Source organism: Cryptomeria japonica, chromosome 4 (assembly GCF_030272615.1).
Source record: "Cryptomeria japonica chromosome 4, Sugi_1.0, whole genome shotgun sequence".
Lineage (NCBI taxonomy): Eukaryota > Viridiplantae > Streptophyta > Pinopsida > Cupressales > Cupressaceae > Cryptomeria > Cryptomeria japonica.
The window spans coordinates 516316152-516460330 of NC_081408.1; the positions used below are offsets into that span (position 1 = coordinate 516316152).

Genomic DNA, 144179 nt, shown 5'->3' on the forward strand with positions numbered 1-144179 from the left:
ATACAATCCAAGAGCTATCAAATTATCCTTTTGTTAACTCTTTGTTAAACAGAGCTCTACAAGATAGTTGCAATTGAAAACGCTCAGAAATTGTTAAAACTTGTCCAAAGAGGCCCAAGGAAAAATAAAGGTGATTGCCTTCAAACTCTACTCCATCTCTTAAATGTAGTCTCGATCCTTCTAGTAGATGGAAGAGGCTCAAAAATAGCTCTAGTAGTGTTTCTAAACATGTTGCAACCATCTTTAAAAAATAGGATTTCCAAGAGAGACTATTGATTGTATGCTCTACCTACATCAAGTTATGTCCCCTAATATCTTCTTTGAACTAATATGCCTATTTGAAACATTTGCATCTTGCCAAGAGCAATATGTAGAACATAATCTCATTAGAAATATACATGGCATGAAGAAAAGATGCAAGGGCTACCAAAATTTATTTTACTAATATATTTATCATTTAAGTATAGATTTATACATTAATATTAAGGCACTTTACACGTGGGTAATGTTGGTGAGATCTCATATACTGATTTTAGCTTCTATGCAATTTATATGTAGAGGGCTTTAGCTTTAGGTTTTAATGAGAAAAATATTTTTACTATACTTTGTTTTATTTTAAATAATAATAAACAAAATAATACTAATAAAATTATTTTTTAATTATGGAGAGGTGCTCTTGGTTGGAAGCAAACTATACGTGAATCTGATTCACAAGTGGTGGTGCATATGTTGAATGAGCAACACTTGCATGGTGCTAATTGGCATTTAGCCGTGGTTATTCAACAAATTCTGCGGTTGAGCAAGTCTTTAGAATCTATTATCTTTTGTCATATTCCTAGAGAATGGAATAGGGTAGCAAATTGCCTAGCGAAATGGACACCTGATGATATGCAAGGTTGGAATATTGTAGAAATGGGACATTTGCAAGCGGATTTATCTCATTTGTTAGAGCAATTAGTTGGGGAGGATTGGAATGGTTAATCATTTGTTCTTTGTTGGACTATAGGCCTTTCTCGCTTTGTATTCTACATTTGTGCTTATTAAACTTTTACCCCTTTTGAGAATATTTTTTTATAGAATTATGTATCATATGAATTGTGAAAATTAGATTTTTAAGTAAATATAATAAGATAAACTAAATAATGTAATGGTTTTATTCAAGATTAATGAAGGTTTATCCTATATGAAGTAGAGGAATCAAGAGACCAAAGGATGCCAACATATTTGACCAACATCATGCATTTTAGCAAGCGTACAAATGAACTTTCCAAATTTTATTCATGTTTGAGACCAACCACTTGAACAAATTCTCTGCTCTAAATATCACCTAAGAAATGGCTCCTAGTACTTCCATTTGATTTCCTCATATCTCTATCTTAACTATATAAGCTTTACTTAGTTATGAAGTGTGGGAGAGAGAGGGAGAGAGAGTTAATGTAAATGGATGAACTCATAATCTAAAGCTGCCACTTGCTCATCAAGTCTTTGATCACACATACAACTTCATTTTCTTAACAACTTACCAACTGACTTCATGTATTGCATGGATATATATAAAAAAAAACAAGAAAACAAAATGCTAATTCTCCTTCCCCAACTCTTCTGCATACCCATTGCACACCTAGTTGAAAACCAAATTCACTGCATCTTTGGCTTCCATAAAGCTGATCAACATGACAAATTATACCTTGGAGGAAGGGTTGCATCTCACTTTGGTGGTTTTCCTTTGCTGAAAAGCTCAAACTATATTTTTTCTGTTTTGTTTAGTCCCTTTCTAATTTGTTAACTCCATGGAGTCTATCTCAAGTCTTCTCATGTGACAAGGCCCATAAGCCCAAAAGAGCCCCTTCATTGACACAAACCTAAATCTTGGTGTGTAGTGATCATTAATTAGTGCAAACTGCTCAATTTAAGGCTTTGTGTTTCAAGCTCATTAGGTATATATTTAAAGCTAAAATTAGTCCCTGGAGTAGAGATTTGAGGCCCAACATATGACACCGATAACTCTGGCCATACATTTCCATATGATATCTTTTCCATGGGTTGGTAGTCCGGAATTTTCCAGAACCTGCAGAGACCTTATCCTAAGATTTTGATCTTTAGAAATCAAGGTAAATCAATATTATAAAATTCCAAAGATTCATAGGCTTATTACAAACCATTTTATTACGAAAACAGAAACCTAGTTTTCATTGTTTCAATATAGCCCAAATAGGTGAGACTATCTCTGGAATACAACTGAAGCAATAATTTTGGGAAAGTTGTCATACTATAAACTATAAACATTCTTTACCTTGATGAAATTAATAATTACGACTACAGAATATGTTCTAAGATCTTATCCCAGAATATGAAACGACAAGGGTAGAAGAAGAGCAGAGAAGATGAACAAAATAGTCTCACCACATTGGTTAAAAAGGCAAGCAGGCTGAAATTCAAAAGAAAGGGATAACCTAAGACGTGCCACTGTAATTGATCAAAAGACATGAGGATCAAAATTCATAAGAATTACCTGTTTAAAAAACCAAATTCAGATTCCAATTAGTTGGGATATTTGAGCCATATTCTATAAAGAACTCTTCCAGTGAGTATTCCTTACACATTAATGTTTATGGGCTTTTCTCTTCTTGGATAAATTAGACCAATTTTGATTGCCAACCCAAGAAAATGCTTCTTTGCACTGCATACATACACAAATATGCAAAAAATGAATCAACTGAGTTGAACTAAAGTTTTACCAATCTTTAAATGGTGAGCCATTTCAAGGAAATGTCTGCAACAACTTCAACATTATGATATATAAAGTACATAATCTATCTTTTTCAAATAGATAGTTTATCTCAAAGTGGTCCAATAAAACAAGAAATGTCATTAGCCTGCTACTTTTTTAATTTTTGTGATCTTTGTCACTGAAATCAGTGATGAATGAACTTGGACTGAGGAGATAGCGTTGATTACCAACGAAAATATAGATGAGTAAAGTGGGACAATTCTAGAAATTTTGTCATTGCAGCATTATGTACTCATGCCAAGCAGAAAGAAAATTTGTCCGAAAACATGTATTAAATTGATTTTCTCCTCCAGAAGTATCTCAAAAAGAAGCAAAAGAATTTTAAATATTCAAATATAGGTGTCGTGTTTTCATGATTTGACTAATAAATGAACTGATGTTCACAGAATTTCAATGTAGGAAGTGGTCTGGCCATTAAATCCTGTTGAGGGTATCTCAGTTATATACATGGTTTAGAATATTACGCATGAATATATAATACTGGTTAGGCTAAAAATCACCAAATATTTGCAGATTACAAAAATATAGAATTCACCAGAATCATTTCCTTTTAGATACTTTGAGAAAGTTTACTGTCTATAACATTATACAGGTGGACTGGGCATGTCCAGTATAAGCCAGAATCCAGTACAAGAATCTGAATCTAGAGAGTCTTGGATAGCTAAGAAGTGCAGACCACCACATGCTTTTTTGGCTGCTTCCCAAGCTTCTGCTTCCTGATCTGTTTGTTTGTTTTTTTTATAATAAGCATACAGCCACCTTTTGGAAACCCCAGCTGACAAAACCAGACAGGCACGCTGTCGATCCACATCAATGGAGGCTATTTCCAACGAATTGGTAAAAGCTGTTTTCATCAAGAAAAAATTAGATGCTAGAAAATAATATCATTTAGACCATATATGTAGCTGCAATAATCTAACTGTTATATGATGGATGGATTTGCAACATTACAACTGTGAATAAAACTTTATCAAACAAATATTTAAAAAGATTAAAAGCTCAAACATAGTCCCACTTATTGCATGCATATGGTTTACATTCGATCAACTATAAGCACTAAACTAAAAGAAGTCTTGAAATTTCTAAGGAAAAATGATTACAATAAGGAGCCCAAACTCTTCCCAAGCAAGAAATTAATCAATATAGGATTAGGCTGCAGTCCATATGCATGTTTCCTTGAATTACATGAAAGGACATCAATATTATGAAAATAATACAAAACAGTTGTACCAATAATTAAAACATGGAAAAATGACAACACATGGATCCTAAAAAATGATTCATATTTAGCCTAAACACTTACATGGTTAACTTGCACATAGGCTTAGTCGTGAAATAAGTCTAAAAACTTTTCTACACCAAGTTTAAAGATGGATTATTACAAATTAAAACTGTTGTCACAATTTATTAAAATAACCTATAAATGCCAGAAAAACATTTATACATCCATCTTTCAGAGTCACATTATTGTGGTCATTAGAAAGTGCATAGAAATGAGTACTAAAATACCTAATGAGTTATGGAAGTAGCAAAAGAGTACAAGAATCATTTAACCTAACAAATGAGTATTAATATATCTAATGAGGTGCAGATGTTGCCAAAGAAAATTGGAATCGTTTAACCTCAGAAGTATGTCAGTTTCCTTAAAGCAAAAACAAGGGTAAAACAAAGATGATGCTATAACTCAAGTCCATAGATCCATAAACTGTTTCCTAATTTCCATTAATCAGTTGCAAGGAAAAATAAGGCTAGTTAGAGATCATATCTGATGATTATAGTTCTATCAATGAATGCTTTATCTTTCGATACAGGAATTCAAACATGCTCATCAAATGAAGCCACTTTGACTAGTAAGTTTTGTAATGGGCTTCATTTGGCGAACATGTTTAAATTCTCTGTATTGAAAGATAAAGGGTTCATTGATGGAGCTTCTTTGAAATTTTTTGGCAATATAATTATGTTACATTTACACTCCAAAGTACATGGATGCTGATATTTTGTTAGCTCTGGTCTGATCTCTTTCATGCTCTCCTTACTCAAACCCATTCTCAACTATTTTAACACCATAGCCACAATGGGTTATCTTTTCCTTCTAAACTAGGCTCTCTTATAGCTTAAACCCTCCTAGTGAAGGTATCAGCCTCCTCTCACTTGTCACCTAGTTCCTTCTTGACAAGTATAGCACCTTGTTGAAGTTGTAAATTCCTTTAACTGGTCCCTATGTAATCCTTAATTAATGGAAAGCATTGAGATGCATGTTGACCCTCGGGGTTTTAATTTTGGATTAAGACCGTAACCACCTATTTGGTGATAGTAGTTGTAATTCCATTTTATATTGAGTATATTGCTATTCTCCCTGGGGATGTGTCCCCTAGCTTAAATGACACCATTCCCCATAGGGAATGTTTTGGGGATGTAGGGTTGGGTAGGAAATGTCTCCATTGTGCTTTGTTTTTAAAGGGGACACCTAGGTACGCCATCCCCTACAACCCAAGCACTTTTGCTACCAATTTTTTTTTAAAAACACACAATTTTGGGAAAAAAAAAAGGATGGGTGGGTCCACAAGGACCCCCACACCCCTTTAAACTAAACCTAAACCTAAAACAGCTCCAAAAGCAACTAAAAGCAAAAAAGAAAACTCATTATGAAATTTTGCAATTCATGGAGGAGAGAAACAGAAAGAGCAGCTATGAGAAGAAGAGAACAGCAATGGAAGGAAGGCAATAGAGAATCAAACCCATGTCATTTGAGGTACGTTTTCCATTCATTATTCATTTTTTTCAAATTTCTTTGCATTTATTTTGGTTTTTTTGAAAGTTCAACACTTAGGAAGGGTTTTTTGTTTATTTTTTGTTCTATGTTTGCACTTGCAGCTGTGTTTTTAATTTTCAACAAAAAGAAACAATGAGCAATAGTGAGGGTAGTGAGAATGAAGAGATTGAACTTGAATTTCAATAAAGAACTAGAGGTCATAGAAAATATGGCCACCATTGGGGGTTCTTTTGAGAGTGGGAAAGTTGTAGTGATTGTGAACTCAAGTAACCCATTTGAAAGCCCTTCTCAACTCCTCAAACAATATGCAAAAGGTCCACTTTATCCCAAAAAACCTCTCTATAGCTATATAATTTTGTGCAAGAAATACTATATGCAAGAAATACTATAGGGTACCTATAAAAAAGTTAATTTTCTTGTCTAAGAAGATCAAGGTAACTAGGTTGCACATGGAGGGGAAGGCAAGAAAGAAGGGAATTCCAATGGAGACTATGCAGCCTAGGATGTCAAAGTCTACTAAAACCATAGATATTGGAATTCAAACAGGAGAGGCTTCTACAAATGGGAAGAAAAGAACTACTGTTGTTGTAGAGTTGTCTAATGCACAATCACAAGAGGTGGCCAAGTCTTCCATTGCTAAATATTTTTATGTCCATACCATACCATTTCATATGGCATGTTCTCCCTATTTCAAATGAATGTTCAAGGATGTAATAGTTATTGATCCGTCATTTGCCCCACTTGGAGAACATAAGCTATGCACCACCCTCCTTGATAGAGAATATTGTAAGGTGAGCATGTTGATGGAAGAAATGAGAAAAATTTAGATAAGGATGGCTGTTTCATCATCATGGATGGGTGGATTGATATCAAACATCAACCACTCATCAATATCATTGTCAAAAGCTAACTCTAATTTTCTTAAAGCTATTGACTGTTTAAAAAAGAGGAAGGATGCAAACTTTCAATTTCAGATTTTGAAGGATGCCATAGAAGAGGTTGGATCCTCTAATGTTGTACAAATGGTGTCTATTTTAGCTCATGCATATAAGTTGGTTGGCTTGATGGTGAAAGGTGCTGACAAGCACATTTTCTAGACCCCATATGTGTTTGTGCATTGAAGGACATCAAGAAGATAGATTGAATGAAGATAGTGGTAGCAGAAGCTAGAGATGTACAAGTGTTAATTTGTAACCATCACACTTCACTTATTTCATTTAAGAGTTTTTTAAGGAAGAAATTCCTCAAGCCCATGGGTACTAGATATGTCAGCTACTTTGATTTGTTAGAGAGGATGATTGAGGTGTAGGAGTTTCTACAATTCATGGTGGTTGTTTGCTGCTATATTTGATAAATCAAATACATGAAGTAATAATAAAGATGACAATGCATGCTGGATATAGGAATAAAATATATCTTTATTTCCACATGAAATTATTATAGAGAAGAAGACAAGAGATGGTCAGCCAAGGATTACAGTCGGTCCAACTACATCATGCTCCCTTCCATGATGACACAATATATTTAAAGGACTCAATAGTTGCCAAGAGAAACACAACTGTCAACCAACCGACGCTTATAACTACCCAAGAATGACAAACAAACAATTAATACATTGTCGGATAACCAATATTATCGAACGTAACAAGACATTGTATGCTGATTACAATGGTTAATTTAAAGTGAGGTAGATGGCCATAAGCAAGCATAACTAAAGGGAGAAATGTGAAATAAAATATCCTTAACAATGATTGGTAGTCCATAATGAAGTTTGCTGGTTTTAGTTTTAAATTTTTAAAAAATTAATTTATTAATGTTTCTAACTAAAAATCTCTTCCTTCTTTGTAACAGCAATCACTCTATCATTTGAGGCTAAAATTCTTTATCTTTTTTGAAATTATATTTTTTGTAACTTGTTTGCACTAGCAGATATGTTTTCTCCTTCATCACACCTATTGCGAAAGTCATAAGATATGCTAATATAGACTCTCGTAGCCTTGAAGATATTTATGAGACATTTTAAATTATGCTTGGGAAGATGAAGCAAGCCATTCATAGAAAGGATCCTATTTTGAGATTTTATAAAAAGCATATTAATCCCATTGTGATGTGACAGTGAAACACTATGAACACCATGCTTCATATGGCAACCTATGCTTTAAATCCCAAATGGTATGTAGCTAGGATGAGAGGAGAGTCTCCATCTCATAATGATAAGGTGAAAGAAGGGCTCATGAAGGCATTTTGAAAAATATATATTTGATGTGTATGGAAATGAGATCCTAGGCCTATGGATGCAAACTAAAATCTCAAATGTCCATAGCATAACATTGGAATGTGAATAGCCTCAACTACAGTCCTGATAGGAGAGCTAAACACTTAGATTTTGTTCTTTTGTTGCAACAAAAATGAGATTGTGAGTGTGTGTGAGATCTAAGGTTAATAATAGATTTCAGCAATAACAATAAATTATATAAAGGAAAATAGACACAGTGATCCAGATTTGGAAAAGAGATACAAAAGGGAATATGTCTCTGTAATCTAGAGTAGAAAGTGTCGGACACAAGTGCTGGTCGCCCTAGTTTGAAGGTGTTCAAAACTATGGCAAGTGACAAAGAATGTAGTCAAGAGGTCCTATAGATCTATCTCCCAAAAGATCAGCTCAGAACAATAGGACAGGGGTGCCCTTTGTCATAGTCCAAGCTTTTTCACCTATTCAAAGTTTGTCGCAACCGGTAACAGTTTTCTCTATGCTCCTATAACACTTTCATTGTCGGATCTGAACCTACACCCAAAAATTGAGGAAGAAGGGTTGTGTTGCATAGGAGATTTCTTAAGTCAAACCCAATGTTGGTGTTGTCACCTCCACAACAACTATGATGATGAAAAAGAGTGCATGTCCGAAGGAGGACAGAGGTAAAACAGTAATGGAAATGCTGGAATGAAATGATTACAGGAATGAAACCCTCTCATAGAGTTTTACATAGAGGTGGTGATGCAATTGGCTGCCATTGGGAATTCATGGAAACAAGAACTGGTATCCATTGTTTTCAATGGATAGAAAGATACGAGAAATTGATTGTTAATCAATGTGATTGTAGTGTCCCCTAAAGGAGCAATGGTTTTAAAACTTGAAGATTGTTAGGGGTAGGTGAAGGATGCAAAATTTATTGTTGAAATCATTATACAATACATTCAAGAAGTGAGTCATGTGTCCAAGTAATAATGGACAATGCAAGCAATCATATGTAAAATACAGCATTGTTTGCCTTTTTTTTTTTCGCTATTTGTTTTGAGTGTGTTTGCAATGGTTTTGAGATGCCAAATAAAGTGCAGATAATAAAGTACTTCGCTGCAAATAAATTACTCAGAAAACTAATAAAACTCAGAAATATAAGAGTTTGAAAATTCCAGAATTTATTTCTGATCTGTTTTTACAAATTTTCTCAAATGTAAGAGCAACCTAGATCATAAAAAGACATTACATATCTAAATCCAACATACCCACAAGATGTAGCCATGAAATAACTGGAGTTGCTCACAAAATATGCATTCTAAAGATACCAAAATGCTCCCAAAATGGACGGCTAGGTGCAATAAGCCCAAATAGAAATCAAAGACTCCAAAATATGCAGAAATAATTCTACAAAACCTTGAGTTGGATGCACTATCTTCCTTACGCCCAACCCAAGAAGAGTATGGCTTGCATCGAATGGTACGGCCAACCTAGAAGAGAGTACAGGCAGCAAAGACAAGCAAATGCGCAATCAAAGCTCTCCTCAAGTTGGTCTCTGTCAATCAGATTTACAATGAGCTCTGCCAAAACAGAAATACGAACTCCACAATATTCCTGTTGTCCTCAATTTTTGATTTCAAAAATTGGACTATCATATAGAAATTTTTGTTAAAAAATGAAAATTTTTACTCTATGGCACGCTTCCTGAGGCATAAATTCACCCCATCCTTGGACTGGATCAATCGTTGATCCATCCCCAAGCTACGTTTTGAATTTCGTCGCATTTTGAGTCCGTTTGCTATGTTTTTGTTTCAATGTAGGGGAATTTTTCGATAATTACCAGTAACTGGTAATTTGTTTTTCAAAACCCCCTTGAAGCTTTTTGGCTTGTAGGGGAATTTTTCTCCAACCGCAAGTTTTTATAAAACTTGTAATGAGGGTTTTAAAACCCCCATTACCAGTAGTTTGACTTTAAGTTAAAATAAAACTTGTAAATGGGATTTTAAAACCCCTTTACATGTCTTTATAACTTAAAGTTATTTTTATAAAGTTAAAATAAAACTTGTAAATGGGATTTTAAAACCCCTTTACATGTTTTAAGTGAAATCACTTGTAAAGGGAATTCTATTTCCCTATTACAAGTAATTTAACTTGTAATTTCTTTTCTAAAACCTGAAATTGGCCTTAGAGGCAAAAATATGAACATTTTGAAAAACTTGTTGTTTTGTTTCCAAAACCCGAAATTCTTCCATGCCATTGCAAGCTGATTTTGGTTCGAATTTTTTGGAGGAAATGTAGGGATTCCTTCCAAGTGTGGATTTGCTGCAACTTTGAAGGATTCAAACCCATTTTCCACACATTCATTAAACCTTTTTTTTTCGCCATTTGTCTTCTTCAAAGCGTTTTTTCTGAATCATGCATTCATGCGATTTGCCATGGTTTGGGGGTTCGAATCTATCTATTCCTAAGGCGTTTTTGGCTCAACCATAAATGCGTTGGATTCTAAGCATTTATCAAACCATTTTATGCGCATTTTTGGTTTCGGATTTGCAAAAAAGGCCCTAAAAACCAGTCACGTGTTTTGCTGTTTTGCACATTCTTCGCCTAAGAGGTATGCTTTCAATCCTAAATTGTTTTTGCTTAGTATTGTATTTAATGATGAAAGAAATCAGTTTTGAACCATCTCCTTGGCATTTTTACGTGGCATTTTTATAGCAAATCGGTTTTGCTTTTGTCACAATGCGTGGCTAAGTTTTTCCCTTTGTGTAAATTCTATTTAAAGGGCATCATCTTCCATGTTGGGTTGATTCTCCAAGTTTGGATTTCTTCTCAACCTTGCAAGGTAATTTTTATTTTTGTATTTCTTTCTTATTTCTTTCCTTGCATTTTCTTGTTTAGTTTTAGTTTTGTTCATGTTCATAACGGGTTTATGAGAGGAAATTCCCCATTTTACAAAGAAATTTGTAAAGTAAAGTTGTTCTTCCCCTTTGTAATTCTCCTTCTTTACTTGCATTCGGGTTTTAGAAACCCGATTGCAAGTAAGAGGAAAATTTGTGTTCTTCCCCTTTTTGAACAAAGACTTAACCTTCTTTGGTCCAAAAAATCAAGTTTCAAGATAAGAAAGATGTACTCTTCCCAATTTGCAATCTTCCCAATTTGCAAAGAAATTTGCAAGTGTGAAAAGTTCTACCTCAAGATGTGTTCTTCCCTTTTTGGACAAAGACTTAACCTTCTTTAGTCCAAAAATCAAGTTTTAATGACGGAAAAATCAAGTTCTTCCCAATTTCGGGTTTTGAAATCTGGATTGCAAGTTGAAAGTTCTTCCCATTTTGGCATGACAAAGTTCCAAGTGATCTTCCCGAAATTCATTTTTACCTATCCGCTTCCAATTCCCTCATCTGTACTTATCATCTTCATCATTTCCCGCATGCCTAAATACCTTTTTTTCGTCCATTCCTTCGATTTTCAGTTTGTAAATAAGTTTGCATTTGGATTTAGAAAACCAATTGCAAATGTGTTCTTCCCAACTTCCAAACTGAAAATTCATTCTCCTTTCATTTGCTCATGCTTCGTGTCCTGCGAGTATAGTTGCATTCGGAATTTGGAAACCCGATTGCACGTTTGTACTTCCCTCTTGTGTACTTGCAAAACATGTTTCAAAACCCGAAATAAGTCAAAAGCTTATTTTTCCACCTCTTATATTTCCTCTCACAAAGCCAAAGTACAAAAGTTGAACTTTCCCATTTGGAGGAGTGAAAATGTCTAAAGATGTTGACTTTGATGTTGCCTTGATACTCTTGGATTTACATTGCAGCATTCCCAGTTGTTTCCAGATGATAGATGTATCATCATCTCCCACTCCAAAAAAGATGAAATATAGGTATGATAAATACCAAAATGAAGTTCCGCAGTCACAGGTTTCCTCCTCCCTTGATCATATCAAGGATACTGAGATAGGGCATGTTGACATGTCCGAATTCATACAAAGGATTGAAGATCCGAAGGAGGGGGATATGCAACGGTTGCTGGACAGCCATATCCATCATGCCGCATCCTTTCCAGTTGCTGCCCTAGAACCGGAATTTATTCTAGCATGTGCCCATCATTTTGATAAAGAGACACTAGTTATTAAAAATGATGATGGAGAAGTGATCATTCACCTGGATGCAGAAGCTATAGAGAGGGTTTTCAAAATACCTTCTGAAACCATTTATATAGGGATCTCCAAGCAAAGTGCAGCTGAATACTTTGCCAAAAGGGAGAAAGACTGTAAGCATCATATCAACAAATGGATTCATGAACCTCGCACTACGCTTACCAGATGGGCAAAGTTATATGATCTGATTTCAAGAATGAGATCGGTGATACTATTACTCTTCTGAGCCGTATGATGGGATTGGAGCATTCCAATGTTTTTGAACCTTGGATGTACCAATTTATTATGTTAATAAGGCAGTCTTAGCACATCCGTTGGGGTGAGATCATCAGTGATGCTTTGTGTGAACAACTTGCAGTCGTCTCTACTACCTTCACCTTCTACATGAATTCATATCTCGTGTATATTGCTACGTCACTTAGACATTTCCCAGGTCTTTCCACCAAGGGTGACCGCATGCTTGTACCGGTTTGGGAATACTATGTGTAATGTCCCTCTTTGAGATTTTCCCTAATTCAGTCCTGAGACAACAATTTCAACTTACAGTGAGAATTATAATATATTTATAAATTAAATATTATCAAACATGAGGACATTTCACTATAATATTTAACTTAATTTCTATAAGTAATTCAGAAGGTAAAACTTAAAAGAGGGTAGAACTTATTACTTAATCTTGATTTCTTATTTATATATATACCTTTCCTTACCTTTACGTAGAAACGATATGTCCATTGATAGTGCTTGTTCATAACCATTAGTTATGATTTTATTTGATTTACCGTTTCATGTCTTATTATAACTATTGATTTGCTGTTTGTATTAATTACGATATAAAATATAGTTTCATTAATTTATGTTGGGCATAACTAATGCCGATAACATACGTATATTTTACACAAACCTATTCGATGCTCCTTCATTTAATTATAATGGTTGATTCTTGTAATACCAACATAAACACTGCCTTCAAGTTACTACGTAGGATGATAGGTGGGCCCCATAACTTTTGTCTTTTAGAAGGGGGCTTTAGCATAAGGAGGTGAATTGGATTGTGTACGTAATGTTGCACGGGGTGAGATGTTAATTAATACAGAGGTAATATGGCAGGGCTCCCTGAGGAAGCATATGCTTTAGAAATAATATGTAATTTATAATTGTTCAACCTATGCGGGGAGAAGATAAAAATAATGCTATAGATCAACCGATGACTATTTACATTGAGATGATACGGTATAGCGGTGCTTGCCTTGAATGACAAAATTGCATATAAAAGAATGATATTAATGTTTTGGTCCCTCTTTGAAGCCAATCACCATGAGAATGTATAAAGAGAATATCTTTGTGTGCAACAAGAGATTGGAAGCTATAGTCTATCTTAACCTTGGAAAGCAAAACGAAGTTAGTCGGAAAATGATTAAATGTAAATTTGCCCACCTTCAAGCTATTCTCTTATTGTTTGAAGGAATATCATTGACTTGTTTTCTTAGATTGGTGAAATGCCTTTTTACTACTGCCGGGGGCATACATTTAGTTTAGATCTCATGATCAAGTGCTGTCTATTCCGTTAATTTTGCCACGAATTTGCACTTGGCCTCATCGATTAATACATAATAACACCGTGCATAGATGTTAGTTCGCATATGTTAACCAATTTTACACATTAACTTATCTTTACTCGTATGCAGTCACCCGGTATTTATTTTATTATTATTATTTATTTATATTACTTATATTATTATTATTATTTAATATTAAGCAATATAAATTTTATATTAATTTTTATTTGTTATTAATAAATAATGATCATATATAACATAAATAATAATCATAACAAATAATAAACATTAATAATTATATATTAGAGGAAAATCGTGAAGTCTCATAAATGAGACGATTTTCCAATATTATTAAATGTTAATTAATAAATGTTTTAATTATCGTATTTATTTAATCACAATAATCCAATGTCCAAAAGGGGTTGAGACAGTCTGCCCTTCCCGAATTTGCTTGCCCTCAAGCAAATGTTTATTTTAATTTCCTCAACTAAGTCATCTACCAACATGAGTTAAATAACACGGAGCATATACATGGAAAACACGAAGCATACATGAGGAAGGCATACAGCATACACATGGAAAACACGAAGCATACATATATGCAAACACGGAGTATACATGTGAATACACACATTGTGAAATTTCTTTCTTGTTATGAGTGGAAACACCAATCAATGCCAGCTTGATGAAAAAAACATAAACACTCAATTTAGTTTGTGATCTCAAGTAGAGTATTTAAGAATTTCAAGTGGAGTAAATATAATGAGTCTGACTAGCCATATTGACAAAGAGGATAGATAGCACAATGTTTGGATACTTTCCTCAAGTGTTAACTAAATGGACATGGCTTAACTCCCTATTCACCATTATGAAAGAGAAAAAATTTAGACACAACGAGACGCCCGTAGCACTTATCAGGCCCAAGAGCGGTACACTCCCCCTTGGCCCAACTGATGGCAGACTTTCAGTCATCCACAGCGGGTTGCCTACCTGACAGAGGCCTAGTTTCTGCTGACCTCATTGCTCTATCTCTCTCCCACACTAGTGGTGAATGTGAAGTATACATCTATTATTAGTCAATTTCCTTTAAGATTATACTATTATCAATGAGATAATTCCATACTCATTCCCTAGTGAGAACAAGGAGAAGTAGGTGCAATAGGATGCCCGTAGCACTTATCAGGCCCAAGAGCGGTACACTCCCCCTTGGCCCAACTTGTGGCAGATCTTCAATCATCCACAGTGGGTTGCCTACCTGACAGAGGCCTAGTTCCTGCTATCCCATGGCCCTATTCCCTTGTATCTTACTGGGTTTGGGTATGCAATTTATCCATTCATCATTACTTACTAATTAATCCATGGTTTCTTTATGGGACTAATCCTTGTGATCTTAAAATCACATTAATAATGCAATTCAATACTGACTTGTAATTTCTATAAATGTTTGTGTATGCATTAGCCTTCTCCGTATTCACTTCCTCAGTGAGATCAAAAGGATTTAGATGCAATGAGACACTCGTAGCACTTATCAGGCCCAAGATTGGTTTACTCCCCCTTAGCCTCACTAATGGCAGACCTACAGTTGCCATAGCGGGTGATGTACCTGACAGAGGCCTAACATCTGCTGACCTCATTGCTCTACCCCATTTCACTAATGGTTCATATCAAATTTATGATTAATTTATTCTCAATTTAAATGCTAGCTTATTTGTTATATATATATATATTTTTTTTATTATCATTATATATATATATATATATAAAGTATTTTAAATGCCACATGGATATGCCTAGTTATCCACAATTCTAATTTGAATTATTCTGAAGTCGTACCCATTCAATAACTATTTGGCTGATAATAATATATTTTAAATTCATCTTACGAGATGGCACCCTCGTTGCTTATCGGTCATGGTATTTGCCTCTGTTTCTTGACTAGAATAAATCGTTGATTCAATCTTACCCTACAGGATGGCAAGATCATTGCTTTGATACCATTTGTAATGTCCCTCTTTGAGATTTTCCCTAATTCAGTCGAGACAACAATTTCAACTTATAGTGAGAATTATAATATATTTATAAATTAAATATTATCAAATTTGAGGACATTTCACTATAATATTTAACTTAATTTCTATAAGTAATTCAGAAGGTATAACTTAAAAGAGGGTAGAACTTATTACTTAATCTTGATTTCTTATTTCAATATATACCTTTCCTTACCTTTACGTAGAAAGGATATGTCCATTGATAGTGCTTGTTCATAACCATTAGTTATGATTTTATTTGATTTACCGATTCATGTCTTATTATAACTATTGATTTGCTGTTTGTATTAATTACGATATAAAATATAGTTTCATTAATTTATGTTGGGCATAACTAATGCCGATAACATGCGTATATTTTACACAAACCTATTCGATGCTCCTTCATTTAATTATAATGGTCGATTCTTGTAATACCAACATAAACACTGCCTTCAAGTTACTACGTAGGATGATAGGTGGGCCCCATAACTTTTGTATTTTAGAAGGGGGCTTTAGCATAAGGAGGTGAATTGGATTGTGTACATAATGTTGCACGGGGTGAGATGTTAATTAATACAGAGGTAATATGGCAGGGCTCCCTGAGGAAGCATATGCTTTAGAAATAATATGTAATTTATAATTGTTCAACCTATGCGGGGAGAAGATAAAAATAATGCTATAGATCAACCGATGACTATTTACATTGAGATGATACGGTATAGCGGTGCTTGCCTTGAATGACAAAATTGCATATAAAAGAATGATATTAATGTTTTGGTCCCTCTTTGAAGCCAATCACCATGAGAATGTATAAAGAGAATATCTTTGTGTGCAACAAGAGATTGGAAGCTATAGTCTATCTTAACCTTGGAAAGCAAAACGAAGTTAGTCGGAAAATGATTAAATGTAAATTTGCCCACCTTCAAGCTATTCTCTTATTGTTTGAAGGAATATCATTGACTTGTTTTCTTAGATTGGTGAAATGCCTTTTTACTACTGCCGGGGGCATACATTTAGTTTAGATCTCATGATCAAGTGCTGTCTAATCCGTTAATTTTGCCACGAATATGCACTTGGCCTCATCGATTAATACATAATAACACCGTGCACAGATGTTAGTTCGCATATGTTAACCAATTTTACACATTAACTTATCTTTACTCGTATGCACTCACCCGGTATTTATTTTATTATTATTATTTATTTATATTACTTATATTATTATTATTTAATATTAAGCAATATAAATTTTATATTAAATTTTATTTGTTATTAATAAATAATGATCATATATAACATAAATAATAATCATAAGAAATAATAAACATTAATAATTATATATTAGAGGAAAATAGTGAAGTCTCATAAATGAGACGATTTTCCAATATTATTAAATGTTAATTAATAAATGTTTTAATTATCGTATTTATTTAATCACAATAATCCAATGTCCAAAAGAGGTTATGACACTATAATCACTTGCCTCTAAGATCAAGTAGGTCTCATTTCAGAAGGGTTCAGGATGCTTTCTTTGGTCATTATTTGTGTCAATTTGACAAGAACCTGAAGAACAAAAGAGTCTCAGATGAAGCATGGGAAAAGGTGAAAGAATATGGTTGTTTGTTTCTCCAATTTCCAACTTTTACCTACATGAGAGTTGGATGCTATGGCGGGCAGCCTTACATGCTCCCACGATACCCAACAGATAAGATTATTCTCATGGAATTGGGGAGGCAGATCATGGTTGTGCATACACATCAGTCAGTTAAGCACAAGGTTGGCATGGGTATTTCTTCCAACAACCCATTGAAGATTGGTCAATATTCTCTAATGACTTCAATCAAGGCCAGGGCTATGGAGACTGAGTTGCAGGAAATTAGACTCAAAAGATTCAAACCTAGAGCTGATTTCGATTATCGAGGCATGAAGGAGAAGATCAAGAAGACCTTCATCCATGTACATCGAATAGAAGATATCTGGGTTGATCTCCGTACCGAAAAGGAGATTCACAAGATGGATTACTGCCGACTCACTGTAGAACAGATTGTGGATCTAAACCTCGTGAACGTGCCACAAGGGATGATTGATGATGGCAACATTCTTAATCCTAAGTTTGTCAATCAGAATGTTGATGAGGCTCCACTTCCTTCTATCCACTGGTCCCATAAGGAAGGCACTTCTATCTTGGATAGATTTCAGTTAGTTCTTGCCAATACCAATAGCTGGCTTAAGAATAATGGTGTCAAGCTCATTAAGATTAAGGTTGGGAAAGAAGATGATTCTACAGGTCCTCTTGGGCGGAAGTCTGAAATTCAACTAGACAATAAAGAAGGTGCATCCTCTTCTAGTACAAGGATTAAATTGCGAGTCAGCTGTGCAATGGTGCTTCCTCCTCAGGAAATAACAGTTCAAGGCAAGGAGAAGCCTGTTGTGACGTTTTCACACATCACCCCATTGCAAATGGGGACCCTTGCTTTTTTTTTGCTGTTTAGGGTTTGTTTTTTGGTCTTTTAGGGTTTTGTTAGCTGGCCTTTGCATTTTGAGTGCTGTCGGGGATATCAATAGGATAACAAGTCCGGCTTGAGTGATGTCCTGATCCTGAAATTTGGCTAAGTCTGGAATGTCCTGATCCTGAAATTTGACTAAGTCTGGAAACTGAAAAACCTCAAAAAACTAGATTTTGCAATATAACTCCTGGAGGTTTGAAACCACTCTCAAACATCCTGAAAGTATATATGGAATATAACTTAAAGTATAAGTCTCTTATACTTAAATGTTATATTCCATAAAAATTATCCTGATAGAGAGTTCAAAAAGTCAAATTTCGCTCCTGTCCTTCATTGAGGATCCAGAGCGAATTTCGCTCCTGTCCCTCTCCCAGGGACCAAGGCGAAGTGCTCCTGTCCCTCACCAAGGGTCCAAGGCGAAAAGGCTTATTTGAGTCATTCCTGACCTTGTTTGGTCAGATTGAAACATCAAAGACACAATGAAGGACGAAATGAGCATGATAGAGCATCCAGACTTGACAATGAAATGATGAAGTTTTTTGCCTAGAAGGTCAAATTCGCTCCTGTCCCTCACTGAAGGACCAGAGCGCTTTTCTTTATATGCACAATTTTAGACCTTTTTTGGACATTAACTTTTATTCATAGCATGAAGCAAGATGATATCTTCCTTAGCCAAGACATTTCATGTGAAAAGTGAGGCATTTTGGCCTAGAAGACAAAATTCGCTCCTGTCCCTCACTGAAGGACCGGAGCTTGAACTCCAAATTTGCATTATCCTCACAAGATTTAAGTGATTTCGCGATTTGAGGAGGACAAGGGTAGTATGTTTTGCCCGTTGAATATAACTTGAATGAGTCACAATGGAGAAAATCAACTCGAATTGCAGTAGGCGCTCCTGTCCCTCACCCAGGGACCAGAGCTATTTTCAAAGGAAGCTCCTGTCCCTCTCCAAGGGACCAGAGCGATTTTCCCTCAAGACAAGTTTTTGGCAAAAGGAAAGCAAGTTTCGCATTTGAGGTGGGTGAAGGAAGACGCAATCGATCCGTTGAAGATAATTTTCGAAGATAGCAAAACACAATTGAGCTTATAAATGCAAAATCGCTCCTGTCCCTCTCCCAGGGACCAGGGCGAAAAACACATTAGCTAACCTTCCTCTCCAAATTTGGACGAATCCAAGTCAAGACGCAAGGTCAAAATGATGTTTAAAAGGTTTCACGGAGGAATGAAGTAACAAAGGCCATCAAGTTGATGAAAAACGGCTAGGGCGCTCCTGTCCCTCTCCAAGGGACCAGAGCGAAATGTTCAACATGCCTAATAGCCTAACGATTGAAATACCATTTCTCATTTTCACGACTTAAGATAAAATGGAGAAAGCATGTTTTGTGCCTTAAAGGTAATTCAAGGACGATGAGATCAAGAATTTGCACAAACAACTATGGCGCTCCTGTCCTTCACTCAAGGACCAGGGTGAAAATCTTGGGAAAGCACGTTTTTGCCTTGAAGAAGCGGGTTGAACATGCATAGAAGAGATGAACGAAGGTCATTGCTTACCTCCAAACTTGATTTGGCGATCTAAAGGACAAAGACCAAGGACAAAAGATGAAATCGCTCCTGTCCCTCACCAAGGGACCAGGGCGAAAATGCTTTAGAGTGCACTCATTTCAAAGATCGAATAAATTGAACTCGAAATTCTAAGTAAAAATGCCATCTTGGACGTCAAAAATGAGGTCTTGGACGTAAAAAACAAGAAGTGTGAGGTCCAAAAGGTATAGGCGCTCCTGTCCCTCTCCAAGGGACCAAAGCGATCTTGTTGATATCTATTATTTTCCCATGCTTGGGCGCCAATATCCTTCAAATTGCATTAAATGCCAAATTCAATAAAACCTTGAAATATTTTGAAATTAAATTGACATTTAATAATGGCGCATGGCATTTAATAATTAATTTTGAGCCTTAAAATCGAAAATTTTAATTATAAAGGCATTTTGAAATTAATTATTATTAATTTAAAATAAAAAAAGAGGGCGCTTGGGGTATTATCTATTATTTTTTTGCAAAGTTGGCCTCTTTCTTTTTAATAATTTTGAGGCCTATTTCACCAAGTCGGCCCATGGAAAATGAAATGGTGAGCGCCTATATAGTGGGGGTATCTTGAGCGATGTTAATCCATCATTCACTCATTCACTCAAGTGCGATTTGGAGAAGAGCAACAAGGTGCGAAATTTGGTCTAGGAAGGAGCGATTTTTGTTGAAGGCCAGAGGTGGAGCGAATTTTCCTCAAGGCGTTGAAGGCTAGAGGTGGTGAAGTTGATAGAAGAAGCACATTTTGAAGACTTCGATCCACATTTTGCCTAGCAAACTTGCTTAATTTTGCATCTTTTCTTAGATTTAGTTCTCAAGTGGAGGTATGGCGAGATTCTCCTAGTCTCAATTTTGAATTTTCAATTTTCAATTTCAAGTGGCTTAGTTAAATTTAGGAAATGATAATTCAAAGATTTATCATGAGGTTTCCTAATTTAAAACTTAAATCCTCTTTCTAGTCTATATTTCCACGTTGCAAAACATGTTACTAATTTTGAAATGTTGTGTAGGTATCAAGATGGCGACTCCCAAACTCGAAGGATCTACAAGTCGGAAGGCTCTCATCAAGGAAAATCAAGCAAGGACAAGGGCGACCTCCTCCAGTCTAGCATCGACAAGGACGGCCTTCTTTGGACTAATGTCATCAAGGGCGACTTCTCCAATCCAGTATTCCAAGGCAAGGTACATCAATCGTCCTGCACATCAAGGACACAAGAAGTCAAAGCAAAGGGTTCGTTGAAGAAGTAGATAGTTCTAGATGAATTAATTAAAGCTAGCTTCTCAACAACATTAAGTTGAATATCTACCAAGTTACAAGTGTTAGACAAGGTGGCATCCCAGTCATCGCTCATCCAGTCGGATTGTTCCACCTCAGCATGTCCAGATTCAATGTACCTAACTCATGGAAGGTGGCACCAACTTCTATGTACCTACCCCGGTTATTCATTGGTGGAATTTTCCAGAGAGGACATGTGTCCAAGCAATACAATTTTATCATTGGTCAAGCATTAAATGTTATGTAATGGTTGTAACAAACCCTAATTAGGGTTTTCATTGTTGAATCTTGGCCATTGATCTCAAATCGATCTAAGCCATCGAATTGTATTGTGGGCACTATATAAGCCCTGGCATTTCATTTTGTAAAGGAGGGAGAATAGTTAGAAATAGTCAGGAATAGTTGGAAGCAATTAGAGTAGAGTAGAGAGAGAAGGCAAAGATTGTTGCCAAGATGTTGTTGTAAAAGACTTGTAACTTCATTGAAGAAATGGTGAAATTTATGGGTCGATTCGACAATTTGCATGGTCTTTATACTTCTCATGTTTGATTTCATGTTATTAGATGAGTGGAAGAAATGTGCTTGATTGATGGTGGAATTCGTATATCCATACTACTAGCAGTTTGTTGATTACAGACTTGCCTTGTGTAGTCAACTGGAATCATTCAGCTTAAGCTTAACTTCAATTGTCGCTTCTTCATCGATATGCATCAACCTGATGGTGTCTATGCCTACAGTGATGATTTGAACATCATAAAGCTTTCCTTCGAAGATCGCACTAGCCTTGTGGAGATGGTCCTGCGATGTCAAAACAAGACCTAGTTAGAATTTCATCAAAGATCAATCATTGCTCCTACATTCCTTAGTATTAGGATTAGATTCTTTCCTCACCCTCCTCTTTTTTTCCTTTTTTTCAAGTCAAAGTTAGTAAGAGCCTATGTTCTAGCAATATTCAAAGCAGATCAGACGTTCAATCATCGAATGTAAGTCCCCTTGTGATTCCAGCAAATCACATCATACCACAGAGAGCTTATCCACACGTAGAGACCCTACATCGAAGAATCTTGAAGTCATCCTGATTGATCCTTTTTTGCGACATCTTCAGCAATCAGAGACTTTATTCAAGAGAGGATAAGGTACCCTTGGGTATTTTATTCTGTGTTTGATAGTGTACAAAATACACGTCAACAAAGCCACAGTTGGAAATTCATGTGATTGATCCTGAAGCTTCAAAGGAAGAAACTCAATCTGATAATGCTCCTCAGTTGCTTTCTACAGAGTCCCCACATAATTCTCTTTCTTCACTTCCTATTGAGGTACCCATGTTTCCTCCTGTGATAGATATGAGCTCTCAATCTGCCCCTTCAGTTTCAGAATCTCCGCAGAACGTCCTTCAACTTTCAGCAGCAGAACCATCTCAAGGTCATTCTCAAGAAAATTTGTTGAATATCTTTTCAGATGATCCTTCATATGTACCTGTGTCTGATATTGATACTTCTATGACCTGTTTTGATGAGTTCATGACATCTTCATCACATCCTGTCGTCACTTAGCAGACTATGGTGGCTATTTAGACGGACACTTCTCCCAAGGTCACCACAGTTATTCAAACAGAAATTGCTTCTCCCTCTATCCCAGAATCAGAGTTAATGGCTTTACCTCCATGGCTCAGTTCCTTCATTGCAAAGAGGAAGAAGCAGGTGATCTCACCTGATGCCTTTGACTACCAACAGTTGAAACAATCAAAACCTAAAGCTGTTAAGAGGGCAAAGACAGTTTCGAGGGTGATTGTTGATGAAAATCGGAAGAGAGTGGCAGAAATTGCTGAACCAATATCAAATAAACCAGTTGAAGAAATGCAAGCAGCTGATTATCGGATCACCAAAGTGCAACTGGGTAAGCAGACTCATGAGGTTGTCAAGCATGATGCTCAACAAACAGTGGCTACATTGGTACAACGGTATGATGAGGTGTTGACCAAGAAAGATCAATTGGAAGTAGAGAATCAAAGATTCATGGCAGCCATCCAAAGTATTACTCAACCTTCAAGTGGAGAAGGCCAAGTACCTATTTCTTCCAGGGTCAGCGAACCAATCCAAGGTATCGAGAGAGCCGCCCAAAAGGTTCAATCCTTAGACACCTGGGTTGATCAACTGCATGACTTATGTTCACAAGTCATAAGACAGGTATTTGAAACAATGGTTAAATTGGAAATCATTGAAGATAAGTTGAATCAAATCTTGTGTGCTTTCAAACTAAATTTGGAGAAGGTTGAGGGAAATTTAGTTTCTTGGCGAAAGATGCCTAAACATCAGTTGGGCGTTCTTCAAGTGCATGACATAATTAATTCCTTCCAGAGTCATGTACATTGAATATGAGGAACTTCTAGAGAACAAATCTCTTGTTCTCAAATCACTCATTGAAGAAATTAATGAGACCTTAAAGTTGCGTGAAGCAGTCTTTCAAGATATTACCTCCCGTTGTAAAAAGGCATCCTGCGACATTTTAAATCAGAATGATGAGCTGTTGCCCGAGGAAGAAGTTCTTGCAGATCTGCAACTCAAGATTCATGATGAATGGAGAAGTGAGCAATTCTCAGTCGCTTCCATTCAAATATTGATTAAGTATCAAACTGAGTTGCAAGAAATCCGGTCAGCATTGGAAAAGGGCAATTCCACGCTATGCCAATGCCATGATGTCATTGTAAAAACTAGGGTGGTGGCTATGAACACTCATGAACCAGATCCTGATGAATTGCAGAAGTTATTCAGAAGTTCGAATTGTTCATATCTTCAAGAGGTGCAACTTAAGTGCTTTTAACACTTGTTGTAAAATTTTAAAATTGTAATTTCAGAATTGTAGTTTCCCTTTCGGCAAGTTTACTAGTAAAAGCATTTTTGTAATTGCAAGTTGTCATCACTTGCATTTTTGTAATTGCAAGTTGTCATCACTTGCATTTTTGTAATTACTTGTAAGGCAACTACAAGTTGTGTCCGATTAGGACTATAGTTGGAATAAGTCTTAGTTAGTTAATGAAGTCATAATTAGTTGTTGAATGGGTCTTGGTGGTTGAGGGAATTTCTCAAGTTAGTTAGGATCCTCCCACCTTTTTCTCAAGGCTCCTCTCCTATAAATAGAAGAGAGGGTCCTTTGTAATCTTTATCTTTTGGGAAAGCAAGCAAAAACTCTGCCAAATTTACAACAAGAAGTCTTTGAGCTTATGTATGTGAATTGAAGGTTTTGAAGAATAATAAAGAAGGATTACTCAAGTTTTGAGTCTTTGAGCTACAAGTTTGAGTTAGATTCTTTTTATTTATCCTATGCAAAGTGTTTCTAAAGGAGCTTAGTCCAATCTGATTTGAAGTCTTTGAGCTGCAAGTAGAGAAGATTAATTAAAATAGGAAATCTCTAGAAGGAGCAGCAAGTCTTTGAGCTTGCGTCTATTTTTGAGGAAAAATTATTGTTTGATAAGAAATAGCAGCAAGTCTTTGAGCTTGCATTATTTCTTGTCTTTGTGTTAAAAGAATAAATTATTCCAATCTTTGAGCTGTTGTCTTTTATTCATTGTAAAATTTAGTATAGCAAAGGGTAGATAGGACTTCCAATAGTCAAGTCTTTGAGCTTGATATTGTTGTCTCGTCCCGAAGGAAGTGACAGAAGTCTTTGCGCTTTCAGGAAACTTCATTTCCTTTCTCTCATTTTACTTAAAAGTGGTTACTACTGTTCATATTCAATCGCTATCCTTTTCTGTGAAGAGAAAAGGATATTGTCTTTCTTGAAGAAAGAAGGAAGACTGCTGTACCATCCTGTTTTTATTTCAGTTTTAGTTAGATAGGGGGAGCCTTCCCTTAATTAGGAGAGTTTTTACTCGTGTGTTGTGGTTGAAACCACAATTTTGTATATTTCCCCAAGTGTACAAAATTTTCAACCAACAATTCCCAACTATGATCTCCGAAGTGAAATCACCAAAAAATTCTCCAAATTATATGTCTCAATAATGTGGAGAACGTTGCCTGCAACAGTTTTCGTCCTCACAAAGCAAAGAAGAGCAATCCTCCCCCAAAATAAATAACAATAGCAAATATCAAACTCAGCATGAATGAAATAAACTCCCAAAGATGTCTTTATAGCCTCCCCCGAAAGGCTTGATCCCTTTCTCCTTGCACACTTTATTTAATAGAAATCACCCTTTTCAATTCTACAATGTAGCATTAAATAAAGGATCCCGTATATTTAAAATAAATTACTTTTTTATAATTAGCCCTTTATGGTCAAGTTAAAACTTTAGTTTAACATTTTATCAATTAATAACTTATCGTTATTTTATTTAAAACCACCAAACTATATAAAATGTTGAGATAGTCATCAAAAATAAACCCACCAACAATACTAAATATAGTAACCCTACCAACTGGCCCAATTAGTGCTTAAAATTGACTTACTAAAAATAGTAAAGTATTAATAGATCACTCCCAAAAAGGGCATTATGCTCATAATAATGGTGGGAGTTCAAGTAACCATCAAATACTATCAAACTGCTGGAGAAACTGCCTCCAAGGTTCCCTAACCTTAACTCATTAGCCTATGGGAACCAACTAGATAAGCTAAAGGTCCACCAACTCAAATGGTTAGGAATGGGACATTACGTCGTAGAACGGTGGGTATGTTGATTGAGACATGGTTTTCATATATACAGACACCTTTTGATGTCCACTCACTCAACCTCATGCTACAAAAGTTGGGTAAGAAAATAACTTGGAGCAAACAAATCTATGTTGAGGCTAAAGAGATCCAAATGTAAATCACAAACCACCACATGTTGCTAACCATTTTTAAATCATTCTCACTTGGAGTTGTTGAAAATAATTGAAACACTTCAATTTTTTAATTTTACATTTCACTTTAGTAATTACTAAATTACTAATTTATATTTTTAATTAAGTATGCTTTCTTCTTTGTTTTTTTAATTTTTGAACAAGTTGCTAAGACCCAATTTGCATCCAACAAAATCATCTTGCAACAACATGTGAAGGTGTGAGAGACACTTTTTGTAATGTCCACATTTTTTATCACATCAACATTGTAGTTAGCTCTAGCTTTCTTGGTGTGCGCCAGCCTTGTTTGAGGGGATGTTTGATGTTAGCAATTAACTTAGTTGGTCTAGAGGACTCCTATGACACTTTTCCAAGTGAATTCTAACTTCTTGTGTGTTCTCCAAGATTCTTCAAGAAAGCATCTAATTATAGTAAGTCACCCTATCAGCCTCAATTTTCATTATTCATCATTGGACGTAGCAAATGTGCCGAAAGTGCCCTATCAAAGGCCCGAAGAGGAGGAAGCAAACTAGGTCGAATTATATCACCGATTATTTTTTGGTAGATATATTATCCTAGCTAGACCACTTGAAAAACAACCGGCCGATCAAATCATGAAAAGTATGATTTATTTAAATCAAGAAGATCAAACAAAGGATTCCAGTATGGTCACTTTTCGATTTCGATGCTTTCTAGGATTCGGATGTGTTATTGCCTTTGATTTAATTATTTTACAAGGTTGCTTAATTTTGTTAAAATAATTTATAAGACACCTTAGTGTTATAGCTCGTTGGAAAGGGGATAAAAAGTTTTAAATCATGGATGCATAAAAAAGGGACCTTGCATATCAAATATTATTATTTCATAAACAAGGTCTTTTGGAGCAAAAAAGAGCATTTTATTAAAAGCAAATTTTAAATCTCTTCTAGAAAGTTTGGCAGAAAAAAGTACAAAAGGAGATTCAAGAGCTCATTTGCATTATGCAAATTATTCTATTCTCCTCTAGTGAAACCCTTGTGGTTTTGTGAGATTGAACTTGGTTCGTCTCAACCTTCGTGAGACCAAAATCCCTTTTGGAGAAGATTAGATAGGGTGGTGAAAGATCCCCCGTAGTTAATATAATGTGGCTCATTTAGAATTACAAGTTGTGCGGAAAGGAGATTTTGCAGGCATGATTGAAGTTTGATTTGCGAGTTTGCAGGTGCGTTGAAAGACCAATTTGAGACTTCTTGTCAAGCAAGACAAATTGATAGAGATTTCAGAGGATTTATGGATAGGCAAAGTTTGGGGGGTTGATCAAAGAGAATAGGCGTTTTTAGGTTATTGGAGTTTTAGTATTCCCTCATTTATATTGCATTTCATGATAGAGTGAATTTCAGATTTGAAGGGCGATTTTGAGCACCTATGTTGTGCAAATTCATTACATTTTAAGGCATGGGTTTTGGTGAATGTGTTGGCATTGGTTCATTTCTCCTTGAATAGTGTTAATGGCCTGGTTGTTGGTACAATTTAGAGGGCAAGGCATCGAAATTTAGCTGTCTGATTTTGGTTGTTTGAGAAGAGGTTGACTGCCCCCTTGTTTTGAAAGAAGTTGTTGATATTGTTTGATTTTCCTTGAAACCTTGCTGGGTTTTCTCTTTCTTGCCAAGGTGACCACTGCTCTTTTTTGTCAGGGTGACCACTTTGGAAGTGGTTTGAAGTTGTTTTCTGCAGGGATTAATTTATTCTTGGTTGAGACGTACCATTGGCTGGCTGAACTTTCTCTTGAATTATGTTGTGACACCTTGCGGGCGAGCAATTGGGCTTTTGAAATTCGGTTTTGTGCTTGGCATCTAGCTTCTTTACAAAGACTGCAGGTATTTAGGATTGTGATTTCAAGGTAGATATGCTACTGTTGTACTTTGATGAATCGCCCTTGCTCAAGCACTAAGGGGTAGCTGATTGTCCAGTGCATTTACTGAGTTGAATCAGACTTTAAGATTGCTCATATTTGGCATTTTATGATGAGTTTATGAGTGTGGAAACTAGCTCTTGCCTTCTGTTATAGCTGGGAGGTGCCTGAATGAGCTTGGAGGAGGGAATGAAGGCATGTGAAGGCTGACCAATTTCTGCTGTCACAGTACAGTAGCTCACTGTCATTTTATCTCTGTTGCCATCAGTTTAGTATGCCTCTAGATAGTTGTATATCAAGGTTTATGTTATATGAATAATTGTATTGTGATAACTTAAAAGGTGAAGCTTTAAATGTCCTTGTTATTTGACAATCTATGGAAATAAATGATTCATGGAAAAGATAATATAGCATGCAACTCCTTTATGGCCCAATCTCCTACAGCAGTGGTATAGCAGCAATACACTTATTGCATGTTTACATGGTGAAAAGACACTTCAAATGCAATAATGCTAACAGTCCTTATGATAGCAAATTAAGTATTTGTGCAAATGCATGTAGTGTATTAATAAACAATTGTTTTTTAAAATCAGGGGGTATTGTTACACTTTTTAGCATGTTTTGTTGGTGTAACTTATGTCTCATGTAATTACACTTCACTTAAGTTGACTTAGGATAATGCATTTCATAGTAGTTTGCATATGAAACACTTAGGGAATTGCATATCTAGATAATATGGTTGTAGGAGAAAATTTATTAAAACCCATAATGGAAAAAAACTTTATTAAAATCATAATAAAGAAATAGACGAATTTTTTTATTTTTGAAAAAAACTTTATTTAAAAATAAAGGAAAAAATACACACATTTTTTATTAAAAATTAATAATTTATTTTTTAATTTAGAAACTTTATTAAAAAATTTAATAAAGAAAAACTTAAATTAAATTTTTTTATTAAAAAAAACATTATTAAAATTAAATTTAAAAATTTTAAAAATAAACTTTTTTTAAAATATGGGCCTGTAGACTTGCGTTGGCAGGTCTGCAACTTGTCACCGCAAGCCTGCGGTCCTGCGAGCCGCAGAGCTTGACAAGGCCTGCATATCTACAGGTACACAGGTAGCCTGTCAGGTATTTTGCAATACCCGCAAGGTATCACCCCTTTAAAAAATACAATTTTGTTTTTAATCAAAACAAAAAATTAAAAAACGCAGATTTTAGAAAAAAATGTTACAAATGACATTTTTAATAATTTAATATTTTTCGAAAATATTAAAAAATTGTACCAACTTGTGCATGGCTCCAATTGAGACTTAGATTGTACCAATTTTCCATTGACGAGCATCCAATTAATGCTCAAGCAGTTGTCTCCATGCCTGATCTTCATTTTGTCGCAGTGAGTGATTCATCGGTCATTCTTCATCGACATTGGTACCTGGTTTTGTCTCACTTTGACAATCTTGGTGCAACATTGGCTCTATTTCTTCTTAATGGGGAGGAATTTTGGTCAACATCATTGGACCATCCTTGCAGGAGATTCTACATTGAGGGGGGGCTCCATGGTCTCTCCTCTTCTCTCTTATGGGGGGACTTTTTCCTCACATGAGGTTTGTTCTTCTCATTCTTCATCGAGAGCATTGTTAGCTTAAGTCTGCATTTCCCTAAGTTGCACTTAAGGGGGGGGGTGGTGTGGTGTTGGTGTAATTTATGTCTCATGTAATTGCACTTCACTTAAGTTGATTTAGGATAATGCATTTCATAGTAGTTTGCATATGAGACACTTAGAGAATTGCATATCTAGGGAATATGGTTGTAGGAGAAATTCCACCTTTGGTGGGTAATACACCTTTAGTGGAATTATCTATTATTTTCTCCTACCTACCCTTGCATCTCATTGAGCCATATGTCATGATTGTGTGCTCTTTTTTCCCTATGGCATTGCCTTTATAAGTAGGCTCATGTACATTGTATGATTGGTAAATATAGTTGGGCATTTTGCATCTTGATGAGAATACAGTTTGTTCTTGTCACATATTATTTCTCTCTTATTCTTGTTTTCCATCGCCTCTAGATCTTGGGTTGCTATAGGCAAATTCTCACATGTTCATTAGCCAAAGTTAGTCCCTATGGAGACAATCCAATAGTGAGAGGGCAACAAACATAAAGATAATTATCTTAGATGACACTTGGTGGGACTAGGTGGAATATCTTCTTAGTCTCACCAAGTCTATCATGAGTATGATCTGTTTTACTAACATGGATAAGCCATGTTTGGGAGAGTTATACATTGTCATTGACTCAATAATTAAAAACATTAAATCCATTGTCAATGACAAAGAGAAAGATCCTTAGGGAACTTTCTTCAAAGAGATGTAGACAAATTTTGTTGAGAAATAAAACAAATTGACCACCCCACAACATCTTGTTGCCTTTGCATTGAGTCCCAAATTTTACAATAATGAGATTCTCGTTATGCCATTAAGGGTGCCAGCATATGGAGATGCAAAAGATAGTGAAGGGTATAGGAAAGCACTTACTAAACTCTTCCCCAATCCTAAAATGAAGGATTTAGTTACAAATGAGTTTGCTAAATTTGTAGCCTCCAATGGTCAAAGTGTTTTTGCTCTTCGTCACAGATGTAGAAAGGATGTTCATACTCATTGGTACCTCAATGGCCATTCATCACCACATCTCTAAACTCTTGCAATAAAAAAAGAATCACATGTTTCTTAATTTTTGTTGCACTCTGTAAATTTGAATTGCTTATCATTTTTAAAATAATTAATTATTACTTTCAAATTTAAAGTTTGATTTGCAATTATATAACTATAACTCTCACTTTGCTTCAATATGTTGCTAATTCCTCTTCACTTACATAGAATTGGAGTATATACTCCATCCACTCAATGAAACACAACCAATTTGCAGCAAGGAGAAAGAGCTAGTTTATGTGCATTCCAACTTGCGCCTCAAATAGAATGAATACAAAAAAGGTGGCATGAAGTTGTGGGATATCAGTCCAAAATAAACGGATTTAGATTTTTCAGCTGCCACACAATATTCACCTTTTGTGGAGTCGAATGTGCAGCATACTTTTATTGCAAGTGGTAGTGGGGTTGCATGTGGTTCATCTAAGCTACCTACATCATCTAATGTTGATGAGGATGTTGATATTTTTCTTCATGATGGCCCATATGACATTGACTACTAATTGTATTATTTTAATATTGAACCAATGAACAATGGATTCAAAATATCTATCATGACATTCATGTTTTGAAAAACTGACGTTGAATTAGTATATTGTATTTCAAATTTGTAATATTTATGGTAGTTTTTTTTAGCATATGCACGACATGTGGTATTCTAAAATTATTTTTTTATCTTTAGGCTGCAAATACGTATATATTTATGATTTTTATATGGTTTTTGTACAAGATTACCCAAATGTATGCAATCCACTTAAAAAAAAATTATGACATACTAGCATATGGTATCCATGTATTGTAATGTCCCTTTCTAGCACATGTTGTATGAGGTTCTCCTTAGCCTATTTCTCCATGGTCCTGCAAGCTAACCTGGACATTTAAGGGATCTTGAGGATATTTGGCCTAGGCAATTTCAGCTGCAAGTGATTTTGATGTGTTTTGATATGTTTTTGAGATACTATTTATAGTAAGTCAGCTGGGCCAGGTCTGGATTGATAGTGAACTCATAAATTATATCCCAATGACGATAGTTGTTTTTTACTGGAGTTTTAATAATCGTTTGTGATTTTTAATTTATTTATCAATAAAGTTAAATTAAATATTTAACTTTATTAAAGTGGGACTTAAGCAAAGGGAAAAAGCTATTTAAAAATTAAAAGTTCCCTTTCACTTAAAGTACTTGGAGACTTGAATATTAAAAAGGGAAGTGTTTTATTTATCCCACATTGGCTGGAGATGTGTGTGGGCTCTCTTGGAAAAGTTATAAAAGACCCTTGAAGAGTTCTTTTTGGATATGTTTGGTTTATTATTTCTCTCTTGGACAATTTGAGAGCTTTGGTTTCTAGCAAGTTTGAGGATGAAAACTCTCAAGCTTGGAGGTAGCGGACAGAAACCCATTGTCAGTTGGAGATATCATTTAGGTATCTCACTTGTGTTTCACATTTCTAGAAATGAAGGTGCCACTGTTGTAAGGTACCTTTTTCTGTTTCTACTATTTGTTTTGCTAGGCTAGGGTTTGAAAATTGTGAAGGAGTTTGGATGCCAGACTTGTTGAGCTGCATGTTGGACATTGTTGGGTGCTACAGTGACGTGAAAAGTGAATGAACAGTGACGCTACAGTGACAAGGAAAGCTACTGCTCAGAAGATTCTCAATCATTTGAGGTAGGGTTTTGAAGGTTTTCAAGAAGAGAGAGGGCAGATATGAAAAGAGAAATCGTAGCTTTATGTTTCCAGCTGTGGCACTTAAGGGAATTGAAGGTTTTTCTGAGTGTTTGGAAAGGAAAGTCTAATATTGTAATTTTGTTGTTGCTGGAACTGTTCAAGAAGGAAACACAATTTCAAAACTTTTGCATGACTGAAAACAATTTACCTCGACTATCAATTAAAGGTTAGACTTTGGTATATTTCCATCATTATACTTGTTGTTATATCATAAGCTTATTGCATGAATATTTCACCGATTTCAGTGATTATATGTTTGGCTCAAGTATTATTAATGTGTGTCAAGATTGGTTATATTGATATTTGTTCTTCATATGTTTAGAGATTTTTATGCAAAGAACTATTCGATTCAAACCTTTCAAACAAATATCAATGTCTACAAATAAAAAACTAAGCAATCTGTTACAAGTTTGGAGGGAGAGTAAGATTAGGGCAGATTTGAGTGTGGGTTCTATTCACACAGGATTTTTTGAGACAACATATTCAGAAATTTACACTTAAGGAATTCCTTGACAAGTGTTTGACAAATTTCCCAAAATAGAGAAGTCTAGAAAAAACAAGGTAATTAGATCGGAGATCTTTAAAAATTGGTTTCAACAGAGAATTCCTTACATTGCTCATGTATGCAAACTGTATGACAAATTGTTTGAGGTAGAAGAGGTGCATAAATTAGTACCAAAATAGGGCTAGTTAATATAGTGGTATCAGAGCTAAAGTTCCTACCAGGCTTTGGGTGATTTAGGAAGTTGGATTTCAATCCGAAGCATGGCAACAAAAGATAGGAAACAATTGGCAAGATCACTCTATGAAGTAGGTAGCAAGCTCAATAATCAATTCCAATCAAAGGATAATGTCTTGAACATACTTAAAAAGATAGAAGAATGTTTGATCCTTGTTGAGCAGTCACCTTGTGAAGTGATACAGATAGCTCTAACTCCTATAGTTACCTCCCTAAATCAGCATAAGTGGTTGAGACATTGTAATATTCCTCTTAATTTTTTTAATTTTTTTTAGCAATAAGAGTTACAAGCAAACACCATAACCCGTTAAGGTTAGAGAAATAATTCAAACTACTGAAAGGGAACCCTTCCACCTTTTGTTCACCGAGAGCCCAATTTGGGAAGGTGAGAGCATACGGTGTTCCGAGGATCGTTGGCACCATAAATCAAACTAAAATTACAATGCACGGGCGGCAAGCCAACCCCTTCCGCTTATCCAACAGGCTAGAAACTGAACTCTTGGCGATAAACCAGCCAATGGAAATAACAAGAAACTGAAACTCAATCACTCTACCGCGTATTTCAACGAGAGGACATTACATTAAGCTATCACTCTACCGCATATTTCAGTGGAAAGACAATTGCATAAAACTTATCGCTCGACCACTTATTCAGTGGGAGGACTGAGTACATAAACTGAATTACAAAGCAAGAAGGTGGCTAAGCCAGCCTCTTCCACTTATGCAATGGGCAAGCAACACAACAGAAATGGTTAGTAATACTACTACTTAACCTTACAATATAGGAATTAGAGAGATTGAATAGAGAAGTAATGCTTTCCAAGCTGATAAATATTCCCAAGCAAGTGTTAACTCCCCAAAAGCCCTTCAACATGAAATTATGAAATTCTAAGGGCAATAACAAGCAGTCCAGCAACTTCGAGAAGCTATTACACACTCAAATCTCTCCCAAAACTCACCCAAATCTCTCCAAATCACTCCCCAATCAACTGATTTGCTCACACTCCTAAATGCACACCCAAACACTAAATTCTGGAAATCTGTAATTTTTGACAACAAGCTGGAAATGCATAACCAGCAACACCAAGACACACTAAATTGCATAAAACACTCTCACAACTCACCCAAATCACTCCAAACCAAACCCAAACTGCAAATAATCAATACTAACCAAGAACAACCAATAAATGACCACCAAACAACCCACTTAACTTACTCCCAAATGCCCACATAAAGAAAAATGCCATAGCTGGGAATTTCGATTTGCATTATTAAATTGAATACTCAGAGATTAGTGCTGGAAACTTACAAATTCCTTCGCCTGGGACATAGAAAATCAAAGAGCCAATACCTAGAAGCAGCAGGCGATCAATCAGAGACTTATGAATGAAAGTATGCTTCAGCCATGACTTTCCCAATAGCCTGGAAACACACTGAAATTCGAACCACAACGAATCCAACAATCCCACACTTCAACAAACTCACCAAGAACACTGAGAGAACACGGAAAATAGCTAGGTACTGCCTTGCAAGTACGAAACTCCACTTAGCTAGGAAGGCTCACTTCGAAGCTCAGATTTCTATTGCCAAACCGGCAGCATAACAATGCAATTTTCAAGATACCCCAAAATGAGAGCCCAAGGCTCTTATTTATAACTTCATGCTCCACCAAATTCAAATGCAAATGGCGGCCAAACTCAACTCAAACTCTTTTCATTTCATTTCATGTCTTCACTTAGACATGGCACCCACTTCCCTTCTTCCTAGGCAATGTTCAAACTTTACCTCAGGTGACAATTTTTCAACATAAAAATAATATAACATGAGATGTTTTATCATCCCCAATCGCCACCAAATTAATGCCACTGACTTAGGAAAATAACAATATTGGTATCAGATAATTATTTTTCCTTAAGTCGTCCTCAATACACTTAATTAGTAAATACAAATATTTAAATATTAAACCTTAGGACAAGGAAATAATATTTAATTAATTCACTTATGACTCCAATACTAATTATCAACAAAAACCAAGATGAAGCTGAGCAATGAGACCACTGAATTGTTGTAGGATCAAGACCCTATCCAAACTGCCAAAAATAGAAATGCTCCATACTGCCACTTACTAAAAATAGTAAGTCATGAAATACTCCTCCGGAAAGCATGATATTCGCACCCAGAGAAAGAGCTTGGAAAGCTCAGTAAGACAACATCATCCAATCAGCCAAACTCTAACTTACTAAAAATAGTAAGTTCTCACTTCACCAAAGAATCCAATGCATGTTATGCCACCCAGGAGTTCATAAAAACCCCAGAAGGAAACCATAGATAGAACGGAAGAATTCCCTCCTGATAAACCCTAAAAAGCTCGTGCAGAACTCCCCCAGAGTTGGAAACCCTAATTCTCCTTTCCACATAGCCTACAGGTCTTCGGAATAGGCCAATGGACCACTGAAAGCACATCATTGAGAAGGGGACATTACAGACATCAAGATGATGAGATTAAGTTGGTGGTTACTTCTTTCTTATTTGAGATCATGAGGATTGTAACTCCTCTAGTACCTTATGATGATGATACAATGAAAGAGGTAATGCAGTTGGTTGTGGATAGCTTCCAAGATCTTGGCAATATTAAAAAACCTCATTTTCCTAAAAGAGTCACCATACTAAAAACATTTGCAGGAATCAGATTGAGTAATCTCATGATAGATTTGGAGTTGCATGATTTAAAGTACAAAATGTTTCACCATTTTCTTGCTTCAATCACGGAAGATCATGCGAATGATATTATTGCAGCAATACAAACCATTCTGGTTTTGTCCATTAATGAGAGCTACGATGTACCTCAGCCTTTGTTCTCTATCCTATCAGCTAACTAGAAGAAGGGAATTCTTGGACTCCTATCAGTAAAAGGGAGATTGGTTAGAAGGGTGATATTTTGTTGTGAAGAGAAATTGAAACCTTTCTTGGATAAAGGGAAAGCAAAAGTTGATGCAAAGGACTTCTTAAGAGACAAAATCCCGAAAGTGAGCAAGAATGAATTGAGGCAGAATCTATGCTTCTCATGTAACAAGGATTGGAAGCCTAATCACCAATGTGTACGTGGAAAGGTGGAAATGTGTAAGGAAGATTGTCCAAGTGTTACCAGTATTTCTATGCCATCCTTCCACATCCTTCCAGAAGATTCGACAAGAGGAAATCATGGTTGAAGTTAATTCTCCTTGTGTTTCTACTAGCACAGAAGAAGTTCAGGTGAATGAGGAGTCCAACACAAATTTGCTTCAGAATGATCAGTTGAATAGGGAAGCTGATTTTAAGGGTGAAGTTGACTCTCCATCTACTAGTGAAGAAAAGAACATTCAATATAAAGACTTTGCAGTTAAGGAAGTAATGTCCAGCGATGAAGAGGATTGGTTCCAACCTAATGAAACAGTTGTTGCTTCAGGCAATAGTTGCATGAGCCTCTTTGTGGATAATTTGGAGATTATGCTTGACAATCCCGGGAAGGTAATGGCTTCTTTTGATGATTCCATGAATCATGTTATTACTGCCCCACTTTCTCCACATGAAAAGATTGGTGCAAATGATGATGAAGACGATTCTATGATTCATTCTAATACTGTATTAGTTCTTAATCAGCAAGAATACAAAGAAGATATCATGGAAAATGACTTTGGTGATAGTCAAGTTCTTCAAAGTCCATCAACTACTTCACATGAAGAAGCTCATAAGCCGATCAAGTCACATAATTTGGAAAACCAACTGAAAGTTACTGAAGAAAAAATTATTGGAGCATTAACTCATTTTGACAACACTCACAAGTTGATTGAAAATCACCTTTGGAAGGTTCAACTTGAGAGAAGTGGTAGGGTAAGGAAGAAGAATCTTCCCATACTGATTTACAAGTGATCAAAGCAGCTAAGGAGACTATGAAATCAAACTATTTGCACCTACTTTCAGATCAAGATCATCTCTTTGGTCTTGCTGAAATTTATTCTGATGCTTTGAGAAGGAAAGAAGAAGTAGAACAACTTCCTTGTGAGCTTATGGATGCTAAGGATACCTTGGAGACTACTCAAATCTCCCTACAGGAAGCAGAAAATCAGATTGATGAACTTTGTTTGGAGCTGAATTCAGCACATTCTTCATCATCCAAATCAGGAAATCAGTTTTCTATGGCAGCCTCCTCCAAAGAACAACTTCCTACTAGGACTATGAAGATCATACAAATTGTTGAAGGGATCAATGCACCTGATGAGGATGAAGTGATGCACAATGATTCCAATCTTTTTCATTCAAAGGAGATACAATGTGTTGATGAAGAACAACAAGAAATCAAACCCATGAATTTTGATAATAATACAGTTTGCAGCCATTAGGTAGTTGCTTTAACAAATTTTGCAAGTAGCTTTCAGAATGATATTATTGTTGGATCAGCAGCTGATAAGGAACATCCAAATTTGGAAGAAAGTGTGCATGGAGACACCATCGAAGAGGATGAAGAAAATGAAGACTCCACGAGTGGGAATAATATATTGTCTTTGTATAATCATAAGCAGATTTGGAATGAGTTTTCAGACTTGTTTCCATGGTCTCCATCCTACACCTTAATGTTCAAAGGCTGTCCTATGATGCTAATCATACAATTTCCAGGTTTTGCCATGAAGATAGTAGCTGGTTGCATATCAGACTTGAAGGAGGGAAGTTCATTTCTCGTTAGCAATAATGATTCATGTGTTGAGATAAGGAAAAATGCAGGTTGTGAAGATAACAAAATGAGGTATGAATCATTTCAATTTTCAGACTTCAATTCGGCATCACGAAAGGGATTTTGGTTGCATATTTACATCAGCATTAGAGGCTTCTATGTGTTTGGGTTTGGTGGTGCTAGCTTTGCATTGGGAATTAAGTTGATCCGGCCACATAATCAACACAATCTTCTGTTGTTGGAAGCTTCGGTGGACGATACATCTGAGATGGCAATGGTTGTAGGTGGACATAATGAGGTTGCATGGGCAGCCCATCTTCATGAGTTTCTTCAATTTCCTTCCTTAGAGGTTATGTTAACTCAAGGAATTGATGTTGGTAAGTTTCTCTCAACAAGTATGTCCTTGGGTAATGAAGTGGCTATTCTTGGTTCCATGAGGGCATATCTTTGTGACAACTTGGATTTGGTAAGATGTCTGGATTGGCAAAGGTGTATGAATGGATTACTTCATGAGGGTCAATTTTCAGTTTAGGGATATCAGTTTCCAGCATTTGCATTGTTAAATACAGCTGAATATGTGGTTAGGTGTCAAGAGGATTATACTTTCAATTTTGACCGTTGGAGTATTGATGAGACAACAACATTTTGGGTTTAAAAGAGAGATACTCATTTCATCCTACATGTGTATAACAGCCTTATGGTTTGGATTCCATGGAGAAATCGGTTGCTTCATAGGATGTTGCAGTATTTTGGTTGTATCAGAGTGGCTCAGCGTTAGCATGGTGGTTCCCTCTTGAGAAGATTGATTTGAAACCCTGGGATCACTTGGGTGTGCAGTTCAATAGTTAAGGATGAGGAAGCCAATGTTGGCTTACTAGTGTTTACTCCCATGGTGTTCCAGTTTAGTTTTTTCGGAGAGCAGTTTCTTGAGGAATTGACAGAGATGATGCAGTATTTGATTGCTCTACTTACTAGTTGTTATCGAGAGGTCTCTTGTGTTGGCATCCAACAGGGCAGTGCTTTCAACGCTTGGTGCTATAGATCTCCTAGGTTGACTAGGGACCATGGGATCATACTCAGATTTAGTTTGGTTCAACATAGTGATCTTGGGGCTTCATTGAAATTGCTTGAGGACAAGCAATTTTGGGAAGGGCGGACTGTAATGACCGCTTTCTAGCACATGTTGTATGAGGTTGTCGTTAGCCTATTTCTCCATGGCCCCGCAGGCTAACCAGGACATTTCAGGGATCTTGAGGATATTTGGCTTAGGCAATTTCAGCTGCAAGCGATTCTAATGTGTTTTGATATGTTTTTGATATACTATTTATAGTAAGTCAACTAGGCTAGGTATGGATTGATCGTGAACTCATAAATAATATCCTGATGATGATAGTTGTTGTTTTTGACTGGAGTTTTAATAATCGTTTGAGATTATTAATTTATTTATCAATAAAGTTAAATTAAATATTTAACTTTATTAAAGTGGGACTTAAGTAAAGGAAAAAAGTTATTTAAAAATTAAAAGTTCCCTTTCACTTAAAGTAGTTGGAGACTTGACTATTAAAAAGGGAAGTGTTTTAGTTATCCCACATTGGCTGGAGATGTGTGTGGGCTCTCTTGGAAAAGTTATAAAAGACTCTTTAAGAGTTCTTTTTTGGATATGTTTGGTTTATTATTTCTCTCTTGCATAATTTGGGAGCTTTGGTTTCCAACTAGTTTGAGGATGAAAACCCTTGAGCTCGGAGGCAATGGATGGTTTCCCATTGTTAGTTGAAGATATCATTTAGGTATCTCACTTGTGTTTCACATTTCTAGAAATGAAGGTGTCATTGTTGTAAGGTACCTTTTTTGTTTCTACTATTCATTTTGCTAGGGTTTGAATATTGTGAAGGAGTCTAGATGCCAGACACGTTGAGCTGCATGTTAGACATTGTTGGGTGTTATAGTGACGCGAACATTGCATGAACAATGACGTGAACAGTGACGCTGTAATATCCCCACATTTTTTTTTCAATTAATTTCCAGTTACAACACAACAAGAACCCGTTAAGGTTAGGAAATGAAAATACAATAATGCTGGAATTGTGGCCCTTCCACTTTCTGATCACCAAGAGCCCAATATGGGAAGGTGAGAGCATACGGTGTTGAAGGGATCGTTAGCTTCAACAACTGGAAATATTACAATGCTTGGGTGGCAAGCCAGTGCCTTTTGCTTATCCAGCGGGTGATAGAAGTGCTGATAACACTTGGCGATAAACCAGCCAAGGACAAAAACCAAGAAAATGAAGCAAACAATCACTCAACGGCTTATTCAGCGGGAGGACTAGAAATTACAATCATGGAATAGATCGCTCAACCACTTATGTAGTGGGAGTAATACATTATTAACTGAAGATTGAAGCTGGAAAGATAAATAACAATGCAAGGTAGTAAACCAACCTCTTCCCCTTATTCAATGGGAAATGAAGAGCAATTCCAAATACAACTTGCTGATAGTACTACTATTCAACATTATAATAATTATCATGTCTGCAACAAGGGTAAATCACTGAACACAGCTGCACATATTGCTCAATCTGCTCCACAAGGTACAAGGACTCTCCACACAAGAAAATAACTCCAAACTCAGAAAACTCTAAATCTAATAAACTTCCAGCATGCTGAAAACACACAGACCAGCAACACCAAATCCCACTAAAACACTCACAACTCCCTCAAATCTTAATAGAATGACATGAGACTGAAAGCATATGACTCCTAGGCGGCAGGCAATCAAGCCTAGAACAACAAACCACTGCAAACTGACCCAAATAAATAACGCACGCATCCCAAAGCACTCAGCCACATGGTAAGGCTAGCTAAGGGGGGCGATTTTCAAAATAAAATCCAAGACACCAATTAAGCTCTATAAACTCACAAAATGCATCGTCTAAGCCAAAAAGAGAGATGGATGAAATACCCAGAACGAGAAGAAGAACACAATGAGACTTAAGAACAAAAACCTTCTTCAACACACCACATGAATAGCAACCTGGACACTCTAAAGCACTTCCAAAGATCAAAAAACAATACATAAATCTGCAACATTATCTTCAATCCACTCCTCTGAATGAAGAGAAGGCTCTGGCTCGACTAATTGCTATATTGCAAACAAGAAATCAAGCAATGGCTAGGAGGTAAGCGTTCCCTGAAGCTTCCACTGCATTTTGACAGCAGTTAGTTATAAATTTGCTCAAAGATAGTCTCAAATGAAGGCCAAGGCACTTATTTATAACCTTCTCCCAAATCGAACCTCCTTTTCCCTCCAGTGTGGGACTAAACAATGACATTCAAATTCACTTTGAATTGCATTTCATTTCATCCCTTCACCAAGTCGTCCCATTTTGCCTAGACAAGACACTTTATTAAAATGCAAATAACACATAATGTGAGCGGCCAACATATAATTGAGAAAATGATTTTAATATAACTTAAGCAATCCCTTTAATAAATCATCCATATTGCCTTAAGTTATAATTAATAATCCAACTTCAAAGAACATTTTCCAACAAATTGACCCCCTCAAGGTAGCAAATATACTTCATAAAAATATCAATAAAGTGTGTTATGGCGTCCAAGGTAATAAAGTGAATTATTTCATTAAATTTACTTATTTCTTTCTAAGGTGTCCATCATGCCTTATAAATAATTCACCTATAAAATATTTTTCCTCAACCATAAAGTTGCACAACATAAGCTCAAACTTGCCAAAATAGGTCCAAAAATACTAGACGACCAACTGCTCAAACTGACCTACTACTAAAAATAACACTTACTAAAAATAACATACTGCTAAAAATAGTAAGTGTGTCCAAATGCATTTTAACCACATTCTGAGCAACCATCACAGCTTACTAAAAATAGTAAGCCTAGAAAAGTCTTCGGATTCGTTTGCATGTCACACCATTGCGAGGCTCTATGAAAACCGAGAAAAATAAGTTGTCCTCGCCCCCACTTACTAAAAATAGTAAGTTTAGAAAAGTCCTCAAATTCTGTTGCATGTCACATCACCGTGAAGCTCTCTAAAAACCCAGAAGGAATCCAAAATCAGAACTGTAAAATTCAAACATGCAAGTCACCAAAGCTGCCAAAGCATCCTCCTAGAAAATAGGAAACCCTAATTTCTCCCTCTGATTGACCAACGGGTCTCGGAATTGGCCAACAGCCGCCAAAACCAACTAGAGCAGAAAAGGGGACATTACAGACGTGATAACCCCTACGGTATCACGAGATGTAAAATCTCTTGCGTGGATAAGGATATTGTAAAGGAATAAATTAAAATAATAATCTAAGTAATCTATGAAAAATAAAAGAAATATATTTAATTTGTTTTAATAAAAGAAATGTTATTTAAATAATTAATATATATTTAAATGAAAGGATATTTATGTTGGTTGAAAATTTTGTACACTTGGGGGAAATATACAAAATTGTGGTTTCAACCACAGCACACGAGTAAAAACTCTCCTAATTAAGGGAAGGCTCCCCCTACCTAACTAAAACTGAAATAAAAACAGGATGGGACAGCAGTCTTCCTTCTTTCTTCAAGAAAGACAATATCCTTTTCTCTTCACAGAAAAGGATAGCGATTGAAAATGAACAGCAGTAACTACTTTCAAGTGAAATGAGAGAAAGGAAATGAAGTTTCCTGAAAGCGCAAAGACTTCCGTCACTTCTTTCGGGACGGGACAGCAATATCAAGCTCAAAGACTTGACTATTGGAAATCCTATCTACCCTTTTCTATACTAAATTTTTACAATGAATAAAAGATAACAGCTCAAAGACTGGAATAATTTATTCTTTTAACACAAAGACAAGAACTAATGCAAGCTCAAAGACTTGCTGCTATTTCTTGTCAAACAGTAATTTTCCTCAAGAATAGACGCAAGCTCAAAGACTTGCTGCTCCTTATAGAGATTTTCCTATTTTAATTAATCTTCTCTACTTGCAGCTCAAAGACTTCAAATCAGATTGGACTAAGCTCCTTTAGAAACACTTTGCATAGAAGATATAAAAAGATTCAAACTCAAACATGTAGCTCAAAGACTCAAAACTTGAGTAATCCTTCTTTATTATTCTTCAAAAACTTTCAATCCACATACATAAGCTCAAAGACTTCTTGCTGTAAATTTGGCAGAGTTTTTGCTTGCCTTCCAAAAGATAAAAATTACAATAGACTCCTCCAGTATTTATAGAAGAGGAGCCTTGAGAAAAAGGTGGGAGGATCCTAACTAACTTGAGAGATTCTCTCAACCACCAAGACTCATTCAATAAATAACTGAGACTTCATTAATTAACTAAGAGTTACTCAAACTAACTAAGACTTATTCCAACTACAGTCCTAATTGGACACAACTTGTAGTTGCCTTACATGTAATTTCGAAAGTACAAGTAACGTGTAACTTGTATTTTACAAAAATTACTTTTACATGTAACTTGTCAAAACAAAATTACAACTAAAGATTACAAAAGAGGGAAAATTCAACTAAGTGTTGAAAAACACTTAAGTTGCCTTTTGTGAAGACACGAATCCTTGAAATTTCCTGATGCTTGCTTGTAGTTCCTTGGGATTCGGTTCATGGGTGTTCTTAGCAACAACCATAGTCTTCACAATAGTGTCATGACAACGGAGGAGCACGGAATTGTCTTTATCTAGGATAGACTGGATCTCACGCAAAAAGGCTTGGTGTTTCATCAATGCTTGAATTGAAGCTACCGAGAATTGTTCGCTCCTCCATTCATTATGAATCCTCAACTGTAAATCAGCAAGAACCTCTTCTTCTGGAATCAGCTCTCCATCCTAACTTACTATATTACAAGAGGCCCTTTCACAATGTGAGACAATACCTCGATAGACTTCATCCCGGAATCTCCTTGCATCATTGATCTCCTCAATGAGGGATTTAAGAACAAGGGTATTGTTTTCCATGAGTTCCTCAAATTCCAAGTACATGACCCTGGAAGAGATGATGGTGTGCTCCTGCAAAATACTCAGCTGTTGTTGGGGCATGGTACGCCAGATTGTCAGACTTTTCTCAACACTTTCCAGATTCTTTTTGAAAGTGTTGAAAGTCTGATCCAGTTTCTCCTCAATGGTTTCCAACTTAGACATTATTTGAAAAATGTCTTTTACCACTTGTACACATTGATCATGAAGCTAATCAACCAAGGAATCCAGTGCCTGTACTTTCTGAGCAGCCCTTTCCACTCCACGAATCGATTCTTGGGAACCAGAAGAACCTATGGAGTTACTCCCTTCAGCAGCAGGTTTTGTGATTTTATGAATGGCTGCCATGAGCTGTTGGTTTTCTTCTTCTAGCTTGTCTTTCTTTGCAAGAAGATCGTCACACCTTTGCACTAGTGAAGCAACAGAAAACTGAGCATCATGTTTAATGACCTCATGTGTTTGCTTGCCCAATTCTACCCTTGTAACCTTATAATCAGCAACTGACATTTCATCAAGTGGTTTATCTGCAATAGGTTCCACAATTTCAGCTACTTTCATCTTGTTGCTATCAACAGTTACCCTAGAGATAGTCTTCGCCTTCTTAGCAACTTTGGATCTGGACTGTTTGAGTTGCTGGTAGTCAAAGGCATCAGGTGAGATCTCTTGCTTCTTTTTTTTCAGGGTGAAAGAACTAAGCCATGGAGGCAAAGTCATCAACTCACTTCCAGTAGCAACCGTAGGCAAAGGAGAAGCAGTTTCTGTTTGAATTACCGTGGTCACCCTGGGAGGAATATCTGTTTGAATAGTGACCACGGTTTGCTCAGTTACCAATGGGCATGAAGATTGCCTCATGAATTCTTCAAAACCAGAAGTGGAAGTATCAATTTCTGATAACTGAAAGCAAGTGGGATTATCTTCAGGAATTTCCAACACACTTTCTCGTTGTTGATCAAGAGAAGGCTCATATGCTGAAATGGGAACTGCATTCTGAGGAGACTCATCTATGAGCAAATCAGGAGGAGAAAGAGGCATCTCAATGGAAACTGGAGGAATGACCTCGTGAGGTGAGTCTGAAACTGGAGACCTAGGCGCATCGTCAGATTGTTGATCAACCCAGGAATCCAGTGCTTTCTCCTTCCCACGAGTAGTCGTCTCGTCAGGAGGAAGCACTACTGCACGACTGACTCGTAACTTGATCCTTGTGCCTAAAGATGAAGCACCCTCCTTGTTATCAATCTGAATCTCAGACTTCCATCCAAGAGGCCCTATAGAATCATCTTCTTTACCAACCTTGATTTTGATAAGTCTAACAGCATTACTTTTCAGCCATGCATTAGTATTGGCCAAGATAGGCTAAAATCTGTCACGGATGGAGACGCACTCCTTGTGTGACCATTGGATCAAAGGAAGTGGAGCTTCCTCAACCCTTCGTGAAATGTATTCAGGATCAAGTATATGCCCGTCATCGATCATCCCTTGTGGGATATCCGCCAAGTTCAAGTCAACAATTTGCTCAACAGTGAGCCTGCAGTAATCCATCTTCAGAACTTCGGTTTCCGTGCGGAGATCTACCCAGATGTCTTCAATGCGATGAACATGCACAAAGGATTTCTTGATCTTCTCCTTCATACCTCTATAATCGAAATCAGCTCTAGGTTTGAACCTCTTAAGCTTGATTTCCTGTAATTCAGCCTCCATGGCCTTAGCCTTCACAGATGTGACAAGGGAGTATCGACCAATTTTCAATGGGTTTGTGCTAGAGATCCCCATTCCAACCTTGTGTCTAGCAGACTGAAAAGTATGAACAGCCATGATCTGTCTTCCCAACTCCATAAGAATTATCTTATCAGTTGGGTATCTTGGAAGCATGTATGGCTGTCCATCATAGCATCCAATCCTCATATAGGTGAAGGTGGGAAATTGCAGGAATAAACACCCATACTCAGACACCTTGACCCATGCCTCATCTGATACCCTTTTGTTTTTGAGATCCACGTCAAACTGACACATGAAATATCCAAAGAATGCATCTTGGACTCTTCTGAAATGCAGTCTGCTAGGTTTCAATGGTAACTGGTCATAATATTCCCAAACTGGTATAAGCGAGCGATCACCCTTGGTAGAAAGACCTGGAAAGTGTCTAAGTGATGCTGCTAAATATACCAAATAAGAATTCATGAAGAGGGTCATAGTGGTAGGAACTGCTGCAAGTTGTTCGCACAAAGCATCGCTGATGATTTCACCCCATGAAATATGATGCGATTGCCGTATGAACATAATGAATTGATACATCCATGGCTCAAAGACATTAGAGTGCTCAAGGCCCATCATCCTGCTGAGAAGAGTGATGGTGTCTCCTATCTCCCACTTGAAATCACAACGGTACAACTTTGCCCATCTTGAGAAGGAAGGACGAGGCTCTTGGATCCATCTATTGATGTGTCGCTTGCAATCTTTTTCCCTTTTCACATAATACTCTGCTGCACTTTCTTTGGTGATTTCCATATGAACAGGTGCAGGAGGTATCTTGAAGACCTTCTCAATTGTATCCGCATCAAGACGAATTATAGCTTCACCATCATCATTTTTGATGACTCTTGACTCTTTGTCAAAATGATGGGCGCATGCAAGAACAAACTCAGGTTCTAGGGCAGCCACTGGGAAAGAAGATGCATGATGGATATGGCTGTCCAACAACCGCTGCAAGTTGTTATCCTATGGATCTTCTACCCTGTGAATGAATTCTGCCATATCAACGTGCCCTATTTCCGTGTCCCTGATGCGATCCAATGGAGAAGAAACCTGGGAAGGTGCAACCTCATTCTGGTATTTGTCATATTTGTATTTCATTTTCTTTGGAGTTGGCGATGCCGGCAAATCTGACATTGATTGTGAACCTGGAATGCTGTGATGAAGACTTAAAAGAGTTAAGGCAACATCATAATCAGCTGCAAATATCATTCTTTCTTCTTCAAATGGGTAAAACTTTGATTTCTGAATTTCACGATTTTGTGAGAGGAATAGGGGAGATATGTAGAAATGGGAAAATCTTGACTTTGACCAATTTCGGATCTTGGGAAAAATTTTCGCAAGTATACAAGTTGGAAAGGACATACACGCAATCGGGGTTTTAAAACCCGAATACAAGTACACTTGTAAATTCGAAAATGGAGAAACGGACGAAAAATGGGATTTTGACTTGCGGGAAATGATGGAAATGGAAAGTACGGATATGGGGAACGTGAATGAGTAGAAATGGGAATATCTGGGAAAGTCATTTTCATGAAAATGGGAAGAACTTTTCAACATGTAATCCGGTTTTTAAAACCCGAATTTGCAAGGGAGGGGTATTTCACACTTTTCAAGCTTGGAATTTTAACCAAAAATGGTTAAATTCCTTAACCGTAGGGGAAGAACAAGAATTTCCAGTGAACTTGTAATCGAGATTAAAAATCCCGAATACAAGTTAAGAAGGAATTTTGAGAAGAACAATGCAATTTAACAATTGCATTTCAAAGGGGAAGATTTCTTTCACGAAAACCAATTTTTAGGGGAAGAACATCTCATGCCAAAAATGTAACTAATAACGAAAAATAAAGAAAACAAGAAAATAATAAAATGAAAAGAAAGGAGGAACATACCTTTCTTAAAAATGCAAAATGCTTCTCCAACAATGCAACAATTCTTGAGATGAAGAAGCAAAACCGGAATATCAAACCCTTATCACGTTTTTTGTAAAAATGCCCCAAATATGGCAGCAATCTTAAACTTGAAGGAGCAAAATGCCAATGAGAGTGTGCATTGCAAGTTTATTGGAGCAAAACGCCTAAGGTATTTGTTGGAGCAATGACGCCAAAGGTATTTGAAGAAGCAATGACGCCAAAGGTTAAAAACGCTGCCAAAAGTTAAAAACGCGGCCAAAGGAATCACGTGGCCTCCATCATAAACTCTAACGGCATCATTGAATGGTGCGAAAACCCTCTCACCCTTCACGCCTAGGTAGAAGAAGACAAAACGCTTAAGGAGTTTGCAATTTGTTAAAGATTTAACCCCTCAAAATGTGGCATTAAAGAAAAACGTGGTTGCTGATTTAGGGCAAAAAAACCAGCAAATGTATCCTCCAAATGGCGTGAAAGATGTCCAACAATGCAAGAAGATAGGATGCAAACCAAAACGCCTCCTTCCTCCAACAATTTCTCCACAAAATTCGCCTTGAAATGGTCAAAAATCGTTTTTCCCTTGCATTTCGGGTTTTTTGGAGCAAAAGACAAGTTCGATTTGTCCAAAATGAAGCAAATCGGGTTTTAGATAGAAAACAACAAGTTCGATTTTCACTTTTCCCACTTTCATGTCAAAATCGGGTTTTTTAAGACAAATAGCAAGTTTAATTTTTCACTTTTTCACTCATCAAGCCAAAATCGGGTTTTTTAGGACAAATGACAAGTTTAAAATTGTCAAAAATGCACTTTTATGTCGAAATCAGGTTTTTTACGACAAATGACAAGTTTAAAAATACTTGTAAAAGGGAAATAAAATCCCTACAACAAGTTAAAAACACTTGCACATATGTAATGGGGATTTAAAATCCCTATTACATGTGAAAACCATTAAAGTAGGGGTTTTTTGAACAAACTGCAAGTTTACTTGCAGTTGAGCCAAAAAATCCCTATTTTAACTAAAAATGACCAAAAAACAATAAAAAGATAAAAACATTAAAGGGGAAGCTTAAAATAAATTACAAGTGACATATTTAAAACAAAAGTGCACATGTAATTGATCAAAAATTCCCCTACAAAGACCATAACAATGAATATCATTAAAACTTGCAGTTTGAAGAAAATTCTCCACCTGCAGTCTGGGTTTTAAAACCCGAAAATGAAGGAAAGGCATAGCAAACGAACCCAGAATTGGACGAAATTCGAAACATAGTTCGAGAATGGACTGAGGATCAAGCCAGTCCAAGGATTAGTCGAAAGTATGCCTCGGGAAGCGTGCCATAGAGTAAATTTTTTGATTTTTTCATAAAATTTTACCGTAGTGGTCCTTCATTTTTTGAAAACAAAAAATGAGGACAACAATTTAAATATATTTTGATATGTAATATTGAATATATTTAATGAAATGTTATATAATATTTAAAAGGAAATAATATATAGTATTTTATATATTTAAAATGAAATGTAATTAATATATTAAAAAGAAATAATATATAGTATTTGATATATTTAAAATGAAATGTAATTAATATATTAGGAAGGAAAATATTTAACATATTTAATATATAAAACATAGTAAAGGTAATCCCAAAAGGGGATGGGTTACCTCCGCATGAAGTGGTGCATGGGTAACCGCAGTCTAGGTTGCGATTACCCCCGCACTCCTTCATGCGGAAGGGGCCCGTGGAGGGGCACAGCCCCTCACGGGTTATAAAGGAGGCAGCGGGAAGGACTTAAGGACATGGAAAGGGAGAAGGGGAGTGGACTGCGAAGAAAAGGTAAGGGAGAGCAGACTGCGGAAGAAAGGTAAGAAACAGAGTTCCTCCTTACATTAAACAATATAAGTATAGTATATGAAATGTCATCATTACTAATATTAATAGGTGATGTTAACTGTAAGGTTCATTAATATTAGTTAATATTAGTTAATGAGTAATGGGTAATGGGTTAAGGTCCATTAATAGGTGATGTTAATTGTAGTCTAGTGGATATTTATACATATATTAATGTATAATATTCACTAGTTATTAAAAATAGGTAAAAGATATAATCTTGTTAATTGTTGTATACATAAGTTTGCATATTAAGAAGGATTATGAATACAAAGGTATTTTAAGAAATGTAATGCATATGTAAAAGATGGAAAATCATATATATATATATATATATATATTAATTAAGAATACATTAAGAATTCATGTTAACACAAGGGATAGTTTATGAATTGAAACTATTATGCAAATGTATAGCTTGGTTGACTAAAACTCAACCAAGAAGAGAAGGATCTGGTCAATTCCCCTTGAGGACTTGGATGATGGAGGCATCACCCAAGACAAGGAAAGGCAAGGGCCTTCCTTGGCTGGCTTGGGTATAAGAGGTTAAACCCAAGACAGGACTCAAAGGTCGGGCCGATCCCCTCTGAGGACTTGGATGATGAAGGCATCACCCAAGGCAAGGAATAGACAAGGGTCTTCCTTGGATGGCTTGGGTGTAAAGACAGGATTCGAACTCATCTTCAATTTCCTGGAGGGCTTGGGACCAAGGGGTTCCAAGAAGGCGGGCTTCACGGCTGCCTAAGGACATACTTACGTATGGCATTGTATCCTTTTTATTAGATGGAAATTATGATTATGTTAATTAAGCATTGAAGTTAGATTGCAATTTAGATTACTTATATATATATATATATATATATATATGTTTGTTATGTTCTAACAATCTGTTTTGCAGGTTAATGATCTCTAAATAGTAGGGGCATTACAGTGGTTTCAGAGCATAATCCTGTCGTCTTGTGGGAAAGGTTCTTTGTTTATGATCACATATTAGAGGAAGAAAGGAGCAAAAGCAATGGCTGATCAACTAGCCAAATAGTTCTAGACTTTCATGGAGGAAACCAATGAGAAATTCGAAAGAATGATCCGGTTAATCCTCCAAAGTACCAACAGCAACAATAGAGATATGTCCAACCCTAGAAGAGAGACACACTCTAATCACACTGACAACGAACGATCGCCTCAGAGTTCTAGGCAAACAATTCCTGAATTTCTTCCTAGGGAAGAACATGTGAGGGAGGAGGAGGAACCGGCCATACTTGGGGTGGAAGAAATCGCCCAAATTTATGCTAGGTTGGAACCAGAAGTTCAAAGGGTGGTGTCCTTCAGGGATTTCTGTGAGTCCAAGACCAATGAGAGGAGGAAGAAACCTATGGGTAACGACCTCAAAGCTAAAATTAACAAAATGTCCCTACCCTGTTTTGATGGGGCAAGGAAGGATGTGGCCCAAGCCTGGGTACAAAAATTAGACACCTACCTTTCATACAGCCCAATGACCGAAGGAGATGCTATAAAATTTGCCATACTACATTTAACCGACAATACCCATAATTGGTGGCATAACGGTCTCATTACCCTAGGACATAAAAACGTCTCCACCTACAATGAGTTTACCCAAAGGCTCATCAGCAGATTCGACCAAAAAGATTCAAAATGGTACTTCCAAGAGCTAACACACCTTAAGCAAGTAGGAACCATTGAAGATTATATAGATCGATTCCAAAACTTGTCAGTAATGGTCCCCAACCTATCCCAGAAAAGGCTTACCTACATGTTCTTAGAAGAGCTGAAGGACCCCATTAAGAATTTTGTTAAACCCCTAGAACCACAAAACTTAGGAGAAGCCATTAAGAAAACTAGGATGGTCGAATTTAATGCCCACAAGAATACCTCAACCAAAACTCCACACAGGAATGAGGGACCCCAGAGGGACCGCCGGGAAAAGCTTTGCCACTTGTGCAAAAAACCTTGGATCTTTAATCACCAATGCAAGGAAAGAGACGAGCTCATGGAGAAAGGGTTATGCTTCAAATGCAAGGCCCCATGGGTGAGAGGCCATGAATGTAAAAGAGGACAGTTGAATAACACAAAAGAAATACAGGATGAGGAAAGACCTTATAAAAGAACCAGATTTGAAAACAATGTACCAAGTACCTTGGCAGTCATCACTCAGGGAAGTGAGAATAGATGTTTCAAACTCAAAGGGACTATCAAGGGGTAGAAAGTAATCGCATTAGTGGACACCGGAGCTTCCCATGACTTCATTAGCAAACATTTAGCAGCAAAGAGACGATTAAAAACCCAAGAATTTGGAGGATTTGAAGTGATCATGGGCAACGGAGTCTTGGACAGATGCACTCAAATTATACCCCAATTGGAAGTCACCCTGGGAGGACATACCATTACAAGGAACTTCTTTGTGGTAAACCTAGAGAATGATATCATTTTGGGAATTCCATGGATAAATTCATTAGGACTATTCACCATGGATAGTCCAAATCAGGAGATATGCTTCCAACATGAAGGGAGAGAGATAACATTAAGGAAATTCCCGACGGCTCTCCAAAGATAGTATCATGCAACAAAATGGAGAAAATCCTTAGACACGATCAAGAAGAGTGGGTTGCCCAGTGTATGATCTTGGATAATTCTCCAACCGAAGGCCAAGTCATTCAAAGGGATATACAACCTATCCTTAGAAGACACAAAAAGGTCTTCGAGGACATTCCCCCGGGGTTACCCCCAAAAAGGGGATTTGAGCATTCCATTGAATTAGAAGAAGGAGCAAAACCTGTCATTACCACTCCTTACCGCCACCCACACAAGTTCAAAGAGGAGATTGAAAAAACCATAAAGCAATTATTAGAAATGGGACACATCCAACCAAGCAGCAACCCTTTTGCTTCATCAGTAGTATTGGTTAAGAAGAAAGACGGAACTATGAGAATGTGCATAGATTACCGGGCCTTGAATAAAAAGACTATAGAAAACAGATACCCTATCCCAAGAATTGATGAACTAATGGATGAACTCCATGGAGCAAAATACTTCTCTAAAATCGATCTAAGGTCAGGATATCATCAGATTAGAATGAGGGAAGAGCATATTCCCAAAACAGCATTCAGATGTCACTATGGACATTTCAAGTTTTTGGTCATGCCGTTTGGCCTCACTAACGCCCCAGCCACCTTTTAGTCATGTATGAATCATACCTTCAGGCAACAGTTGAGGAAATTTCTTCTAATATTCTTTGATGACATACTCATTTACAGCAAGACATGGGAAGAACACCTCTTGCACATCGAAGAGGTATTAAACATTTTGGAGTCTAAATCATTATATGCTAAAGCCTCCAAGTGTGAATTTGGGATGAGAGAAATCATTTACCTAGGACACAAAATTAGTGAAGCGGGAGTAAGTGTAGATGAAGAGAAGATCAAAGCCATCAAGGAATGGCTCACCCCTAGAACCTTAACATAGTTAAGGGGATTTGTGGGACTATGCAGCTACTATAAACGCTTTGTAAAAGGGTTCTCCAAAATTGCAGCACCCCTTACCGATCTAACAAAAAAAAGGGCTTTTGCATGGAATGACCAGGCCCAATAGGCCTTTGAACAACTCAAAATAACCATGAGCACTTGTCCAGTATTAGCCATCCCCGACTTCTCTATACCGTTTGAACTACAATGTGATGCATCAGGGGAGGGAATTGGGGGCGTACTCATGCAAAAGAAACACCCCATAGCTTTTGAGAGCCGTAAACTTACCGTAGCAGAAAGACTCTATTCTATCTATGACAAAGAAATGCTAGCCATAATGCACGCCTTGGTCAAATTTCGCCAATACCTTGTCTGTGGGAGGTTTGGTGTGAAAACTGATCATAACAGTCTACGCTTCTTCCCGAGCCAAAAGGACCTTAATGATAGGCAACAAAAATGGGTGAGCAAAATACAAGCCTACGACTTTGATATAGAATATGTGAAAGGGGTGAATAACGGGGCAGCAGATGCACTATCCCGACGGGTTCATCTTAATGTCATCACCAGTATCTCAAAGGACTGGAAGGAAGAAATCATTAATGAATATAACCAAGATCCACAAACAAAGGAAATATTGGCGGGAAATCTTCCAAACGAAGAATTTAAAGTTAAAGGAAATCTCATCTTGTATAAAGGAAGGATATACTTGAGCCCTCGGACCAGATTCAAAGGCAAAATTCTCAAAGAATTTCATGATAACCCCTTAGCAGGACACCTGGGGTACTACAAAACTTATAAACACATTAGGGAACGATATGCATGGAAAGACCAGAAAAGAGATATCCAAAAATATGTACAAGAATGCCTAACATGTTAGCACAATTAAACTGAACTCACCCACCCCGCTGGGTTACTTCAGCCACTACCTATTCCTAATCAAAAGTGGGAGAGTATTTCGATGGATTTCATAACTGGGTTGCCGAGGACACAAGGGAAGGATAGCATTTTTGTAGTGGTAGACAAACTTACGAAGTATGCCCATTTTCTTGCAGTCTCCACAGAATACAAAGCCTACCAAATAGCAGATATATTCTTCAGGGAAATTTTCAGACTCCACAGACTCCCTCTAAATATTGTCAGTGATAGAGACAGCAAGTTTATTAGCCAATTTTGGCAGGAACTCTTCAGAATGGGAGGAACAAACTTGACCCCTAGTACCCGTTACCATCCTCAAACCGATGGGCAAACTGAAATAGTAAACAAATGGATAGAGGGCTACCTAAGGAATTATGTTATAGGGCAACAGACTGCTTGGGTTAAGTGGCTACACTTGGGAGAACATTGCTACAACATGACACACCACATGTCAATAGGGATGAGTCCTTTCCAAGCCTTGTACGGCTATGAAGCCACAGGATTTGGGGAACTAATAACCCAAGAGAGCAAAGTACCAAAAGCACAAGACTTTGTGCAATAGAGTAGGGACATCATGAAAACCTTGAAGGAGAATTTACATCAAGCTCAAAACCAACAAAAGATCTATGCCGACAAGAAGCGTATAGAACGGTCATTTGAGGTCGAAGATCTGGTGTTTCTAAGATTGCAACCCTATAAGCAATCATCCCTCAAAAAGAATGGGACTGAAAAATTGAAATCCCGATTCTATGGACCCTACAAGGTAATTCGGAGGATTGGAGAAGTGAATTATGAGATTGAACTTCCCAAGAGCAGTAAAATACATAATGTGTTCCATGTTTCCCGACTTAAGAAAGTTCTCGGACAACACTTGGTTCCTTGCAGCGAACTACCCCCTCTAGATGATGAAGGGAAACTCACATTGTACCCAGAGATCATTCTAGATACACGGAAAAGAGAACTCAGGAACCGGACCATTACCGAACACCTGATAAAATGGAGGAATCTCTCAGATGAGGATGCCACTTGGGAAAGGGAGGAAGATCTAAAGATGCTTGAGGACAGGCAAAATTGAGACGGAGGGACTGTGATAACCCCTACGATATCACGAAATGTAAAATCTCTTGCGTGGATAAGGATATTGTAAAGGAATAAATTAAAATAATAATCTAAGTAATCTATGAAAAATAAAAGAAATATATTTAATTTGTTTTAATAAAAGAAATGTTATTTAAATAATTAATATATATTTAAATGAAAGGATATTTAAATATATTTTGATATGTAATATTGAATATATTTAATGAAATGTTATGTAATATTTAAAAGGAAATAATATATAGTATTTTATATATTTAAAATGAAATGTAATTAATATATTAAAAGGAAATAATATATAGTATTTGATATATTTAAAATGAAATGTAATTAATATATTAGGAAGGAAAATATTTAACATATATAATATATAAAACATAGTAAAGGTAATCCCGAAAGGGGATGGGTTACCTCCGCACGAAGTGGTGCGTGGGTAACCGTAGCCTAGGCTGCGATTACCCCCGCACCCCTTCATGCGGAAGGGGCCCGTGGAGGGGCACAACCCCTCATGGGTTATAAAGGAGGCAGCGGGAAGGACTTAAGGACACGGAAAGGGAGAAGGGGAGTGGACTGCGGAGAAAAGGTAAGGGAGAGCAAACTACGAAAGAAAGGTAAGAAACAGAGTTCCTCCTTACATTAAACAATATAAGTATAGTATATGAAATGTCATCATTGTAAGTAGCCTAAGTGAGTTAGGTTGTAGTATCTAGAGCATCAACATCCAAATTATAACACTAGAGCATAGTACACATTAACACGGAATCAAGAACACACAATACAGCATACCACGATATATTCATGTAACACAGATTTCTCTATTATATTCCATTCCAATCCAATGTCTCCAAAATGTGCTACGAGTTTACAATATAAAGAGTTCGCAGTTGGTTAGGCCACCAACCGTCAGGCAACTAACTACCCGTTGATATAACTTAATACTATTGTTTTCTTTTAAAGCATTACAAAAGCCTTATTTACTAATTAACTGGCTTACATCATCCCCCCCAAAACTTGTTCGTCTTCCAGACGAACACCACAGCAAAATAACAAGAAATATCTATATAGAGGGACAAGAGGACGTCCCTGTTCCCGTAGTGGTCCGTTCTCGGAGTATCTTTAGATCCCTTTCAGCAAGGAGTTGCTTCTCTCGAGTGGCTTTCAGAAGCCTGAGTGCATCCATTCGGTCCTTCTCAGAGACAACCAACTTCCGTTCCTTTTCCAGTCGCGTGGTTCTCTCTTGAACCATTTCTTGCTCTATAGCATGGATCCTTTCTTTCAGCTCACTCTCTCGTTGTAGGGCTTAGGTGTGGTCTCCTTCCATTTTGCTCACTTTCCAGGGCATCCTTTGGAGCTGTAAGAATGTAGTACGGAAAGTCCGTTCCATGGAAGTGAGAGCTCTCATTACTTCCTGATTACCTCCTGTATGCCCACTAAGGATCTGTGGTACTCCCCATTCTGCTACTATCTCCGGAGTTTCCGTGTCGGGCTAGCCTTGGTTCCTAATTTTCTCTGAGAACTCCCTCTCGTAGCCTTCTATCATAAACGCTAGTAGTGCTTCCGTTGCTCTTACTATAGCAGGCATATCAGATCCTCGAGAATGATCTATCATCCTCTTCGTGGCTGTCCTCGTTACTTCCAACTCGGAAAGAAAATGCTGCGCAACCGGTTCCCACTCTCGGAGCCCCTCTGCTGGTGAGGACGTACTGTGCCCTTTCTCGATTTCTTCAATCCTCAGGCTCTCCTCCTGCTGATCAGGCCCCAGCAATGGTGAAGGAGGTGGAACCTCTATGTCCATCTGGAATCTCGCTAGTAGGCTGTCTGCTTCTGTCTCCATGTCTGTTTCCTCGGTCCCCTTTCCTCTGTCTCCCTCTGGCTCTTCATAGTGTATTCCCCCTTCAGTATTTCCTACCTCCATGGTTGCAAGCAGATCAGTTATTGGTGCCACTGCCAATGCGACAGCTCTAGCAGCTTCCACGCCCCTGGGTGTGTTTATATGGAGAGTGTGGGCCCCAGCACTGTGTCTCCTCAAGTCTACTAACTAAGATGGGGTCCCTGTGACCCCAGTTACCAATTGTGCCGTGATGGGAATCTGTGCTAGTTTGAAAAGTACCTTTTTCCTTACTCCCCATCCTGGTACGACAAGTATGCCCCCCATACGACTTTCTGTCTCTACCTGCCGCAGACCTCCTATGTGTCCTCCTTCCTGTTCCATGCCCATTGGCTCCATACAGAATTCTCCTTCGTCTTCCTCTGGAGATGATATGCATGTTTCTTCTTCCCCTGTCTCTACCTCTTCCTCAGAGTTGTTGTCTTCTTCTCCTCCATCTTCTATGCTCCCTGCCAGTTCTTGCCTTGTTGTTTTCCTCAGTGTTGTCTCTGTGGTTACTGTAAAAGTGTCCAGGTGTAGCCAATAATACATGGCTGGCTTGTAGGGCTCCACCTAGCCTGAGGCTACAAAACCTCCTCTATTTTCCAACGCCACTTGAGTTCTCAATGCTTCCAAGAAGAGGGCAATGAGGTGATGGGGCACATATAGAGTCTTGTGTTTGAGGAGCATGGCTTCCTTTACTTGGCTGGAGAGGACGCGGCCCCAGTTGTAAATTTTGCCATTACTCAGTCCGTGCATAAGGCGTAGCATCCATATTGCAATATCCGATGCTCGGCTTGCTGTTGTTAGCTTACTCTTCAGGATATCCATGACGCATCTCCACTCTGGTGAGCTAAGATAGGATTTCTTCAAGCCCCTTCCATTGCTATTCTGCCATAAATTGCCCCATTGCTCTTCTGTGAGTGTATCGCCATAGATGTGTTCCAGTAGCAACTTCTTTTCTTCTGTAGGCATTCTTGCTGACGGTTTCATAGCTGAATTGCTGCTACTGGGAATGCCGAAAACCTTGCTGAATTCCTTGGGTGCATAAGAAATGACCACTGTCTGTCCCAAATAGTCAATTACTGATCTATGCTTGTCCTGCTCATACCCATGGACCATGGCATGCAATATAGGCTCAAATTCTTTTAGGTTGAAGATGGGCATAAAAATGATTTTATCAACTTCTGCTTTCTTCAGTGAACTCTTTAGGCGGTGGTCCTCCTCATTGTTTTCCCACCACCTCCTGCACTCGCTTCCAAGCACTCCTTCAAACGTGACATTCTCCACATTCACCTGTTCTGATGCCCTCTCCTAGCTTTTCTTGCTGGTTCCTGGCATGGCCATTGCTTGCTTGTTAGAGGTACTGGCTTTGTAATTTATATCGTAACTTCCCGTTCTAGGGTTGTCGTGACTCCCTTTCACCATCTCGTGCATGTATATTGTTGTACCTGAGGGCTATGGACGTATACTCTGTGGTTGAGGTGTTGCGTACTTTAGGTGCCGCGTAAGCCGTAGCCTATTTTCGGGAAGCTGCGTACGCCGTAGCCGAATTCCGCCACCCTTCCGGCTGCTGGTTGCGACCATTGGTGGGTGTGTACGCCGTAGCCGAATTCCGCCACCCCTCCGGCTGCTGGTTGCGTACACTAGTGAGTGCGTACGCCATAGCTAATTTCCGCCACCCCTCCGGATGATGGTTGCGTACACTGATGGGTGCGTACGCTTCTCCCTTCGCGCCGCCTTCTGCCCCTTCGCATCACTGCTCTGTGTGTCGCCGACGCTGCGTCCTCGTTCCATGCCTCGGCTCTTCCCCATGCTGCATACACTCACCCCGCATACACTTCCCTTGCATACGCTCTCCTCCCCCCTGCGTACGCTCAACCCGCGTACACTTCCCCCGCGTACGCTCAGTCTGCGTGCAATGCGTCTCTGCACACCACGTCTCTCCCTTACGCCGCGTGTGGCCTTCGTTGCTCTGCTTCCTGCCTGCGTCCTTCTCCCCTTCCTTCCCTCGGTTGTGCGTACAGTGGTATGATTGATGTGCCGCCTTTTCTCCTTGTTACTCTCCTTCACTTTTTTTGTTTTAGCGTATACTAAGCGCTTCGTATATTTTTTCCTTGCTATCATTTTTAATGTTTTGGCTCTATTTTTTCATATTTTGCCTTGGCCTTTTATTTTTAAATATTTTTGCCTTGCGTTTTTTCTTATTCTTTTTCTCTCTCTGTCCTGTTCTCTCTTCGTTTTTTCTTTGTTCCACTTTACTCTACCTTCCCATATTTCTGTTTGGACTTTGTGGAAATCGGCTATTTTATTTTTTTCCATCACCATCACTTTGTCCTTGTGACCACCTATGGGTTCCACCATTTTAATGGCCACCATATTAATGGCTATGGACTCCCTTTCTTTGTAGATTTTTAGTTTTGATCCATTTACTTGATCCTTGATGGGATTGTCATTCAGGTTAGACAATTTAATAGCTCCATTTTTTCCCACCTCCCTTACTTTGTATGGTCCTAACCATCGAAGTCGAAATTTACCTGCTCGGAGTTCATTACGACCATTGTACTTGAGTACCAGCTGCCCCGGCAAGAACTTCATCCGCCTTAGATGTTTATCATGCCAAGCTTTTCTTCTATTCTGAGCCACTTCTATGGCCCATTGTGCCATTAGGCGGCGCTCATCTAATTTTTGCAAGGTCATGAGTCGTTCCTTTAGGCTTTCCTCATCCCCCCATCTGTTTTGTACCGCTATCCGCAAGGTTGGCACAGTGTATTCTGCCGGCATCACTGCCTCTTGTCCATACATAAGCTGAAAGGGAGTGTGTGTCGTTGTCGCCTTGTACGTTGTCCAGTAGGCCCACAATATTGCAAGCAATCGCTCTTCCCAATCCCCTTGCTCTAATCCACATGTCTTGTAGAGAATAGATACGACTACTTTGTTGGTGGACTCCACTTGGCCATTCGCCCTGGGATAGTATGGACTAGACAATGCATGAAAGATCTTGAATTCTGTTGTCATATTGCGTATCACTTGATTGACAAAGTGTACCCCTCTATCACTCGTGATTTCCAGGGGTATCCTGAACCGGGTCACAATGTGTTCATAGAGAAACTTGGTGGTGCTCAAGGCTGTGTTGTCGGGTAAAGCTCTGGCCTCGGCCCACTTAGTGAGGTATTTTGTAGCCACCACAATGTAGTGGCATCTATGCACCTTGCTCGTCCTAAGCGGTCCTACGAAATCCAGTCCCCATCTTTCGAACAATTCCTGTGGTTGGGACGGGAAAAGAGGCATGAAGTCTCGTTTGAGTGGCTTACCTGCCCTTTGGCATGTGTCGCAGTTGGTCACCCATTCCCTCGCATCCGCATAGAGTGTAGGCCACCAGAGCCCTGCTAGCAAGATTTTCCGTGCCGTGGTATCTGGCCCCATATGTCCTCCCGCTAGTCCTTCGTGAGATTCTCTTAGGACTCCAGAAATTTCTTCCTCAAGGACACATCTTCGCAGGATATCGTCCGGCCCCAGTTTATATAGGAGCCCATGGATCAATTGAAACGTGGTGCTTTTTAGTGCTAACTTCCTTCTCTCGCTTGGGGCCATGTCGCCTAGAAATGTTGCTGTAGAAAGATACTACCCGAGTTTCTCGTACCATGAAGGTAACACGGCTATCTTGAATAAATGGCCATCAGGGAAGTCTTCCCTCACTCCTCCTTCCGCTGGCTCCCCGGATTTTATTCTGGATAGGTGGTCAGCCATTACGTGACTTTTCCCTGGTCGCACCACGACATTGAAAGTGAATTCCTGAAGCAAGATCAACCATCGGCTTACCCTTCCTTGAATAACAGGTTTGTTCACCAGGTACATGAGTACTTGGTGATCCACGAACAATGTGAATGGTGTGGCTAAAAGATAATGGCGGAACTTTTGTACTGCATATACCATTCCCAAGGCTTCCCTTTCCGTGGTGCTATAATTTCTTTTTGCCTTTGACAGTAACCTACTAGCAAAATATATTGGGTGCTCCAAGCCTGAGGATCCAGGTTGCGTCAAGGTGGCTCCAATTGCAAAGTTAGAAGCGTCCACATGTACATGAAATTTATTCTCCCAATTCGGGTATGCCAAAATAGGTGCACTTACCAATCTGGTTTTGAGTTCTTCGAAGGCCTCGTTCTACTCCTTGTCCCATACAAATGGTTCCCCTTTCCTTGTTAGGCGTTCAAGTGGAAGGGACACTTCTGCAAATCCTTTAATGAACCATCGGTAGTACCCAACATGGCCAAGGAAGGATTTCATCCCTCTAACATCCGTTGGGTTATCCATGTCGAGGATAACTCTAATCTTATCTGGGTCTGTTTTTAACCCCACCTTACAGACTATGTGGCCGAGTAATCTCCCCTATGGCACTAGGAACCGACATTTCTTGGGATTGAGTGCAAGTCTTGCTCGTCGGCACCGGTCCATGCATTCCCCCAGTATCCTCAAATGGTTCTCCTTATCACTATATACTGACCAGTCGCCTAGAAAGGCCTTGAAGTTCCCCGTGGCCATTTTGTCAAAAATATGGAGTATGATCCTCTGGAAAGTGGTTGGAACATTGCATAGCCCAAATGGCATACGGTTGTACGCAAAAACTCCATCTTCTACAATAAATGTGGTTTTGAGTTTGTCCTCCTCTACGATGCTGATCTGGTTATAGCCGGAAAAGCCGTCCATGAAGGAGTAAATCTCATGCCCCGCTACCTCTTCGAGGATACTATCAGTAAATGGTATCGAGAATGGGTCCTTAATGGTTACAGCATTTAAGCTTTTGAAGTCCACGCAAATGCGAATCTGGTTTCCTTCCTTTTTCAGGGAAATAACAATGGGGGAAACCCATTCACTAGTTTGCACTCGGAAAATGATCCCAGCCTCTAGCATCTTTTCTATCTCTTCTTGCACCTTGGCCGCATAGTTCTTATTCATGCGATAGGGGCGTTTCCGCACAGGCCTTGCCCCCTCCATCAAAGGTATTCGATGTACGCATAGTTCTAGGGGTACTCCCCTTAGATCCTTATAAGTCCAAGCAAACACATCTTTATACTCCAAGAATATCTTAAATGCCGCCGTCTTTAGCACAGGGTCCCAGTCATCTCCAACCATTATTACTCTTGGGTCCTTTTCATCCCCCAGGTTGGTGCTCTGAACCTTTGGTTCCTCGTATTGTACCACCTCTTTATCAAATTGATGTGCCGGGGTTTTGTCTACCTCTACCCCTCCTTCCTCGTATTCAGCAAATTGTGGCGGGTAGGTGTCATCATTTTCCAACTCGAGGATTTCCAACACATTGCACTCTGGCTGGAAGATCTCATAGTCTTCCATCTGCCAGTAGCATAGTCCACTAAGAGAACTCGTCTCATCTTCTGAACAATTACCGAGGTGAGGAACCCCTTCTTCATTCGGCTCTATCTCGCCTTTTTCCCTTGCGGCATCCTCCTTCGAGCTAGAATCTGAGGCCACTTCTTGACTCACCTGCTGGTTCCGAAGGTCAATGACATATTTGTTCCCCTCACTTTCAATGGAAAGGGTATTTCTCTTCCAGTTGTGGTCTGCTTTGGCCGTGATAAGCCATCCCCTTCCCAAAAGTGCATCATATCCCTTCCGCTCCAACGATATGACCATGAAATCTAAAAAGAAGAGCTGTGTCCCGATAGTTACCTTTTGGCCCATAAGCGTGCCCAATGGTTTGATGCCATGCTGATCAGCTCCTACGAGGTGGAAGGCAAGTGGCCAAAGTGTCGGCTTCCCCAAGGTTTTCCATGTCTCCTCAGGTAGCACGTTTACAGCAGACCCACCGTCTACAATGGTGTTAGTAAGCCTGAACCCGAGAATCTCCATTTCTACTACGGCTGGTGTCCTGCCTACCCCTACTGGTCATCAACATAGGGTCATTGGTCTCCTTTGAGTGGTTCCTTTCTTCCATTTCCTCCCTGTGGCTCGGCGTCTTTCCCTCCTTCCTAGTCTCCTCCACTTGATTTATAGCTATCCGCAGTTGTGGTAGTGTCTGCAACAGATCCACTACGCGGACCGGCACGGTGGTTTGTAGCAGCTATTTCATTATGGTTGCTTCGGAATCGGTTCGTATGGTGTTGGTGGTTTTGTGGGATACTGGCTTTCTCCGTTCCTCACTCATTTCCCTTTCTACTTCCTTCTGTGCCTCTTTTAGTCTTTCCTTTTCTGTACTTGGGTCAGGGTATATTAGTTTCCTTGTATGGGATCGGGTAATGGCCAGTACTTCTGGTTCTGGCCGTACTACCTCCAGCATGTTCACGCCTTTCTGCTTTGGACATTCCGCATCTTCATGATTGCCCGGCCCACACCATTTGCAGAGTAGTCCTCCTTGTCCAACACCACTCTGGCAGTCGCGTGCAAAATGGCCCCATTCATTACATCATCGACATTGTATCATTGGTCTGCCTTTTGCATCGTATTGGATGCGACCCCGTGGGGTATTAATATTACTGTTGTTGTTACTCCCCCTCTGGCTGCTCCTGTAGCCGCCTGGTGATGCGTCTGAGTATGTGTTCTTGGAGGGTGTAGTGGGTGGTGTTGCCTGTTCTTGAGTATATAGTACCTAAGCACTCCTTGCCTTCAAGTTGTAGGGGCATTCCTTAGTAGCATGCCCCAACACTTGGCAGATGTCACAAAAATCTTTCTTTGGACAATTGGTTTTTGAGTGTCCCTCCAGTTTGCACTCTGTGCACCAGAGGTCCCTGCCCTCCCTACTTTCTTCCTTTTGAGTCTGCATTCCCCACATCATCCGTCTCATATCCTTCCAAAGTGCTTGTATCATTTGTGACTCCTCCTCGCTTTCCTGATCACTACTATCTTCATCGCTTGTGCGCTTCTTGCCCTTTGATGTCTTGTTCTCGCTTTCAATATCAATGGCTCTATTGTATGCCTCCATGAAAGTAGATGGAGGTACTACCTTCATCTTTTTCCGCAGGGATGGTTGCAGACCCTTGATGAACCATTGCTTCTTTAATCCGTCGGCCGGGGTATTGTCCATTTTGCCAATTAATTCTTTTAGTTTGTTGTAGTAGGACCGTACCATCTCACTCTTGCCCTGTTTGGTGTTGTATATTTCTACGACGATCTCGTCATCGTCCCGCAGTAGCCGAAACTCCTCCTCAAATGCCTTAGCAAGTTTTTTCCAGGTATCCTTCGAAGTGGTGGGTAGGTCCGTGTACCAGTCAATGGCAATTCCACCGAGGGTGGCTCTAATGCTTTCAGCCAGTTATCCTCATCATCCTCGCCATTGGCTTGCCATATGGTGACACAAGTTTTATAGTGGCGAGCGGGGTCCTCCGATCCTAGTCCATTGAATCTGGGAAGTTTTTTTTTGGGGGGTTATGTGCCATCTTCCTTGTACCCCCCGAGTTACTCTGGGAATTGTTGAATGACTCGATTGGTGTGGTTGTTTCTTCCCAATTATCACTAATGCCTATTGCCTCTAGGCTGTTGTGACTCCTGTCCCACTCTTGTGTATGTTGTCGAGAACCTTCCGCCAAGCTCCCTCTTTCTTCAACTATCCGGTAGAGTTTCAGGCGCCTCTCCAGTTGCTCCTAGATACGCAGGAATCTTCGCACTATGTCTTCTTGGTTCCCTTCTTGTTCCTCCAAGGCTTGTCGGCTTCGATCTTTGTTGAGTGTATTTGGCATTAATTATTGGAACTGCGGTGGTTTCGTCGTTGTGTGTAGTCCCTCTGCTCTTCTTCCCTTCGGTTCCTTTCTCTATATTGTTGAAGCACTTGCTGCCTCCGTTGCTCCCTCTGTGTGTTCTCTCGTTCCTCTTCACGTTCCACAAGTACATGTGCCAACAACCGCGGAAGGCTACCCAGGAGATCATGCACGGCCTGGTTCACGTTGAGTTCTGCCCGTACCGTACCAGCCGAGATAGAGCTCAGTTCCGCTTCTCGCTGTACGTACCGGTCCACGGAAACGTTCCACGCATGAATCAGGTCTTGTGTCAACTGATCCTCCCTGGTTACTTCCGTATTATCCTCTACGTCACTGTCTGTCACCAGGATGCTTTGGTCGGGACGACCCATTATACTTCCATCCCGCCAGCTTTCCCTCCTGAGACCTTCAAATTCGACTTAGGCAGCGGCGCCAGAATGTAAGTAGCCTAAGTGAGTTAGGTTGTAGTATCTAGAGCACCAATATCCAAATTATAACACCAGAGCATAGTACACATTAACACGGAATCAAGAACACACAATACAGCATACCACGATATATTCATGTAACACAGATTTCTCTATTATATTCCATTCCAATCCAATGTCTCCAAAATGTGCTACGAGTTTACAATATAAAGAGTTCGCGGTTGGTTAGGCCACCAACCGTCAGGGAACTAACTACCCATAGATATAACTTAATACTATTGTTTTCTTTTAAAGCATTACAAAAGCCTTATTTACTAATTAACTGGCTTACAATCATTACTAATATTAATAGGTGATGTTAATTGTAAGGTTCATTAATATTAGTTAATGAGTAATGGGTAATGGATAAGGTTCATTAATAAGTGATGTTAATTGAAGTCTAGTGGATATTTATACATATATTAATGTATAATATTCACTAGTCATTAAAAATAGGTAAAAGATATAATCTTGTTAATTGTTGTATACATAAGTTTGCATATTAAGAAGGATTATGAATACAAAGGTATTTTAAGAAATGTAATGCATATGTAAAAGATGGAAAATCATATATATATATATATATATATATTAATTAAGAATACATTAAGAATTCATGTTAACACAAGGGATAGTTTATGAATTGAAACTATTATGCAAATGTATGGCTTGGTTGACTAAAACTCAACCAAGAAGAGAAGGATCTGGTCAATTCCCCTTGAGGACTTGGATGATGGAGGCATCACCCAAGACAAGGAAAGGCAAGGGTCTTCCTTGGCTGGCTTGAGTATAAGAGGTTATACCCAAGACAGGACTCAAAGGTCAGGCTGATCCCCTCTGAGGACTTGGATGATGAAGGCATCACCCAAGGCAAGGAATAGACAAGGGTCTTCCTTGGATGGCTTGAGGTTACACCCAAGACAGGATTCAAACTCATCTTCGATTTCTTGGAGGGCTTGGGACCAAGGGGTTCCAAGAAGGCGGGCATCACGGCCGCCTAAGGACATACTTACGTATGGCATTGTATCCTTTTTATTAGATGGAAATTATGATTATGTTAATTAAGCATTGAAGTTAGATTGCAATTTAGATTACTTATATATATATATATATATATATATTTGTTATGTTCTAACAATCTGTTTTGCAGGTTAATGATCTCTAAATAGTAGGGACATTACAAGACACTACAGTGACAAGGAAAGTTGTTGCTCAGAAGATTCTCAGTCATTTGGAGCAAGGTTTTGAAGGTTTTCAAGAAGAGAAAGGGCAGATTTGAAAAGATAAATCGTAGCTTTATGTTTCCAGCTACAGCACTTAAGGGAATTGAAGCTTTTCCTGAGTGTTTGGAAAGGAAAGTCTAATACTGTAATTTTGCTGTTGCTGGAACTGTTCAAGAAGGAAACACAATTTCAGAACTTTTTCATGACTGAAAACAATTTACCTCGACTATCAATTAAAGGTTAGACTTTGGTATATTTCCATCATTACACTTCTTGTTATATTAGAAGCTTATTGCATGAATATTTCACTGATTTCAGTGATTATATGTTTGGCTCAAGTATTATTAATGCGTGTCAAGATTGGTTAAATTGATATTTTTTCTTCATATGTTTTAAGATTTTTATGCAAAGAACTATTCGATTTAAACCTTTCAAAACAAATATCAATAAGTCTGCAAAAATCCGAAACTAAGCAATTTGTTACAAGTTTGGAGGGAGAGAAAGATTGGGGCAGATTTGAGTGTGGGTTCTTTACAAAGGAATCAATGCAATCTTCATGAACCCTCATTCACACAGAATTTTCTGAGACAACATATTCAGAAATTTACACTTAAGGAATTCCTTGACAAGTGTTTGACAAATTTCCCAGAATAGAGAAGTCTAGAAAAAACAAGCTAATTAGATTGGAGATCTTTAAAAATTGGATGCAACAGAGAATTCCTTACATTGCTCATGCATGCAAACTGTATGACAAATTGTCTGAGGTAGAAGAGGTGCAAAAATTAGTACCAAAGCAGGGCTAGTTATTACATACACATACCCATACCCATACCCATACCCAATTCAGCAACTTAGACCCCCATTCATCCCTCCCATCATAGCTAATATCATTCCATATATTTCGAGAGAAAACCCTTGTTCTTCCAACCCCATCATCCTCTTGAAGGGGCAGCATTATCTCATCCTCTAATTCAATCCCAAAAATCAAATCAACATTTTGAATCCAAACTCTCTCTATGTATTGAAATATCTTTTAAATCCGATTAATCAATCAAACCAATCAGCCCTAACCTGTGATGCTTGGGGCATTTGAAATATCCCATCTTATAATGACTGATAACAAGGAATATTTTCTGCCCAATCTACATGTTATGCAACTTATGTGTCTTATGTGTTATGCTGTCCTGCTGTCTCAGAGTTTTTCAGACTGATATAAAGGTCTTCAAACATATACTTCTCATAAATTATCAGCCATAAAGCCTCCTAATATATTGGACAATTATTAAAAATGTATTTGCAATTGGATTAAAGAGTTCTATGCTACATTAGACACACTTACATTCACCAACAGCTTGCTGTCATTTTGACAAACAGTTGGCATGAGTCCTCAGACAAAAGTGAAATATGAATGCAACTTTATTTCTTTTCTTTCATTCAAAAGGATGTTCCATTAAGTCCTTACAAATGATAATACATTGCCCCAACTCAACCAATATTGACTCATAATTTTCTGAGTACAAAACAACCATGACTACACTCATTAACATCATCTAATATTCATTGGAAATTAACACCAAAATGAACCTGGTTGTGGTGCCTTGATGCAGAGATGAAGAAGCAATCAATATCCTATTTGTCGAGCCAACTCCATCAGCAAAATGAGATGATTCCTAAATCACCCCTGCTGTCCATGGAGGTCTGAATCATAAATGAAGTGTCAGCTGCTAGTCCTCACAGCTCCTCTCCCAAAATGTTAGCCCTTCCTTCACAAGTGTAGCATTGTCCATATAGATGAGATTTGATGCCAAATGGATGACTTATGAGTAAAATTGAAGGGTAGGGGCTGACTGCCACGATTTTGACTCAATCTGATATAGCCCTGATTACTCCACAATATCACCCTCAAATTTACTCAAGATGAATCACCTAATCCTTCCATAATTATTGCTGGCCTTGGTAGGAAGTTTTGATGACTTGTTGATGAAATCTGATCCAGATCGTGGGTATAAAGGGGTCTGATGCAACTTACTTCAGAACTGGTTTAGTCACCAAATCTTACTTGTTTCTCCTTCCAAATGCAATTAGAAGAGTCGCCTAATACCCACAATGCTATCACTGTCTTCCAAAGGAAGTTATGAGGCCTTAATGATGCAATGTGAACAAAATCATGGTTTGAAGAGATAAAACCGATTTGCCTCAGACCTGCAAATGTAACAGCTAACTTCCAATTTCACATCCAATGATCTTCTAATGAAATCGTCTCCTTACTTCAATCAAATCGGTGCTCTATGGGATTCAATCTGACAAATCTGAAAATATCATAAACCCCATCCACCATGGAAATGTATCAACTCAATATGCTCAATATGGAAGACTGAGTATCTTCCACTCTCAGCTGCAACCCCTCGGAAGGTCTTCCACTCCCTCAGTTATGCAATCTATGGGAGTTTTCGTTCCCAAAGACAATATTCTGCAGAAACCCCTTGGTTCCACAAGACCTAATCAATATCAAAATCAATTATCCAAGCTGCCATGAAGCTTTATCTACATCCCCCTTTATACTTTTTTTCCAAACCATCTCTAGAAGCTTCTAGAAGTGACATTATGATATGATATTTAATTAAGTCATTTTTATTAAATTAATTAAATATAAACTCATCTTTTAATTTTAATTTATTTGATAACTTTATAAATAATTAACTTAATATTATTAATTAAAATAATTAATTAAGTTATCCATGAAAAAATAATAATAATAATTTGGACTAACTAATTGAATTAATTAATTAATTCTTCTCCAAAAAGGGGACATTACAGCATTATCTCCCATTAATGTTTTTACACTCTATCCATATCTAGTTTCTTTGAAATGAGATTACTTCTTCTAGTCACAATGACATTTCAAAGAGTAGCAAAATGTGGGCACTGAAATCATGCATAAACTAATTTTTGTAATACAATATCATGTTAACATTTAACACACCACCTCTTAATCTATTCAATAACTAATCTCACCCTAAAGTGTTGCCAGTGTTATCATCGATGTCAACCTACAGCTTCTATGGTGTCATTGGTGATGTGTGTGGAACGATGATTGTCAATATATGGAGAGATTGTTGTCAGATGGATGTTGGTTGTAGATGCTCTATGTTGTAGATGTCCACCTTCTTGGTGTTCGATGTCTACACTCAGTATGATGAGTTGATACCAATGATGGGTTGATATTATGCTTGATGGAAAAGATGGTATAATTATGATCATATCATATTAAGATGAGGATTAGATGCATTAAGATGAGGAATATTGAGATGAAGATTAGAAGCATAACGATGATATCATACTCAAATGTGATTATGAAAAATTAAGATGAGGATTAGAAGCATGGCAATAAAGTGGATATGACTGTGATGATCTTGTGTATGCTATAGGATGATTGTTTATCATGTTCCCAAGACATTCTGGTCCTTGGAAAATTGATGGTGTAAGTAGTTGTAGGAACTTATGCTGAAGATAGTTTGGAAAAATTCTCCGCATTTGATGATATGGTCTTGCAGATTTGAATATAATATGTATGCTCTGTGGGCATTACATTCCTATCTTTTCAGGTCCTTGGTGTTGCAGCTGATATGATTGGTAATTGCAGATTGTTGGTAGTCCGGTTGTCTATCAGGATTGGTTCGGAAAATACTCTACGTTTCTCCACATCGATGTTTCTATTGCTGGGGCTTAGAGGACATGCTTATAATATTTGTGTTGTGTCTCAGGTCAAGTTTCAAGTGCTAAAGTGTTCTACAAAAGTTGATAATGATGATATGTTCATGATTGCAGTTTCTCGCCTTCCGGAATGAAGTGTTTTTAATCTGCTTGTGTTGCACTAGCATGTTTTTGATGTGACAGTGAGAAAGAAGTATTATGGAATATTGTTGGATGTTCAAGGAACATCCTTATGTGCTTCGCATGATGTTGGATGATTTGTTTGGTGTTGCATTGTGTTTGATCTTAACTATTCAAGGTAATTGTTGTGGTTTGGCTAACAGAGGTTGTTCTTCTGCTTGCGCTATGTCCTTAGGGGTCTATGTCAGCTTTGGAGATTGTGATAAGTTGTATTTGGGTCCTACTTTGGGTTGTGGGGAGCTGCATAGAGCTAATTCGTTTGGAAGAAATGTTTTTGGGCTGGCTGGTTATGCGCTACATGGTTTATCTATAAATTACCTTATTGTTGAGTTTGGAGGATGTGTGCTAGCATGCGTGATGTTTGGGACTGCTTAGAAAGATGTAAAATTATGTTTTAGGTCCTCTCTATCTCTTGGATTGGACCGTGTTCACCGCAATTATGTTTGGTGGCCGACTTGATAGGACTTATGCTTGTCCCCTTTTTTGGCCGACCTAATTTGTGTTTTGTGATGAAAAGGATGATATATATAGAAGATCAAATCAATGTGAATGTGTGGCATTAGTGTGTGGATCAGAGTACTTATATAATCATATCAATTGCAGAGTATGTGATGTGAAGTTAAGGCAAAGAAAGAGTGTGGTGAATGTTTTGAGGTTGGTAGTGTTATCAATAAAGCCTTGCACCCTCTGCTAAAGCTATGAACTTCAGCTGCCTATTGAAACATGGGAACACTTCGAGGTCGTGGGTAACCTAAAGACTGAAGTGGACCTCCAGAGTAAGCTGGTTCTTTTCAAATTCTTCACCTAAACTAACAATTTCTTCAGGGAAAAGAGTGAGGAGGAGAACATATGAAACTAAAATCTAAACCTAAGGTGATGCACCAAAATGATAATCTGAGATTCACAACAAATGACACACAATGAAGCCAGCAATGAAAGACTCTCCTACACAACCCAATAATTATAATCTTTGCATCAACAATTCATAAGGTTGTTAAAATTTACAGTCTTAAGAGGAAAAAACACTCTTTCTCACAACCTAAGACTGCTATTTCAGACACAAAGCTTATAACCTGCAAAATTATACTTCTGCATAAGATCCCCACATAAAAACACAGTTTTAAGGACAAAGAATGTCACAAAAAAAGCCTGTACTAACATTAAGGACACAATACCAGAAGAAAATGGGAAGGTATGAACTGATTATTACTGCAAAAAGGTGCTACAATGCTGTCAAACTCTTTGAAACTAAGTTACAAACTCCTTCCTTTCTACAGAGAGAACTCTAAAAATTACAATCTGCAAGAAGCAAAAGGTAAGAACCCTTGAAAAAGTGAAGTCCTGTAGTATATATGCTTTCCAAAAAGTAGATAATGAATACAATATTCCACCTCCTCTTGGGCGAGCAGACCCAAAAAATCCAGCTTTCAGGCCCTCAAACAGGTCTAAAAGGGAACACACTTGAACCAAAGTCAAGCCAACCCATACTGCAACCGAAAATAACGAGTTGGGCATGAATTCTTCGAGTGTTGGGTGCCGCCATGAGAGTCTCTTCTCCTCTATCGATTCTGGGCACATACTAGGCTGATTTTTGTCTAGCCGCCATGGGGTTTTCTCGAAAATACGGCAGGTATTTCCGCCATTAATGGCTACTTTTGGCGACCCTCTGTTTCTTACATAGCAGTTTGATTTTTTGCATGTAGCTAGTCTAAAAAACGTGAAAAATTACTGCTTTTTTGGGGTTGAAACTGCCTGAGGTTGTCACTGCACTTTTTGTAAGCTTGTACAATTGAGGCATGCGTCTTATTGTTCTTATCATAACTTGTAAGTATTTAGAAGAAACTTGAAAGGCTGTCACTTTTTGATATACACTCAAGTGAAAACCCAAACATTTGAATAAACTGTTGTTCTTCAACTATTCTCTGTATAATGCCCATTCATGAGTGCTTGAGGTGTATCCCTAGACATGGCTTCCTTCCATATCTCTGTCATGAATTCACTGTGACTGCTCTTTAAAGATTTTGGCTATTTTGATAGTGATGACTGTCATATAAAAAATATGAACTGTCCCTTACTTTTCATTCTTATTAAAGACTCACAAAGATATGATTGTCTTTATTCTCATTAAGGAGCAGTGCCTATACCTTTGATTAAAATCCTACGATGCTCTCTTGTGTGCACAGTCATGATCACATACAGGGCTGCTAATATTATCACTGTTATTGCTCCATCTGACCGCTACAAATCTGCAAACTGATCACTGTTATTGCTCCATCTGACCGCTACAAATCTGCAAACTGATCACTGTTTTGATCTGAGACAAGGCTCTACGAATAAGGGGCCTTTGTCAATGCACAGGTTGTGTGTTTAGAATATCTCAGTTGATGACACTCTTATCACTGCTTTTCTTGAAAATGGATTCCTCTCTTGACTGAAACATATCACTGTTATGGCTTTTCACACGTCAGCATGCTGAGCTCAACCCTTGTGGGAGCCCATTTTACCCCACATGCTTAAATAATTACATTGAATGAAGTAATCAGTAGTGAAAGCTCACTTGTATCAGCATATTGAACAAACTGTTAGAAATAATATGCCTATGAATGATGATTTTATTGATGCTCGTGGACACCTAAAATATGCATCTCCTTTAAGTGCACATCAAGACTGATTTAACATGTATAAGTGAATGCTCATGTATAGTGTATGCCCTTTCATTGCTTAGAAAACAGTTCTAACTCATTGCTTATTGAATCATGTAGGAAAAAGGGGCACTAAGGACCTGGGAAGCAATGAAGAGTAGGACGCCACCAGCAGATTTATGGATCAGCCAACAAGCGCCAGTCATTCAGGCAATGACTGGTCACCCTCTAGACATGCATTTTTAGCATTTACTTATTCATGTATGATTTAGCTTTCATGTTCATTATGCATATCGAATGAACATGGTCAGTCTCACGGCTTATTGTGTGAGACATGCATTCTATCATTTTAATAAAGATTACATTCTTTCCGAAAGACTTGCCTAATCTTTCTATGCTTCGTACATTATATCAATGAAATGCTTTTACTTTGCAATCTTTGCTTTCTGCATTCATTTGAGGTTATGTCATTTGTAATGAAATGCAACATAGAGAGGCCATTAAATACCACTTGCTCAAAACTTAGTGGCTCTACCTGATTGAGCCTGTAGGTGAAAATCTAGTAACAGGTAGCTTGAGACAAGGATTAAAGGGCAGCTTCATGCCTGGAGATGTTGGAGGTAGTATGATTAAAGCTTATTCATCTTGATTCATATATTCACATACGTTGCTCGGAGATAGTGAGTCTCCCTAGCAAGTTCTTTGTATCTTGCCTTGAGGTAATGAGTCTTAGCCTGCACGTCCCTTGTATCTTACCCTAGGGTGGTGCACCTCAGCCCGCAAGAGCTTACGAGAGTAGTGAGCTTCCCTAGCAGTGTGCCTAAAACAAATATTGTAATCTTATTCATATATTGTGAGTTAACTCTCACCGTGGTTTTCCTCGTTTTCCATGTAAATCTAGTGTCTCTTGTGCATGATGTTCATTATTTTATCTTTCATTGTTGTTGATAAGATTAAGAATAAATTAATATTGATTTGTGGTATAAAGTTTGAGTAATTGTGCAAATTGATTCACCCCCCCCTCTCAGTCTTGGGGTGTGTTTAACAATTGGTATTGGAGTTGAGTTGCTCTAGAAGAAGCTTATCTACTTGAGGAAGGTTCGGGATGGCACAAGATGGATCTTGCAAGATACCTAGGTTTGATGGTACGAATCAGACCTTTTGGAAGCTAAGGATGGATCATATTTGAGCTCTATGGGGTTTGGAATCTAGAACTATGTTGTCGATGGTTATACTGCTCCATCTACTCCGGATGAGATTAGACTACATGAGAACAATGGCAAAGCAAGGAATGCAATCATAGGTGGTTTGGCAGATTCAAAACTTACGAAGGTGATGCACTGCAAGTCTACTAAAAATGTCTAGGAGAATCTTAGCAATATCTATGAGGGAGACAACAAAGTAAGATACATCAAGTTGTAGAATTTCAAAAGAAAATTTTAGAATCTAAGAATGTCAGAAGAGGAAAACATTGACAACTATATACATTGGGTGATAGAAGTTGTAAATGGAATCAAAGGTATTTGTGGAAAGTTGTATGAAGATGAAGTAGCGAAAAAGGTACTTAGATCTCTTCCCAAATCTTATAGTTCAAAAGTATTTTTTATTGAAGAATGCAAGGATTTAGACAAATATATTATGGATCAACTATATGGTGCCCTCACTACCTTTGAGATGAAAGAATTTAAATTAGATAACCCTAAGAAGGAAACTACATTCAAATCTAGTAAGAAAGTGCAAGATGATGTAGATCAAGATGTTGAACTTGATGTTGAAGAAGCAAACTTTGTGAGAAGATTGAAGAAAGGCATTGGCAAATACAAAGGTAAGTTACCCTTCAAATGTTTCAATTGTGGAAGAATTGGCCATCATGCATCTAAATTTACTTTTAAAGAAGACAACAATAGAAGAGGAAATGATAGAAATAAAAGATAAAACAGAAGAGATAATCCTAAAAGAAGTTCTTATTCCAAATAAAGTAGTCATTCATCTGAAGATGAGGATTATGATGATTCAAATGATGAAACATTGTTTATGGCTGTGAAAGTTGATAATGATGAACAGTGTATTGACTCCGTTTCCCTACATACTAATGAACATAATGAAAGACATTGATTGTTTGGACTGCTCTTCATGCAAAAGAAGAACCAAATGCTGATCATTGATTGTGTGGTTGCCAGTGGGTGTTCCAATCACATGACCGGTAATAGAAGAAAGTTCATCAATGTTAATAAGTGAAATGGTGGATCAATTGAGTTTGGTGGTGAAGAGTTTGCTAAGATTTGTGGCTAACAAACCATTACCATTGATGGAACGAACAAGGCAGAGAATGTTCTTTATGTTAAAGAATTGAAACATAATCTTCTCAGAGTCAGTTAGATGTGTAGTAAAGGATACAAACTTACATTTCATGAAAAAAGGCTGTGAAATTAGAAAAGGTAGCTCAGGAAGATTGATTGCAGAAGGAACAAGGACTGATAGAAATGTTTATCATTTAAAGGAAGCTAAAGATAGCAGCTATATGATGGCTCAGAGTAGTGAATCTTGGCTATGGCACAAGAGGATGGGACACGCCAATTTTGACAACATGGTGAAGATCAGTTCTACAAATGTAGTAAGGGATATGCCAAAGATTATCAAGCCTATAAACACATTGTGCAAGGAATGTCAGATGGGAAAGCAGACAAAGACAAGATTCAAGAACAAGGAGTATTGTACTACAAAACTTTTGGACTTTATACATACTAATCTTTGTAGACCTACTAGGTCAAGAAGACTAAATGGTTAAAGGTACTTTACGCTGCTTTTTGATGATTGTTCTAGAATGAAATGGGTTACTGTAATGTCCCAACTTCGCAAATCTAAAAAAAAACACGTAAACAATGATTTTTAATGATTGATTAACTCATCTAGGGTATAATTTGTCTAAATTCATTTGAGTTTATTTGTTATCAATAAGTCAATTCCATATTTAATTCCTAGTGGGATAAAAGGGTTAAGCTACCTTAGGATGCCCGTAGCGCTTATCAGGCCCAAGGACGGTACACACCCCCTTGGCCCTCCTGCCAGAAGCCCTTTGTCAACTGCAGTGGGTGGTCTACCTGGCAGAGGCCTAGTTCCTGCTATCCCTGTTGCCTAATTCCTCATCTACCCCACTCGGTTTAAATATGTAATTGTTTTATTCATAATTCAGTAGTAACGCATATTATATCTATTAGCATTTAATTGCATAATGTTGTTATTTCCTTAATCAGGAGTTGTGGTTTATTAATCAGTTCATTTATTAAACTATTTACTAACTTGTTCATTCATGATAATTTATTCATATTGTGCAATCATATATATATATATATATATATATATATTTATTATTTTTATATTAACCTTAACATTTGTCTACCATTTATATAATATATAATGCATTTAATGAAAACCCTATACAATTATTTAACCTTCAACTTTCTATATATATATATATATATTTTTAATTATATTAACTTTATCATTTATCTAGATTCATATGTTACGATATAAATTAAGTAACAATTAAATTTAAAAGAGAAATAACAAAATATAACAAAGAGGGAACCTGTTATCTCCTCTGCGTCTCCCGTGCCCTATCTTCCGTGACCTCCGCTATGGTCTTTCCGCGCTCAATCCTCCTCGGTCCCCTTTTTCCCCTTCCTCCCTTTCGGCTCGCATCTTTATACCTGCGGGGGAGGCGTTTGACGTGGCTAACTCCACGGGACGCGTCTGCTGGTGGTGAGCGGTGGGGAGGCGTTTTGACGTGGCTCCTTCTTCCAGTCGCTACCCTCGTGGACGCCCCTGTTTAAAACGATGCCTGCCGTTTCCATGCTGCGTCCTTTCTTAACATAGGTTTTGATCATACTTGTTAATAAAATGACTTTTAGATTTGGTGCGATAGTGTTAATATCGTAGTTTATGTTTTGTTCCATTATTATTATATAATGAATATAATGTTTATATTAATATGATAGTTTATTTTGTTTTGTATGTTTGTTATATTATTTTATGTGTTAATATTTTATGATAAAGATTATTTAATATTTAACATTATTTAATTAATTAAAAATATGATCAATAGATATAAGGAGTTATTATTAATTAAGTTACAATTATATTGAAAAATGGAAATGTTTTATTTACAAAAATGTAGGATCATGACAGTGCTCCCCACTCAAAATTGCTTGTCCTCAAGCAATCTGGGGTTAAGATGACTAAGTATTCTGTTATGGTTCTCCTTCTTAATTCTCTTTCTCGCTTATCAAGGATGAGTTCAGGTTCCAAAATCAACTTCCCTTCGTTATCAATTGGGGGTAGCTCGGTACAAGGGGAAATGTGTAAACCCAAAACCTTTTTTAGTCGGGATACATGAAATACATTGTGTATTTTACTGTGATCTGGTAGCTCCAATTCATAGGCCACTTCACCTATCTTTCTTAAAATCTTATAAGGACCATAGAATCATGGTTTCAATTTCTCAGCTCCACTGATTTTAATGGATGACTGCTTATAAGGTTGGAGTCTCAAAAATACCAAGTCTCCTACTTCAAACGATCTTTCAATCCTTTTTTTGTCCGCATAAAGTTTCTGTTGGTTCTGTGCTTGGTGAAGATTATCTTTAAGGGCATTCATGATATCTGTGTTCTGTTGGAGGAAATCTTTTGCACCTGGTACATTACTTTTTGATCGGATGAGATCCCCAAATGATGTTGCTTCATATCCGTAGAGGGCTTTAAAGGGACTCATTCGAATTGACATATGATGGGTTGTGTTGTAACAATACTCTCCAAGATGTAGCCATTTTACCCAAGCATTCTGCTGACCTGAAACATAATTCCTTAGATAACCTTCTATCCATTTGTTTACGATTTCCGTTTGCCCATCGGTCTGTGGATATAACTGGTACTTGGTGTTAACTCTGTCCCTGCTAGTTTGAATAGTTCTTGCCAAAATATGCTAAGAAATCGTCTATCTCTGTCACTCACAATATTCTTGGGTAAACCGTGTAACTTGAAGATTTCCTTAAAAAAGATGTCGGCTACATGTGAGGCTCCGAAACTTGAAGGAATGGCCATAAAATGTGCATACTTTGTTAATCTGTCTACTACTACAAAAATGCAATCTTTATTCTGTACCTTTGGGAGTCCTGTTATGAAGTCCATTGATATACTCTCCCACTTCTGATTTGGGATGGGTAGTGGTTGGAGTAATCCTGAAGGGAAAGTGTGTTCTTCTTTATTTCTTTGACACACCATGCACTCTTGGGTGTGCCTCAGTACATCCTCCTTCAGCCCCTTCCATGAAAACCTTTCTCTAATCTGTTTGTAGGTCTTATAATACCCTTGATGACATGCTAAAGGAAGGTCATGATAGGTCCTTATAATGTCTTTTTTTATATTTGACCCTGATGGAACATAGATTCTGTTTTTGTAGAGGATGAGGTCATCAATTACCCGGTAATTCTCATCTATTTCTTTTCCCTCTAGAATGTTGCTAGAGAATTTGTCTTTGGCATATTCGGTACTTAGAGCGGCTTTCCAATCTATAGATAGGACTGATAAAGACCCCAAGTAAGGTTTCCTTGAGAGAGCATCTGCCACAACATTATATTTCCCTTTCATATATTCTATGTCGAAATTATATGCCTGAAGTTTACTTACCCATTTTTGTTGTCTATCATTCAAATCTTTTTGGTTGAGAAAGAACTTCAAGCTGTTATGATCAGTTTTAACTATAAACTTCCCACAGATCAGGTATTGTCTGAACTTCTCTAATGCATGCATAATAGCCAGCATTTCTTTATCATAAACTGAATAAGTCTTTTCTGTGTCTCTAAGTTTCCTGCTTTCGAAAGCTATGGGATGTTTCTTTTGCATTAAGACAGCTCCAATGCCTTCTCCTGAGGCATCACAATAAAGCTCAAAGGGTGTTGAAAAGTCCGGAATTGCTAAGACTGGGCAAGAACTCATTACCTCTTTAAGTTTTTCAAATGCGGATTGGGCTTCATCTAACCATAAGAATGCTCCCTTCTTAGTTAAATTGGTTAAGGGAGAAGTTAGCTTTGAAAATCCTTTAACAAATCTTCTATAATAACTGCATAGACCTAGGAAACCTCTGAGATGAGTGAGGGTTCTGGGCTGTGGCCAATTTTTGATGGCTTCAATTTTTTCTTCATCCACCTTAACTCCATGGGTGCTGATCTTATGACCAAGATACAAAATTTCTTCCATCCCAAACTCACATTTTGACATTTTGGCAAAAAGAGAATGTTGTTCAAGTAGGCTCAAAATTTCATCTATATGTTTCAAGTGTGCTTCCCAAGTTTTGCTGTAAATCAATATATCATCAAAAAATACTAACAGGAACTTTCTTAATTGTCCCCTAAAGATGTGGTTCATGCATGACTGGAAAGTGGCAGGGGCATTTGTAAGGCCGAATGGAAGGACCAAAAACTCAAAGTTGCCATAGTGGCATCGGAAAGCTGTTTTGGGAACATCTTCCTTCCTCAATCTTATTTGATGGTATCCTGATCTCAAATCTATTTTTGAAAAGTATACTGCTCCATGTAATTCATCTATAAGTTCGTCCACCCTAGGGATAGGGTATCGGTTCTTTATAGTCTTCTTATTGAGTGCTCTATAATCAATGCACATCCGCATGGTCCCATCCTTCTTTTTTACCAATACAACAGAGGAGGCGAAAGGACTGGAGCTAGGTTGAATGTGCCCCATTTCTAGAAGCTCTTTGATAGCTTTCTCAATTTCTTCCTTATAGCCCCTTGGATGGCGATAAGGGGTGGTGATTACTGGTTTTGCACCTTCTTCAAGTTCAATAGTGTGTTCAAATCCTCTCTTGGGTGGCAGTCCTTTTGGGATGTCCTCAAACACTTTTTTATGTTTTTTAATAATGGGTTTAATATCAACATGAATGGCTTTCCCTTGGTTTGAATTTTTGTCTAGTACCATGCATTGGGCAGCCCACTCTCCTTGGCTACGTCTAAAAATTCTTTCCATCTTTTTGGAAGTTACCATTCTGGTTGTGCCATCATGCAACCCTTGGATTAGTACTTCCTGTCCATTGTGAGTGAAACATAACTCCAATTTGGGGTGATCGAGGTAGAATCTTCCCAAGGAATGTATCCAAGGAATTCCTAGGATTACATCTGAATCCCCTAACTCTACCACATAAAAATCTTCTTTGGTAGGGTGTTTCCCTAATGTTATGTTTAATTGAGGGATCTTTTTGTTACATGAGGAAGTGGATCCGTCTGCAAGAGCTACTTGGAAACCCTTAAACTCTTGTGTTGTCAGCTTCAACCTTTTTACCAAGCTTTTATCAATAAAGTTGTGGGTAGCCCCGCTATCCAAGAGTGCAATTACTCTCTGCCCTTTGATCGCACTTTTGATTCTGAATGGATGGTGTTTCGAAGCTACGGAAATTGCGGCTAATGATACTTGCACATCTTCAGTAATTTTTTCTCTTTTGCTTGGGGGTTCATTGAGTTCTTCTTCTTCATCACTAGATAAGGCTTCCAAGTTGTGGGCTTGGCTCTTCCTCCCACATATGTGACCCGGTTGCCACTTTTCTTTGCACTTAAAGCATAGACTTTTTTTCTTAAGCATATCTCTTTCATTTCCCTCTTTGCAACTATGACCATATTCCCACTTCTCATGACAATGGTAACATACGTTCTTTCTCTTAAGCTCTTCCCTTTCTTTAAAGGTGTTTCCCTTCCTAGGCCATTCTTTAGTATGTGTATTTTTAGTGAATGTTTTGGAGGGTTTCTCCCAAGTTGAAGTGTCTTCTAGGCCCAAAGCTTTATCTATGGCATCGTCTAGGGTAGGGGGTTTTAATGCTCTCATCAATCCTTTAATGGAGTCTTTGAGTCCCTCCACAAAAAGATAGGTGAGCCTGTCCTCATCCACTCCTGAGACCCTTACGGAAATTTTTTGAAATTCAGTTATGTATTCCTCCACTGTTCCCCTTTGTCTTAAGAGGGTTAATTCTTTGAAATCTTTTTGTGGGTGTTTCCTCTCAAATCTCTTAATGAGTTTCTGAGTGAACTCGTCATATGTTGTTATGCCATCATGACCTTGTGTGAGGGTGCCATGATACCACCACTCATGGGCTAAACCTTCTAGGTGTAAAATGGCAAATTGGACTGCATCGTCTTCTGTCATGGGGCTGAGATTTAAGTATGTATTAAGTTTTTGTATCCATGCTTGGGCTGATATTTTTCCGGAGCCATCAAAGTTAGGTATTGATAGTTTATTTACTTTGTGTTTTAGATCCTTGCTGAATGGTTTTCTCCTAGGGGTCTCATTTTTCTTTGCTTCACAAAACTCCCTAAAAGATACAATCTCTCTTACTTCTGGCCCTAATCTAGCATAGGCCATGGCTATTTCTTTTGTGTTATTCATGGAGGAGTTATTTGTTTCTTCCCTATTATTTCCCTCTCTAGGTAGGAAATTGGGTTTTTGTATCCTGGAGCTAGAAGATGTATTATGAGTGTTTTCAGAATGGTTAGAGTTTTCTTCTCTGCCATTGGAATGATTTCTAAGAGTATTCATGGTGGTATTCATATCTTGTAAGGCTTGAAGCAAAGCCTGACTTGTTTTTTCATTTTGCTCCATTAGAGCTTGAGTTTTTCTATCATTGTTTTCCATGAATGTTCTAAGTTCATTTTCCAATGGTTCACCCATGTGGTTACTACTTCCTCTGGTTCTCCTTTGATAAGTTTGCATTAACAACCCTTAACAGGATGGCAGAATCAGGCTCTGATACCAATTGTAATGTCCCAACTTCGCAAATCTAAAAAAAAACACGTAAACAATGATTTTTAATGATTGATTAACTCATCTAGGGTATAATTTGTCTAAATTCATTTGAGTTTATTTGTTATCAATAAGTCAATTCCATATTTAATTCCTAGTGGGATAAAAGGGTTAAGCTACCTTAGGATGCCCGTAGCGCTTATCAGGCCCAAGGACAGTACACACCCCCTTGGCCCTCCTGCCAGAAGCCCTTTGTCAATTGCAGTGGGTGGTCTACCTGGCAGAGGCCTAGTTCCTGCTATCCCTGTTGCCTAATTCCTCATCTACCCCACTCGGTTTAAATATGTAATTGCTTTATTCATAATTCAGTAGTAACGCATATTATATCTATTAGCCTTTAATTGCATAATGTTGTTATTTCCTTAATCAAGAGTTGTGATTTATTAATCAGTTCATTTATTAAACTATTTACTAACTTGTTCATTCATGATAATTTATTCATATTGTGCAATCATATATATATATATATATATTTATTATTTTTATATTAACCTTAACATTTGTCTACCATTTATATAATATATAATGCATTTAATGAAAACCCTATACAATTATTTAACCTTCAACTTTCTATATATATATATATATATTTTTAATTATATTAACTTTATCATTTATCTAGATTCATATGTTACGATATAAATTAAGTAACAATTAAATTTAAAAGAGAAATAACAAAATATAACAAAGAGGGAACCTGTTATCTCCTCTGCGTCTCCCGTGCCCTATCTTCCGTGACCTCCGCTATGGTCTTTCCGCGCTCAATCCTCCTCGGTCCCCTTTTTCCCCTTCCTCCCTTTCGGCTCGCATCTTTATACCTGCGGGGGAGGCGTTTGACATGGCTAACTCCACGGGACACGTCTGCTGGTGGTGAGCGGTGGGGAGGCGTTTTGACGTGGCTCCTCCTTCCAGTCGCTACCCTCGTGGACACCCCTGTTTAAAACGATGCCTGCCGTTTCCATGCTGCGTCCTTTCTTAACATAGGTTTTGATCATACTTGTTAATAAAATGACTTTTAGATTTGGTGCGATAGTGTTAATATCGTAGTTTATGTTTTGTTCCATTATTATTATATAGTGAATATAATGTTTATATTAATATGATAGTTTATTTTGTTTTGTATGTTTGTTATATTATTTTATGTGTTAATATTTTATGATAAAGATTATTTAATATTTAACATTATTTAATTAATTAAAAATATGATCAATAGATATAAAGAGTTATTATTAATTAAGTTACAATAATATTGAAAAATGGAAATGTTTTATTTACAAAAATGTAGGATCATGACAGTTACTTTTTTAAGAGAAAAATCAGAAGCCCTAGATAAGTTTAAAGCGTTTAAATCTATGGTTGAGAATGAAATAGATGCCAAGATCAAATACTTAAGGTCTAATAGAGGAGGTGAATTTACATCAAATGAGTTTGAAAAGTTTTGTGAAGATCATGGTATTAGGAGACATTTATCTACTCCTCAGACCCCTTAGCAGAATGAGGTTGTTGAAAAGAAAAGAACAGTTCAAGAAATGGCTAGGACAATGTTGAAGGATGTTAATTTGCCTTGCGTGTATTGGAAAGAAGTCGTGCTTACTTCTGTCTATATTCTTAACAAAGTGCAAGTGAGGGTCAACAATTCTAAGACCCCTTTTGAGCTACGCTATGGAAGACTTATTACTATCAAGTATTTCAAAATCTTTGGAAGCAAGTGTTACATCAAAAGAAATGAAGAAGATCTTGGAAATTTTGACTCAAGAACTAATGAAGGAACCTTCCTTGGGTACTCAACAAGAAGCAAGGCTTACAAGAGACTCAAGAAGATGGTTGAAAGCACAAAAGTCAGAGTAGATGAAGATTGGAATCAAACTACACAAGAACCTAAGGACTATGGATCAAAAGGTACTCCCTGCATTGTAGAAGAGGATGACGAAAAGGAAGAAAAGGAAACAGAGGAGAAGGATTCAGAGAAAATCCCTAAGTCTCCAACAAAGTATGTTCAAAAGAACCATTCAGAAGATCAGATCATTGGTGATAATAATGAAGGTGTGCAAACTAGAAGAAGACTTGCCAAGGCAAGTGAGAAGGTAAATCTTTGCCTTTTATCAAAGGAAGAACCAAAGCTTTTTTTGATGCCAACAAGGATGAAGGACAACTGAAGGCAATGAATGAAGAGCTTGATTAGATTGAGAAAAATCAGACATGGGAACTAGTCCCTAGACCAACAGAAAAGAATGTTATAGGAACAAAGTGGGTGTTTTGGAACAAACAAAATGAAGTAACAAGGAACAAAGCTAGGTTGGTTTGTGTTGACGTGTTTTTTAGGACTACGTCTAAAACAGAATAAAGTTTACCAACGGTCAGTCTATTCTCTCTTGATCAAAGCTATACCGTATGCTAAGATTGCAAGAAAGTTCAGACAGCTAACTCCAAGGTTCCTTTAATCCTGGACGTGACTCAGTCAGTTAATGAGTTTGCTGATAACCCAAGGGGCCTTATGCATTCACTTGAAGAGGATAATAAATTTGTGGAAGTTCAAGGATTTGATATGAATGATTTAGCTGTGAAAACAATGTTTTTGTGGGACTTTTTGATTTGGAATATGCTGAAAGTAAATGGGGAAAGGGTTCAGAGAACTAAGCTAAGTCTAATCTAGGCCTAAGAACAAGGAGACCGGAGCACTCACGCAAAATCTAACCACACTTCGTTTTTCTAGTAGAGCACACCTATGCGAAGGCGGTGCAATCTTCAGGGGGTGTGTAAAGGTTTTTCAAATCACTAATGGAGACCATCAAATCGAGGCAATTAGAATGTTTCTTACATTTACAACTCACAAGAACTTTAAGGTGTATCAGATGGATGTCAAGTTAGCATTCTTGAATGGAGATTTAGAGGAAGAAGTCTACATAAAGCAGCCTGATGACTGTCAGTTGACAAAGGATCCAAACATGGTGTGCAGACTTAAAAAGGCATTGTATGGTCTCAAGCAAGCCCCTCAGGCTTGGTACTTAAGGTTGGATAGGTACTTACTGATGCAGAGGATAAACAACTTTGAAAGATCAAATGTAATTCAAAATTTAAAACCCTACCTTTGCAATATTTCCTTACAATTTTTACTCTAGGTTCAATTCCCTAGGATGGCCTAATTGGGTATTCACTCAATCTTAATGTCCACTCAGGTTTATCAAACCCTCACACACACCATTTGGATTATACAAATGCTCATTCTCCTAAGACAAACTCAAGAAGATCAAATTCCTCATTAAACCCTCATTCACTAGCTTTAATAACAGACTTTCTTGCTAATGTCACACTTAATCTTGCATAACTTACACATATGATGGAATTACGAAATTTACTTTGGTGAGCACCTGAGCAGAAATATAATGAAGGTTTTCACCAAGTTCATAAATTTTCAACAGTGCAATCAAAATTTATAAAAAAAAATTGTTCGCTGGAAAACCTAGTTCTGTGATGGGGCAATTTTCAGTGTTTTTGCCATAACTTGAACAAAACACAATGAAATCACCCCAAACCAACTGCATTTGGTTTTTGAGACATAACACTAACTCTTCCAATCATTTCCAGGCCTGTAATATTCCGTACCAGGCCGTACAAAGAAAAACTCAGACTGTTATATCAGAAACTTGTCATAATAATTGTCAAAAGCAAGGGTTTTTCATCAGAAACTCCTTCACAACTTCTTGGAGCATGTTATTTCATTCATCTAATGTCAAAAGAACATAAAAAATAGTTATCCACAGAATATACATGCTTTTCCAACAAAAACCTAAATTATTGTTATGTCTTTTGCTTTAGACTTGCAAAATTATGTCCTTGAACACTACCTAGGACTGAAAAGACCCTACATGATCTTACATGATCTTCCAATACTTTATTTGCACAAACAAACCTAAATCTAAGGTTGAGGAATAAACCCCAACTCTCCCACAAGCCAAAATGCACTAGAAAATTCAAGTTTGCATTTTGGCAAGAAAATCCCAAATTTGAATTCCTCAATTTGAACCATTGGAAATGATCCCAATGGATCCCCTAAGACATACACTAACTCAAAAAAAAAGACTCCTAACATCAAAATGAGCATAAATGCACCAATAAGATGATGCTCTTGCATCACTTACTTCAGCAAGGCTTCAACAAAGGTACATCAAATAGCAATCTTTAAGGTTGAAGAAAACAAGCTTTTGATAGTTGTTGCATATGTTGATGACATTATCTTTGGTGGAGATAATGGTGTATGTAGAAATTTGCAAAAGAAATGCAGAAAGAATTTGAGATGTCAATGATTCGTAAGTTGTCTTTCTTTCTTGCACTTCAAGTTACTCAACTAGATGATGCTATTTTTATTTCTCAGGCTAAAGTATGTTAAGGAGATGTTGAAGACATTTGGTATGGAGAATTCTAAACCAATGAGCACCCCCATGGCTACTGGTTGTCACTTGAGTAAGGATGATGAGTCTCTGGGAGTTTATGCGACTCTCTATAGGTCTATGATTGGACAACAGCTATACTTGATTGTATTTTTATTTCTCAGGCTAAGTATGTTAAGGAGATGTCGAAGACATTTGGTATGGAGAATTCTAAACCAGTGAGCACCCCCATGGCTACTGGTTGTCACTTGAGTAAGGATGATGAGTCTCTAGGAGTTGATCAAACTCTCTATATGTCTATGATTGGAGGACAGCTATACTTGATTGCTTCTAGACCTAATAGCATGCATGCAGTGTGTTTGGTTGTCGGATATTAAGCTAATCCTAAGCAATCTCATGACAAAGTTGTTAAAAGAATATTTAGATATTTGAAAGGGACTCCAGATTATGGTTTGTGGTATAAGAAGGATAGTGGCTTCTCTTTGAAGGCTTATACCGATGCTGATTGAGCTAGTTGTGTGGATGACAGAAGAAGTACCAATGGTAGTGCATTTTCCTAGGAGACAGATTGGTTTCCTAATTCAATAAGAAACAAGAGTCGGTATCTTTATCAATAGTGAGGCTGAGTATATTGCTGCAACATCCTACTACATTCAAGTGATGTGGATGAGGCAAACATTGAAGGATATCAAGGTGACGTATGATGAGCCCATTCCTATTATGTGCGACAGTACAAGTGCTATAAACAATTCAAAGAATCCAATGATACATTCAAGGACTAAACACATTTCAATCCGATATCATTTTCTAAGAGAGAAGGTTGTAGAGAAAGAAGTCAGGTTGGAGTATGTGTCCACAAAGGATCAGATTGCAGATAGCTTTACTAAGGCACTCTCAAAGGGTACTTTTGAGTATCTCAAGAAAAAGCTAGGGGTTATTGCCCCTTGTTCTTCTAACTAGATGCATAAGTTGGTGCATCTATCTACGGGGAGAAATTCAGGGCATATCCTTTCTCTCTTAGATTGATGTGGTTGTTTCTCTCAAGGGGAGCAAGTAGTTTGTTGGTTACTGTTGAATGGGAAGAATTTAGAAGTATGGAGAGAAATATGCAAAGAAGAAAGAAGGCAATCAAAAGGGTGAGACAATGCAAATGAATAAGAATGCAGAATCAAGTGAAGACATGTGCCCTTTGTCCTTGATGTCAAAGGGGGAGAGATACTATACTAAAGAGATACTGGTGAAAGGGGGAGAGATAATAGTTGACAAAGATAATGTATATGATTATGTGTGTGTTGCCATCAATGACAAAGGGGGGGATTGTTGGCAGTTGTTGTCATTGATGATAGGTCTGGAATGATGATTGTCAATATACGGGGAGATTGTTGTTAGATGGATGTTGGTTGTAGATGCTATGTGTTGTGGATCTCCACCTTCATAGTGTCTGATGTATACACTAAAGATGATGAGTTGATAATAATGAAGTGTTGATAATGTGTTTGGTGACAAAGATGGTATAATGATGATCATATCATATTAGGATGACGACTGCCTTGAGATAAGCAATATTAAGATAAAGATTAGATGCACTAAGATGAGGGATATTGAATTGAGGATTAGAAGCATGACGATGGTATCATACTCAGATGTGATTATGAAATATTAAGATGAGGATTAGAAGCATGGCAATAAAGTAGATATGGCTGTGATGATCTTCTGTATGCTACAGGATGATGGTTTATTATGTTTTCGGGACACTCTGGTCCATGGAAGATTGATGGTATAAGTTGTTGCAGGAATGTATGTTGAAGAGAATTGGGAAGAATGCTTCGCATTCCTCCACATTTGATGACATGGTCTTGCAGATTTGAACATAATATATATGCTCTATAGACATTGCACTCCTATCTTTTTAGGTCCCTAGTGTTGCAGCTGATGTATTTGGTAATTGCAAATTGCTGGTAATTTGGTTGTCTGTCAGGATTGGTCCAGAAAATGCTCTGCATTCATGTTTTTGTTTCTGCAGCTTGGAGGGCATGCTTCTAATGTTTGTGATGTGTCTCAGATCAAGTTTTAGGTGCTGAAGTGTTCTGCAAGAGTTGATAATGATGATTTGTTCATGATTGAGGTTTTTGGCCTTCCAAAATAAGTGTTTTGTATCTATTTGTGTTGGGCTAGCATGTTTTTGATGTGAAAGTGAGAAAGAAGTATTTGGAAATATTATTGGATGTTCAAGGAACGTCCTTATGTGCATGCTCCGCGTGATGTTGGATGATTTGTTTGGTGTTGCACTGTGTCTAATGTTAACTGTTCAAAGTAATTGTTGTGGTTTCGCTGACACAAGTTGTTCTCCTACTTGTAATATGTCCTTAGGGGTCTATGCTAGCTTTGGATATAGTGATAAGTTGTATTTGGGTCCTTCTTTGGATTGTGGGGATCTGCATTGAGCTAATTCTTTTGGAAGATATGTTTTAGGGCCGACTGGTTATATGCTACATGGTTTATCTACATGTTACCTTATTGCCAACTTTTGAGGATGTGTGCTAGCGTGCGTGATGTTTGGGACCACTTAGAAAGATGTAAAATTATGTTTTAGGTCCTCTCTATCTTCTGGATTGGACTGAATTCACTGCAATTATGTTTGGTAGCCAACTTGATAGGAGTTATGCTTGTTTTTGGTTCTGGCCAACTTGATTTGTATTTTGTGATGAAGAGGATGATATATATAGAAGATAAAATCAATGTGAATCTATGGTGTGAGTGTGTGGATCAGAGTGCTTACATGATGTGTCAATTGTAGAGTATGTGATGCGAAGTTAAGGTGGAGAAAGAGTGTGGTAAATGTTTTGAAGTTGGTCGCTTGAGACAGAGATTCAAGGACAACTTCATGCTTGCAGATTGCTAAAGGCTTATTCATCTTGATTCATATATTCATGTACCTCGCTTGGAGATAGTGAGTCTCCCTAGCAAGTTCTTTGTATCTTGCCCTGGGCAGTGAGTCTCAACTTGCAAGTCCCTTGTATCTTGCTTTGGGGTAGTGCACTTTAGCCTGCAAGTCCATTTGGGAGTAGTGAGCGACCCTAGCAATGTGCCTAAAACAGATATTTTAATCTTGTTCAAATATTGTGAGTTAACCTTCACCGTGATTTTTCCCTATTTGGGTTTTCCATATCAATCTAGTGTTCTCTTGTGCATGGTGTTCATTATTTTATAGTGTTCCATGGGGACGCGTTCCCCCCCCCCCCCCCCCTTTTAGCCATGCCTCGGAGACGAGGACATCTCCAGGACAAGGGGACGGGGACGCGACGTCCCCCGCCGTCCCGCCACCGCCACCAAAGCGCCACCGGAGATGAGGAGACGTGGAGACGTCCTCATGTCTCCTTGGGAGACGTCTGCACGTCTCTCGAGGGACGGGGAGATACCCAGACGTCTCTCGTTGCCCCACGTGAATGGAAAGTTTTAAAATTAATTTTTTTTTTAAAAGTGACATTTGTGGGGTAACCCTAATTGGAAAGTTTTACAATGGTTTTTGTTGATTTCACTCTCATTTTTAAAGACTGATTTTTTTTCCAGCAAGCTGAAGAGGAGGAAAAACTTGTAGAAGACTGATTGAAGGGGTGAAAAAGGTGATTGCAAGTGTGATAGAAGTGAGAAGAAGCAAGAAGAAGAGGAGGAAGAAGATTCTACTGCATTTTGGAGAGATTTTTCGAGCACAAGGTAGGGTTTTTCTTTTTTTTTTTGGTTTTATTTTCTAATTTTCAATGTCAATTTTGGTTCTTTGTTTGTTTAGCTTTAAATTTGGTTTTTTTTCCTATTCATCTCAAAATGAGATTTGATGTTGAATCTTGAGGGCAAAATGATGAATGATTCATCATTGAATCATTTGAATCATTCATCATTTTGCCCTCAAGATTCAACATCAAATCTCATTTTGAGATGAATAGGAAAATAAATTTATTTGATAAACTAGGCTGATTTTATTTTTTTATTTTTTTTGTGAAATGCAGTGTCAATTTCACAATGAGCTCCCAAGGCATGAGTGAGGATGAGATGGAAATCCATTCTCATAGTGAGAATGACTCAGAATTTGAACCTGAAAATGGGGGGGGTGACCATGGGGCTGATCCTGGAGCCCAATCTAGTTCTATGGCGAGTGCAGCAGCTAGTACAGGTTGCCCTTCAGAGTTGTTGGCACCGTATGCTAAGGGTCCTTTTGATCCTAAGTCTCCTCTCAAACAGTTTGCTTCAAGAATATCAGTACAAGCCACATCACATTCAAGTGGGGGAACAAGGAAATGGAAGTGCAATATTTGTGACACTGAATGGTTTGGTAGCATCAGAAGGGTGAATGCACACTTTCTTTTTTGGACAAGAAAAGGTGTTAGACATTGTAAGTTTTTGGAGGAAGCTAAAAATATAAAGTACAAAATTGAGTTTAACAGGATTTGGGGGGTTCCAAATGACACAAATATTTCAATGCCTACTACTTTGTCTACTAGGGCAGCCCTTCAACATAGCCAAAATCCGCCACATACTTCTCATGCTTCGCAGACGGGAGGAATGATGTTTGGATCTCCATCCACTTCCACTTCTAATGTCGCTAGGGCAAGGAAACGTAGGTTGCAGACACCACAGAGAGTAACACCATTGCTGATATGTTTAATGTGCAGCTAAGAGATGAGATAGATGAATCCATTGGCAAGTTCTTCTTTGCCAATGGCATTCCATTTCATGTTACACGGTCTCCTTATTATAGGGAGATGATGGCTATGGCGGCGAAGGGAGGACCATCTTATGTGCCACCAAGTGAGATGAAAATGAGGACCTTGATCTTGGATAAATGCTATTCCAAGATCAATATTTTGATGGAGAAGATGAAGGCATGTTGGGTGGCATCGAGGTGCAGCATAGTTATGGATGGGTGGACGGACAATAGCCATCATCCACTCATCAACATCATGGTCACATGTGCAAAGGGCCCATACTTCCTTAGAGCAATTGATTGTACAGGGCATCGCAAAGATGTTGATTTCCAGTTTCAGGTCCTCAAGGAGGCTATTAAGGAGGTTGGGCCACAAAATGTGGTCTAAGTAGTGACAGATGCAGCATGTGTAAAGCAGCAGGGAGACTCATTGAGACAGCCTATAGACACATTTGGTGGACCCCATGTTGTGTACATGCCATGAACAATGCACTCAAGGACATGGGGAAGATTGACTGGATTAGAGGAGTGGTCACCGATGCGAGAAATCTGCACTTCACATGCACTCTTCAGAACCTTCGTGAAGGAGTTCTTGAAATTAGTTGAGACCAGATACGCATCCTATTTCATTCTCTTGGAGAGAATGTTTGAGTTGCAAGAGGCATTTCAACTCATGGTTATGACTAATGAGTGGAATAGGTGGGCTGAGGCCAAGACAGAGCAGGGGAGAAGGGTGAAGGAGATAGTGAAGAGTGATGTGTTTTAGACTGATGCAAAATACGTTGTCTCCATCATTTCTCCAGTATTCCAAGTGATCAGATATGGGGATGGGGATGCACCAAACTTGGAGAGGTGTATGAGTGCATTGACTCTATGCTTGACCAAATGAGGGTTGTTGTGCGAGTGAAGGACCCCTTTCTAGCATTCTACAATGAGCAAATCCGGCCTATCATTTAGCGTAGATGGGACAAGTTAAACACTCCTTTGCATATGGTTGCCTTTGCCTTGAATCCTAAGTGGTACAAGGCTAGACCGAGTAGAGTGACACCGATTCAGGATGATGAGGTGAAGGCGGGTTTCTTTAGGTGCATAGAGAAGATGTTTGATTCCAGAGATGCCGACACAATTCGCACTGAGTGGGGAAGATTTGCCACTCTTAGAGGTTATTCAGATGCAGCAAAGATGGATATAGAAACTATGGCATAGGAGGACCCACTTTTGTGGTGGAATTATCATGGCCTGAAATCTTTGACCACCACTCTAGCCATCCGTCTGCTATCCCAGGTTTCCAGTTCTTCAACTGCTGAGAGGAACTGGTCTACATATAGCTGCATCCACTCTCTTAAGAGTTAAGAGGAACAGACTTACCTCTAAGAGAGCAAAGAAGCTTGTGGCTGTACACAGTGCTTTGCGTCTCATGGACCACAAGACACTTGTGTACAAGGAGAGTCCAACAACACAATGGGATGTAGAGACAGAGGAGCCTTCACAGATTGATGAGGATGATCCTACCACTTCAGATGCAGGGATGGTTTGTGTGAGCTTGAGGGATCTTGATCTTCAGGAGTCCAAGAGTTCCAGTGAGGAGGAGTTCGCAGATGATTAGATGTAATGTCCCCACCTTTTTAGCCTCTCAGTGGAGTTCTTAGCCTTTACATTCTCCGAAGGCTAAGTGGAGAAATAAGGAGAAATTGATTAAATTAATTTCTTATTAAGTCATTAAATAAAATAAAATAAAAAAAAGTGACTTTATATTTAATTAATTTAATTAAAAGTGACTTAAGTGATTTATTTAAATATTTTAATGTTATTATAAAGTTATAAAGTAACTTTATAATAATAAAGTCACTTTAATATTATAATGTGTGAATATGTCTTTAATCCCACATTGGCCAAGAAAGTGTTCGAGCTCTCATAAGAAAGAATAAATAGGGACTTAAGAGCTCATTTTTATAGCATCCATCCCGAGAATTGATATTTGTTTGTTATGAACTTGGGAGAAGAAGCCAAGGGTTTCTGATTCAGTCAGCCATTGGAGAGCGACAATTCTTCAGTGTTGCAACCATTTGAGGTGGTGAAATATCCACTGAATTTGGCATTTCAGGAGAGCTTCATTCTGGAGTTCTATTTGGGCTTTAAAAAGAAGGGAAGACATCTAGGGTATGCAGATTTTCGAATATATATCAATTGCAGACCTACAGTTTCATTTGGCAGCCATTAAAAATCAGAATTGAAGCAATCATTTCAAGATACAACTGCTGCTACAGTACCTGCGCTACAGTACTCGCGCTACAGTAATCCGTGAATAGTGAAACGCTACCGTGGCGTGAATAGTGATGTGCTACAGTACTAAGAAATCAGACATTTAATTGGCAAATTATTCGTAGCTACAGCAGGAACGTGTTTAATTGGCAGTCCATTGAAGAGTGGAGACCATCATTTGCAGCAAGCATTTTACATATCAGGTTCTCTAATTTTGCTGTCATAAGTTTTGGAAATTACATGTTATACCTTTGTAACTATTTGGTGTGAGAATAACTAATAAAAACTTCATTATGCTGCTACCACATAACTTCTAGTTTGCATGCCAAGTGTTTGATGATTTGTCAAGCAGCTGTAGTTGTTATTTTTAGTTACTTATATGCATCAAAATCAATTGGCATATCATTTCTATGACATTGTTAGTCAATCTTTCATGGTTAGAGGCATTCAAAACATTAATTGCAGTGTACAAGACCCAAACAATACAAACAGATAACTCATAACAGCAAGTACAGACTTTGCAAGACAAGTGTTTGACAAAATTCCCAAGGGTAGAAATCAATGATTTAAGGGCAAAGTTAGTAAGGGTTCTTACATTAGAGGCCTCCATTAGCTACATTTTGATTTTTGTCATTTTGTCTTTGACTCTAGTCTCTTTTGTAATGCTCTTGCTATTAGTATTTGTATTTGGATAATCATTGTAATGATGAATCATGTAATCACCTTTATTATTATAGACTTTGCAATGGCATCAGATAATCATATTTTCCTTTTTCGATATAATAGAAATCTCCAATTTGACAATTTCATTTGTCAAATTTTATTTAGCAATTAGCAATTAGCATTGAAGAAATCTTGGTATTTAGATTTAGTATTTCAAATTTCCTATAGTTTCATTTGAAATGTAATTCTTATACTGTTATACTGTCATATATCTTTTCAAAACTAGTTTTTCGAGTACTATATGTATATTTATAACTATATCAGCACCACCACCACCACCCCCCGCCACCATCCCTAACGTCGGTGGAACACTATTATTTTATATTTCACTATTGCTCATAAGATTAAGGATAGGTTGATATTGATTGTGGTATAAAGTTTAAGTGATTGTTCAAGACTGATCCGCCCCCGCTCTCCTCGGTCTTGGGGTGTGTTTAACACTAAGTACATTACTTTATCACAAATAAATTCATTAAATAACATAATTTGTTTAATTAATTTAAAAATAATACTTTTTCAGCAAATGTTATACATTCGAATTTAAGTCTAAATTATCCACAATTAAATTAATTTAAATACCAAATTACACCTCATGGGCTTAGCTATCCAATCAAAATAGTTAACTAGATAATTAATTTAGTTGAATCACCAATCAATTTGGCTAAAGTCAAGATCACAAATTAATTAATAAATCAAATAATTATCAACTCACCAATCAAATGAGTTACTATCTAGTAATCTCCATCCAATTGAAAAATTGATTGCTACCTCTCCCCATCACATCCACCATTCGTAGATCTAACTTATGATCCAAGATTAAATCTCCACCATTCAATTTCCTCTTCGAGATTCTACACATTGGAGCTTAATCCTCCATTTTCGCCATCCTGAATTGAGCAAGTAGATTCTGCAGACTAAGCAACGAACATCAAAAATCATTTGAGCACATCCACTCCATCCATGATGATTTGTATTGATTTAGCATTTGTGATTGCATTCATTTTGTTTTGATGTAAATTGTTATTGAGCTCAATCAAAATATGAGAGTTTGTGATTTCAATTGGAGTCCAATTCCTATTGTTTTATTCTCCTTTTCATTTCTGTTTGATTTCACCTCTCACAACATGCATACATTTCAACATAGCCTAGTCATTTTGCAATCATAACATTCATGAAAACACTGTCCGGCTTGGCCTTTCAAGTATCCTGTTGCAAAATGCATAGCATCAAGGCATAATATATTATTTACAAATTTACAACCATGAACATTATTGCTACATCAACGGTTGCAAAATTACATTTTTTATATGCAATACCATAACAATCATCATTTTATAGTTCTAATCCAATAAATTCAGTTGTCTTCATATTATGTTATCGTAGGCCAATATTCAATTACCGAGTTTTATGGGATAAAATCTCATGTTTAAGCTATTAGAGAAAATTAGATAGTTTATGGAGTGGAATATTTTTGTTTACACTATCATCAAAGATTCAAGAGTTCTCACTGTGTATTTTAATGAAATACCGTTAATGAAAGATCACAGAAAATTGGATAGATGCTTAATAGCTAGCAACAATCTAAGATATAGATGTATAGAGAAATATTAGAGCATTATTTTTTACACTGGAGACCGTAAGCATGATTTTGAAGTCCTTCATAAGAGACTGCCAGGCCTCGTATATATAAATTACTTACATGATGGCCAAAGTTTGATACGATACTCTCCCTATGTTAGTTGTTTGATTGTTTAATGATTTTATCTATTGTCTTCAATAAGTAAGACATCCCTAATGTTTGATGTTAGAAACAGAAAACAATTAAGTTCTTGAATTAAACTCAGATAAAAGATGTTCAAAAAGTGGATTGTTCATTGCCTGACAAGTATCCAAAATGATCATGATTGCTAAAAATATATGTAGACCTACAAGCTCACACCATCAACCTACCTGCCAAAGCAATAGCTCGCGAAGTTGCAACAGCAACACCTGGTATCAAAGCATCATCTGGAAGCTCAAATCCAAGTACTTGCAAATCTAAAACACTTCCAAAAGTGGAACCTTCTTGAACAATTTCCATTTCCTCTTGTATCACTACAATGCAAAGAAAACAAGTAATTTCACTAATAAATATATTACAAGTGTTTAGGAAAGGAAAATTTCCAAGTTTTAATGACAGCAGATTGTTTTAAGCACCATAGAATGCTTAATGTTAAGAGAAACGAACTTATAAAGGGTAAAAATAACATCCAGGCCCATAAAAATCGTAAATGTCCTACTTGAAGGGAAACTAATTTAATGAATCTATTTTATTTTTACTTTATTAAGAACCACAATCACCTTCCCTTTATGTTATTATAACTTACTGAGCTCTAGCAACCCTTATTTATCAGAAGTCACACAGGTTATTAAACAAGGTGTTATGAACTTATGAGTGATGCAAGCCCTGCAAAATTTCATGCATCTCATCAATCTTTTTTGAAAAACATGACACCTCTCACAGACTTTGGCGAATCTATTGCAGCTGCTGGGAGTTAACTTTGCACAAGTAAGGGTAGGGACAGACCAGCATCATATGTTAAAACCTAAAGGCCATGGTAAACTGATGCATGCATGAATATTATATTGGGTAGATATGAAATTGCAAATCCAATGTTTGATTTTGACAAAGTGAACATGATTCCTAGATAGATCAATGTGGGAAGCCATTGGCAAGCCCACATTGGGGTATAACATAGTAACACCAAGTCTAGAAAACTATTCAAAAGTGTAACCCATTGGTAGATTGGTAGATGTTGAAACAAGTTGGCTGATTGATTCTAAGAGTCAGTTATGAACTCATAGGAATGTAGACTACAAAAATACATTACCCAATGTTTATTTGAAAAGGAGGCATATGACAGAAAGATGCACATAAATACAACAGATCATCTCTGTTCACATTTTAATTTGTTCCTTTCAACACAACACAAAATGGAAAAAAGGTACAATAAAATGTACTTTGAGTTATGAGGGGAACCTCACTTTTTGAAAGGGTTTAGGAAATGATGAATTCCTTTACACTTTCAATTTATGAAACCTATAACCTAAGGATTTCAAGTATGGGATATAAACACAATTTTTAAACTTAAACCTATTTTTTAGTTCTCAAGCTAGGGCAGAAGGCAATTCAACGCTTTGGCACTAGATGGGGGATTTTATGACTTTCTACTCCAAAAGAAAGATACAACAAAACTAATGAACACTTGCATCTTTCAATTAAATGCAGAGATTGAAAATTATAAGTAAAACTCAAATGGATTGCAATGAACACAAACACAAAAACCTATATATTAAGCATGAAGAACTGCACAAAAACCCACAATGATTCCTCTAATAAAATCTACAATACAAAGCTTGCATCAATCATTAGATTTTACCTAATTCACAAGACAATTAATTTAAAAGGCAATAACTCAGTGAACTAAAATTTCAACAAGTAGGAAAGTGAATTAGTATTAAAAATCTAATTAGCGCAAATGCCATTTATAAGATTAATAAAACTTCGCATGAAAAATAAACAACAAGATAACCATAAATTCTACTCTAAGAATAATTTGATTGCATGCAATGCAAGTTTTATTACAAAATATAATCTGTTAATACTAAATTTGGACTTAGGTCATCTTCAATTAGACAACTATAAAGATTACTACAAACTAAAAATAAAATTTCTAGAACTCATATCTCTTGCATGATCACAGATCCAAAATTAGACTTCTAAGAATAATGATTCCTCAAAAAAAACATCGACCTAAACTTAGTGATTGGTAAAAATAACTTATCAGTTGCCCACTGGAAGACCTTGGTTCTAAAGAACTTTCTAAATATTCTGAAGGAACTGATCAACTCTACTGTCACCTGAATGAACTCAAGTTGTTGTGCAGAAATGGGGAACAAGCCTGCGTGAACAAAACCATCGTCCATTAATCTTTGAGCCATCTTATTCACATTTTTTATATTTTCAGCCAAATTTAATCCCCCCAAGCTAACATAGCATTGGTTAATTTCCAAAATTTTGGAAAGTTGTGGATGTATGGATGGTACCATAGTTTTAAAACTCGTGTACTCGCCACGGACTCGCGAGTCCATGGGAGCCAAGAGTCAACTTGCCAAGGACTCGCGAGGCGAGTCCATCTGAAAGACTCGTGAGTATTTTGCAAGGACTCGCGCGAGTCTTTTGCACAGACTCGTGAATCTTTTAGATGGACTCGTCCGACCCAGAAAAAACATCATGCAAGCTTTAAAAGTGAGTTTTTTTTTTGGTTTTTTTGCCTTCATTTGGCGTAACTAAGGGAGTGAATTATCGCATGAAGGGTTGTTTTTCACAGTGTTCCACGGGGACACTTCCCCCCCCTTTTTGACTTTTTTGGGGGTTAAGGGGTAACCCTAATTGGACGTGGGCCAATAGAAAAATAACACTCGACGCCTTTATAAAATAATAAAAGTATTTTTGGCCTCACAGGGCACTGCCCCTTGACCCCGCAAGAGGCGATGCCCCCTGACCCCAACTTGGGGGCGCTGCCCCCAAACCCCCGTCAAAAAATATAGGGGGAAACTGCGCTGATGGAAGTAGTGAAAATTTAACCTCCAAGTCTAATTAGGCTCCATATAACAACATCATTAGCATTGAAGAAATCTGGGTATTTAGATTTAGTATTTCAAATTTCGAATATTGCGCATTTGTAGATCATATGACATGTGTAATGTTTCAAACTTTCAATTATGGCTCTTATGTTCTCTAAATGCATTAATTTCTTTATGTTTTTTTGTAAAGTTGTGGGTTTTTTTTTTGCCGAGTCTTTCACGAGTCCGAGTCCGAGTCCGAGTCCAAATTTTTTGTTTGCAGAGTCCGTGGCGAGTCCGAGTTTTAAAACTTTGGATGGTACATCTACAAAAAGGGAAGAGTACTGCATATTTGCAATAATAAGGTTAGCTGATCTGTCCTCTTTGATATACAAATTTTGAATGAAAATTTATACTGCTGTAACAAAATTTGAAGCTTAGCTCTTGCAAAAGAAGGTTAGCTCTTGAAGTCATCCATCTTGGCTTAAAAAGAGAGCTTGTTAGAACTTAGAGCAATTTGCTAAGTCTGACGATTAGCATGCACTTGATATAGGAGAGAGTTCAGAACTCCAAGCACTAACATATAATAGGGTGCACCCTTACAAAGGGGAGACTCGTCCAAATTCACGTTTGGAGATTCCATTTTGTGGTGTGCACCTCTTTGAGGAGAAATTGAAATTGTGTTCAAAACTCACAATGGCAAGGCATGGGGTTAGGGGCACACCTTTGAGATGGAGGTGTTCAAATAAAAAATTAGCTAAGTACGTTATTGAAGTGTGCACCTAATAAAGGTAAAGTTCAAAGTTCCAATTTTCATTGTCAAGAGTTTGTGGGAGCACAAGGTGCACATGGGAGTATGAAGTGTGTGCACCTATGAGGGAGAAAATTGAAATCTATATTACATTTAGGTGTACAAACTTGATTGAAGGGCAATTAGTTTTTCAGAATGAAAATTTTTAAGATTTCTATATATGCACACTTCATAAAGAAAATAAAATGCAAAGGTTGGAAGCATAATTATTAAGTGCATGCTTGGAGCTCACGGATGCAAATCATCAAAGGAAAAATCAGATGTTCAAAAATCACAGTGCACAACTATGTGTGAGAGTGACAAGTGCACACCTAATATTGGAGAAAAAAGTCTTCAAGTTTTATATGGGCGGAGTCAATTCAAAATGAAAACATCAAAAAGTCTTTCCCAAGTGTGTGTCTAGGGTGAAAGTGAGCATCTCACTAAAGAAAATCTAATTTCAAAATCAACTTTCAAATCCAATTATCAAGTGCACGTTTGGAGTGCAGATGTGCACCTCACCAAATGGATATTTCAAATTTTAAGAATTATTTTAACTTTGTTCACAAATGCATCCCTAATGATGAAATGCACACTTAACAAAGTAAAATAAAAAATGCTAGTTCAAAGTATGTTTTATAATTTATTGGTATGTCTAAAAAAAGTGTGCATTTATCAAAGGGATTCAAAATGTCAAAGTGGATTTTTTGGATTTTCCCACTTCTTTGGAGGGTCAAGCATGACTAGAGGAAAGGTTACAAAACTATCAATGTCATCTATAGCCACATATCTAAAAGTCTATTTTTAGCCTGTGCTAAAAACAATGCACACTATTTTTAGTCATCACCTTGTTGAAAGGAAAGGGCATATTCCAAGTTTTGCTATTTCTAGTTGGACCTATTTATAGCGCACTTTAAGTTTTCCTCCAGTTTTAGCATCCTCTATTTTTATCTTTCATGTTAGTTTAAGTGATCTCTACTTTTGGCCTAAAGCCTACTATTTTCAGATCATCTCTGTTTGGATCTCTTGTTATTAAAGATATGTACCTTCTAAGTGTTAGTTTATATCTTCAGCATCAATGATGATTGCATGGATTAGGTTAATTTTTAATAGATAGTATTTTTAAATAAAACTTGTATTTCATGCAAGCAGTCAATTCCTAGAGTAGAAGTAACAATTAGATTTTTATTTTTTTTCGTACCAGAGATTTGTAAACCTTATAATAAGTGTCTTTATTTTTAACAGGGTAAACGGTTTTGACCCAGAGCAATGAACCAGTGAGGTCACAAATGCGGGACTCATCCCTGATAGAAACATTCAACAACACCACCCCAATGATGTTTGAACCTTGATGGCAAAAACAACAACACCACAACTTTGTTGAGAACATGGTTATACTGAGAAGGGGGGGGGGGTGTGAATTAGTATAACAAGCTTTTACTTTTTCAACTTAATATTATAAGCATGTAACTTTATCTCAAAACATATTCATAACATACTAACATTCACATTATAGGGGTTGAGAAAATACAACACCACAGGAGCCCAAATGATCTCTACAAGCTGAAAAACCTGTTACAAGGAGAAGCAAGGAAGCAGAAAAACAAATACACAGAGAATATGCTCAAAAAGAGAGAGCTCAATATTCACAAAAATATGTAATGTGATTCTTCTTACAATGAAAAGAAAGAACTCAACCTTTAATAGGTCAAGAAACCCTAAAAGGGAAAACCTAGGTTTGCACATAATAATTAATAAAAGAATTAATTATTATGCACCTAAAGTTAACTTAAGTGTAAAAGAAACAAAGGGAACTTAAATAATTAAACAAATTTATTAATCAAGTAAATACCCGAATACTCTAACAATATGTATGAACTGATGAAGCAGATCTGGGGTTTCAGAAGTTTTTTTTATGTACTTAGGGATTGGCCTTTTTTTCTTAGCACTTTAGGTTGTGGCGGTGGAGCTGGCCACCTCCGCTCCCCGGCCGCCGCCTGCAACACCGCCAGCCAGCTCCACCGCCACGGCCTAAAGTGCTCAGAAAAAAAAGGCCAATCCCTAAGTACATAAAATAACTTCTGAAACCCCAGATCTGCTTCCAATACAAAAATTCTCAAAACAAGAACAGGTAGCTGCAAATCTGAAGCTCTGATACCATGTAGGGGTTGAGAAAATACAACACCATAGGAACCCAAATGATCTCTGCAAGCTGAAAAACCTGTTACAAGGAGAAGCATGGAAGCAAATACAGAAAAACAAATACACAGAGAATATGCTCAAAAAGAGAGAGCTCAATATTCACAAAAATATGTAATGTGATTCTTCTTACAATGAAAAGAAAAAACTCAGCCTTTAATAGGTCAAGAAACTCTAAAAGGGAAAACCTAGGTTTGCACATAATAATTAATAATTGAATTAATTATTATGCACCTAAAGTTAGCTTAAGTGTAAAAGAGATAAAGGGAACTTAAATAATTAAACAAATATTGTTTAATTAATCAAGTAAATACCCAAATACTCTAACACCCCCCCTTAAGTAGACTTAGGGAGAAGCTAAAACCTAGAACAGCTAATGAAAGCAATAAAGATGGGTCCTAGCAACAAGGCCTGATCGGGTACCCAAATACAATGAAATCTCTATAAACTGGAGAAATAGAGAAAACCACATGGGAAAAAAACTCTACTCCAAAAAGAGATGGAAAAGAACATCACTGAAGCATGAAAAACCTGCAATCTCTGTCGAAGAATAACTATTGATCTGAAGAACCTCCCTTGAAATAGAACATGACCAGGTAGAGAAGACTGTAATCTGCATGAGTACCATCAAATGACACTACTCGAATCAGATGGCAAACAAGGCAAACACTGAACTCGAAGATACAGATGGCATGAAAAACCAAAGCCTGAAGAGCTGATCAATCGAACCACGGAAGCATTAGAACCAACATGACAAACCTCCCCATAATGTTGAAAAGGGAGAGGGACAAGTACACTGAAAAGAACGGCCAACAAGAACTACACGACGAAGAACCAGGAACATCAAGGGTGCTGAGAAAGTACATGGTGTCGTGGAAGGAACACTCACTTGACACACAACATGAGGTGAATGTCGTGGAAGGAACACTCACTTGACAAAGGTAGATGGCAAACAAGGCAAACATCAACCCCCCCATGGCACTTTATCAATAGTGCATGTACAACAAGGCACAAGATGTGCATGATCCCAAGTAAACAATGCATGATGACACTTTATCTTAATGCGTTTGCATAAATACAAGCTACAATGATATGAAGACTGGAAATAGAAACGAGAACCAAAATAGAGACATCCTACCCAAAGAAGAGATCCTAGAACCTGAAACAACCAAGATATCCACCAGAGTGCTAAAAAGCAAAAAACTGAATAAAATATGCATGGAGCAGAATCTGGAAATAAAACTCAGATGGCTGGAAAGTACACAGCACACGCTTTCCGAAAATATAAAGTTTTTGAAAAACGGAGATCGGATGCTCATTCTATGGCTCCCGGAGTGCAAAAACTAGACCTCACTTTGACTGAAAAAAAACACAATCAAACAGAAAAATTGGAAAAAATTACAAACACCATGACGTCCAGCTTGGAATCAGCTTTCCGATGCCTATTCGTTTTCGAAAAAACGACTCCATATGCCCAAGATAAGGCCAAAAAAACCAAACCCCCCCTGAAAGAGGCAAAAAAAGTAGTCTGGTGGCTGGGCGGTGCTCCGGTGGCCAATGGGTGGCGCTCCGGTGGCAGTCGGGTGGTGGTCCGAAGGCGGAGCCAGGGCAGCCACCGGCGAGGAAGAGCACCGACGGAGCGGTGGCGAAGCTCGGGCAGTGGAGCTGGTCGGCGGTGCTATAGGCGATGGCCGGGGAGCGGAGGTGGCCGCAGGGCGGAGCGGTGGCTGGGGAGCAGCGGCGGCTGGGGAGGCGAGGCTATCGGGAAGCAACGGCCATAGGGAGGCCGGCGGCGGCGGCAGGCCGGCAGGTGCAGCGGGTCTGGGTCAGGCGGCGACGGTGCTGCGTTGCCATACGGCGGGCCCGGCGGCTGCAACGGCGGTGGTAGCCGGCGGGCACAGAGAGGTGCCGGCGGGGGCCGGTGGCCGGCAAGGGGCCGGAGGCCGGTGCCGGCTGGGGTCGGGCCGGAGGTGGACGGAAAGGTGTCGGCTGCAGCTGTACGGAGCCTACAGCATGGCAGGGGCCCCACGATACCCTGTGTACCATGGGAACCCCCCCCCAAATAAATTTTGCAAAAAACAAATTTTTTTAAACCCTATTTTCGCCTTTTTCCTTTTGATTTTTTTAAGATTTTTTTTGATAAAAAAATCAAAATCCGGCCTACATGCCATAAAAAGGCAAAATATTTTTTTTTTAAATTTTTTTCTCGATTTGCGTGCCAAGGTCGTACAGCCTAGATCTAAGATAAAAATACTCCCAGAGGCTCAGGAACCAAAATAGGTCAAATTTTATATGACCATAGGGGTTTTTGGGTCTTCTGGGCACGATGGTGAGGTCCGTTTAGGCCCAAAGTGCTCACAAAAAAAGCCTATACCTAGGTGCATAAAAAACTTCTGAAACCCCAGATCTGCTTCCAATAGAAAAATTCTCAAAACAAGAACAAGTAGCTACAAATCTGAAGCTCTGATACCATATAGGTGTTGAGAAAATACAACACCACAGGAGCCCAAATGATCTCTGCAAGCTGAAAAACCCGTTACAAGTGTTGCCGGAATAATCATTATGTTATGTTGTTATATTATGTTTATGTTGTCGTCGGTAATAATGAGTTACGGCGGTCAGTTAGTTAGCCAACTGGTAGGTAGTTGGAGTCGCGACGGTTGTGTCGCAACCCTTCGGGTATTATATATTGTGTACCTTTTCTTCGAAAGGATCATGTTAGTCATGTCAGATTTAATGTTATAAGCACTTATTGTACATGGACTGTGGAATTAATATAGAGGCTGGTTATTTAATATATTTCCATTATGTTCTGTGCATTTACGTTCTGCATTTAACCGTTTACCCGAGAGGGCAAACATTTGGCGCCGCTGCCTAGACGAACTCGGGAACGGAAGACACAGATGGCGCAAAGACACAATGGACATACCCGTTGGTGAAGTAAACCCGGAGGCCGACGACACGCGGACAGAACTTTATACAGGAGAAGACACGGCAACGCGAGAATTTTCAATTTTGCTCCAGGTAGCCATTCAGACATACGTTCGATGAGAAGCGGCGGAGACAGAAATCCCACCAAGTGCCGTGTGGACAGTGTTGGAGGTTAGCCCGGCAGTAAACCAGTTGATGAACCACCTCCCTCAGTTGCTTGCACAGGCATCGCTGGCACAACAGGCCCACCTGGAGGAGATTGCCCAGGAAGAGCGACGACAACAAATCCTGCAACGCTACGAAGAGAACAGCCGACAGGTAACGGAACGAGATGGCGCCAGGCCAAGAGGAAATTGAACCTTGTAATAATCCTGACACACTGCTGATATAAATTGTGGCCGAAAGGCAAAATAAAAATAAAAATAATAAAAGTTTTTTTGTGTACATGGCGTGTGTTTGCTGTGTATGGAAGTGACTTATGCCCAATAGACTAAATAAGGACAAAAATAAAAAGATACAGAGTGACGAATGGGAAGTGGCACAAACCGTGTTGAATCTCAGACAGCAGATAGAACGAAGGCATAGGCTAAGGCAGCTTGCCGAGGGACGACCGGCCGAGGGGTTGCCCGAAGGGAACCCAGGAGGTGTCACGGAGGTTGCGGAGGCAGAGATAGACGGAGAGAACTACACTGTCTACACTGTTGTAGGGCTGCCAGAAGGAGTCACGGAGGGTGCCGAAGGAGAACTCTACAGTTCGCCAGAATACCACCGTAGGGTAAGGAGCCGCGAAGAGTTGGTGGAACAAACAAGGCGAAGTCTAAACCTGATCGACACTACCAGAGACTTGCTAAAGAATTTGTCCATTTCAGAGGACAACCGGAGGGAGACAACCAATCGGAGGGAGACACCGGAAGGTGACGGTACGACCGAAGGTGCCGAGGGAGCACAAGGGTACCGTACAGGAGGCAATTTGGTTGGTTCGGTGTCAGCAACTTTTTCCGGAGGACCCACGAGTGGAGGTTCAGTTGCAGGAGGCGGAGGATCGCCAGGTACAAGCACACAAGGAATTAGAGGAGCGAGACCTCGCGGTGGGATGGCGAGTAAACAAAAATTGCCAAAGTTCACAGGGGAGGGCAAGGAAGACCCCTTACGCCACTGTCGTACATGTGAAACCATTTGGTCTGCCAATGGAGTTACAGACCAGGATGACTAGGTACAGCAGTTTCCAGCCACGTTACGAGGAGTTGCCATAGATTGGTACTCCAATGTGGACAAGCAAAAAGTGGCCACGTGGGCCAATCTACAAAAGGAATTCACGAGGGAGTTTCGGTTGCTCCGTGATGACAATGAAATTGTAACGGAGATATACAGTACCAAACAAGGTACCAAGGAGACAGTACGGGCATACAGTCGGAGGCTGAAAGAACTCTTGGGTAAAATGGAAAGCCAACCCGCAGATGGATTGAAGAAACGATGGTTCGTTGAAGGGTTGAAATCCTCCCTACGAAGGAAGATGAAAATTGTACCCCCGACGTCATATGATGACGCTTATAATAGGGCGATGGACCTAGAGAGCAAACACAAAACATCAAAGAAGAAGAAAAGTAATAAATCCTCATCCGAGGACAATGACTCTTCACAGGAAAGCAACAGCGACGACGAGGCTGGCAAACGGGTGCAAGCGCTCCAGAAAGACATGGAGCGAATGAGAAAGGAATTCAAAATAATGAGAAGCACTGGTCGGAACGAAGGGGACATATGGTGCACTGAGTGCAAAGAGGAAGGGCACACAAAGGGTACTTGCCAAAAGAAGGCATTCTGTGAGATTTGCCAAGTGATGGGACACTCCACCAAGGAGTGCCCATACAACATGAAAACTCGAGGTACGCAAATGAACCAGGTGCTGTTCACGGAGCAGGCCACAACATCCGCACCAGCGGGTACCGGCCAACATACTAACACAACGGCATCATCTGGAGGATACCGGGACAACAGACGCGGTGGCGGAAGGAATAGCAACAATAACAATAACGGAAGCCGTATCCAGTATGACGCCAAGGGCCGGCCAATTATCCAATGTAGGGCCTATAATCAGTGGGGGCACTTCGCCCGTGATTGCACGAAGGAAGCCACCCCTCAGCACCTCTGTCGTTGGTGTGGGCCAGGCGACCATGAGGACGCAAATTGCCCACAGAAAGAGGTTAATCTCCTCAACATTGAGAAGGCTGAGAAGACTGGTGAGAAAGAAGTACTGGCGATCACCCGCGCCCAGACCAAAAAAGCCACTTATCCCGACCCCCGTACGGAGAAGGAGAGATTACGAGAGGCAAAGGCCAATATTGAACGTGAGATGACGACCGAACGACGGGACAACGAGGTGGCGAGTACATCATCCCGTACGGAAGCAGAAAATAACATCATTAGGCAAATCTTGCAGATGGAGGTGCCGATAAAGGTAAAAGACCTTCTAGACTCTATGCCACAATTGAGGAGTGCCATCCTCACCAATGTGCAAAGCATCGCAGCGTCGAGTGCACCACAGGTACGGGTTCCCGCCACCGCATCGTCGAGTGCACCACAGGTACGGGTTCCCGCCACCGCATTGTCGAGTGCACCACAGGTAGGGGTTCCCACCACCGCTTCGAAGAGTACACCATAGGTGGAGGTTTTCGTCAGCCCTTCGACTGACCCGATGTTACTAGCCTTGAGCAGTGGTAGACACCCAGCTGTGGTAGAAATGGGTATCCGTGGGACCATTCTGAAGGACACCATTGTGGACGGGAGATCTGGGGTGAATGTACTACCAAAAGAAACATGGAAGCGGCTGGGGAAGCCCACCCTGTGGCCACCCACGTTCAACCTGGTGGGAGCGGACCAACACGACATTAAGCCACTCGGCCTGTTGATGGCCCAGCAAGTGACAATTGGTACGCAACCATTCTTGTTAGATTTCGTGGTTATTCCCTCGAAGAAGAAAGGCTATGACGCCATCCTGGGGAGAGCGTGGTTGATCAACGCGAGGGTAAACCACAACTGGAAGAAAAATACACTTTCCATGGAGAAGGGAGGGCGGAAATATACCATTGACCTACACACCCAAGATGTTGGCGAAGAGCTCGCCTCTTCCGACTCAGACTTAGAGGACTTTAATAAAGGGGAAGGGGGTCCCGATGAAAGCAAGGGCAAGAACGCGATGGAGCCGAACAGTGAAGGGGTGCTCGAATTGGAGCGATGTTCTGAAGATGAGGTATGCTCACTTAACGGGCTCTTCCACTGGCAAATGGAGGATTATGAAATGTTCCAAAGCTACAGGCTCAAAGTAGAGGAACCAGAGCAACCAACAGAGGTGTACCTGCCAGAATACAATGAATATTGGAAGGGAGACGCCCCAAACCCTGGTGACATAGAGAATCCAAGGAGTGTTGGCAACGATTGGAACCCTGTGTGGAAGACCGCAGTCTTCAAAATCTTTATTATTCTTCTTCTTCTTATGTACGAGAAGGAGGTTGTGGTCCCTATAGAATTTGTGGTTCCAGGTCTTCCGATGGCCATTGAAAATAGACTTGCCACCAACGGGCCAAAATTGAAACCCTACCACGCGAAGCGCGTAGGTGACCCGAGAGGCCGGACGGACACCCGAGAGTCCAAAGGGGGACCCGAGAGGATGGAAGGGGACCTAAGAGGCCGAGCAAGTGACTCGAGAGGCACGGGACAAAAGCAAGAGACTTTTGGGCGAGGAAAACCGAGAAGGATGAAGGGCGATTCCAGAGACAGGTGACCCGAGCCGAAGACTCTCTAGACAACTTTCAAAAAAAAAAAAAAGGCGAAAAAACGCCACCGTACGGGGCCGTACGGCAAATGACCGTACGGTTGGAAGAAAGAAAGAAATGTACGGTCTTTTGACAAGCGACCGTACGATCAAAAATTTATTTAAAAAAAAAATTGAAAAAAATCGCACGGTCACACGACAGCGACCGTACGGTCAAAAAAAAAAGAAAGAAAAAGGGAAAATGGCCACCGTACGGTGGGACCAAGGTGACACCACCGTGCAGTGGACGGTGACACCACTGTGCGGTGGAACCACTGACGGTGACACCACCGTGCGGTGGAACCACCGACGATGACACCATCGTGCTGCGGTCACACTGTGCGGTGGGAGCCACCGAAGGTTGTTGCCGAGACATGAACCCACCACCGCACACCGCACCGACCACCGCACAACACCGAACACCGCCGCACAGCAAGGGATAAAGGCCCGATCAACACGCACAGCAAGGGTTACGCACACCAACACGCAGCAGCCGCAAAAGGAAAAAGAAAAAAAAGAGACCAAGCCCGCACAATCCACACAGCCACGTAAGGGCAAAACAACCGCCACAGGTAGACCAAGCAGCCGCACGATCGGAGGTGTCAGTGCTGTTGTTGACCGTACAGGAAGGTTGTATGGCCGGGATGCCATCGGGGAAATTACAGTGCAAAAAAAAAAAAAAAACGACGACAGCCAGATTTAAAATGATTCGCTGGAGTTTGAAGCCAGGACACTGGAAATTTAGAGTGGAAAAGAAAGGTTTTCGGCATCTTAAAATATCACTGAAATGATGCGCACCATGGACTTTCATGGGGTTCTGAAGGTTGTAAATTGGTGTTGGCGGCGAGGGCGCTGCCCCTCGACCCCGCTGGGGGGCTACCCCAGACCCCGCGAAGGGCGCTACCCCTCGACCCCACTGGGGGCGTTGCCCCCAGACCCCCAGTTTATTTTTGAGCTACAGAATACCACGAGAAGTGTTGTGGTTGTCCGTACTGTGAGAAAGAAGCCTGCAGCTAAGCATTGGCGGGGAAGCCATAAGCCGTAGAGGGAGACGGATTTGGAGGTTGGGAACAAACAAAGTTTGAGGGAAGGCATTGCAGGTCCGCACAGTTGTATGACACCAGGGAGTTATTCAGTTCAATTTTTAGCCTTTGGGGAGTGTGATGGAGGATTTGAGGTGTCTCCTAGCATTTGTGCCAGCGGATTGTGGCCACCTCCAGGCATGACTAGTACGCTTTGAGGAACTCGGAGTATGTCTCGGCTGGACGTGAGGTTGCCTTGGTGGATGCACAGAGGGCTCGAGAGGAGTTGACCACCAGGTTGGAGGCAATAGTCGCGTGAGACTTAGTTCAGCGTACCCAGGAGTTGGATGTCGGGAGAGCAGCACGGGTGGCTATTGAGGACAAATTGGCTAGGGAGACAGTATCAATTGAGTAGCAGTTGGTGGAAGCTGAGACTAAAAAACGTGTTTTGCAGACAAGTTTGGGTTAGGCACAGGAACACTGTGATGGCAAAGGAAGCAATATTGGTGAAATCCGCACTTGAGCATCGGATGGTAGCAAAAAAGGGTTTTCAGGCGAGGACGCAGCAAGTGTATAAGATTCGGGCCCGACTGGCGTCAGTAGTTCCTGCCGTTCATCTCTATTTTGTATTAAGTCGTCGGAGTCGACTTCTTTTCTTGGGGGGGATGATGTTGTCGAGAATAATCATTATGTTATGTTGTTATATTATGTTTATGTTGTCGTCGTTAATAATGAGTTACGGCGGTCAGTTAGTTAGCCGACGGGTAGGTAGTTGGAGTCGCGACGGTTGTGTCGCACCCCTTCAGGTATTATATATTGTGTACCTTTTCTTCGAAAGGATCATGTTAGTCGTGTCAGATGTAATGTTATAAGCACTTATTGTACATGGATTGTGGAATTAATATAGAGGCTGGTTATTTAATATATTTCCATTATGTTCTGTGCATTTACGTTTTGCATTTAACCGTTTACCCGAGAGGGCAAACAACAAGAAGAAGCAAGGAAGCAAATACAGAAAAACAAATACACAGAGAATATGCTCAAAAAGAGAGCTCAATATTCACAAAAATATGTAATGTGATTCTTCTTACAATGAAAAGAAAGAACTCAACCTTTAATAGGTCAAGAAACCCTAAAAGGGAAAACCTAGGTTTGCACATAATAATTAATAAAAGAATTAGTTATTATGCACCTAAAGTTAGCTTAAGTGTAAAAGAGATAAAGGGAACTTAAATAATTAAACAAATATTGTTTAATTAATCAAGTAAATACCCGAATACTCTAACACACATGATATCTAACTATTATGAACACAAGATATATACATGGAAACCCTTATGTAGTACCCCTGCCCTTATCAGATTTTAAAACCCGGTTTGACCTTGGTTGACTTTTTAAGTGGCTTTCTTGCATGGTTGATTTACCATGTGGTAATGTTATAGTCAGGTATTATGCTTAATGTGTGTACCTGTAAATGTTGATTTCGCATCGATTCTTATGTAAGATTAGTTGCTCTTCTGATTCGTATTTTTAACCCCGGGCTAACACTTTCATTCAATATATATGTATGCATGTGTGGTTCATGGTTGCAGGAGATTCCAGGTACAATACCGCATAGGTACGAGGTTCGTCTCCACCCAGCTTCGCAGGTTTGAGTGTACCTTATTGGTCCAAAGGAATTGGATTGGGTAGTCGTAAGACCCTACGTTTTACCCTAGTCGTGCTCTAATGAGTGTTGTCAGTCGTCTGTCAAGTTTCCCCTTTGGTTGGGTATGCGGGTCATGTATTAGTTTGGTTTCTTGAGTTGCGTGTTGTGTGTTTGGTTAAAACTGATTATTACATCCTAGGTATTTAGTTTGATTAATTGTGTTTTTTACGCATTCGTAAATTAAAGGGACTAAATTAAATAGGACCCCTTTGTGTGATTAATCAATAAATCATATTGTTTTATGCATATTACTAGCAAATTTGATTTATTGTATTTTCTATTGTGAATTAATTCATTTGTATGTATTTTGAAAGAAAGGTTAATTAGATATTGGAAAATAGAAATATTTTACCCTCATTAACATTTTGCAATAGAAATGTTAGTTTTTAATTTATTGGAGCAAATTAAATGAGGAAGAAAAGAAAAAGCCTTTAGGAAGGTTAAATTTTAATTAGAAATGTTTTTCATTTGGAAGAAAAGCAATTTTTGCATATTAAATTGTGGGGAAATGATTTTCATTTCTGTGGGAAAATATTTTCAACCTAAAAATGGATTTTTGGTCAAAAATTTCCCTTTTAACCTAGGTTTTCAAAAAAATTTGGGGTGGTTGTTTTTGGAATGGAAAATTTTGGGGATTCTTGGTTGGAAGAAATTCTTGAGCTTGCAGGTTGGGCTCTTCATCAAATCACTTCCAGGATTGCACATGGAGGTAAGATTCTGGTTAATTTTCCTTTGTTTTCAAGAAATTTACTTAATTGTTTTGGAAGAAATCTGTATGTGGTTTTGTTGAAAATCTCATAAATTTGTGGAATAAGGAAGAGTTGTAGTTAAATCTCGAATTTGGATCCTCCTTGCTTTCATTCCCAACCTCCAAATCAAATTCTTGTCTGTTCAAATTGATTTCAAAATCAAAATTTGGGGTTGGCTGTTCACAGTTAAATTTTGTTAAAATTTCATTTGAATCCATTCAATTTGGGTTTTAAACTGAGAAATCTGTTTGTGCTTGGTTAAATGGAAGTGGAGAATGTTAGAAATTTTGCCAGTCTGGGTATTTGGGGCATACTGATTATTTCTTTTCAAAAAAATAAAAAAAATAAAAAATATATGTAAATCATTTTTATTTCTGGAAAATGTTCCCAAAAATTGTTCTTAGAAAATATCTGAGTACTCGGAAATTGGGTATTTGTTTTATGATGTTAAAAATAAAAATAAAAAAATAATAAACAAATAATATATATTTATATTATGGCGGAGGGGGTTGTTTAGGGGACCATGGCCCTCGACCCATGGTTGGGGAGAGTCGTGGCTTCCCCAAGCCATGGGGAGAGGCCATGGCGTGGAGGCCATGCCATGGTCTCCACACAGCCATGGCTGTGGGGAGACCACGACATGGTCCCCACAGCCCTTCCCATTGGAGATGGGAACCACGTGGAAGCCCACGTGGTGGGGCTTGTTTTATTTGTTTCCTAAAACAAACAAACAAAAATAAATAAAGTTATATTATTATTAAAAAAAAAAAATTTATATTATTTTTTTTATTAAAAAGTTTTTTTTAAATGGTAATTTTTAATTAGTAATTGTTAATTAATGTATATAGAATTAATTGGTAATTAATATATATATATATATATGTATATTAATTAATGTTTAATTTTGTATTTTTTTTTTTTAATACATGCAAGGAAATATATTCTGGCTTAAAAATAAACTAGATTAGATATTTCAATTTTGGAAAAGGAAAAATATTATTTTAATTGGATAAATGATTATCAATTTTAGGTTCTTTTTAAATTTATATTTCCATATTTTGGAAAGTATATATTTGTTTTCGAAAATATGAGATTAGATAATTTTATTCGAAAAAGGAATGGAAATGACGATTTTATTTGAAAAATAAATATCAATTTTAGTTAATTAATATATAAATTGAATTATATCTTTGTATGTATAGCATATAAATATAATTATATAAAAGGGTTTTTGGGTTGAAAATCCATTGTGAAGTATTTATATTATTTTATGATGTAAATTGAGTTATAGTTGATTTAGTAAACCATGGGCGACATGTATCTTAACAAGGTAGAAAAATTGTAATCAATTTAGATCAATTAGAAAACTTGATCGATTTGTATTTTTAAGCGATATGGAAAAATGATTGTCATTACTGATTCATGTCAATGTGTATTTTATTTTCTATATTCGCATTTGATTAAAAAATGGCAAGTCCTTGATTGTGAGTGTTGAATATTGTCATCTAGTTAATTTTGTATCTGCTTATGTCCTTGATCTCGAGTATTGACTGTTTTGTATCTGGTCATGTCGTTAAATGCGAGTGTGGGATGTTGTTATGTGGTTGACTGTAGTTGGTCGTGTCTCTAGTCAGAGAATCGACAGTCAGTGCACCTCGTGTGAGGACTTGTTTGGCCAAGTGGGTATTCCTACCATATTAAACTGTGTATGCTTGTCCTGGTGTATACCTTGGTTTTAGGAGTTCGTTTGATTGTGGTCTTGTGCAATATGGGAGAGTGGCTTTCGAGTGGGGGTCACGCCCAAAGTGGTAGCAGGGTAACCCATCGAAAGTGTGTCTAAATAAGTGATAACCTAATAGCATATTAGAGATTTTAGTAGATGAAAACACTAAGTAAGATAATTGTGCCTCATGCATGGGATGAGTGCTAGTACAGACTCAGAATGCAGTGAAAAGGCCTAAAATGGCAAACCAACAACCTTGTCTTCACGAAAGGATGTGTTGGCTCCACATGAGACTTGGATGGACCGGAGGTTCGGGAAAGATTGTCAGGGTAACCCAGTAGATGGGATCGGAACATATGGAGACCTGCCAGGGTAACCATACCAAGCTATGTGATGACACTCGTCCCTTATGTTCACTAATGTGCAGTTTGTGTTGTCTTTGCTAGGAGCACTATTGTGGAGTCATATCTGATTGCTTATGCCTTTGAAAGTACCTCATATTCATGTTAGACCATGGGTTGCTTATGATGGGTTGCGAGGACTTAGTTTCGCGGGTGCTCTAGTTGTTCTTTTGTATTTGTTTCTTATCATGTTTCAGATGGATCCTCTTTCTCCTTCTTGGATCATTCATGTATCTTTTGGACCGATGTGGTCATATGTTTTATTTGTTTATGTACAACTTATTGGCAAGTTGTAATGGATGTGAACCTTATGTATTTTTCACCCTATTATTTATTAGAGGGGTCTTGCAGTTGAGCAGACCCAGAGATGTAGCCCATTAGGGGTGAACTCCGATATCAATTTGGTGTTATGTGGTGTTTGTGTTCATTTGGTTCCTTTTTATTTTGCATGTATGAATGGCATTTTGGATAAAATGTATAATGTAGATTAGATGATATTAATCTTAAATGCATGCATGAAGTTATTAAATGCAGTATTATGGATCATGAAGATTGTAGGTTTAGTGAAGTACAAAGTATTCTTTAGCTTTTAATGCAATTAAAGTATGTATGGAAATTAGATGCATGACATATGTTTTAATTTAAGATTGGATGTAATGTATGGTTAAATTGCATGAATGAACTTAATCATATTATCTATATTTTTAACCTATCGAATAAAATTTCACCATTGTTTTAGTATAAGCATGTCATTAAGTTAATCAACTTAATTGGATTAATTAGCGTGAGTTGAGTTAAGTGTTGAATCAAGTAATCACATTGGGAAACCCTTTAGGTGTTGGTTAAGTCTTTCGTTGTATAATCTGAAATTAATGTTAACTCAATGTATCATTATACTATTTTAACTTTTAAAAAAAAAATTATTTGCACTCTATTCTTGTGTTTTAGCTTTATCCCTTCAGGGTTTCTTGGCGGGGCATTACACCTTATGGGACAAAACCACAGCAAAATAGCTTCCTTATATACAAGAATCTCTTTTACAAATTTGTAGGTATCAACCCACTAGAGGCACCAACCCCTCATTCTTATTCATAAGCACCAACTCACTAGAGGCACCAACCCCTCATTCAAATTTCCACATTTTGACGGATGATGGATGATCCTATTCTTCTCAACTTTCCTTCTTCAAATTTCTATTAAGGTGACAACAAATTTGCCATACAACTGATCACAACCTCTTCACATAAATCTGCTATAAGACTCCTTATAGCCTTCTCCTCAAATCTGATTATATTTCTTTACAAATATTCATGTATTCTTGCTACCAAATCTGCATACCTTCTCCTTTACAAATCTGCTATAAATGGTTCACACATCTGCTCAGACTCTTTTACTGAAATCTGCATAATATATTATATTGAGACACTTACACACTTCTCATTCATCTCCTCAAATATTCCTCCAACATACCTCTTCATCAAGAGAGGCAACCCTTCACAAATATGCTTTCCTTTTTTTTCTTTTCTGCAATAGTAAATCTGAATCGAATATATCTTATATATCTTGCACACTCACATTCAACACACATCCACTCTTCTATTCTTCTTACAATGATCTTCTTATATTTTCAGATGCAGACCTGTAGGTGTAGATATGATATTTTTCCCTTTATTTTTTTCACCACACATCTATGCCTTATATATCTGCTTCTTTTCAATCCTTTAATCTGCTATGCAGATATTGTAAACTCAATTATTTTAGACACAACATATATCCCCATTTACCATCTCTTTTTATACTTTGCAAAGAGTGTGATTACTTTGAAAGACACGCCTATTCATAAGTGATACGTCCTCCTTATAATTAATCTTGATAACCAAACATTGCTAATACAATGTCAAGCGCCTTATTAAGGAAGTCACACTCTCTTTGTGAAATCGTATCAACTATTCTTCATTATAGTTTGCTGTAGGGTATGCACTTTTTTCATATCAAACAAATCTGCCTTTTAACTTTGTTAATACTAAACAAAGTCATATCAAGTGTATTATGAAATTGACTCAAAACAACTTTTTATTGATGCACCAAACATTGATTAAGGAAATCACACCACGACAGAATCAAATCGCAGCATGTTAATAGTCCTTTGTTAATCATTATTATTGTTGCTCTTTGTGGAAAACATGCTGCATATATCTCCTTAAGAAAATCACACCATCTATCCTTTATTAAATTCTCAAATTAATCTTGTTTATGGTTAATTTAGCTATCACTTCTTCATTAACATCTTCATTATGTTCAAGTTACTTCACAAGAAATCATATCTGCAAATAATAACCATATTTTACTAACACATAGCACCATCAAAATCACATCATCCACCAGGAAATGATGATCAAATCCATAGAAGATCGACCTGCTTCTTTTCCATTTTGACTTCGATAGAATATCTTTTCTTCATAATTTCAACATCTAAAATATCAAGGCCTCTTGCAGCAACATCCATGGCAATCAAAAGGGGGTACTTTCCATCCTTGAATACATTGACAACCTTTATATGCTCATGCTAAGATTCGTCTCAATGTACGGCAACAACATTTTATCCTCTTCTTTGCAGCAATGACTTTTAATTATTATTCTTCATAAAGTTGCCATCTCTAGAAAAATTAGAGATCAAACAAATTGTCATATTAGATTAGGAGTTCGCTGCACATTAATAGTAGTTACTTGATCGCTGTCCATTCACTAATAGTCGGCTTTGTCTTTTCTTCAACCAAATCTGTCTACAACTAAATCTGTTTTGCAGAAATCCTTTATCACAGATATCCTTCACTATCAAACCATTTGGTTCCAATTGCATCAACTTCATTATAAAGATAATATAAGGAGCTTTCTCGAAGTATCAACAAGACTATTTTGTCTTATAAACTTATCGCTGCATATTGACACCAATAATAATATTTCAACTCTTGACATCAATGACAAATTTATCTATAACATTGTCTTCTTACCTTTTTGACATCAATGACAACATTTCCAACAAAATTAAGCATCACACTGTGTGGAATTTAGATTTTGGCATTGACAAAACATCATGAGCTTCCTCATGGATCAAGGAAGAATTTTCCAAAGTTCTACATTAAAGGAAAATAGCTTCCAAATGAACATATTTCAGCCTTTACTGCCGCATGTGGTATTTTGAGTGTAGCACATGACAATGTTGTCATTTGTTTGTATAAGTATTGCAAGGCGAAACAGCTCATCAATTCCACCATCTTATTACTAGTTCTCAGTTGTGAGTTGATGAATGAGAAGTTTCTTGCATGCTTCAAACCAGCAGAAGATAGGCGCATATTGTGTTTGCACAACTATCAAATGCCAATAAACACAATAGCGAACCTATGAGGGAGTTTGTTGCAAGACTCAATCATCTGGTTGCCAAGATTGCTGCCACAATAAATCTGCTTCTGAAATTATTTTGAGTTGTTTCATGAATGCTCCATCTTCAAAGTTATTTTCTTTCTCAAGGCAAGTAATGCTACCAAATTCAAGGATGCTCAAGAACATGCAATTGAGTTGGAGGATTATACAATCACTTCAAGAAGAATTCAAAAAGATTCAATTAGGCCATGAGTTCCTTTGAACATCCCAATCAATTATATCAACAATAGCTCTCATGTGCCTACTTCAACAAGGCAAATAACAGAAGCATCTTTTTCTTCACACATACTACATGTTCCATGCAATTGATCAACATGAAGGAAAAATTTGTCTTGAAATACAACTTGTTCAAAGAGCTATTGGCATCTTTAGATAAAATTTGAGTGATTCAAAATGCTTACAAAATGAACCCAATGGTGGCTCTATGATGGGATACACATGATACATACCTATTAAGATAAGAAATAATTTGCATGATCATACGATGAATGATGTCATGTGTTCACATAATCAAGAACTACAAATAGAACAAAAATTAACACTGGAAGTGAAAATTTTGCCTACTTTGCTCAAGTTATTTGAGGCTTTGAGGTTAAAGAGAGCTTGTTAATGGAAGAAGAGCCTAATGTTACACAAGTTACACAAATTTGTATAATAGTAATTATAAGAAATTTCAATTCCAAGAAGTTGATATTTTTCATGATGTCAATAAAAGACAATAATTAGGTAGAGAAGAATTTCCTAAAGAGTTCAAATCTAGAGGCACTTGTTAGTACAGAATACATGTACACACCTAAAATATATTCCCACATTACACCAGCTCTGCCTCACACATCTGCTTCTAACATTAATTAAATAAATGCTTCTATTTAATTAACAAATCTAACTTTTCTTCCAACATTAATTAAATAAATTACCTTATTTATTTTATTAATTTAACCAATTCCGAATTTCTTCTAATGTTCTCACCCTAACTCAACAATTCACATTTATTTAATTAAATCAATCATCCCCCCAACATTCTCCTATAAATTAAATAAATACATAATATTTATGTAATTCATCTACAACGCCCCTCATAAATATTTCAATAAACAAATCAAGTTGTCAACTAATTAATCATTTGCACATTGCTTCACCACCTTGTTTAAAATAAACAAAGTCAATATTGCACATGGCTCCAACTGCAGAAGACCTCGAAAAGACCCTTTTACAATCTTCACCCTCCATCAAAATTAAAAAAATCTCTATCCTCCATCTCTTTCCAATCTTTGATCTAATCATGTGCACCGATCACAAGATGCCACTTGCAAGCCTTTCATTCTCTCTTGCAAATGGGTCAACCCCATCCATCATGATCAATCACATAATATCAAATTCTATCCATCCATCATCCAAAATCCAAAATCCATAAATTAACCATTCAGCGATCCATTTTTAGGAATAGAAATTGGATGAAAGGCAAAGTCATGCTACTAGATTGAGCAACCACATTTATCCTCAACAATCAACCATCTTGAGCAAATCAAATGGTCAACAAGGTTTATTTTGGTGAGAAGCTTGTCCCCTTTTCATCATTTGTTTGCTTAGCTTAATTAGAGGTGTAACTGGTATAGAATAGGAAATTTTTTAATGCATTCTTTTCTAATGCTTTTTTCTATATTTTGGTATACAAATTTGTGATAACCCTGCATTAGCCCCTGATGTAAAGTATGGATCAAGTAAATAAGATTATTGTAAATAGAGGAAATACATTTAATATAAGTATTATATTATATAGAGGAAATACATTTATATAATTAAGGAAAGAATTATTTAAAATGTCATATATTTAATATACACATATAATAAAAGAAGTATTATATTATTATTTTTAATATATAACAATGAAGGAAGTATTATATTATTATTTTAAATAGATATAACAATGAAGGAAGTATTATATTTAATATATATTAAAAAGAGCAAACCTTAATATTATTATATATTTAAAATTAAATATAGCATAGGAAGGCAAACACTAAATAACCCCCCCCCACATTCCCCCGCACCAAGAGGTGCGACGGTAATCGCAGCCTGGGATGCGGTTACCACTGCACCTTTTGGTGCGGAAGGGGATCGTGAAGGGTCACAGCCCTTCACGAGGCTCTAAAGGGAAGCAGCCACCGCAAGGGAAGGGAAGGAAAAGCACGGGAGAGCAGTCAGGAGCAAACCTTCGTGGACCAGCAGGTAAGAGGTAAGGTATGATATAATATGAATAATTAGTATATTAGTGCAGATTAATATATTAATTAATGTATAGTTCACTGAACATTAATTAAGTATGATAACTAATATATGTTAACATTAACTAATGTATGTTTCATTAAGCATTAATTAAATATGATAATTAAGATGTTAATATTAATTAATGTATATTTCTTTGAAATATATTAAGGTTAAAACATATGTGCATTAAGGAATGCAATTAATTAATATACTAATCTGCACATAGGGAATGATTAAGGAATAAAAATGTTATCAAGGAAGGTGTAATGCATATGTCAACAATGATAGGGTACATTTAATATGTATATATGTTAAAAAACACATTAGGAATCCATGTTAACATAAAATGAAGATTAGGGAATAAAATAGTACTAAGTCATCAAAGTGCATTATAAATACAAATGTAAACCCATGTTGGAGGCTATAGAGAGGAAACTCCCTTAGTCTAAGGAAGGGATTATGAAATCCCTAGGGCAGTATATATATTGATTATTGATATGCATATGTAGGGCTTGGTTGATTAAGTTCAACCAAGAGGAGTTGGATCTGGCCGGTCCACTCCGAGGACTTGGATGATGGGATGCATCACCCAAGGCAAGGAATGACACATGGTCTTCCTTGGAGGGCTTGGGCGTAAGAGGTTACACCCAAGACAGGAATCGAAATAACCTTCGATTTCCTGGAGGGCTTGGATGTAAGAAATTACATTCAACACAGGAGTCGAATTCACCTTTGACTTCCTGATGGATTCCAAGAAGGCGAGCTTCACGGCTGCCTAAGGACATACTTTGTATGGCATTCATATCCTTTTTATTAGATTAAAATTATGATTATGTTAAGTAAGTGTTTTAAATTTCGGTTGCAATTTAGATTACATACACATATATATATATATATATATATGTCTATTGTATTCTAACAGTCTGTTTTTGCAGGATAGTGATCCCTGCCTAGTAGGGACATTACAAAATTCTTGCACACCTGGTGGAACCTTGTCCCAAATCTAATTTTCATCTTTGCAAAATGTGTGTTGAGTGATTTTTGTAGGTTTTCACAAAAAAAAAAGTTTTCCCAATTTGGTATAGGTGCTTTTTCAAATGATGCACCTACTCTCAAGTCTAGTGCATACAAACTTCTCCTCAATGTGCATGCATTTTGACAAACCTTAAATCCTAAACCTTACTCCATGGTGCAAGCACTCTACATAGTAGTGCACATATGCTGCCAAGTGGTGTAGGTGCACTAAGAGTAGAGTAGGCACCTTTTGGGCTAATCTACCCTATGTCATGTAGGTGCAATGCCTTGTGGTGCAAGTGCCCTCTAGGTCCAAGTAATCAATTAGAATCTTGTTTAGTGGTTTTCTATTGCCTCTTAAAGTACTTGCTTTATAGAATTTTAGTTTTTTTATCATTCAACATAGCACTCTATGCAATAGTGTGCATTCACTTTGTGGCACATGTGTTCTATGTAATAGCACATCAACTCCTAGTTATCCATTCTTTAGATTTTTTGGATTTTTCTTGCTATTCATAATCATTGTAGGGGATTTGTAGTGTTCCCATTTTTAGCACTATGCTTTCCAGTGACTGTTAGCCTATCCTCGGATGCCCGTAGGCCAGTCAAATGCAAAATTAGGGTTTCCTATTTTCTAGGAGGATTCTTTGGTGTTTTCAGGGGTGTATATGTTGGAGTTTTACAATTTTGATTCTAGATTCCTTTTGGGTTTTTAGAGAGCTTAAGGATGGTTCGACATACATCTGCATCGGGTGACTTTTTCTAGACTTCTTATTTTTAGTAAGTACGACTGCTGCTCAGAATGTCATCAAAATCACTTTGGAAACACTTACTATTTTTAGCAGTATGCTATTTATAGTAAGTACTATTTTTGGTAGTGTTATTTTTCATAGGTTGTAGTGGTCTTGTTCAGAAGCTATTTCAGGCAGTGCTGTTTTCATGGTCAGTTTTAGCAATTTGTCTTCCAGCATTTTTGGAGCTTCTTTTGGGGTGATTGATACTTGAGGAAAAATCTTTTACAAGTGAATTATTTATAAGGCATGATGGACGCCTTGGAAAGAAATATGTTAATTTTATGAAATAATTCACTTAATTTCCTTGGATGCCCTAACTCACTTTATGAATATTTCATAAAGTATATTTTTGCTACCTTGAGGGGGTCGATTTGATGAATTAAGAATTATTTTTAACTTAAGTGGGCGTCCCTTTTGGAGGAAATACATGATTAAAATAAAGGCAAATATTATTTTTGCTTGGCCGTCCAAAGTGGATGTAATTTCATTTCATTTCATGGCATTTTGGAGGGAGTTGAATTTCAATTTGGAGCTTCAAAAAGTTATAAATAAGAGTGTTGGGCTCTTGTTTTGGTTATCCATTATTGTTTTGATAATGAAGTGCTGCCAAAATGATGTCAAACTCTTACTTCGAAGGATACATACTTCCTAGTGCCTCAGTTTCATGCTTGAGAGATAGCGCCTAGCTGAATGTATGACTGTTTCTCATCCAAAGGAGCAGATTGGACTCAATGTGGTGAAGATTTGTGTGGATTTTCTAAGTGTTCTTGTTGCTGGTCACGGAGTGTGCTGAAGTAGATTCTTGGTTACAGGTCTCAAAGTGTCAGTCTTCTCGTTCTGGGTATTTCTTCTATCACTTTTTGTGATTTGGCCGATTCATTTTGTGAGTTTGTAGAGTCTAAAATGGTGTTTGGGATTTTATTTTTGCAAAATCGTACCCTAGCTGGTCGTACCATTTGGCTGAGTGCTTTGGGATGCGTGCATAAATTATTGGGGTCAATTTGCCATGTTTTGTTGTCTTCGGATTGATCACCTACCTCCTAGTGATCATATGCTTTCAGTTTCACGTCATTTGGTTAAGAATTGGGCAAGTTGTGAGTGTTTTAGTGGGATTTGGTGTTGCTAGTCTGTGTGTTTTCAGCGTGCTGGGAGTATATCAGATTTAGAAATTTTCAGATTTGGAGTGTGTTCTTGTGTGGAGTTGGTTTTAGGGTGTGTGGGTTCTTTGATGTGGAGAGGAAGATCTTGGTAATTGTTTGCAGCTGTTGGTTCTTCATTCTTATCTTCTATGATTCATATTGTAATGTTGGTAGTAGTACTAACAGCAATTTCTATTGACCTTTCTTAGACCCACTGCAAAGCGGAAGAGGCTGGCCTTGCCGGCTATCTTTTGGATAGTGATTTCTCATAATTTGTAATCCATATTGTGCATTGTAAAGCTGGTTAGTAGTACTAACAGCTATCTAAATTGGATTATTGCTCTTAGTCCCACTGCATAAGTGGAAGAGGCTGGCTTTGCCGCCTACTTTGAATATTGTAATACTATCCTCCCGCTGCATAAGCGGTAGAGTTGATTTGTAATTTTATTTCTAGTCCTCCCATTGGATAAGCGGTTGAGTGATTGCTACTTCAGTTTCTTGGTTGGTTCACCGCCAATTGATCTTTTAGTATTCTCATTAGCCCACTGAAAAGTGGAAGAGGTTGGCTTGCCACCCAAGTATTGTAATCAATTTCAGTTTCTTGCATCTAACGATCCCCTCAACACTGTATGCTCTCACCCTCCCAGATTGGGCTCTCGGTGATCTAAAGGTGGAAAGGGTTACTTTCAGTAGTATTGGGATTTCATTTTCTAACCCTAACGAGCATTTGTGCTGATTGTAAACTGAAATAACTGAAAAAAAATTAGGGGGATATTATAGGATTGCTTGGACTTTTTGTGTCATTTGTTAACCTCTTGTTGCAAGTTTCTTTATTTGAAGACCAAACATAGCTTAAAACTACTAGTAGGTGTGTTGTAGGTTCATTTGATCAAGAAACAATTTTAGACATTTTTTGTGTGCTTTCATCTGCTTTATTTAAAGTAAATTAACTTGTTTGTTCCAAGTTGTGCATTCTCTTCCCTCATACCACAAGGCAGCCTTGGAAATTAAAAGCATCCCTTATGCGCATTTGTCTCCACATACCACATTTTCATTTCTAAGGTCATACTTGCCATGTTTGTGATTTAAGAGTGCATATACTCCTCCCTCATGCTGCCAGGTGATCTTGAGAATCAAAAACATCATTTTAGAAACTTTTTTCCCCAAAAGGTTAATCCTACATATGCTAATGTTGTTGCAGATTTCCTTTCAAGACTATCTAATAGTCTAGAAGATCAGGGAATGGTAGATGACTCATTCCCTGATGAACACCTACTTGCCCTATCAATATACTCACCCCGGTATTTCTCTCCTAGGGAGAAAAGATAGCTAGTACATCATAGTTTTTCCTACTCCTAGATAGTTGGGTGCTTATTCTGCACTAGTCTTAATAATGTAATGAGGAGATGCCTAAGAGAGGATGAAACATGTGACATACTTAGGGCCTGTCATGATGAGCCCTGTGGTGGACATTTTGTTGCTAAGAGGACTGCTATAAAGATACTTAATTTAGGCTATTTTGGCCCACAATACATAAAGATGCAATTCAATATACTAGGCATGTGGCGTTGTCAAAGGATCAGCAGACCTACAAGGAGTGATGAGATGCCACTGCATCCGCATATCTCACTAGCACCATTTGATAAATGGGGCTTGGATTTTAATGGACCTATTGAGCTAGCATCAAATGGCAAGTTATACATATTGGTTTGTACTAACTACTTAACTAAATGGGTTGAAGTGAAGGCCCTTAGGAATGCTAGAGATGTCAAAGTGGCACAATTTTTGTATGAGAAAATATTTTGCAGATATGGGGTACCTAGAGAATTGGTTACAGACCAAGGCCCTATTGGTGTACGTTTTATCATATATCGAACATTAGAATAAAATATCCAAGGATACTCTATCCTCTCCTGAACAAAATCACTACTTGTGCCAAGATTGCGAGAAAGACCACAAGGCGACTCCAAGGTCTATATGTGCGAATGAGTGACTTTATGTTGGATAGCTTCCTTGGTTATGTACGCTGAAATACAAGGGGGACTTACGCTTGACTAATATCATTCACAAGCTAGCACTTCGACGAAAATGGCAATGAATGCTCTCTTCTTTTTTTTTCGATTTTCAGATTTTGGACTTCCTCAAAAAAAGGATAAGGGTTTAGAAGTTCTATGCTACTTCTAAGCTATTCCTATGAACTCAAGAGACCGTAAAGACTATGTGAAACCAATAACAACACTTTGTTTTGCCACTCTTGGAGAACTACGCAAAGCGGGTGCAATCTTCGAAGGTTGTGCTCAAGATTTTCGTACTTATGAATAATACCAACAATTGAACAATATTACTCAAAGTAGAAGTTAAGCATCCACATCAAAAGCTCAGGCTAACTTTACACATTGAACGAAAATAATCCATCCAAAGAAAGTATGAGCAAAAGTTTCACCAATCTAAACTATCAAATCCTTCATTCATCTAACAACTTTGAAAGCAAATCTACTTTAAGCAAATCTATTATGTGTTGAAGAAAATATGCAACCATCCAACCACTTAATAACAATAAGACTTCAAAGCAATACTACAAATGAACTTTTTATAATTCAAGTAGCTCTACACAACAATTTCATAAATATCTCCACAACAACAATGAAATGAGAGAATGAGGGTTTATATAGAGTTTCTGAAAAATGAATGAATGGCTGAGATCAATCTAAGATCAAAGGCGACACCCCAACCCTAGATAGAGTTTCTAAAAAAAATAAAAATAGAGACAAATGCGTGTTGGACAAATGGCCAAGTTAGCCATCTCCTAAGAAGGTGGATCCTTATCCTCGCGGGCAGCAGTGTGTTCAATGAATCTGCACACAATTGAGTCAACCTCTTCCATGGTGACATGTGGCAACATGTTGACCCTGTATTCCCATCCGTCCAAATCATCTGCGCAAGCGGCAAAAGCAATCTTCCACTACAACTCCTGTTTCTGGAAGGCATCTCAGATGGACAAGAATTCTAATGCCTTAGCCAAATTCTATTTCAGGACTGGTCCTATGATGGGGAAGAAAATCTCCTGAATTCTGAGCTTTAGACTTTCCAACTGCATATCACTTTCTCTAATTGTTTCTTTCTCGAGCACAACTGCAACTACAAGGAAGATCTTATCCTGAATCTCTTTTATCTTCTCTTCGGCCTTAGCACTATCTGCCTTTACCTTTTCCAAAACTTCATTGCGTGCAACCAATGTCCAATGCCATGCATTAAAATCACAGGCAGCCCATGCTGCAATTATCTCTTTGTTAATCAACTCCTGTTTATGCATGCCCTTCAATACTCTAAGGCATGGGATAATCATGTCTTGAATGTACTGGAGATCAGTCCATGCTTCCGCCATGCCTGCAATTCTGGAGAGCAGGAAAGTAGTCTACCCATATGTCAATCTCAATTTGTCCGCAAATGTTGTTGCTTATTCTTTTCCATTTGCCATCCATTCTTTGGTTTCTCTGGCCGTAACTGCTTCTTCCTCAGAATATCTAGATGTCTTCCATGAATTTAAAAGTGGAGGAATTTATGGATTGACTTGATTGAGCGGCTTAGTCAAGTGTTGAATGTATTCCCTCAGGCGCTCAACTTCTCTTTTGTATTCCCTTTTCTTTCCTACTTCTTTGTCCATTCTTGCATTCATGGAAACGACTGAATTATTCAAGTCTTCAACTTCCCGGCTCTTAGTAGTTGGTCCCAAATTAATTGTAGTGATTGCATATTCATGAGCAACAATGTCTTCTTTTGCCTTGTCTACTTTCGGCACAACAATCTATATCGTGCGACAGCCGACTTCATCTCTCTGGATGGTGGAAAACCTGTTGGCTGGCTTCTTTACAGCAACCTGTTCTAATCTGGCCAAGAAGTCGGCCATATCATCTTCTTCTTGAACTTCTATTACTTGTATCTTTTCTCTCGATCTTTCCTTCAGCCAATCAGGAATTGTAGGTTGTTCAACGTCTTCCACTTCTTGATCATTCTCTTCACATGGCATATTTTGACCTCCTCGAAGAGACAAAATCATTTCCTCCTTAAATTCATCACCCAAAATATCTATTTCATTATTTGACTCCAATATTTTTGTGCCTGTATGAGACGGGGGCTCTTCATCTTCTCAATGGATTGACTCTACATTTCCTCCAGGAACTGTGGAAGGAATCTCCATATTTGCCAATGACTCATCAATAGCCAATGTATCAATTATGTTCCCTAATGCGGCAAAACGAGATGGTTCTATCCTTTGCCTCTTTTGAGCAGGTCCTTCATTTACAACTGTCTTCCCTTTTGTTCTTGAAGAGCTTCCTACTTCTCCTTTCTTTTTAGTACTTTCAATCGATCTGGCACTTTGAGATGCTTCTGCATTTGAAGATCATTCTTCTGCTTCACCCATCAAGTCATAAGTCAAGGTCAAATATCTCCATCTTAGTCCATGAATTTGCTGATCAACCCACCAACGAGAATACAAAGTAGCCAAGTCTGCATGCTTAGGTTCTGACCATCTGACAAGTGGAAGAGGTGTATTCTCGTCAAAGCGTGGCTGAGTGTATTCTACATTATCTTCCAACTGATCAAGCACACGGAAAAGTTCAGTTATTCTGATCAAGCTTACTGGTAGTCTCGACCATAGTCTCTTCCTGATGTCAAATTCATCTGCCCAAAAATCTCCTAAGTCCACTCTATGCCTGTATCTCTCTCCATTTACTGTCCCAATATTGTTGTGAGGATCATAGTTAGCTTTGGACCGATAGAATGTGAAGGGATACCATTGCATCTCCAGCCTGGCACTTTCAACTGCCTAAGCCGTTGGACAAGACTCCAGCATATTTCCAATAAAGAATGGGAAAGAAATAGCTGCCTTATGCCTTATTCTTTTGAAGCCCTAATATGTCTCCAACTGTCTAAGAACTTCTAGGAGGACCGTTCTATTGGTGGGATAGATCGGAAGTCGGTCAGGACAACCGGTAAAACCTTGAACTCTTATGTATGTGAATTTCGGAAACTGGATAAACCACGATCTATACTTGTTGATTAAACTCTTAGCTTCAGGAAATAGCCTTTGATGAGTTCCCCCTTGTAGTGTCCTTGTGATATACATCAAGAATGCATCATTTACTCGCTTGAAGTGGCTCTTCTCACTAAGCTGCAACTGCGGGTAACAGTCATAAGACTTGAATTCATTTTCACCATTGCCAGCTATACCTCTGCAAATCAGTCCGGAATATCTATAATTTCTGGCCAATGGGTAGACAATGTAAGAGTTCATGTAAAATGACTTTGTCCTTTCTAAATTTGTCAATTGTTCATGAAGATTGTTACTAATTATGCGGGACCAATTGAACATCTTGACTCCCGAGGTGATTTCATCAATGAAGTAGTACATCCATGTTTCAAATGGCGCACCCTAAGGGCTGCCCATTACTCTATTCAGCAGTAGGATAATGTCACCATATTCCTCTTTGAAGTATGGGCGTAGCAGCTTCTTTGGCATTTTCTTTTGGGAAGGTCTTGTATTTCCCAACCATGACTTATTGATATTTGCCGCACAGAGTTCAGACTGGTCATCATAGATCTTTTGGGTATCTTCTTTAGTTTTATATGAGGTTTTATTGTAGTTTGGTATTCCAAACACTTCCTGAATGGATAACTCTGAAAGATTAGCTAATACCCTTCCATCAAGTGCAATGATCGCTCTTTCTTGTGCATCATAGTGCATAGCACATTCAACCATCAGCTCAACACATTCTTTAGCTGGTGGAAATCCAGTTGCTTGGACGATGACATTCCTCATCATCCGGCGAGCAATGGGTGTTGGCAGGTATCCATCATGGCCATACATTCTCTTTTTGAAGTCTTCGAAATCCACACGCCCAAGGTCAGTATCTATGACATTCTTCCACTTGGATTTGATCTTTGATTCTGGCTGCAATCCTTTGCTGGCGAACTTCATCTTGAGCTCTCGAAGGAACTCCTTTCGTGGTCTTTAACCTGCAAAACACATGAAAACTTAATTTTATTTTCAAGAAAACTTGAAGATTTTAACTCTGATTTTAGACCCTTTTAACTCAGAAATTTCACTTTCAACCTCTATTAAAAAGCTAAATTTCTACGAAAAGGCAAACTAAAAATGAAGAATTTGGCCAGTAAATCGATAAATTTGTGCGAAATAAGACAAAAAGGTGAAAGAATTCAGTCAAATTCAGATTTTGGGTCTTCGAAATTGCTCGTGACTGAAATCTACATTCAATTCTGAAAGTTGTCTTAAACTCAAAAAAAAAAAGCAATTTGTTTTTACTCCCAACACTTAGAAAAAAATTTAATTCTTCAAAATTCCTTCTTGAAAATCAATTTGTTTTTGACTTCCAACACTTAGAAAAAATTTTAATTCTTCAAAACTCCTTCTTGAAAATCAATTTTCCACAAAATCTGAGAGAGAGAAAACTTCTTCTCAATTGCACTCCAATCTTCCAACCTGATAATGAATTTGAAAGTGACTAGTTGAAAATATATGGAGATAAGAATTTTAATTTTAGGAACTCCATGTTTTTTTGTTTTTTTTGTTTTTTTTATTTTTTTTGTGCTATAATGTTTTAAATCTTTCCAAAATGGATAGTTTTATTTTTCTCTAAAGGATTCTTTCTTAGCCAAAGCATCTTCTAGATCTTTCTTTCAAATTCCAAAATTTTCCAGGTGTTGAATTTTCAAAAATCTTTCCTAGAAGTTGAAATTATTTTGCCTTCGAAAATAATTCTAAGTGTTGGAAAATTTTAAAATATTCTATGTGTCAAGCTTAATTTTTCCAAACCGTTCGTTTGATTGACCCTTGATTTCATGTGCTATTTTGTCAAAATTGTTATTCCTCTAGCTATTTTTCTTTCCTCGTCATGGCAAGTTGATCATCTCCATGTCTTATCTTCAAATCATGGGTGAATTTTTCATCTTGTTTAGGCATCTTCACATATTCCATTTATGCCTAGGCAAACTTGGAAGGTCCATGTGTTGTCAACTTCCAAACCTTGTGTAATTCATCTTACCAACTTGTGTTTGAGCAATTTACCTTGGCCAATTCCATAGGCGAACTTGGCTAGCTTGGACAATTCTTTTCATTTCAACCTTACCATCTCGACCTCTCCCTCATTTTAAGCGGAAATGGAAGTTCATTAGATAGTCCTAGGCGGACTTCACTAGTTCTTATGCCATCCCAACTTTATGCCTTCCAACTTGGATGGACTTTAATGTTTCTTGGACAAGGCGGACTCTCTTTATGTGCTTGATTGAACTTCCAAAGTGTTTGGGCAACGCTTTGCTTTTACCCCTTGTTTGTGGACAAACTTAAACCTTCATGCTTTGTCTTGTGTCTTGTTCTAATCTTCTCTTTAAGGGCGGACTTTGCTAATCTTTGGCCAAGAAATTATATCTTTGTTTGTTTTGCTTTTATCTTTCCCATATTTTCCAAGCTGGGCGGACTTTGAGTCTTCTTGGACGTTGCTTTTATGCTTTCCCAGATAGGCAGACTTGGAGGCTAACAAGCCAAAGCGGACTTTATGCAAGTCTTGCCATCTTTCCAAACTTCTTGCTTTCTTCTTGGGTGGACTTGAAGGTTTCTTTGCCATATCTTTTATGTGCTTAGGCTGGCTTTACCCATGTCTTAGACAAAGCGAACTTGAGCTCTCCTTGGCACAAAGCAGACTTTGCCTATGGTTAGGCATGGTGGACTTTGCCTTCCTCTTGCCACATCTTCTACATGCTTAGCGGACTTCACCTTACGTTTGGATGTGCTTTCTAGCTAGGCAAGGCAGACTTTACCCCTTGTGTAGACATTCTTTCTGAGGCAGACTTTACCCCTTGTGTAGACATTCTTTCCAAGGTGGACTTCATGCTTCACTAGCCAAGGCGGACTTAGAGACTTGAATGGACATTCACCTTGTGCAAGGGCGGAGTTGGATAATGCTTTGCCAAGGCAGACTTTGAGAAAGCTTGGACATGGGCGAACTTTAACCTTCATTTGCCATTTACCTCTTATACCTTGGGCGGGTTTCAATCTTTCTTAGCACATGGCGGACTTTGAAGACCATCAGCCAAGGGCAGACTTTGAGACCTCTTTGCCACGCTTTTATGCTTTAATCTTTATCTCCTTACGCCTAGGGAATTTCAAGTGCTTTACTCACTATGTTTGCTTGGCTTAACCTTAACTATAGGTAGGAGTTTGCTTAACTCTTGCCATCCTTTTTAACTACAGATTGAAGTTTAGTGTTTGTTTGCCAACCTTCTCCTTCAGCTAGGCAGACTTGTCCAATGCTTTGCCATTCTTGCGTTGGGCGGAGTTTGATGTGTCTTTGCCATGCACTTGGTAGGGCGGAGTTGGAAAGCCTCATGCCAACGACGCACTTGGCATGCTTCATGCCTTTCTTGCTTATGCTTGGGTGGAGTTCATCCTTTGTCTGACATGTCTTTGATGTGCTTGGCGGACTTGATGGCTTTTTGGACATGGGCGGACTTTGCTTAACCTTCGCCATGTTCATGCTTCCATGCTTGGCTTGGGCAGACTTGGAGGATGTCCTGCCATTAGCCATGTCTTGCTTCATGCCTTGAGCGATTTTTTTTATCTGGACAGCCATGTGCTATCTTTCCGATCTATGGGCGGACTTTGCTTAACCTTCGCCATGTTCATGCTTCCATGCTTGGCTTGGGCAGACTTGGAGGATGTCCTGCCATTAGCCATGTCTTGCTTCATGCCTTGAGCGATTTTTTTTATCTGGACAGCCATATGCCATCTTTTCGATCTACTTCCAATGTCATCTTCAAATTGGACCTGCCATGTTGATGATGGTCCTTCTGGAACAAAACCCTAGACTAGGGCTTTCACCCTGCTTTTTACACTTACAGACATAATTTTTCAATTCTAACAACATGGGCACTGATCATATGACTCAAGGAATGAAACCCTAATTCTACTTTCAAAAAAGCAAAAAGCAAGCCAAAAAAGTTGCTTCCCGGATTGGGCCCAAAGTGCCAAAAACAAAACTTTCTAAATTGAGAAAAGCAAAAAAAGCAGAATTTCTAAAAATAGAAAGTTGTCAGAAATGACCCAAAGCAATTGCGATCTTCGTCCTTTGGACCTTCTAAGCACTTTGACAATGTTCAAACACTGTTATGAGCATGAACTCTCTACTTGACTCGAGATGACTTCTCAAAAACCCTAATCTTAAACTCTCAATGAAAAGACTTCAGAATTGTAGAGCTAAGACCAAAAACCTAAAAAGCAAACCACTAGGGGTCCCCATTTGCAATGGGGCGATGTGTGAAATAGGTCACAACAAGGCCACAATTCACCTCAAATCTAAATGCCAAAATGGTTAAAGAATATGAAATATGTCACAGGAAGACCAATCCATATCAGGTAGAGGTTACTAATAGGGAGTTGGAAGCAATTCTAACAAAGACGGTGCAAGTACATAGGAGAGATTGGGAAGCCAAACTCTCAAAAGCAATATGGGCATATCGGATTACCTAGAAATCAACTACAGGATTTACACCCTGTGAATTGATTTATGGTACAAAAGCACTTATTGTATTGAATTTGAATATGAAACTTTGAGTACAACTATAGAACTTGGGATGCATCTTAATCAAGCATAGCAAGATTGATTGCACCAACTCAGTGCATTGGATGAGATAAGGTTAGCAACATTGCAGCGTACTGAATTGGTACACAAATGGCGGATAAAGTGGCATGATCAATATATAAAAAAAAGGAATTCAATTAGGGTGATTGGGCCTTATTATATGACTCACAATACAAGGATATCAAGGGTAAATTACAGACACATTGGATTGGACCTTTTGAAATTCAGAAAGTTTACCCTGACGGTGTTGTTCAACTGATCATCATTGACCCTATTAAGTTCAAATTGATGGTTAATGGACATAGACTGAAGTTATACAAGAAGCCTTCAAACAAAGCAAAATTCATGTAGGCTCTTCACCAACAATTTACAACACCTGGTTCACCTAACCAACTGGATTTTCCATCACCTACCACTCCACCATTTCCATCTCCCTCACATCATGCATCACCTTCCACACCATCCATCCCATCACTAACAGAAGATCATTCTCCACCTACTAATGAACCATATGGTTCACCTGCAGCCACTCCCTCTGCATAAAATTTCTTCATCTCACATGCACACACTGCACTCATTTCTTTCAATTCACTTTTTATTTTTTGGTTACAATAGGATGATAGCGGGCATTATTCTATTTTGTCATGGGACCTGATCTTATTTTGCAACAGGACCTAATTCATTTTTGCAGACAACACATCTCCTTGGCATAAAATCCATCTTGCATGCAGCCATTACAGTTGCATCAACCATCTTGTCATGTTTTCATTCAAAATTCAAAATTACCGCCTTCTCTCACATCATTCACATGCATCATAATTGCACATCTTGTAATGTCCCCTTCTCACTGATGCCCTTCTAGTGGTCCATTAGCCTATTCCTGAGACCCGTAGGCTAGGTGGAATGAAGAATGAGGTTCCAGCATTGATGAAACAAGGACTTACTATTTTTAGTAAGTCAGGGAATCGCCATTCTGGTGTTACTGTCCTACTGAGCTCTCCATGCTTTGCCTCTGGAAGCGAAGATCATGCTTTTATGAGCATTAGTTCTTGACTTACTATTTTTAGTAAGTGGCAGTGTGGCACAATTCTATTTTTGGCAGTAGACAGGGTTCTGATTCTGCAGCAGTTCTATGGTCGTTCGGCTCAATTTCATCCTAGTTGTGATAATAATCAGTACGGGAGTCATTTGCGACATAATTAAATATTATTTCCTTATCCTAAGGTTAATATTTAATTAATCTGATTATTGGCTACTGGTTTATTAAATTTGGGATTAATGCCTATTTTATCCTAAGTTTTTGGCAAAATTCATGTGTACTATGGGATGTCGAAATATTTTAGAGGAATATTATTTCACATTGCATCTCCATTATTTGCCAAGTGATTAACGTGGCTCCTCTCCCTTTTGGCGTGAGTTTTGACTTATGAAAAGTGGCGCTACACTTGGGTCCACATGTAGTGGAATGAAATGCAAATGCAAGGCGTTGAATTTGGAGGAATTGCATTTGGGTTTGAGGAGTGAAGTTATAAATATGAGACTTGGGCTCCCATTTGAACTATCTATGAAAATTGCATCATTATGCTGTCGGTTTGGCGACTGAAAATCTGAGCTTCTAAGTATGGCTTCCTAGCTAAGTCTCAATTTCATACTTGCAAGATAGTACCTAGCTGTGTCCTTGTATTCCTAGTGTTGTTGGTGAATGAGTTGCAGATTGTGGAGTGTTCTATGTGGGATTTGAGTGTTTTCTGGTTGCTGGCCGCGAGACTGCTGAAAGTATATTTTGCTCACACCTCTTAACCAGGCGACTCCATCATTCTGGGTACCGGCTCATCCTTCCTTCCTAGCCATGGTGACACATTGTGTAAGTTTTTAGCGAGTTTAATTGAGCAATGATTTTTCTAGACAAAATCGAACTTCCTAGGTCTAGCATTGGATTTTGTGCTTGCATTGGGATGCGTGCCAAATAGTTGTTGGGTTGTTGGGGTTGTAGCTTTGATTGGTTGCTGTTGTGAGTGAATTATGGTGGGTTTGGGACTGGTTTGAGTCAAATTGGATGAAAAATGAGGGAGTTATGAGCATTTGGGTGTTTCCATGGGCTCCTATTTTGTACTTTCAGCTTGCAGATTGATTGTAACAGAAAATTATATTCTTGTTGTAGAAATCTACATTACTCTCCTTCTTTCATCTCTAATTTTGTAAGGTTGTTTCAGTAGTACTGATAAATCATTCTTGTTGTCCTTATTTTGTAATTCCCACGGCATAAGTGGAAGAGGCTGGCTTAGCCGCCTTCTTACTTTGAAATTCAGTTTATGTACTTAGTCACTGAATAAGTGGTCGAGTGTTAAGTTTAATGCAATTGTCCTCCCGTTGAAATATGCGGTAGAGTGACTGAATTTCAGTTTCTTGTCATTTTTCCCTTGGCCAGTTTACCGCCAAGAGTTTGGTTTCTATCCTGCTGGATAAGTAGAAGGGGTTGGCTTGCCGCCCAAGCATTGTAATTTCAGTTTGATTATTGTTGCTAACGATCCCCGGAACACCATATGCTCTCACCCTCCCAAACTGGGCTCTCGGTGAACAAAAGGTGGAAGGGTTCCCTTTCAGCAGTTTGGATTATTTCTCTAACCTTAACGGGTTGTGGTCATTGCTTGTATCTCTTATTGTTAAAAAAATTTACTGGGATATTACACATCTGTCCGCATGTGTATTAGCGATATTACAGGTATGCACCGCATCAACCAAATATTCACTTTATTTAGTGTATTCTAAAAGCGTATCATTTTGCACATTCTATATTTATTTCATTATGCCATCATTGTATATTACTTATAATTCTTCGCATAGAAGACACATGCGAGTTTAAGTTGGGGGGGATTTGGCATAATATTTGATGTGATCATTATGTCATGGTTATCCCTGTTATGTCATTATTATTCACGCCTTATCCTGTTGTCATTCCCAATAAAATTGATTGCTATTATTGTTTGGTGTGGCTTGTTACAATACAACAAGTGACATGACTGGGCACACGAGTTTAATTTAATGAAAGAGGGTGTTGCCATCCATTAGAATAGAACTATGTATCAGTTTTGTGTACATTTGTTTTAGTAAAAGTCATTCAGCCATTTCCAGAAAGCCAATTCTAGTTTTTCCCAAAATCAGTAGAAGTTGCAGTCATTTTCAGTCTTGAAGAACAGTCTTGAGAAGTGAAAGTGGACAAAATTGTTAGCAATTGGCACCAGAGGGCAAGAATTCTTGTGATTTTCTCTACAATTATTCTGCAATTTATTTAGTGTAACCATTGTTTCTAGTTAAAGGAAACAATGGGAGGTGATCATATTCAGTGGGAGCCAATGAACCATACTCTGCTACTCCAAGATACGGATTCCCTTCCATTCTTTGAGCGAGCAGGGTGGATTCATTATCATCTATGCCTTAAGGAGTACAATGAGGAAATGACAAAACAATTTTCCACTACACTAATAAATGATGAAGCAATGGTTAAGGGATTAAGAGTTGATGCTTCTAAAGCTGCAATTGCAGAAGTGAGCAGTTTGCCAAGAACAGGGGAAAATTTTCTAGTTTCTCATAATCCCAAGTCAGCAAAGGCTGAATTTACCTTTTCAAATGAAGTTTTTCAATCCACTTCACAAGGTACGACAAGTTTGTCTCTTCCTGAATAATGGCAAAAAGTTGTGCTTCTTGTCATGCGATATTTCACTTGTGATGGTAGACATTCTCTTTTGTATATTATACATTTTAAGTTGTTAAGCCATTTAAGACATAATAGATTGGTGAATGTTCCTGTTAGAATATTTAATCTTTACTTGGCTTAGGTTATTTGTATTTAGTTTAGGATATTCCTTTGGAATCCCTACATGTAATTTGTCCTCTAGTAGGACAAGTCATTTCTTTTATTTTCCTTTATTAAGGAATATTAGATTTCCTCCTTAAGAGGATGTGGACACATGGCACACACATTTTATGAATGGTGGCATTCATAGATTTGGGAGTTACTTTGTAACTCCTCTCCTCACCTCTATTTAAGAGATGTCTCCTCTCTCATTTCTTCTTAATGACATTATTGTAAAGAGCTTCTCTCTCTCTCTCTCTCTCTCTCATTTTAGGCATTGCCTCATTCATAATAACAAAAGGGGTTTTTCTTTGTTTTTCCCCTTTCAAAAGTTTTTGTGCCTCCTTCACATTTGGGTGATTGCTCCAAGGTTTCTACATTTCTCTTGGTAATATTTACTTCATCAATAAACTTACTTGGATTTTTTTTTTCTTTCCTTGCTCTTGTATTTCCTTTCATAGTATCAGAGAAGGTTCTTTATTTTTTAGAGAAGAAAAGAAGGTTGTTCTTTAACGTTTTGTTGTGCAGGTTATGATTTAAGTTTAAATTTTTTTTTTCATGCAAGTTTAATCTTCTTAGATTCTAGTTTAAAGTTTTTTTTTAACCTTGGAAGGCTTGCCACCAAAGTTTTTTTTCTGGTTTAAGTTTTATGTTTTGGAAGGCTTGCCGCCAAAACATTCTCTAATTTGCTTAAAAGTTCTAACATTTCTCGTGGTTGCAAGATTTTGTTAAAAAAAGAAGTTTCATATTGATGGCTGTGTAATAAATCATATTATATTCTCCAATTGTTTTTTAATATTACAAGATTTATGTCGAGGAAAGTTTAATATTCTAAAGTATTTTGCATACTGCTTTCACTGTTCCTATTACCTGCATCCTTTGTTCATCGGAAGGTTATCTATTCTACATTTTTTTTTATCTCTCCCTGTCTCTAAGCCCCTCCTATGTTGCCCACGCAACCCCTTCTCCTACTAAGGCTCTCATCTTTGTGCGTTCTCTTCTAAGGAAAGGTAACAATCCATGTGTGCTTGTTTTGTAGCTTACGCCTGTGCTTGTAGCCTTTGCATGTAATGCCTCTGCTAATATCTGTGTATTGTTTCCTTGCCATTATTTTTTTTTTTCATTCTGGACTAAACTTCTCTATCCTTACCTGAAGGTTCTTGCTTGTCCCTACATCATTCCTTCCTTGAACGGTTTTGGTTGTTAGGTATTCAGATCTTCCTTGTTTTATATCGCCTCTATCATATTGTTCTCCTGCTGATCTAAGAACGCTTCTCTATCTTGTCTTATTTCTATTTTATTCCTCACATATCTTACTTTTTTCCTGCGTTGCTTTTCTTACCTTTCATTATTTATATAAAGTTTAAGTTCTTTCACGTATGTTATAAAGCTTTAAAACATTAAGTTTAAAAATTTTAAGTTTCTTTATCTTACATGTTTAAAGTTTTTCTTTATTAGTCTTAAAGTTTTTTTTTTTAAGTAAAAATTTAAAAACTTACTTTTAAATATAAAATTTTATTATTTAAAGTTTTTAAAAACAAGTTTTTTTTTCTAAATCTAATTTTTCAATTTAAATTTATTAAAGATTTGTAAATAAAGTTTTTTTTTGAGTTTTAACATTCAAATTTGTTTTTTTTTTTCTTAAGTTATTATTGAAATTTAGTTCAATTTTAATCAAGGTTATTTTTTTTCATTTTTAATTAAAGGGGGTAAAAAAAAATTTCTAATCATTATTTTACTATCATGTCTACTTTAATTCCGGAAAGTAAATTAAATAGTTCTAATTATCATTCATGGAAAACACATATTTCTTTTATTTTTCATTTCAAGCACCTTTTGGATGTTGTTACTGATAAAAGTTCAGAGCCTGCTACAACTGCTCCTCAAGCCGACCAAGATGGATGGAAGACTCAAAATAAGGAAGCACTTGGTTTTGATTGGAATTTCAATGGTTCTTGATTTGTATGTTCTAATTGGAAATTGTACAAAAGCGTATGAAGCTTGGGAAATTTTAAAAACAACTTATGATAGCTCAAATGAAAACCGAAAAAATTCAGCTTCAAGATCAACTCGAAGATCTCAAGTATACGGATTTTAAAACCATGGATGAATTCTTGTTAAAGTTTGATTCTATTAATGGTCCATTAACTGGTTTAGGAGTTACACCATACATTTAATTCATCTTATTCTTAAAAAATGTCTTCCTCGTCAATTTCAGCAATTTATTACTAATATTCATGCTCAACTTGCTATTCCTAGTTTAGCTACTCAATTAACTTATGATATTTTTCGTAATTTATTACGTCAAGAGGAAGCTAAATTAATTCAGTTTGGTACTTTTAAAAGTAGTGAACATGCTTTTATGTCTAAAAATCAAAATCATAATAATCATTTTAAATCCAATAATAATAATAATCACAATAATTATTATTCTAATAATAAATTTCATTCTAAATCCTATAATAACAATTCTAATAATAATCAAAAGAATAATTACTCTAAGAGGCCCCATTGTACGTATTGTGGTAAGGATGGTCATGTGACTAATAATTGTTTTAAGAAGCAAAATGGTGAAAAGCCCATGAACAAAAATAATCAACAACATAAACCTCATTATAAGAAAGGTAATAATAATAGTAATTCATCTTGTCATGCATTTACATGTACTTATAATGTTTCTCAACCACTTGAGTGGATTATTGATTCTGATGCATCTCTGTATGTTACTTCTCATAGAGAATGTTTTGAATCTTTGCATCCTGATACTTCCAATATTCTTGTTCAATTAGCTAATAATCATAGTTGCAAAGTTGAAGCTATTGGTGATGTGAATGTCCCTAATGGGAAATTACATGATGTTCTTTATGTTCCTGAATTAAAATCAAATTTGCTTTCAGTTCCTAAAATTTGTCAAGATTATAAGATTAACTTTTATAGGGGCATGTGTTATATTATTGGTCCAAAAACTAATCATGTTATTGCTACTGCTAAAATGATACTGATAACTTATTCAATTTCTATGAATTTGCTCCTACAAAGTATTCCTTGCTTACTACTGTTGATTTTACTATATGGCATGAAAGACTTGGCCATCTCAATTCTGATTATATTTCATTGATGCAAAAAGAAAATATGGTTGATGGATTGCCTACTATTGTTCCTTCTCAAATTGTTTGCAGTGGTTGCATGAGTGGTAAGATGCATAGGGAACCCTTTCCTCATGGTCAATCTTGGAGGGCATATACTAAATTGCATCTAGTTCATAGTGATCTCTTGGGTCCCATGGAGAATCCCTCCATCTGAGGTTCAAGGTATGCTCTTACCTTTGTTGATGATTTTTCAAGGAGAACGTGGATATATTTCCTTCATAGTAAGGATCAAGTGTTTGATGTGTTTACTGAATTTCATATGTTTGTAGAAAGGCAATTTGGTTCTAAAATTAAGATTCTTCGTACTGACAATGGAAGAGAATATGTCTTATTTGAAATCTTTTGGAATTAATCATGAGCTTACCATTCCTTATACACCACAACAAAATGGTGGGGCAGAACGGAAGCATAGGACCATTGTGGAAATGGCAAGATGTTTATTGCATGCAAAAAATATGGATTACAAGTTTTGGGCTGAAGCTATGGCTTGTGCAACTTATTTAATTAATAGATCACCTGTCAAAGCCTTAAAGGATAAAACTCCTGAAGAAGCTTGGTCTGGTAGAAAGCCCAATTTGCAGAATTTAAGAATTTTTGGTTCCACGGCTTATGTTCACAAACCTAAGGAGAAAAGACAAAAATTAGATGCTAAATCTTCTCCTTTTATTTTTGTTGGTTATGATGAAAATACTAAAGGTTATAGAGTTTACAATCCTATTACTAACAAGGTAAAAGTTGCAAGAGATGTTTGTATTGCGGAAAAAGGCATTCATGATTGTTCTAAAGTGGAGGATGATGAACTTGCTCAAAGCAAAGTTGTGCTTGTGGAGGACCAACCTCCTTCTCTTAACCCTACTCCTGATGCATCTCTTTCTATTCCTTCTAGTGATAGTGATGATGATAATAATAACTCTACTCCTCATGACTCTTCTTCTAGTGATGAATCCATTACTTCTAAAAGAAGACCTAAATGGTTTAAATCTTTAATTCAAGATAGTGATGAATACTTAGCTAAAATGGATAGACTTCAAGCTAGACGAGTTAAGTATTGTAATTATGCTTTAATGTCTACTATTATGAATTCTAATGATCCTAAAACATTTGATCAAGCTAAAAATCAACCACATTGGCAAAAAGCAATGAAGGAAGAATATGATACTATAATTTCTAACCAAACTTGGGATTTAGTTCCCTTGCCTCATGGTAAAAATCTTGTTTCCTGCAAGTGGCTTTATAAAACTAAATTGAATGCTAATAATCAAGTTAGTAAATTTAAAGCTAGACTTGTTGCTAGAGGTTTTTCACAAATAGAAGGATTGGATTATAATGAAACATTTGCTCCTGTTGCTAAAATGCCTACAATTAAACTTGTGCTTGCTTTAACTTCTAGAATGAATTGGCCTATTCACCAAATGGATCTTAGAAGTGCTTTTCTTAATGGTGATTTACATGAGGAAATTTATATGTCTCAACCTCCTGGTTTTGTTAAGGAAGGTAATGAACATTTAGTTTGCAAGTTAAAAAAATTAATTTATGGTTTGAGGCAATCTCCCAGGGAATGGTATTCTAAGATTAATGCATTCTTTCTTTCTCAAGGCTTCATTAGAAGTAAAAATGATCCAAATTTGTATATTAAACATAGTGAAGATGACATTGTAATTATTATTTTATATGTAGATGATTTAATTCTAACTTCAAGTTCCAATAATTTGATTTCTGAAATTAAGATTCAACTCAATCAAAAATTTCAAATGACTGATTTAGGACTCTTACATTATTTTTTGGGAATCCAAATTTGGCAAACAAGTAATGGTATTTTTCTATCTCAAAGTAATTATGATCAAGATCTTTTAGACAAGTTTAACATGAATGATGCTAACCATGTTTCAATTACTATTGAATTAGGCACTAAGTTAATGCTTGATATGCAAACTCCACTTGTTGATTATACTTTGTATAGACAATTAGTTGGAAATTTAAATTAGTTAACTCTTACTAGGCCAGATATTGCTTATAGTGTTGGTTTGGTTTCAAGATTCATATCTAAACCTCAACAAACACACTTTAAAGTTGCTAAAATAATTTTAAGATATATTAAAAGAACTATTAATGTAGGTTTGTTTTATGATGCAAATTCTGGTTTTACTTTAAAAGGTTTTACTGATTTCGATCTAGGTGGAGATCCCAATGATGGGAAATCTACTTGTGGTTATTGGTTTTTATTGGTTCAGGAGCAATTTCTTGGAATAGTAAAAAGCAACAATCTACCTCTCTTGGATCCACTGAAGCTGAGTACAAAGGATGCACTAATGCTTCCAAAGAAGCCTTGTGGCTTAGAAGACTACTTGAAGATTTGGGTCCGCCTCAACATGAACCAACTCCATTGTATTGTGACAACCAAAGTGCCATTGCCTTGGCTAAAAATCCAGTTTTCCATGCAAGGAAAAAACACATTGCTCTCCAACACCACTTTATTAGAGAAAAAATTGAAGACAAGCAAGTTTTACTCCTCTATTGCAAGGGGGGAGACCAAGTTGCAGATATTTTGACCAAGCCACTTTGTAAAGAGAAGTTCTAATTTCATTGTAAAAATCTTGGTTTGCAACCCATTGAAGGGTTTGATGTAATCTCCTCAAGTAAAGCTTAAGGAGGGGTGTTAGAATATTTAATCTTTACTTGGCTTAGGTTTATCTGTATTTAGTTTAGGATATTCCTTTGGAATCCCTACATGTAATTTGTCCTCTAGTACATGTGTGAGGACAAGTCATTTCTTTTATTTTCCTTTATTAATGAATATTAGATTTCCTTGTTAGAGGATGTGGACACATGGCACACACATTTTATGAATGGTGGCATTCATAGATTTGGGAGTTACTTTGTAACTTTACTTTGTAACTCCTCTCCTCATCTCTATTTAAGAGATGTCTCCTCTCTCATTTTTTCTTAATGACATTATTGTAAAGAGCTTCTCTCTCTCTCTCTCTCTCTCTCTCTCTCTCTCTCTCTCTCTCTCTCACATTGGCATTGTCTCATTCATAATAACACAAGGGTTTTTTCTTTGCTTTTCCCCTTTCAAAAGTTCTTGTGCCTCCTTCACATTTGGTGGATTGCTCCAAGGTTTCTACATTTCTCTTGGTAACATTTACTTCAACAATAAACTTACTTGGATTTTGTTTTTCTTTCTTTGCTCTTGTATTTCCTTTCAGTTCCCAATTATTTGCATCATATGTTTACTGTCATGTCAGTGAAATATATGGAAAAGAGGAAAACCACCTCTTTATCACATTCTTGTTTGGTGGTGTTGTTGATAAAAAGGAGTTTGTCATCTCAATTTCCTAATGTGACATGGGAGGGATTCAGATAATATGACAACATTCATGATAGACTATTAAGGAATGTTCCAGAACCTACGGGAGAGGAAGAACAACAAGACACTAGGGTAGAGACTAAAACCCTAGTTGGAGAACCCTCTGGGATTGCGATTGGGGATGTAAATAATTCTTATTCTGATGACCCTAAAATTGAGCCACAAATAATTTTGGAACAAGGAAATGTAGATAACAATGAACCAGACAATCCACCTGTAGCAACGCAAGAAGCGCATGCAGCATCACAAGGAACAAGAATCGTCCCCACCAAAACAGGAAACCTTTGCAGAGAAAAGGAAAGAACCTACCTCTTCTTCCATTCCTGGGCAAAAGAAGAAACAAATTGCATAAACCAAGGAAGAACGCTTGAACGCAAGACAAAAAGTAGTGAAGAAATCTCAAAAGACATCCTTGGAGGGGAAGGGAAAGAAGATAGAAGAGGAAACAGAGGATTTGGGAATAAAGAAGGAAACAACAGAAGAATGTAGGCCTTCAAAAATTAAGAAACATCCTCGACCACAGAAAAAGGTTGAAGGTGCTAAGGCTGAGCAAAGCTCTCGAAGGCAATCTACTTGCCTTCAAAAGAAAAAGCCCTCAGCAAAACAAGCAGCAAAGGTGGAAATGGTTTAATTAGAGGATACTGACTCTAAGCACAGTTATATGTTTATTGATAGGGAAAAAGGGCAAGAGCAAATAAAAGATGTTCATGAAGAGACTGATAAAAGCTGAACTTTTCAATTTTGTCATCCAGATGATTATGATAGGGACACTAAGGAAGAGGATCCTTATATTTCTAGGAAACTTCCTAAGAAGCCAGTCAACCCTGTACATTAAGATACCATTTTTCCTGTGATAGAACATAATGTTGACACTAGTGGGGAAGAAGGGCCTAGCATTTGTTTTGGTCCTGAACATGTTATTGAAAGCAAGGAAAGGGGAGTGTTGAACGTGGCCCTTGAGAAAATCAAATTCTTGGAACAACTACTAAATGAGTCTAAGGCCAGGGAGCTTAATTTGAAGGAGCAAGCACTCGAATTGGAAGGGAAACTGCGTACAAATGGTGTTGGACTCAAGTATTTGGCTAATTTGGCCATTATTGATTCACAGAGAAGGGAATGCACCACTGCCAGTAAAAAGAATACACTTGCACCGGTAAGGACAGTGACACTTGGCTATGAACTATGGAAACAACAAGAAAAATATGCAGAGCATAACGCACAATGGATTGAAGAAAGGATAAAACTTCAGCATTGGTATGAAGTTCACATAAACAAAAAGGACACTCAAATAAAGAAATTGACCAATTAGTTGGTACAATTGGCTGAGTTAGCTAATGAATTAAGGAATTGTAGGCCTCCTACTAGAGTGTAACCTCTGCATTTAAAGGAAAAATTTCTTTGTTCCCAGTTTACTCAATTGTTGAATGATCGTTCCATAATAGTTGTGGATCCTCAACTATTTTTGCAAGCTTACTCTAGAGCCAACACTAATCTGCAAGATCAACTATGTGAGTTTTACTTGCAGAATTTAGTTGTCCCTTATGAACCAACCTAGAATCCTTTATATTATGTGGGTAAGAGCACCCACCTCGTACCTTAGGAGTGAACAAGAAAGGGGGGAACTTATTCAACAATACCAAGAGAAAGAAAAGGCATATCCCTTGAGCATAAGGCTTGAGTGTGAGGATCCCACTATCATTGTAGATGAATGGATGGATGTAATCCAAAGGCCTGGTGTTTATGTCAAAGTTCATGATATCAAAAGGGAAAATTATCAAAAGCTCCAAGTGTTCATGAGAAATACAATGAAGGAACAGACTTTCGGACACATGCAACAATGGTGGAGTGAATTAACTCCGGAATTGAAACGCAAAGAGCCACACTCCCTATATCACTTCATTGCACTAGAATTAAGGGCCAAGAGATACATCAGAGCAGTAGAATTACGAGGGATTGAATGGTTGCCTCTATAGTTTCATCCTCCATTGCTTCTACATCCAATACCCCATTGGACTGGACAGCATATGATAAGTGTGGATGCAGAATGTAATGTCCCCTTCTCAATGATGTACTTTCAATGGTCCATTGGCCTATTCATGAGACCCGTAGGCTATGTGGAATAAAGAATTAGGGTTTCAAATGTTGGTGAGGCCAGAACTTATTATTTTTAGTAAGTTAGGGGTTGCTTGTTTGGATGATGCTGTCCTACTGAGCTTTCCATGCTCTATCACCGGGTGTGAAGATCATGCTTTTCGGAGCAATAATTTATGACTTACTATTTTTAGTAAGTGGCAGTATGGAGTATTTCTAT

The 144179-nt window shown here is 37.8% G+C and overlaps 2 protein-coding genes across 2 annotated transcripts; one reads left to right on the forward strand and one right to left on the reverse strand.

Moving 5' to 3' along the window:
* Positions 1–3035: 3035 nt before the first annotated feature.
* Positions 3036–95343, reverse strand: LOC131875486 (protein TAB2 homolog, chloroplastic-like). Its single transcript, XM_059219920.1, has 2 exons — positions 95202–95343; positions 3036–3635 (listed from the first exon to the last, which is right to left on the reverse strand). Exons 1-2 carry the CDS (start codon positions 95329–95331, stop codon positions 3376–3378), a joined length of 390 nt encoding a protein of 129 aa, XP_059075903.1. The 5' UTR covers positions 95332–95343; the 3' UTR covers positions 3036–3375.
* Positions 95344–102402: 7059 nt separating this feature from the next.
* Positions 102403–120904, forward strand: LOC131875194 (uncharacterized). The gene is made up of 3 exons (XM_059219245.1): positions 102403–102882; positions 118743–118857; positions 120804–120904. The coding sequence occupies exons 1-3, from the start codon at positions 102403–102405 to the stop codon at positions 120902–120904; spliced, it is 696 nt and encodes a 231-aa protein (XP_059075228.1).
* Positions 120905–144179: the final 23275 nt, after the last annotated feature.

Coding starts and splice junctions, on each gene's coding strand:
- LOC131875194 (XM_059219245.1), top strand. CDS start 102,403: ATGGGTGGCGCTCCGGTGGCAGTCGGGTGGTGGTCCGAAGGCGGAGCC. Junction 102,883..118,742: donor CAGGGGCCCCACGATACCCT/GTGTACCATGGG, acceptor TTGGTGCGGAAG/GGGATCGTGAAGGGTCACAG. Junction 118,858..120,803: donor AAACCTTCGTGGACCAGCAG/GTAAGAGGTAAG, acceptor TATTTTTCATAG/GTTGTAGTGGTCTTGTTCAG.
- LOC131875486 (XM_059219920.1), bottom strand. CDS start 95,331: ATGGAAATTGTTCAAGAAGGTTCCACTTTTGGAAGTGTTTTAGATTTG. Junction 3,636..95,201: donor GCGAGCTATTGCTTTGGCAG/GTAGGTTGATGG, acceptor TGATGAAAACAG/CTTTTACCAATTCGTTGGAA.